This window comes from Dermacentor variabilis, chromosome 1 (assembly GCF_050947875.1).
Source record: "Dermacentor variabilis isolate Ectoservices chromosome 1, ASM5094787v1, whole genome shotgun sequence".
NCBI lineage: Eukaryota > Metazoa > Arthropoda > Arachnida > Ixodida > Ixodidae > Dermacentor > Dermacentor variabilis.
In genome coordinates this window covers 22,076,349-22,220,527 of record NC_134568.1, presented here as the reverse complement: position 1 = coordinate 22,220,527, position 144,179 = coordinate 22,076,349, and the positions used below count along the sequence as shown (strand labels likewise).

Below are 144,179 nucleotides of genomic sequence, written 5' to 3'. Positions count from 1 at the left end.
CGGAAAAGCCGCGGTTGTTGTGCACAAGCACGAGTTCCTGATCGAACGCATGGATGAGATTAGCACTTCTATAGAGTTACTTTCAGCCGTTAAATCAGCGTGCCTCGCCTTAGGCAGCCTACGAATTTCTTGTTGCAATTAGGCAACGCATAGGGGGGTGCACTTACGCGCACGCGCGTATTTGTATGTGTGTGTGTGTATTTGGAAGACATATTTTTTTGTGGCAAAGACCGGGACACCGGCCTAAACACAGGCAGAAAAACGTTTTGCACTTACGTCTGTTCCTTGTGTATGCTTTTAAAACAACCGCATCCTACGCAGAGAATCCACGTGGTATACCGGGTGATCATTTTTAAATTTTACGTAATTTTTTTTATTTTGATCGCCTGTGGCATATAGCATAATTTTAGTCCTTGAACTGGATTATTCAAATAGGCGGACATTATTTGCGCAAGGATTCAGAACACGTGTTCAACTAATTAACAAAAATACTGATTAACTTAATTACCTTACGGCACATATTGCATTTACGAATTGTAGCTGCTGAGTTTGCTAGGCGTATCCGCTTAGAATTAACTTTCAGCATGACAGCAGTTTCGAAATATTCATTTCCAACGTGTACTTTTGTGTTTCAATGCTTTATAAAAAAGGTTTTTCCTAAAAAAGTCAGTGGAATAACAGTGCATTTTTACCGCTAGTTTGATGGCGAATATCTCGAAACTCATGCGATTGTAAAATTCGTTGTAAGTGGACATGTCTTGCAAACTCACCGGCTAAAATTCGCAAATTGCATTACTTGCCGTAAAGTAAATAATTACGAAGTTTCTTAGTGAACTACCCTCAATTAACGTATTATGTGCCCCTCCCCCCCCCCCCCCCTCCCGGGAGTGCGCCTATGTAACACTCTACGAATCTGTTGTCGCATTGCTTCTTTTTGTAAGATCATGGCAGCAAACGGCAAGGAAAACTAGAAAAAATCACACACTAGAAAACGCACAAAGAAAGGAACACGAAGGGTGCTGCATGGTACCCTTCCTGCACCACTTTTCGTGTTTCTTTCTGTGCGTCTTGCCTCACAATTTTTTTTTTCGTTTTCCTTTCCCTTTGCTGACATACCCTTATTAAATACCATGCACCAACTCGCCCAGCAAGCCACTCTTTTGTTATACCTTTCATTAATTACTCTTATTGTCATAACCACACCACTTACATTTACATCACGTTTCAGTTTTTTAATGATATCAGCGTTTTTATTGGGGGGGGGGGAACTTCATCCAATTTTCGGCATGTTTGTATGTCTGTCCGTCCGCATCTAACCTCTCTCACTGCAACTTCGTTCACTAGGCAGTTCACGGTCTAATAGGTAGAGCATCGGCAGTCTGTGCTGAGGAAACTGGCTTCGAAACCAAACGAAAGAAAATCGTGCAGTACTGAGCAACCATCGGAACAACGTGGGTCACTGCGTATGTTCCGTTGTTCAATTAATCTCTTTCACACCATCTCGGGTCACTGAGCATGTGCCACTTGGTATGTAATTGAGTAATATGAGTAAGACATGCATTTGGAGTCGCCACCAATCCAATTTGATTAACAGATGGGAGTCTCTCCAAAACAAGGCAGCTCGTTTCATTATAAAAGAAAAGGAAAAGAAAAGAATTATTCATCCTCTTCTACTGTATCTGCTATAGAAGAGAGCATTAGGCTACTCTCACTAGATGCAAAAAAAAAATCGCCCGCCTCGCACTTTCAAGCGAAGCTTGTATTGACTCACAAGGTTCAGTGGCAGTCTGGTCACGCAAGATCCCAGATGTTCACATAGCTGAGCAGCTGCAGGAAAGGGCGGTTTCATGAGTTGACAGCTGTGCCGGCGCTGGAGCATGGGTCATTAGCAAGGATTCCAGCTGCACAGGCGCGCGCTCACACCACGCGTGCAACCAATCAGAGCCGTTTCGCTTCCGTCCGGAAAGGAAAGGGCAGGAAAGGGTTTCGCGTGCCCTGCACCGGCTTCGTTTTCGTTCAGTTAATTCTCGGAAAACAGATGGGACGGGCAAACGTTATGCGTTCCCCAAATGAACTGGCAGCCTTCGACGAGTGGCGGCAAGAACTCGCCCGTGGAAAGGCTCGCCGTCGGCGCGCCGATCCAGCCGTTAATGTCGCCCGAGCATAGGCAATCCGACAGCAACGAGAAGAAGACCCCGAGCTTAGGGAACGGGAGGCCGAAGCAACCCGGCACCGTTACCTGTGGGTTACCTAACCGTGACGAAGGTAAGGTGCACGCCGGATAACTTTCACTTACTCCAATTTTCCGGTAGGGGAATGGTTGGTAGCATTTTTCCATAAACTCTTTCATACCCAACTATTCACAGAGCTGACATAATTGCTTCTGCAAAACGCGCATTTTCTCCCACTGACCATGACGCCCAAGTTGAACAGGTTTTTGCGTAATATCCCACAGTTCTCATTTCTCCATTTAACAGCTAGCGAATGCAATCGATTTCAAGGGAATATTGAAGAAAAAAAACACGGTGATACCTTCGTAACTGCGCTCCAACATGCTGCGATGAAACATAAACTGCAAGAAATAAAATAAGAAAGACAGAAAAACGACAGGCCATTGTCTTAGTCTTGCTGTCGCGAGTTCTAAGTAACTATTTTCTTTTTTCGTTTCTTTATTATTGTGTGGTTTCGAACGGCTGTATGGGCATACCTGTGTCCCTGCTTAGTTCATATTGATTTTGTTTGAGAAATTTTTCATTTCAATTTCGTGCTACATGGTCTTTTAATTGCATAAGATTATGTAATGTAATATGTGTATATTATTATGTAGTATTTATAAGGTATGATTGCGATTTATTGTGGTATACTGCCTTTATATTGGTTTTAATGATCTTGTATTTACACCTATGTAATGTCCTTAAGGGACGTTTAGGGTAAATGAATGAAAAAAAAGGAAAAGGCCGCTTTGGCGCCAACTTCGGTCACCATGTATGTGCCACTATTCAACGACAAAAGCAAAATCCTTTAAAATTAATCCTGTGCGGGGCGGTATTGAAACTGCGTATATATTCTGAATCGTACCACGCGTAAACTTCACGGCGGCGGCACTAGGTGGCGCCACATGTACAGATCAGGTTTGGGAATTATGTTTACGAAGGGTGCAAGAGAACTAAGTGGGAAAGAAAGGGAGGGGGAGTCGGAATGCTCATCCATCAGGGAGCCAAATGGAAAAGCGTAAGTTCAAAATGTCAAGAGCATCTTTGGTTATCAGGTAAAGTGAGTGGTAAAAAAACTTGGCTGGGTGTAAGGTATTTGTGGACAGGAAATAATTGCACAGAGAAGAATCAAGAGTTAGCGCAATGCATAAGTGCTGATATTAAGGGTTTCGGGAACGATGCCCAAATTATCCTATTAGGTGACATGAATGCCCACATACAGGATCTAGATGACTATACCAACAACAACGGGAAGTCAATGCTAGATCTTTGTGAGCAACATAACCACGTTATCGTGAATACAGGGCTTAAGTGCGAATGACAGATCACGTGGGAAGTGGGAAACCGGCAATCTACCATTGTTTACTGTCTGATGACAGAAGGAATTCACGATACGTTGACAGAAATGGCCATTGACGAAAAAGGGTATAGCAACTAGGGAATGACCATAAACGTATCATCCTGAAAATGGGGCATGTAGTTGCGAAAGGGAGCGAGGAGTGCAAAATGGCCAATCCAAATTTTAACGCTGAACAAACAACAAATACAGTCACAAGAGTCGAGGAAGAACTTTGTAAATGGCCAAGAGTGGGAATATATTGAGCTTCTAAGACAGAAATATGGAAAGAAAAACAACATGTTCGTTGGAAAGGAAAAAAGAAACCGAAAATCTCGTGGAACAGGGAGATACGAGAAGCAATCGCCGAACGACAGAAAGCATCCCGAGAGCACAGGCAGACAAAGAAGGCGCAGGCGCCGCGGGGTGAAGTAGCCAGTAAATGGGATATATATACCGTGAGAAAAAGTCTATGGTTCAAATACTGGTACAAGCAAAGATAAAAGGTGAAAGTGAACGTTGGTTGTCAGAAATACGTGAGAAAAAGGAGGCCGCACCTTGAATATTTTGGAACCACATAAAATTATGAGACAGGAGATCAATAACAATACTCCAACATATCCTAGACGAAGATGGAAACAAACTGGAAGGGGAAGCGGCATTAAATTACGTCCGAAAAATAATAGCCGATTCTTTCCAAGGCAATGAAGAGGTTGTATTTGAAGAAAAAAAGAGGATGAAAGAGAACCAGATGGAAAAAAGAGCTGGTGCTGACAAATTTCAGCTGGAACAAAGCCGAAAATAAGTTTCCTAAGCGCACAGCCACCGGGCTAGACGAGTTTCCCGTTAGGCTGATTAATGAACTAGGACGAAAAAGTAAGGAAGCTCTGGTGAAAGCAATAGAATATAGAAGATAGTTAGAATACCAGACAGTTGCAGACAAAGTATAATGAACTTAATTTATAAAGGTAAGGGGGAGAAAGATAAAATTCACTCGTATAGACCGTTGACCATTACATCGGTAATATACAGGCTAGCAATGCAGGCAATCATATTAAAGCTGCAACCATGGACAGAGAATAATGGCGTTTTGTGAGAACTTCAGAATGAGTAGGTAGGCGTTTGGAAGGTAGCCTATTTGTTCTTACTCAGTGTACTGAAATATAAAGAGCAGAAAGCAGACTGTTATGTGTGGCCCTTTTAGACATTACAGGAGCGTGTGACAATATAGACCGCAACACTTCGTGAGATATTCATGAACGGAAGGCTTAGGCGGTGATTGGCTACAGCTTTTGAGAGAGATTTACCTACAAAATACCACTTGCGTTGAATGGGAAGGGATGACGAGCGAGGAGAATGTTGATATCAACAAGGGACTGAGGCAGGGATGCCCTTTATCCCCACTGCTGTTTATGATGTACATGGCGAGGATGGAGAGGGCGCTAGAAGGAAGTAATATCGGGTTTAATCTCTCATACAAGCAGGCGGGTACAGTAGTAGAGCAAGAGCTTCCTGGTTTATTTTATGTGGACGACATTGTGTTGCTAGCTAACAAGCAAATGGATTTGCAACGTCTGGCAAATCTGTGGACAGGAAGGGAAGAATTTAAGTTTTAAATTTAGCGTTAGAAAATCAGGTGTTATTGTATTCAATGAATACAGTGAACAGACAGTGGCAATACAGGGCCAGAAAATACCTTGGGTAAAAGAATATAAATATCTTGGTATATGGATAAACGAAGGCAATAGATATATGGAAACACAGGAAAAAACAACAACAGTAAAGGGGAAGCAAAATGCAGCCATAATGAAGCACAGAGCGCTATGGGGATACAATAGGTACGAGATGCTCCGGGGTATGTGGAAGGGTGTAATGGTTCCAGGACTTACTTTTGGAAACGCGGTTGTTTGCTTGAAATCAGGGGTACAATCAGGACTCGATGGCAACCAAAGGTCAGTGGGACGCCCCGCATTGGGCGCTCGCAGGAAGACTACAAACGAAACTGTGCAGGATAATATGGATTGGACAAGTTTTGAAGTGAGGGAAGCTCACAGCAAAATTGATTATGAAGAACGAATGAGTAATATGGAAGAAAGTAAATGGGCTGGAAGAGTGTTAAGGTATTTGTACAGAAAAACATTGATTCACAGTGGACGAAACGAACTAGGAAGCTAAACAGCAGTTATGCGACCTGTAGGGTGAGCAACACAGCAACAAAGAACGTGAAGCGGAAAGTCAGAGAGGCTGAAATAATCTCATGGGCGGTGGCGGCAATGGAAAAGAAACCTGCAATGAGTAACTACTTAAGAGGAAAAAACGAAATCAGGAAAGAAGCAATTTATGATAACTAAAAGGGAAGCTCATTACTTTTCGCAGCGAAATCAGGACGCCTGAGAACACGCACCTATAAAGCGAGATATATAAGGACGAAGAAGCATGTGCTTGCTGCGGTAAAGCTAGGGAAACGATAGCGCATGTTTTATTAGAATGTGAAGGTATCTTCCCAGCGGTCGATTTAGGCACCTCTGGACTCCTTGAAGCCCTTGCGTTCAGCGAGGACAGGGCGAAAGTAAACATGTACGCAATAGAGATTAGTAAGAGACGATTGGAAGATTAGTGGAAGAGAAGTAGGGAAACGACAAACAAAGCAGGCGTACAAAAACGAAGTTACCAATAAGGGTTTAGAAAGTTTGGTTATTGGAATTTCGCGTGGTTTTTTTACTTTATTTTTGTACAGTTTTTAACATATGCAGGACATTAGGCCAAATAACAAGAGCTTGGTGCCCCCCCCCCCCCCCCCCCCCCCCGTCCCTGCTTCAGAAGGGACGCTCATAGCGTCCGTCCGTCCATCCGTCCGTCCGTCCGTCATTTCAATTCAAATTTTCAATTTCTAATCAAAGCAAGATATAAAGGTTGGAATGCATGTCAAAAAGAAGGGCGGAGGGGGGGGGGCGTCTTATATATAACATTTGATTCATGTAGTAGCGTTACCAACTGGACGTCAAGTCAACTGCATGAGAAGCTTGTAGATGTCACAAATTCCGACAGGAACAACCTCAGGATCACTGTTGACGTTAATACGATTAACCTTGATGCAACGAAGAGACACACCGCATTGGCAACGACGAAACGCGTCGTTTATGCGGCCTGTACTGCAGCCAGGCTGATGATGGATGGATGGATGGACGGACGGACGGACGGACGGATCCGTCCATCCATCCATCCATCCATCCATCCATCCATCAGCCTGGCTGCAGTACAGGCCTCATAAACGACGCGTTTCGTCGTTGCCAATGCGGTGTGTCTCTTCATTGCATCAAGGTTAATCGTATTAACGTCAACAGTGATCCTGAGGTCGGAATTTGTAACATCTACAAGCTTCTCATGCAGTTGACTTGACGTCCAGTTGGTAACGGTACCAAATGAATCAAATGTTATAAATAAGACGCCTCCCCCCCCCCATCCGCCCTTCTTTTTGACATGCATTCCAACCTTTATATCTTGCTTTGATTAGAAATTGAAAATATATTTGGCATTCGATTTGATATTCCAAGGTCATGTTCTGGAATATTCGAATTCGATTCGGTCTGGAGTGTCGCCCGGAGAACAGCTGGCGTTGGATCCTTGAATTGGCGTATGAGGCTGTGAAGAAGGCGCTGGTAAGAAGGCACAGTCCGATGCCGGCGCTGGCATAGCCGGTGTAGTATATTGCAGTATACAGTATATTGCCGTATATCGTATTTATAAACTTCGCCCTGAAAAGTGTGTAAGCGAGCCATCGGTGTTCGTAACCAAGAAAGAGCTTTAATTTTTTTTTATCAACGTTAACGTGTCAGATAAGGTGATTACCGTGTATATGATATGCTGTGCCTTGCGCATGTTCAATACGGACTTAGGGGACGTTGTTTTCAACAATAAAGTTCAGTTGTTAGTCCAGCCGCCTTCCTGTCACTTTGTGTCTACTTCTCTTTTTTACCGTTCTGCTGGCATTCTCCTAGTACACAGGAGCATACATCGCATATATAGCGAATAGGATGCCGGGTCTTTCACGAAATGCGTTCGAAATTTCTTAAAAGTAGGGAAGATACGATAGTTATGCGATTACCCCGGGATTGCTTCAGTCCCAGAGGCATCCATTAGGATTAGACTCGAGGTAGAAATTAGACAGATAATTGTGCAAATTACACTATTTAACATTTTAACCAAACGCACAATAGAAGACCTGAAACCGTAGCTAACAACTATTTCCAGAAATACAAAAAGTTCACGCTGCTAATTTCTTTCAGCGTAGCGAATTCCGGCCGATTCCACGCAGAGAAAGCGAAACTGAACTGCGCAAAAGCACAACAATCGCGCCCCATTTAGATATCCACAATTAACGTGACTGCTCACGCCACACCCTTAGGCGAGCATAAAAACGGTGAGGGGCAAGCAGTCCCGTCGCTCATGGAAATATAATTAAGGCACGACTGTTGCGCTCTTCAGCAATTCAGTTTTGCGTTTCTATGTGGAATTGGCCGGAGTTCGCTGCGCTGTGAAACTTAGCAGCGTCTGCTTTATGTATTTCTGGAACCGGTTATGAGCGTTCATGGTTATATGGCGCTCAGTTCTACACACACGATATTAAGGAAGGACAGGACGTGGACGGATGTTGCGCTACGGCCGTCCACGTCCTGTTCTTCCTTAATATCGTGCGTGTAGAACTGAGCGCAATATAACCATGAACGTTCTCCAACTAGCCCCCTTCATTGCTTTACTAAACGGTTATGAGCGCCTCAGATGACAGGCTTCCATTTCGGCCTTCCATTGTGGTCAATCGCGTGGCTGTTCTGGCGAAAAAGTTAAATGGTCTAATTTGCATGGTTACTTGTCTGGTTATATACCTCGAGCCATTTTCAAAAGTATGCCTGTGTGGTAAAAGCACTCGAGAAAGAAATTATTTATTTCATCTTCTCTGTCCTTAGGGAATTTAGAGTGCAGATGGGAAAAAAAGACCATACAAGTTCTAAGCTCGGATATAATGAAGCGTTTTGAAAATACATGGTTATAGCGAAGCAATTACACCAGATATAGTGAAGCTCTCTGATATACAGCTTCATTGTATTTGATGTATGAGTTAATTTGCGTACGTTTGCATACAATTTTGTATTCCTGTAACTTTTTTTTCTATTTTCTTCTCACCAACTCGTCGTTCGGATTTGTCTTGTAAGTTTTGCGCATTACCCACATCGGAATCACGTTATTCTCCAGGACTTGTTTTTTAAACTGCTTTCGCACTAACAAAAAAAAAAAAGAGGAAAAAAAGGGGCTGCGTGAAAACCTTTTGTGTGATGCAAGATTCGCTTTTAAAAACTGCTGAGCTCAATTTTTTTGCAATGTACCTTCGGCAAAACAATTACGGCGAACGTATTGCTAAGGGATCTGAATGTATACCGTGCCTTTACTTTCCTTTTCGTAAGTTCTTGCGCATCATTTCTAGTGTACAGAAGCAAAGATGACGTGCCAACTACGCACCAATTATCTAAAAGGTAGGCTGAACGAAACATTTTTTCGCAGTGAGGCACTCAGAAACACGAAAAAAGTGATTGAAAAAAGTCAAACAGGTGTATGGGAAGAGGCCATTTTATCAGCGAAGCATGACGGCTTAGATTTCACGTATCAATTGTGCCTTTTAGGCACATGCAGTCAACGACAGTTGATGGCACGTACACAGGAAGCACAAACTCGAAGTCTCGAAAACGATTGAACAGTGAAAATGCCTTTTTTTTTTCAACATGGAGTATAAATAGGCAGTAGATATAAAACTATGCGATATATAAAGACGAAAACAATAAAAATAACAGCAGCAACATGTTGAAGCATCTGAGGTGCACTGTCGGCTTTTGTAGAACTGCTCGCCCAAGCGTGTTAAGTTGATAAGAAAAAAAAATGGAACATGCCCGCAATAAACGCTATGGAACATGCTCGCAATATCAGGTACGGGCGAAGAGGAAAACTTGCCGATCGCATCCTTTCCTGCGAGTCAAAAACGTACACGCCGTTCCTTGGTAAATGTGTTGTTATAGGAAGGAGCAAAAACAGTGTAACTAGAGAAATCATTGAAGCTGAATGGATAAACAGAGCAGGACGCACATGTGTGAGCAGACCTTCTGTTTTCCTCTGCGATAAAGAGCTAGCGTTTCGGAGACGCTGATAGCGGTTGTCTAAGCGATATGTCCTTCTTCGGGCGTACAAAAATGATGCACGTAAAAAAATAAAATTTGTTGGAAGTTAGCGCTCGTACTGTTCGTGTGTGTATGGATTTTTACTGTCTCGTCCTCTGCGCGCTACTCATTGCTATTAGAATTTCGAACCGAATGCCGAATATTTTTCCCATTTCTAAGCAAAATGAAGCGTGAAGTTTGCGTCGACTTCCTGTGGTAAAAGAAAGAGGATACTCATTGACATTATTCCACACAACCATGTAATGGCGTCCACAATTGAATGCGCGGTCAAATTGACAACTGCGGAATGACTGAAAGGTGGGCAAGTTGGTGGCAGATTCAAAGCTATGCTTGGGCAGGCGCGACGCAACACATACAAAAGATGAGCCACGAAGGAGACATAGAAGGCATGACTTGTCTATTTCCTTAGGTACAGGTAAACGATAGACTTCTGTGAGATATCTGGCGCGACATGACAATGACAGTAATGAAACAATGTAACAGCATGTCACCAGTTGCACGTAGAGTGCGGTGTTGGTTTCCGGAGAGAAGTGTAATACTAAAAACATGCTCGTTGGCCTAAAGAAATGCAACTGAGATCGGCCAAACAAAAAAAAATGGATTTCCCTAAATCGAGACAATCCATAGCTTGCCTAAATGTGAGCAATTCTTATTGAACGACTGAAAGTTACCCTACACAAGTCGGCTTCTCCACGCGTTCACTGAGAAGTGGCTGCTTCTTTTTTGCAGAATCGACGGCGCGGCTGCTTGCAGAATTATTCGGACGCTCACCTCTAATTCAGTTCTCGAAGTGTTTGCGGAGTTACACGCACAACCCAACTGCTGATCGTGTAATGTGCCACTAATTGTAAAAGTTGTAATACATGCCGAGCCCACTTCCACATTTTGCGACTGTCTAGCCTTATAATAACTTTTAAAAAAAGGAAAGCCTCATTTAGTTTGTGGGCATGCAAACAGTCTCTGCTTACGTCGCTGTTTCTTCCCTGAGATTATAATAAGTGTTGCTATCGTTTATATTTTAACAGATGTTGGGCTGCTGAGCACGAGGTCGCGGGATCGAATCCCGGCCACGGCGGCCGCATTTCGATGGAGGCGAAATGCGAAAACACCCGTGTGCTTAGATTTAGGTGCACGTTAAAGAACCCCAGGAGGTCGAAATTTCCGGAGTCCTCCACTACGGCGTGCCTCATAATCAGAAAGTGGTTTTGGCACGTAAAACCCCAAATATTATTATTATATGATATTTTAACAGAAACGAATAATTGTCGACAATTTCGAATAGTGAATTCTCGATTCGTATTCCTTATTTCGAATATTTGCGCACATCGATTTGGTAGAATACTTCGCGCGTGCCTGGCGGAAAAATATTCAGCGGCCTTTTTTCTTTGGAGCGTGTCTTCTATAATCAGCAATTATATAGGCGCCTGAACCCACACTTCCATCTGGAATAAATTTTTTTTCAGAATTTTTTTTTCTCCTTTCATGAACTTTCTTCTAACTTGCTGGCCTCCGCAGGGCCCATTTGCCATATAATAGGAAGAACAACTTGATAAGGAGGAGGAATGGGCTGAAAGCTTTCCCTTTATCCTATCTCTTTATTTAAAGAAAATTAAATTATGGGGTTTTACGTGCCAAAACCATGGTCTGATTAGGGCGCATGTCGTAGTGGGGGACTCCGGAAATTTGGCCCACCTAGGTTACATTAACGTCCACCTAAATCTAAGTACATGGGCGTTTTCGCATTTCGCCCCCATCAAAATGCGGCCGCCGAGGCCGGGATTCGATCCCGCAACCTCGTGCTTAGCAGCCCAACACCATAGCCACTAAGCAACCACAGCGGATTAGCCCTTTAGTGGGCACGCACCACAAATAAGATTGTCTTCATCATTAGTTGCCCACACCCTAATTTAGGTTGGCCTACCTCCAAATTTATGTTGACCTACCCCTAAATTTAAAGTTGGTCTACCCCCCAATTTCAAGTTGTCCACATCCCGATTTCAGTTGGATCACCCACAAATTTCAAGTTGGCTCACCCCCAAATTTAAGTTATCCATCCCCAAATTACAAGTTCGCCCACCCGCAAATTTCATTTGGCCCACCTCCAAATTTGGAGTTGCCCATATGAAATTTCAGTTGGCCCGTGCATTTTCTTCCTTTGTCCCTTGTGTTGGCACTGAATTTTCGTGACCATGAATCCCCAATGTAAGTTGGCCTACACCCAAATTTAACTTGACCCACGAGCAAATTTCAACTTGGCCCACCCTGAAATTTAACTTGGCCCGCGCCCAAATTCTGTTGGCCCACCCCTATTATAGGCTTCCCCGTGCATTTTCTATGGAGCCCCATGTATTCCAATGGGTATGCATAAATCTGATCACATGGGTATTCTCTGATCAATTTTTTCTTTCAATTGTTCCTTATCGATTATAAAGGTATAAAACGTCTCCATTTTCACTAATATAAAGGGTAAATCTCTTCTCAAATTAAGCATTTTTGGGCAAATACAAGGCATTACACTGTTCGCGTGATGAGCAGATTTTGCTGGAGTACTCACCGAAGAATGCTTGCGCATTAAAACAGATGACAGATAAATATTCTCATTCAAAACATATACACAATCAAGAGCACTATTCCTTTGATAAAGCAAGTCTTTCTATTTTTCCAATGCCTACTTTTCTAGCCATTGGTTAGGCACAAAATGGCAAAGTATCAACAACTCGCGGATTCGCGTGATGGTGATGGCGTGACGTACGTACATCGGACAGGTTTTCTAGTGTTACCCTAGATAAAACACTTTCGTATTAAACGGCTACAGCTGCCCTGATACAATCACGGCTATGCTGTTTGCGTGTGGCCACACCCAAAACAAACTCATTAGACAATGGTCTGCTAATCAACGTGCGCGATTGAAGCGACCATATTCGACCGTCCTTGTTTACGCAAGACAAAAGCAAAACAGGTGTGTGTTTGCATGATGTGATGTTCGTAATTTATACCAGCGTCATTCCAACCTATGAGGTGTCCTGTATTCTGGCGAGACTAAGGTGAATGCATTGCACCATACTCACAAGGCACGGCACGCCCAAGGGTCTATAGGAAGTGAAAAGCGAATGAAATCATCCTGAAGAATGCCTGACTACGCAGTACTGCAACGGTAATGCTGAAAAAATATCTTTAAATAAATAAAATTAAGAAGGGAAGTTCAACCAGTCGTTGAAATATATCAGCTCTGAAAAGTAATCCCATTTTCACAGCAGTCTGCTTGCAGTTGCAATAACCCTAAGTTCATTCCATAATTTTTTGTTTTCACCAGTGCCTTGGAGATGCTGAAAAGCGAAACAAATGTGGTGACTTCCGCTGCAACACGGAAATATTAAAAAAAGACAACTTAAGAAAAAAAGAAAAAGAGTTTGGGGGTAGGGAGGTGTACCATTGAATCGTGCCTTCTTTTACGGGGTTTTACGTGCGAAAACCACGATCTCCTTATGAGGCACGCGATAGTGGGGGACTCCGGAAATTTGGACCACCTGGGGTTCTATCTAAGTACACAGGTGTTTTCACATTTCGCCTCTCACTGAATCATGCTACCGGCTGGCAAAGAGAGACAGGGGTTGCGAGCCAAGAGTCATATATATCGTATCCAATTACATTATTCTAATCGATAACTCGTATAACAAGTACCGGCTGGCGTAATTCTGCAACATTATCTCAATTAAGACTTGCGCATATGCCGCAGCGTATTCAACTACACAAAACAATTGCTGGTGCGAAATAGGAACTGAAACAGTTGCAGAAACATGATGCTAACACAACTTTCGAACTTTCAATCACGAACTCACTCCGGCTGATATTTCCCCTATGTCCATGTGCAACCGCATAGCAACTACAAAGTATAAATCACACGTAAACCAATCGCGCTATGGCACGTGCAAGCATACGTGAGGCGTCTGCATGATCGAGGAAGATTTCGATCACTGAATAAGTCGAAGCGGTATGATATCGGTGACATGACGAAAGCTGCGCCAGCGATCTCCATTCCCGATACGTTGCTCATACATGCACGCACGCACAACACACACGCGTCCCCCCCCCCCCGCACACACACACACACACACACACACACACACGCACGCAAAGTTTCCAAGATACATGCGCTACTACTTCATTTAACCCGAATACAAAGCTAGAGCGATCAGCTGTCCGGCATACGAGAACTTTTTGCATTCTGTCCTCGTGGGGACTCGGCCGCCATGGCCTCGAATGGAACCCTCGATGTCGTGCTCAGCGCCATAGCGTTACAGTCATCGAGTGACCATATATGCTAGGCTGTTGGAATCAGCCTTCAGGGACGAAAAACAAACTGCGTGCGTAACTGGATTGGGAATAAAACAATGTGATTTGCGAATTGAAGTGGCAAACCTTAAGCTCTAACAGCTTGCCACAAGTGAATGTCAAGTAAAATTGACATAAGGTTCATTTGTCTATCCACGCGTCCTTTTATTTAAAGTTAGGATCGCTTCTGCGACAGTAGTGCGGCGATTCACGTGTGAACCCGGCGGGTGCGCTTTACGCGTTAGTCGAAATGAGTGTTCGACATGCAAGCCTCCTGGCAGGCCTGCACTGTTTGAAACCGGTTTGAACCGGCCAGGCAGCGGCGTCCACCGTAGCTGATCGACGACACCTTGAGGCACCGCGCCTCCGGGCCACCAACGGCGAAGTAGGGGAACCTCAGGTGCGCGCTGTAGCAGACGTCGGGAGTGGCTACCCGGCACTGTCGCTTACGGGGCTTTGCAACGCAATTGGTCCAGCAGTCCCGCTGTGACGAGAACACGTCGCTGTTGTACGAAGGGCACAAGCCAGACGGCAAGTTCCACTGGAGGCACGAATGGCCGTCGAAGTGCCACCACCGGCCTGTGACGTCTTGCCTGCGTGTTGCGTTCATTCGCTTTACAACTGTAGCTCTTAATGTGTTTTAATACATGTCGGGAATGACGGCCATCGCGAATGGAATTTTTCCAGTTCCTGCTCGTGCCAAACGTTTAAACTGCCGGCTTTGTACGTTTACGCTTTACGCTTTGCATAGACGTTTGCCGCGCTACATCGCGCAAGTGAATAGGGCGAAGCGTGGATAAAGAATTATTAACTTCACATGAAAGCACTGCCTGCCCTTCGGTTGCTGCCACACCTTCACGTACAACTTAATTTGTGATGCGCACCAAATTTCCCCTTTGCGTCATCGCTTTTATAATTTTTCGAGAACGAAAACCGTTTGGTAACTCAGAATGACACCTATCAGGAGTCGCTATGAATAATCGTTAGAGGAGGTGTTTAGTACAAAATACCGAGTTTTCTTCGGTGTTGTAGATGATTCAATGATTTATATTCCGCACGATGTGAAGCTCTTGCCGCTTGACCAAAAAGGTCTACAACTTTCTTCGAGGGTTCCCCTTCTAAACAGGAAGAATGAAAATAGAAGGCAAGGTAAAGGACAACTTGAAGGGGCACTAAAGCCAAATACTAAGTCGATGTGTACTGTTTAAATACCATTTCGGAAACATCGAAACGCTTATTTCGTGCCACGAAAATACTTAGTCTACGAGAAAATTGCATCTGAACCGTTCGAATACTTTATCGCAATTTAACTCTCCCGGCACCCAACCGTGAAGTGATGACATTGGATACGCCATCATCACGTTTTGATGCGTCGGTGAGTAAAACAGCACCCGACAGACGGCGATGCTGTTGTTTGCCCAAAACGCAAACGCGCAGCCATGGAGAAACCAAGCCAATACAGAGCGGTGGATTCGTCACTGCAGCTTCTTTTGGTCAAGTGGTGTGGACCATTCGGACATCCCCGCGACATCAGATGTAAATTGAATTTGCTGCTACATGCTGTTTATGCGAGTTTCGCGAGCCAGTAAAACCAGCGCAGCACTAGGCAATAACGAGACTACTGAAACGCGAAAGCGCCGGTGGCGAAGAGTTGAGCGAAAACGAAACCTTTCGACCACCCGCGTCGTTGTCAAGGGTAAGGTCGATGGGTTTTTTCTAAAGTTAAATAGAACTGGACAAGCAGCATTGTTTTCGTCTCATAATGCAATACATTGATGTTTTTATAACGAGTGGCTGAGTAGTAGCGACAGAAATATAATAAGGAGGGCCTTCGTCACCGGAAAAGTACTTGAACGTCCTGGAGGAGTCTCTAATCATGCCTTGCATTTATCTGAATCGCTCGACTAGTAAGGCTCTGTTCGCCATAATATTGACGCCTTAGAGGTTCTCGAGCACTAATCTATCGCTTTAGGTTGACTTAATATTTGTCGTTAGTGCCCCTTTAATATCACGCACGCCAGCAGGTTTGAGAAGCAGAAAAGTTTGTTCATGGGCTCTGGGTAGGGCAACGAGCGTGTCATCTCGAAGGCCGCAGAAGTATTTCGGGATCCTGTCCTCGAACGACCGTCGCGTATGTAAGGGACGAGGCACAAGGCCATCACACTTATACACATTTCTATGGCATAAAAATGTACGTATTTTCAATGAGAATAATTAGAGTATGGCAACAAATTTCTGCAGAAACCTCAGAAGCTGCTTGTCGTACCTTCTGTTGCAGAAGAAGAGAAGCTGATATTGCTTTGTAACGTACTTGCGCTTGTCTTGTCTAGTTCTAGCATCGGCTGCACCACCTCACAGTCCAGCGCGGTCATCAAATCGGCTGTGTTTGTACTTCGTTGCAAACGTGTCTCTCGCTTGTGTCGTGTAGTGCACGCAACAGACAACGCCGGGCGCGTCCTTTCCGCCACAAACCTGGGCCGACCACGAAAGTATTTCAACGGTAAACCTGAACCAAACGCGAAGGCGAAGCTATCTCACAAGCATGTACAAGCGCTAGTTGCCACAAGGGACGGTTATGGGAAGCTGGAGCGCTTTCACGTTTCTCATTCTTGCTGTGCGATGTGTTGTTGCACGCGTGAATCCCCTCAAAGCGATAGTTTGCGCGAGGGGAGGAGTGCTGATGTTGTTCATCTCTCGGGCCGTGTGTGTGCTTCGAGCGTAATGAGTAGAGCATCAGCTTGGAGGGGGCCGATCCAGGTGACTGGGTAATCAAATGTTGTGACTATGTGGGCCGACCTCGTCACAACTACACCGTATCTGTCCCCGCAAGGATTTTAACGTGGTTTGTAACGCCAATTAATTCTGTAGGTAGTGCAGTGAGAGCATGGGGTAAGGTCATCCTAATAATGCTATTGCGCTGCAGTCGCTGAGGCGTAACACGTGGACTTTGTTTCCTTGCCTCCTTTTTCGGATATGTCGTCAATATCTTGCCGACTAGACATAGCGGGAACTCTCACACAGCTGAGACGCGAAGAAAGAAAACACGAAGAATTGCTATGATTTTAAGTGGAGGAGTTTGGAAAGGACGCCGATGCGTGGCGGTACTGGTTTGTAAGTCAGAAATTGTGTTGGTATTGTTTAAGGTGACCCCAAATGACGTCTATCAACGTCTCAATTGGTAGGTGAAGTTGTTCATGTCTTCATCTCTTTGCAAAGCGTGTAGACAGGTCCATTGTCAAACGTTACGTTTCGCATTTCTACGTTTATACAGCTGCACCTGCAGTTGTTCCTGTATCGTGAGAGCGACATCGACTCGGAACTGATGTGATTGAAGTCGTCGCGGGTATGGATATCCTCGACTGCGAAGCAGCGATTATTGCTCCTTTCGTTGGAGTGATAATGAAGTCAACCTAATTCATTCTCGAGTAGTGCTTCAATACATGCAATGTTACTGTGCGCATGACAAACACCGCATCTACACAACGCTGCATATGTATCTACGTTAAGACAGTATCACATAACGTCTACACAATTAGCGCAACCACAAGCACTACATCAAAGAAGCTTCGCGTACACAGATCTCGCAGTAAGTTGAATGCACATAATTTCTATATTAACGTCATATTCTCACGAAACAAAAGATGCGAAACCATGTCCTTACGTTTCGCACCTCCTGAAGACAGCATTGTTGAGGCAGTGGTCGGCGCGGCTCCTTCCGTCGACGCATGCCTGTCGGCAGCTTTTCTTGGACGCGAATCTGTTGCGGCCACCGATGCAGAGGCCGACCATGTCAGTCGCCACCGCCACGCAAGCATTTATGGAGCGCTTGTAGAAGAATTCGTTGCGTGGGCTGTGGCAGTAGGTGAAAGCGAAAGCGTCGCAAGGTGACTGCCTCTGTAACAGAGTGTGAACGGCGATTACTAAGATGCTCTTGTGTTTGTCTAAGGCCAACTAGAAATGGTTGGGTTCGCGCTGTCTTGAATCCCACTGTCATACCCGTATACGTGCATTAACATTTTCTTCGATCATTGGTTCTCTCCTCCTGACAAACGTAATTGCAAGAGAACGGAGCACAATGCTACAAATATACTTAGATCTAACCGCGACTTGTATGAAGCAGATGAGTTTAAATCAAGTCCCTCACCCGATAGGTTTCCCAATATGGATGGAATTCTCTATTCTTTCCCATAAATACTTAATATGTCAGCAGCAAAAGAAGTTAAGTCGAGATGGACTTACGCGTGTCTCGTTCAAGGCAGCACCCTTTGGGTTATCTGCATTGTTTTCACCATCCTTAGGTCCCATCACTTCACCTTCCTCCCTTTCGGTGCCAATGCTGCTGGCACTTCTCTCTTCAATTGTTTCTTCAACGCTGCTCTCGGTGCGATGAGATGGGGAATATACCGTGTTTTTCATCCGTTCCTGAGCGCGTCGACCGGGGTATTCAAGCAGTTCCTGGTGGTCCCTGACCCATCTCGAGTCCTCATCGTTGCTGTACGGTTGTCCCGAGAACATCGGCTTGACATCGCCGCTCTTCTCAAAAGGCTCTAGCGGAGGATGAGCAGGACGTCTCCTCCCACGACCCTGCCACAGCATCGAGTATACGTCTGCGCTAACGCCCACCAGAAGCAGGGTCACCGCGACGGCCAGGACAGCCAAGAGAACGTGGCGGGGCATTATGCGCGAGGGCGGGCTCTCTGGCAATAAGCGTTTGCGCTTGTGGCGCGCCGACCTCCTGGCTTTGGGAGACGAGCGGTGCGGGCTGCGGCCACGGCTCTTTCTACCGTAGTTTCGGAAGTAGCGCTTTATCTCGTCAGGAACCCAGTACGGGGCCACGCTGCTGATGCTGGGCGCCGTAGAGTCCAGGCCATGGATGACGGGGCCCTGAGCGGCTGTGGCCCCGTCGCTGCTACCGCCGCTTCTGGTGGAAGGGAAATTCGACGACGTCGCTTCGCGACGCACGCTTTTGGCTTTCGCAGCTTCGGTTGAAAAAGTGCATGACGGTGGGCGCTTCGCGCTGCTACCGTTTTCCGTGGTAATTAAGGCGCCCTCTACGACGAAAAAAGCAGGAAAAGTCGCCGGTTGAGCTGCGATCATGTCGAAAGGAAGCGTCTGCACATGACAGCACGCCGGAGGGCCATCGAGCGAGTTGAACGGCAACTGTTGTCCGCTTCTATCTACCTGTAGCGGCGTTTGACATGATGGATGAGGCAGTGGCAGCGGTGTGCACATGCAGCAGGGTTCGTGAATTTCTTGGCAGTAATACTCCATCAGGAATATCGCTGCGGTCGTTATGGCCCCATTGGTTTGGTCTGGGTTGATGCCCGTGGGTATGGCTCGACCCACTGCGGGCGATCGGCCATGAATCGGGCGGCAGTGGGTAAAAAGGAAAGACAACCTACACTGGGGGAATTTCGCAAATTAGGAATTAGGTGTTAAATAAATACTAAGTACAAATAAAACATGAAGATGAGAAGATCTGCTTCAGAAATGGCGCCGACCCACTACGGAATAGCAGCTGGGCTTGTTGGTTTTCCATCCTGGTGTTAACAGCGCGAAATGTAGACGAGAGACGAGATGACACCACAAGCGCTGTGGTGTCGTCTTCTCGTCTCGTCTCTCGTCTACATATTGCGCTGTTGACACCACTACGGAAGATAGGTCAGGAATTCGGCGGTATTACGACAAGATTAACATGAAATCAATGGTCATCACTCAAATAAAGTAATGCTTAATATAGTAGACTGTCTTGGAAAAAGAAGAAATTAGTTTAGCGAAAGCAAGGGATTGTGGTAAAGAGCGCCTCACAGAATTTGAACGCAGTTTCTGCGGAATTTGTATATTTAGTATTCGAATTATACGTGATAAAGGAGAATGAATTATGGTCGTACATAGAACGATTAACATAGGAAAACATTAAGATGATAATAACTTTGTTTAGCAGAGGTAATCGGAGACGACTTGGCAAACGTTCCTATGACTCGAAAGGCCAGTCACACAGCAATTTTGCGTGTGTTCACGGGCTTCCCTCATGCTTGGAAAAACACTTTTATATAGCATGTGTTGAGCAACAGAAAGCTGTATCTGGAGCTTTTCACGTTGCTCTACAATTTTCTCATTGACACTTTTCATCTAATTATAATATTTTAGAAGTTGAGTAACTAATTAAGACTCATTATATAGTTAGCCAGAACGAAAAAAAAATCTGAGTATCTCCAAGCGACGGCAAACGACATTACCATGGTTCTGTCTACCTACGTAGCATTTGCGTATCATTTTTAAAATTTTTGGCTCAAGTTAGGTCGGACACCCGGTATAGTGTGCGTTCACTTTGCGAGCTTGATAAGCAATCACGTTTCGCAGCGGAATTAACAGAATCTTGAAACGAGATGCTTAATTCATCTGGAAAAGTACGCGTGAATACGCGAGGAAAATAGTGGCGCGTATATGGCGACGTTGAAACGTCGGATACTACGCTTTCATAACTTGCTCCGTCCGTCAAAACATGCCGCGCTACAGCTGCAGCGTTTTCGTATATCGCGAGTTGCTTGTACGCAGCAACCAGAAAATTGGGACGCCATCCAAAGGTCATGCGATCTCGCAAGTGACACATCGCATAGTAATTACAACTAGCAGTGCGTGTAAATAAGCGAAAGGCACGCAAAAGCACGTACTTTCAACATCTGAAGGCAACGTGAAAAAAAAAACGAAAAAAAAACGTCGCTTGCTTAGCAACGTAGCGTGTCAACAAACTCATAGAAATCACATAACCCAATCTAATCTGCCAGTTTTTATCTGCCCTGTTCGCGTGTCGTTGCTGATGGTACAAATCCGCGTGCGGAATACACGGCTCCACTCAATTAGTTGCACTCTTCAGGGCTTGCTGAGCGACAGACACCATTTCCCAAAACAAACGCGCGAAATAGCTCTCGCACCTGTTGACACAACCACGACGAAAAATCGCAGAGATCGCTGCGACGTACGACCAACCAGGGGCGGGGGGGATCGACACCTCCGAATGCGATGTCCGTCATCGCATGCGAGTGAAATCGCACTTGCGGTGCGATGAAAAGCGCTTGATGTGAAACACGCTTCAAACCTATTACCAGTTTCAGATTTTTTCTAATGTGAAAGAGACGTGAATATACTGGAGAGCTGGGTTGAATGTTGGCCGTCGTTCTGATGGAAATCGCGCCGTCGCCGACGTGCATGTGAAAGCTGGCAGCGAAAAGCCCTCAGCGACGAATTGTTTCACTCTAATTGCATGCAGCACGTGAAACAGCCTTCAGGCATTTCTCATCGCTCGCACGGCCACGCCGCGCCATGCACTTCGGAGGGCATACGCGCAGCCTTGGCGGCGGAGCCGCGAGAATGCGCCGAGGGTTGGAGGAGCCTTTATGCAGCACACGCTCATACATAACTCGTTTCGACGGTGGCAATACATTGTGTCGCTACATGGATTGATGCTAATTCATGATCTGTTAGTATTGAATGATTATCATAAACTCATATACCCATCGCTTATACAACACGCGAAGAAAAAGGGACGATGAAAACCCTTTAGGTTCACTTTTGAACCCTATTCTGAGAAAATTCCGCAAAGCCGAAGCAATAATGGCCTAGAGATAACCATCAAAGGAAGAAAAAAATGGATAAATTATGCAGATTCAGCGCACACCTTGCTGTCTGTGCATCGAAGCTTTCGTAAAGTGGTTAATAAAATGCTATAAACTTGCCCATTTTATTCCTGCATCTTTGGCTTAGAGGAAACTGGCGCGAGCGTGTGCTCTCGCGTACATTTGCTATTCGCTATGTGCCAAATCTCATAGAAGCTTGCATGTCCTAATTTCCTCATTTTAGATGTACCAGTAGCTTCTTGGCCAGGCTCCCATTGTGGGCATGTGCCATGATATGGACATCATGTTCAACAAACGGAGAGGCTTCTTGACCGATACCTTCTTGTGAGCATGTGCCATAGCACGGGAGTCATGAGCACGCGTCGATCATCTGAAAGAGCTTGTTTGCATGGGGAAGTGTATAACGCCAGCAGCCAATACATTTGTCTTTAAGCTGCACGCTTGCATTTATTCGGTTGAAACAATGTTTCATGAAAAGAGGAGTATATGAGCCCTGGAATGCATATTGTAGACTTTGTAAGCAACCCGAGAAAATAAAAAACTTATTCTTTGTCGTGACGCATTTTATTTTTGGAACATCATTTACGAAGAATTATTAAAAAAAACTTCCTCTCCCGGTATCCGGTTCTTCCTTTCAAGAAGACAATCAGTAATATATCATATGGAATGTTTGTTATTAGGACTATTCATTATGGCGAAGTCGCATGATGGACAGACATGCCAAGCCCCCCTCTCCACATGGGACGTCTTTAGAGAAGGAGCTGCTCAAGTGCGTAGTGAGGTGGAAACCTTTGACCCCGTTCCTGAGTAGGTTTCGCATCAGGACGCTTGCCCTCGTTTGCGCAATTTCCGAACTTTCATTGGACTGCGTAGCATGCGTGCGTTTGTTTTTCGCGTGCGTGTTTAAATGTAATGCAAATAATTTTTGCATGACATTACTCATACTTCAATGTAATAAGGAAAAAATGAAGAGCGCAATTGTGGCCTAATAGTTGGAGAATCGGGGGGACATGGTTCGAATCCCGTCGGCGGACAAATTTTACTTTTTTATTTTTTAAGTGAATGCGAATTTATTCTTCGAGAACCCGACCAGCGACCGACTTACCAACCCAGGCGAGCACATGAAATGGTAGGCAAAGAAAGCTTCGCCCACGTTTTTAGAGAGAGAATACATAGGGAAGAGAGAAACAGCGCAATGACCCTTGTGGAATTCCACAGAGGTCTACGCCTATATTTTAGAGAGGATCAGAACCGGAGTAAAGGGCAAACTTCCATGTATGGCAACGTCGCTCCTGTCGCTCCGACGAACTGAATCGATGTAGCGTCGCGCCAAGGGTCTTGTTGGTGACATAACGGCGTCATAAAACCACCGTCCCGATAAATGGCAGTGTAGTGGCACTGCCTGCGGCATCTCTTAAGTCACAGGCTGAAGTAGCTCAAAACAGGGAAAGATCCCAGGAACGCACACAGCGCAGCCATTTGCTGCGGCTTGCGAAAACCACCGACCGCCATTCAAAAATTAACGCGTTGTTCGTTTCAGCTGGACGGTATTTGAAAACCACGCAAAGTTGTCCAACAGGCCTATGTATAATAAACTGTTGCAGTACCGTTAAATTCCGCCAGCTTGATGACGCCGTAGAACATGGACGCGAAGTCGTGAGCGTGTATTTTCGGGCGGCGCCGAATATGTTTCATTCACATCGCGGAACCAACATTGCAAGAATACGATGTGCATGCTTTTTGTGAAGAGTATCTACATTTTGCTCGCCGACGTCGATCTTCTAGAAGCCATTGGTGACGGAGTCACCGCTGCAAACGTCCATCGCCGATCGTCACATGCTTCCCGCTCCGCATACCTTTACGAGCCATTTTAAGACGCCCCGCCATTGAAAAAAAAAGACGGTTTACCTTGTCATTCGCGGCTTGCGCATTGAAGCACGGATTCGCCTTTAAATTGCGTTTTTCATGACACGCGGACAAGATATCGTGGGACTGGAACGTTGTCAACAGATACACGAACGTGTCCGATTCCACGGACAACCGCGCAGATAATTCATGAAGAATTTCTCTCGCTCGCCGTTCCGAGGCGCCATGGTCTACGCACACTGAGAATATAGTACGAGCATGTCCTGCCGACCTTAACGGCCCGAAGCGCTTCAAATGGGGCGTGCTCACGCAGATACAGTCGCAGAATATCCTAACGCACCAGCCATCAACTGAAAATTGCTCGTCCCGTAGAGTTTCCTGCAATAATTACTACAAGCAACTGTGGCGCGGCGATGGGAATGACGCCACGATGGTTAGTGTACACTTGTCTGACCTTTGTGCTTGTGGCTTAAAACGTTCTTGTTAAGCTTAATGGCGCATAGGCAACTATGGCCATCATGCGCCAACCACAAGGTGTAATGTCTCAAAAAAGTTGGGTACCCTAAGGAAGTCCTTGTCTGATAGAGGGCCCCGAGGATCCCAGCAAATTAAACACCTCAGCGTTCTTCTCAGACATGAAAAAGTGGACGAGGTGTGTCACTGGATGTAAAGGAGAACAAGGTCGGGCTTTAGAATTTTTCAAGAAAACCGGCCTCTTTTCAAAAGCTAAAAACGTGAATGGTCTCAACCAGTGCATCTTCACTTAAGAACAATGAACGCTTAAAGGGCATGTGTGCGCTGTAAAATGGCGTAAAATATATTTTTCTGTGTTTCAAGTTCTTTGCATGAGAGTAAGATGTGGGTTACTGCAAATTGATCTCCGCATTTGTCACAAACAGGCTTGGCTTTCTTTGTCAGCAAGAAATTGTGGGTGAGGTGTGTGTGTCCAATGCGGAGGCGACATAACACAACTTCGATAAACCGTTCTTGGTGTGAACATGACTTCCACTCTTCTATGATGGGTTTTACAAGGCGTAACTTATTGTTCGTTTGATTGTTCCATGTGGACTGCCATTTTTCAGTGTATGGCACACTAATGTCATGCAGTCTCTGTAAAGTATTCTGATGTTTTTGATTTCCTTACATCGAGCTTTCGCTGCACACTCGTCTGCTTTCCCATTGCCGCAGATTCCGACGTGACTCGGCACCTAGCAAAATTTGATGTTTCGTCCCCGCCTCGTGGCTCTTATGTTGCGTAGGATGTCGCCGATTATTGGCAGAATTGCATTGCCAGGCTGAAGTGCTGTAAGTATGCTTAGCGAGTCTGTAAATGAGGCTGTTTTCAATTATTATTCTTTCCACAGCCATAGAAATTGCACAACTCTCATCAGTAAAAAATGGATGCACACTGGGGCAGCCGTACTATGTTTTTCCCAGCTATATTGTATCGCTGCCCTCCCCACGTAGTGTGCAGCTTTGGAACCATCGGTATAAAATGCTCTGTATTCCACATATTTTTCCTTTAGTGCTAAGTATGCCTGCAATATATGTTCCTGCAGCGTTAGTTTTTTCTGAAATCGTGTTAATGAGAAGTCACAAACAGTAGGCAAGCAGTACCAGGGTGGAAGTGTACCGCGTTTCTGGGCAATATTAGGCAGTGTGTCCGTTACATCGAACTCTTCGAATCTCTCTTCAAAACGGAGAGGAAGTGGTCTGATAGCCTGGGATTTGTTTGTGAATAGTATTCTAGATGGGCACTTTGTAACTATTGGGTAACAGATATGTTTTATCAGGGAACAGAATTTTAGGCATATGAGCACGTCTCTTCTGTCTACAAGTTGGGGCGATGTCCTGTAGGCACCAGTTGACAAGCGCAAACCTAAATAGCGTACCGGGTCCAGTCGTTTCAAATATGATGATCTGGCAGAGCCATACGCTATGCACCCATAGTGCAAGTAGGGGCATGTGACGGAGCGGTAAATTCGTAGAAGGCATGCCCTATCAGAGCCCCAGCATTTCTGTGAAAGGACTAAGTATGTTGAGTGCTCTATAGGCCTTCTTCAGAGTGTTTATGCGAGGTAGCAAAGTAAGTCTTGTCGAAAGTAATGCCTAGGAATTCGTGCTCGTTTTTACCTGGGGGTTCGGATTCATTAAGGTGTAGGGTGGGATCAGTCTAAACCTCGTTTCAGCAAGAGCATAACATCCACCATTTTCTGTGGAGAAAACTGGAATTCATTTTTATCTGCCCATGTTGCTAGTTTATTAACTGTACTTGCCTCACATGTTGATACGTTTAAGAGTGTGCAAGCTATCTGGAGATCAACGTAAACTGAATACATAATGGATTTCGGAACTATTTGTGCTAGGGAATTAAGTTTTACAATAAAAAGGGCAGTACTTAAGATACACCCTTGTGGTACTCCATTTTCCTGACTGAAGTTCTTTGAGAGAGTTGAACTGAAGCATACATGGAGAGAACGGTTTGACTTGCACCTTGGCGCCAACGGACCTGTTACTATAGTTTTTTTAGGCGTGACGGTGCTATTCATAGATAACACATGCTTGCCATGACGTCTTTTCAGCATTATGGCGGACGTACCGGGCTTTAAAATATTAAATAATGCGGTTTTACGTGCGAAAGCCACTTTCTGATTATCAGGCACGCCGCAGTGGGGGACTCCGGCAATTTGTACCACCTGAGTTCTTTAACGTGCACCTAAACCTAAGTACACGGGTGTTTTCGCATTTCGCCCCCATCGAAATGCGGCCGCCATGGCCGGTATTCGATCCCGCGACGTCGTGCTAAGCAGCCCAACACCTAAGCCACTAAGCAACCACGGCGGGTACCGTGCTCGTGCCTTTTGAAAGTTTAGGTTTTGCTGAGTGGGGTATCTGCGAAAGACACCCCAAGATTTTTGTATTTGCTTTGCATTCCCGAGTCTACCATATTTTGTGATTTTGTCTCTCCACTCCTGAAGTCTGGGGGATAAATAAACGGGCAGCAGATAAAATACAAGCTATGAATAGTTCATTAAGGCCATCGATGCTAACGGCTTCAGAAAAGACCTCGTACAGATTTGCTTTTTCTCTAAACAGTGTCCAGTCAGCTGTGCGAAGCTTCCATCGTCGTGGCGTGTTTGGATTACTGTAGGTGAGGATGGTGGAGTGATTACGACTACTAGATGATCACTTCCATGTAGGTTGTCCATGACGTCCCATTTAAGATCGTTAAAAATAGAAGGTGAACTAAAAGATAAATCAATACAGCTCGTTTTTCCTGAGCTTGGCGAGCAGTATGTTTACTTTCGAGAATTCAGCAAACAAACATTACTCAAAACAGAATCTTCTATAATTTGTCCTCTTATGTCTTTTCTCGCTCCCCCCCCCCCCCCCCCCCCAAAAGGTGTGCGCATTAGATTCCTCAAGTACCAAATAGGGCTGTGGTAATTGTAACAGGTCCTCTAACGCATGAAGGGTTATTTTTAGGTGTGGTTTTAAATACACAGCATACTGTAATCGTTTTATAAGAAAGCAAAGTGGCTGCCACAGCTTCAAAATTAGTTTTAGTTTGACTTCACAAGCTGCCATGGCACTTTGTACAATGATGGCTACCCCTCCTGAGAACCAAGAAGATGGGAGGAGACAGGAGAGTTGGGAGGAAGGAGATAGGATAGCGAAATACAGGAGAACAAGAAAAGGGCGACTGCCGATTCCCCCCGGTCGGGTCACGCCGGAGGTGCCGTCCTCGTGAAGCAGAGGCCAAAAAGGTGTATTGCCTCCACCGAGGGGCCATAAAGGTCCGAACACTCAGCGTTCGCTAAACCCCCAGGATCCCCTTTACCACATATATGGCAAAGCCACGCACGGCTAGGCATGGGAGTTCCAGCCCTCATGTGCTCGGGTACGCGGTGTCGCAACACACCAAACACCTGCTGACGCACACACACACCTGCGGGGCTTGAAACGCCCTGTGGCCTTGTTTATTGTGCTTTATATGCCTTCACTGGCCTAAATTTCTAAGCAATCTATACTTCGCAAAAGGCAATAATGCAGAAAGCATATAGACTCTTGGAGCACGCACAATCGCTGCTAATAGCCGTGGTTCTACCTGCCCATGCATTCGGGACGGAATGGTTTCAATATCGAGCTTCTGCGCTAGAGGTCTCGTGTTTGACTCTTGTCGGATAATGTACTAATGTTTATGTTGTCATTAATAACTTAGTGATTTCCCTAAAATGACCAGTTTAAAAAAGTCACTAAGCCGTAGAAAACACAGAGGATGAAGTTAAGGCAAATCCATAAATTAACCATCATTGCCGTGTTGGCTAAACCGCCTTGCCTGGAGCTTCCGTAGACACCAGGGGAACACTTCCCTCTAGTAACTGTACGGAACTATGGCTCCAAGCTTTTTTTTCATCAGGCATGTAAAGACTGGAACTACCTTCCCTTCAATGTTGCCGCCATCACATGGGATTCGAAATTGCTGGAGTCTGGTTCCCACTCGTATTGCGCCTTAAACACAATTGCATACGTACAGGCTAACAACCACTTGTGCCAGCAGTACCAACCTGATCTATGCGACGAGTTTAGGGTTTTGCGTGGTAATATAAACTAAATGCACATACAATACTGCTTAAATAACCTCATTTCTCCAACCATAGGCTCTTCGCAAGTCAGTACTGAGTCAATCTCAAAGTAGGTGACACACAGGGACGTAAGTAGAAAAAGGACAGCAGAATAAAATGAAGGAAAAAATAAAAGACAGGAAACATGAAAAGCAAAAAGGAAATAAAGGGAAAAAGAGAAGACTGAAAACAAAAAGATGCGATAGTACTTGTTCTCTTTAAAATTTCTGCGTTGATGCAAAATCTGCTACTGCACACCCATTTTTTTCCCTAAAAAGAACACTGCTAACCCAGCACACAAAAAGCTCTCAGATTTTCAGATGGATGCGTAATTGTGAGTATATAGAGGTCATACAAATAATTTTAGCGGTTCAAGATAAGCCAGTGGCTTCCTTATCGCTTGGCGTTAACTCACGGTTCCTTTCTTTCCCTGAAGCATTCTCCTGCGCTTGCTATGGTCAACTGCCGCTAGGCATGAGTCATGGTGCCGTTGTGCGTTTGAAATGCACATTGAACGCACATTGTCTAGACCCTATGCAATGTGCAGACTCCGGGTTCAGTCCTGGTTAAAGGGAAGCTGAAACGGTGTTCAATTTCCATGAATTGCTGGGATTGGGAAGAACAGACCTAATAATTTACGGTTCCGAAATTTTTTTTCGTTTTGTTAATATAAGGGGCGGAAATAGCTTTCTAAATCACTCCCGCAGACACGCCCCCATCGCTTCCCGGGTGAGGTGGTTGCCAGAGGAGAGAACCGGCGAGAGTGACGTCATTCGCCGGGACCGAGCTGCTGGACCGGTGTGCTGGCATGCCTCTTTCCGTCCTGCGCTTTACTGAACGACGCTACGAGACATCTGCCACCGCCGCCGCTCACGTTTGTTTTCTTTTGCGATTTTCATAAACTTCTTTCCTTCTGTGCTGCGTGAGTGCCTACAGCCAAGGGCGCCCAACATGCCCTCGTTCTGTGCAGCATGCGGCTGCGCGAACACAGGCGGGCGAGACGATGTGGTATTTCACAGGTTCCCGAAGGACAAGAAGCTTGCGGCGCAGTGGGTCCGTGCGGTGAGGAGAGATAAGTTCGTGCCGACGAAATCAACTGTGCTGTGCTCGGACCATTTCCGTGATAGCCGGATAGCCTTACGACAAATGCGGAAACGAGTTGTTGCTAGCGTTGCTATACTCAGTTTCATACGTCAGGTACAACGCTGTGGAGGCTTGAGATAATTCTTGCAGTGGCTGCGTTCGCACTTAGAAAAAGTTCGGTGTTTCTTGACCGATTTTTGAGAAAATTTTCCATATATAAGCTCAGTTCTGAATGAAAAATAATTTACTCATAGAAACAATCCGTGTACTTATACGGCTGCTAACACGTCCTTTTAAATCAATTTTCTTTTCGGCCTTTTTTAATTGTAGCCCGTCGCGGCAGCTTCACGTGCATGCTCGCGCGAGCAAATGCCGCTGGCACGCTGCGAAGCATAGACTGAAACGCGCGCAGTAATAAATTTTGGTGACCAGACTTCTTGCGTAGCTTCCACAGCGTTGCACCTGAGGTATGAAATGGAGTATAGGCTTGCCTAGTGACTTTGGACGTGCGGTTGCAGTTGTGTTTACCACAAGGCGGTGCTAAAACTGCCCGATATCTTTATGTCAACACTAGCATTGAGCACGCATACCGATTCTTGATCGAGCCACAATCGCAAAGTCGTCGAACCATAGTATGAACATTGCACATATACCTCTGGCCATCTCTGGATGTGTATGATAAGCAACTTCCGTGACTGTACCTCGCAGCACTGCATGTGCGCGCTTTGAAACGCGGCACTGATGTTCGCGATCGTGTATCAACACTAAAAAACCACGGGACTTTAGACAAGCAGCGGCAAGGTGCTTGACATCGCGGAATTGCACCCGTGTTTACAATCTAATGAGAAGTTAGTGCTACGGCATTCTTCCAGCAGCAAGTTCCCAGTGACACTTTAGCGCATTTTTTCTCCCGCCATTGGAACGTGCAGCTGCATGGAAAAAAAAACCATACGTACCAGCTAAAATTTCCAACGCGCGAGAAGGTGCACACATCGCTCTCGCTGTTGGCACACTCAGCATCGTCGTTGCCGCCGTTGCCACCATCGTTTTCCGTATCGGCTGTCGGTTCGAACATGTACGGCGAAAAATACAAGCTGTCCGAGACAGCGAGAACGTTCCATAATGCCTACAACTCAGCTATGAAGCCAGAACAGAACAGCGTGCTACGCTCTAAAAGGGCGGCGCCGACCGGCGAGTGCCGCGAATGGCGTCACATCGGCCCCGACCAATCACGGGCAACAGCGGCGTTCGCGCGATGCCCTGAGGCGCTGGTGCGGGTTTTCTTGAAAAAACTGCCGTTTGCGTTTGTTCCCGCCCTTTTTGAACCAGATATTCGTGTTCAGGGGACTCAAAACTGTAGAATGCCGCAGAGAACTCTTTTTCGAGAAGTGTTTCAGCTTCCCTTTAACATCGCATGCTTTTCATTTACCCTTTCTCTATCCTACTCTGCTTAGATCGCTTTCAACAAAGATTCATATAGGAATAGATTAATAAACAAGCAAGATCGCCAATGATGACGTCCCCACAGACCAGCACAGACACAGTGGCTATAAAACGAAAACTACAATATTATAGATCAAGTACAAAATTACGAAACATGACAAGATTTCACTCAACTTTATTGCGGAAGTTGCATGTCTTTATACTGCAATGTCGTTAAAAGGTTAAAACTGGGACTGCAGTTTCTCTTTGTTTTCAAGTGTTGCGTATTTTCAACGCAGCCCCTTTAAAATCGCTGCTCTCTAACCAGGTACCTAGGTGTTAGAGTTCACATTTTTTCTCCCTCAGCAGAGTGTATTGCGAACTTGCATTGTCAAATCCTAAGAGCAGCACTAGAGTGACTTTTTCACTCCATTAGTACACAAAGTTGGGTCATAGGCAACTGCTGCGTCACCTCGTGTCCGCAGACAGCTCAACCTTGAAACTGGCCCGGCCAGCCCTGCAGTTCCTTGTGTTCGGTTAGCACGTCAGCCAGTGAGAGGAAGGAACAGATATGCTCCAACATGTACGTGCCTAGTTCATCCAGCTGCACAGGGGCCCTCCACAGTTGGCTGTCGCCGTCGCACTGGGGTTCATTGCAGACCAGCTTGTCTTTCACTATTCCTGCGTGTTGCCAGAACTGCGCACGTACATAGGGAAAGAAACGTATGCGTTATGAATACGCTCTAACAAGCAGTTTCAGCAATTTTACCACAGATGCGGTTTTCCCCAAGGTTTCCCGTAAACTTCCGTTTCACGAAAATACGTTGTTGCCTGACATGGATCAAGACAGGACAACACACATACAGTGGACGTTTCAGCGCCGATTGTTTCAAATATCAAAAATTGATTTTCAGAGAAATTAATACTTATTGCAACATAGAATTTGCAGCAAGGTCATTGAAGAGAATACTCATTGTCAGATCATTTACAAACCTAACTAAGGTTCACTAAAAACTTTCGAATTAGGATACTTAGGCCGCCAATGCCAATTGGACGTTCCTTACAAGTAGTGAGCTGACAACAAATGGGCTTTTGCAACAGATTAAAGGCCCTTATTTAAAGCACGCTGGTACGTAGAGTACTCATTTTCAGCACGAAAGACAAACTGACCGCGCCACAAGGGCGCGTAACCACGCCTTAAAGGTTATGTCATGGGGTGTCGTGCGGGCCTTGAACGTGACATCCGTGGGGGCCACCCAGTGCGCTAAGCTAATCTATGTGAGACGACTTCGGCTGGCGGCCCGAGTTCAGCGCTTGCATTGCGACTGTAACCCCCCCCCCCACTTATATAAAAAGGAAAGAAACACTAATTGGAGAGAGGACCTTTTTTTCCAGCCAGCTGGATTTAGACCCCCGCAAGGGTTTTTTTTTTTTACAGCGAAGCTGTATATGGCTAGCCGATTCGTCCGTCCGTCTTTCGGCCCCCTGTACACCTAAATTTCATCCGGCGTAACCCCACGCGTATGCACGCAAGAAAAAAAAAAGACGCGCGATTAGCCATCACCACCTAGATAGCACACGGCCTATTAACTCGAATCCAGGACCTCATCCAACCTGGCCCAAAATTTCCATTGACAAGGCTGGCATGATGAAAGCGATGACGTCAAAATCACCGTTGCCTACTCGGGAGCATCCCCATTAGATTCAATGGCAGTTGTGCCAGGTAACATGACGTCATATATCCGAATGAAAAAGCCTTGTGCTATCTAGGTAGTGCATGGATTAGCTGACCCAGTAGGACGTCGCTGCTCTCTGTGGCAGCCGAGAGCACTCGCAGCAGTTCTCCGTTTCTGAAATGGGTAAGCCACGCGTCATATGTACTTAGGAGCAGGCAGTTTTCGATCAGCAACGCCGCAAGCTGAACCGGTAGCGAGCTCGTCTACGCTGTGCTGATGCTGCAGCCTGGGCGAAAGAACAGGTTCGTGCAGTTGAGCTCAAGCAGCAACTGCATATTGAGGATCCGGCAGCCTACCAAACCGTCGTTTAATAAACCGTCGGAATTAACCCAGTGATAAACACCGGGGCCGCACGTTTCAGCTTCGCTTGGTTAACGAGCTGTACGGAGTGCTTGGGAGGTATTTTTTCTTTTGATTCATGTCATGGCTTTCGACATGTAACGCAACTTTTAAGGATGGGTTACGCACGCTTCTGACGAGCTCGATTTCGCGATGAGCGGGAACTCTTTTCGCCAGCGTTTTACAAATGAAAGCTTTTTAACGTTTTAAAAGCACATTTGTTATCACCTCGCCATTAGCCACACGCGTCTATTTGTCCTTCGCGGCCTAACGCTGACAAATGTGTGGTGCAGCTCGTTCTCGCCATTTCTCTGTACTTCAGCCCCCTTAGTGTAGAACTGTAGTACATGCTTCACTTACGATTTAGCGATCTCAGCTCTTGGTTTTACGAACCTCTGACGTTTTTTTCTTCCAATATTTTCTTACTAATGTGAAAAGGAGCAGCCGTTACCATTCATACAGTATAGTTGACTAAACCGAATCTAATTTCAATAAAAAGAGTCCCAAGACTGATATACAGCTTTACTGCAGCACCCCAATTTTATTGCACTATTTCGGCAGTGAAGCGAGGCAAAGCGCTTGCCAGAATATTCTGGCTTGGAAAGTGAAAAGTTTGGTCTTCAATCTCGTGCATCCTTTCTTCTGCCGCGCTACTGCAGCTAATAGCCATATACTGTATATGGCTATACAGTAACTCTTCTGCAGTCTATGTTTTACGTCCTAGTCGTGCTACGCCTTTTGTGCGTGCATCGCAGCGCACACAAAAGTACTTCAACGGGGCCCCATGGTGCACGTCGTCGAACCGATTTGTGCGTTGCGTGGAAGAAACGAAGGGCGGAGCATCCCTTAGCTTGCATGCCAACACAGCAAGTGAGCTCAACCTTTTCATGTGGTTATGTTCATCGTATCCTCTGGACGTAAATAATCCCGAGTCATTTAGTAGTGACGCGCCCATTACTTATTTTGATGAGCGGCAGATTGACTTATGTGACTCATCTCGTGAAATTAAGTTCTCCAAAAAATGAAGCGCCAACGGTAACGGCACACGAAGTAACAAAAGACCGGAAGCGCTTTGTACTGTCTTGTTCCTATGTGTGCCGTTACCATTGGCGCTTCATTTTTTGAAAGCTATGCACCAACTAGCCCCACAACGTGTTTTACTGAAATTAAATTCTTTGTTTATAAAACCATTCTTCCTTTTTATTGATGTAAGACCCTCTATGTACATAGAATTTTTACGTCCGCTTCCAAGTGACATGCTTATCTTATGAAGAAACCGTCTTGCTGTGCCATCTGCAGATTCTTGTATTGCAGTTTGTATCCCTTGCAAAGCACCGGGGAAATTTTTTCGTACAGCGAGACAATCGGGTCCAGGACAAATTTTCTCGGTAATCCGCACGTGAATGGCAAAAACAATCTATTGAGGAATTGCACACACCTTCGATGACATACAAGCAAAATAAAAGCAAAGAATGTCCTAAACCATTGTTAATCGCACAGAAAAGTGCAATGTGAAGAAATTGCTAAGCTATTGTTAATGTCTTAAGGTGCCATTTGATACGCTTAAATATTCAAGGAATTGTTCATTGCGTTTTGTGAGAGGGAAGTGTATATTCATTAACAGTGGTAGAACGAGAAATGTGTTGCTGCCCTGACGAAGACAAGTCCTCTTGTCGAAACGTTGGCTTCAGCGTCATTCCTTGCTCTGCCACTGTTGATTACTTCTAGCATCCATCTTCCTGTGAGCTGCTCTCTTGTTTTAGAGAACGTACTATTGTGGCCAGCAGAGATATATGAAACCAGGCTAGTGCCACCGTTTGCACAAATCGTGATAACCTTAGGCCTCTTCAGGTTCAGCAGAGGTGCCGGTGAAATACGGTAGATTGGATATAGTTACTGCGGAAAAAAAGGTAATCGAAATGTTATATTATTATGCACGCCATCAGCCTATCTTGCCTCTGCAGTCGACTAGTAGGCCAAAAATTATTGGTAGAATATATGCAACGACTTCGATCAACTCAAATGACAATAGGGAAAAGGACTAAAAAATTCTGGGGTTTAACGTGGAAAAACCGTGATGAGATTATGAGGCAGGCCATAGGGGAGGAGTCCGGATTAAGTTTGTCCACCTGGGCTTCTATAATGTGCACCTAAAGCACGGCACACGGGAGTTTTTTGCATTTCGCCCCCTAGCGAAATAGGTTGAAATCCTACCTGAAGCCTGTTGTAGAAGTGCTACGCGACACTCCACTCCTATATTCTTTCATTCTTGCGGAAAAGTACAGCCTTTCGCAGTTATTGCTGCGCAACTTAATGTATCGTCCCTGTACGTTCGAGGTGTTACGACGTGTAATAGCGATTTGTACACGTGAATATGGGTTCACGTATGGGGAGTGCTTAACGCCTGCTTTATCTCCGCCGCTGGTCGGCAGGGATGGCACTACCTTCGGGACCGGCCCACGTATGAAGAATTGTGAGTATACGCGCGGACGCGATCCGCCAAATTCCAGTCATAGGCAGTTTCGCTGTAAAAAATAAAGGCTTTCTTAGAATGTAAGCAGAAAGAAAAGGCACTCAAGTGGGAAAAGAACATCCAGCTACGTCGAGATGTTGCTATTTCGGAATGCGCGCATTATAAGGTCGGCCGGAATTTAATCCCATGCCACCGCGACCCAGTTCACAGCCTCGCTAAGCGAAGTATGCATGTCGAAGCCATGTCCAAATAGACGTCTGAACTTGTTCTATAAGATTCCTCGAACGTTTGCGACCTCCATCGCCTGTATACTGATGCCACTATATACAGAATCTTTCCGCCTTTCTTTTCGAATCTCTTTCCGCCTGATTGAATCGACATTTCTGCTGTCGGTAGTGTCTCGCAGTGGCCACCAAATGGCAGTCTTGAATGTAAGCTAACCCCCGACTTCCGTCATTACTTCTTAAGGAGAAGTATAGGCCCACATTCGAGTAAATGCGGTAGCGATGGCTTGCACTTACCTCCAAGCGCCGGTGAAGCTCGGCTGTCCGAAATTTTTCCTTTAGCTTATTGCTGCTGAGGGAGTTACTTTTCTGGACTGTCTCTAGAAGCAGTGGGTGTTGGGCAAGAAGACTATAGGCCTTCGCCGCACGCATCTGAGTGCAGCCCAGCACATATCCCGCTGCACAGTGCAGAAGTCCTAGGTTGCGCCAGGTCTGCGATGGGAAAGAAAGCCAAGCGGTAGTCAATGCTGAAACCATTTCAGCCCTTACGTCTTCAGGCTCCTGCAAATCCCTTAAAAGATCGGAAGTATACGTAGACCTTATTTGCGTGTGTCTGAAATTATCGAAGAAATATGTCGGCGATTTTTTTTAAATCTGGTCTTTACAACATTCATTCGTTTCTTTTTCCTACTGTTGCTATGGCTTGCATCAACCGCTAATCAGATTTCACAGCTCCGCTCAATCTCATGCAATGATGTTGAGGTGCATTCAGAAGTGCGATCGGAAATCGTTGTTCGGCGCGTTCGTTCGGTTACCGACGCGCGCGATTGGCCTACTCCGCGCCGACGTCGCCAGCCACGGCCACGTTTTTGGTGACGTCAAAATGACGACACGCTCCTGTAAATCATCGTGACCGAGCACGTCGTCTGCTAGGCGCCGAACGCGTCGGGAAGTTTGGAGCGATCATCGCTCGTTACGAGACCGGCTTCACATTGCGCGTCTGGTGGATTGGATTGGATGCAAATGGCGGCTTCGGCAGCTGAATAGCACGTTCGGATCCAATTCATAGTTTAATTCGAGAAAAATGGCGCTTACGTTGCTCGAAGAGGAAGGAGAGTGGGTGGCGGTGCAAAACGCGTTGGAAGAAATGGCAGAAAGCGAATTCCGGTGTCGCTTTTGTTTCACGAAACAAATAGTGCATTGGTTGTACAGCGAAATCTGCCCCATCATCGGTGCCAGCGAGCCACTCGAATGTTGTTGCTGCCTCTTGAAAAGTGCGCCACTTATCCCGTCATTTCTTTTTTCTTCTCGCTGTGCGCAACACCACCTAGGAACGACGCAGATAAACTAATAGTTATAAATTGCAGTGGTCACACGTACTGCTAATTGAAAACGTGTTTGAGCTTGAGAAGAAACAAATTTTTATATAAAGAGTTCATTCATTGGAAGATTAGAAACATTTCGATTTGTAGTATACTGTCTGCAAGCAGACTACAAACGAGGGAAATAAACTTCCGGGGAGTTCACCGCTTGCCGACTGGCTGCTCTCTCCGCCCCGTTCTCAGAAATTTTGCATACTGCCACTTTGTGACGTTGCAGCAACCGAACAGAACGCGTATCGAACAAAGATCTCCGATCGCGCCCCAGGAGACCTCACCTCAGCTTTCTAAGGCAGCCATCGCCCTAACCTCGACCTCATTGCAGAGATTGAGGTCAGGCCCTCAACTTCAAGAACATCTTGACTGTTCTGTATTCCCCGTTTAATCCGCTACCCGCGGGTGAAGCTACATAAACTTGTTCTGATGACTTTGACAGTGGTGGTCCAATGCCATTATAGAGCAAATTATTAAACTTAACGAAAAATTGTTCACTAAGTTCCAGCTCTGAGACATTGTAAGTTAAGGTGGTATTTGGCTTAAGTAATCTAACTGCCTTGGGCGCAAGCAGTGGTGGCGCTACAAACTGCATTCCGGTGACGTTGCCTGCAGTAATCACCTTTGTCGTCGGCTGCGCTCCGGCTTGAATGGGACAATTTTCATTCGTTAGCTCCCGCTCTATCCTCGTGTTTGTATTAGCGTGGAGCTTTCCAACCACCGTATTTTGTTTGCATTAACTTTATACGAAGATTGCTAGGCATAACAGAAAGATACAAAGATTGCTAGGCACAAGACAGAAAGAGCGGTTTGGATCAGAGAGCAAACGGGTACAGACGACCATTCTAATTCACATGAGAAATAAAATGGAGCTGGGCAGGTCACACAATGCACCGGTTAGATAACCGTTGGACCATTAGGGTTACAGAATGGGTACCAAGAGAAGAGAAACGCATTCGAGGACGACAGAAGACTAGGTCGAGCGATGAAATTAGGAAATTCGAGGGTGCTAGTTCGAATCGGTTGGCGCAGGACAGGGGTAATTGGAGATCGCAGGGAGAGACCTTCGTCCTGCAGTGGACATAAAACAGGCTGATGATGAACGTTACACTAGCTAATGTTATGTAGGGTCAAGGCCACTTTATAATCGACGTACCATATGAAGGCTCAATCGCAATATGACGTCAACTGAGCCGCAGTTTAGTGAAAAGCAAATTTTTCATCTTGCCCATAATTCCACTCATTTCGTTCTACGTAATTAAAATGGCCGACTATAAGAAATCTCACATTTCCGCTGGCAAGCCGTTACTCACGAGGAGCATACGTGTACCATGTTTCATATTTCGCAATCGTCAAGTGCGCTAAAGCATTTTATTCCTGCAAAGAATATCATGCTCACTTGATTAGAATGATGAAACTTTCTGTTTAATGTAATTTTACAAAACACGAAACCACTAACAAACCATTACTGGATGATCGAAAAGCGTACTGAGGAAAACATGTTAATTCTGTCTTAGCCCGTACTCTTTGTTAGACTTGTGTACTTACGTCCTCTTTCCGGTCCATGTCTGGCGCATAAGTTACTTCTTTCGCGAAGAAGCGCAGAACTCTTAATTTTAGTGTTTTCGTTTCAAAACAAATGGGACACGCTTGCGGACAAAAGTGTTGGGTAGAGCTTACTGCCAGTTTTTGTTCCACGATCGCTCCTCTTTCATCGCTGGACAAAACGCGTCCATGAACTTTGTGCGCTACCCAAGGCAGGAGGAAAGAAATCTGCATCAGATGAATGGAATGCTTTGCAATCCTTGTTTCCGATATGGCCACCGAACCGACTAACGTGCAGGGACCAGTGAAGCATGTCGTCGGGTGCCACATCTATAGCTGTGGCATGGTGAAATTAGGTGTAATGTTTCCAGGCATGTCAGCCCTCTGGCACGTCACTTCGGAATATCGTTTAACTTGTCCCTTATTTTTGCGTGCAGTCCTGCCAGGGGTTGCATAGATTTGGTAATCGAAACTTTAAAAAATTAAGGTTTTATGTGCCGAAACCACTTTTTGATTATGAGGCACGCCGTAGTGGAGGGCTCCGGAAACTTCGACCACCTGGGGTTCCTTAACGTGCACCTAAAACTAAGTACACGGGTGTTTTCGCATTTCGTCCCCATCGAAAGGCGGCCGCCGTGGCAGGGTTTCGATCCCGCGACCTCGTGCTCAGCAGCCCAACACCATAGCCACTGAGCAACCACGATGGGTGTAGTCGAAACTTGTCAACGATTAGTCTGCGAAACGCAATGAAATTTAAAAGCTGGCGGCTCGCTGCCGGGTTGGTCAATTTTATGCTGTTGAAACCTGCTCCGATTACAGTGAATTGATAATACCGTTTTGAAGCAGCATATGACGAGATCGGTAGACAATGAAACCGTTATCTCACATAAGTTGTTGTAATGAAAAAAAAATAAAGTTCCTATTTTTGGTTTCAACAAAAGAAATGCTCGGGAGCTCTGAGTTGCGTAGTGTAATCCACTGAATTCGGTAAGAAAATTTAGTCTTTTTAAATCCTGTGTTCGGTGAACATTTTCTTTTCCACTTCCTCCCGCAGACCACACTTTATGAATAGTTGGCAACTTACAATTACTTTCATTATGGGGTTTTAAGTGTTAAAACCACTATCTGACTAAGGCACGCCGTAGGGGGGGGGGGGGGGGGGACTCCGGATTATTTTTTACCACCTGGGGTCCTTTAACGTGCACCTAAATTTAAGCACACAGTTTTCGCATTTCGCAAAAATCGCTTGTGGCGGACAGCGCTACCCTTCTGCAATAGGCTATACGCTTTATACGACATGACGCGGGGGGGGGGGGGGGGCAAACTATCGAGTTAGTGTTCCACCGCTGTGCGCCGACTCATGCAGTCCTTTTGAGACTGCCGTGAATTAAAAATTGATTTGTTATTTGAACGATAACTATGTACTTGTTTATGTCATTACGAGACATGACCTTTCAATCGCCACCTTAATCGCAGGATACATTATGAATAGGAGACTGTCCCTTTCACAACGTTGACGACACCTATTGGCTGGGCAAGAAGAAGGAAAAGATAAATTCTCTTGATTTACGAGCCAAAACTGCACGTTATGAGGCACGCCGTAGCAGGCGTCTCCGGATTAATTTCGACCAGCTGGACTATCCTTAATGTGCACCTCAATCTAATTACACTCATGCTCAGTTTGGACTCCATCAGAGCGAGTGGCAAATGGCACGTGGGCGCGGCTTGGGGACGGGGTGCCTGCTGTCGAGAGTAGCAGTGTGCATGCGCGTCCCTTGTTGCCCGCTGTCCTGCTCGTTCGTTCGCTCCGTGCGTGCCGTTCATCACAATTCGCGGCAGCCTCCGCGCCGCACCAGCGATTCTCTAGGGCCGAGCTCGGTGCCGTCTCCGAATTATGCAAGCGCCTGGTCGCACGGCTGGTGTTTCTGCCACGACTGCCTGGGCGATAAACACCGCTCGCGCTTCCCGCGGAACGGGACGTGCCTAACACAAACTGTCTGCCACAAAAAGAAAGTGGTCGTTTAGTTACCATGCGTGCAATCTTTCATTGGGCTTTCGTGCCATGTTTGGAAGTGCTGTCACTTGGAAGGATAGACATTGAATAGCACTCCGTTATTATGGCGGCATACGGCCAATGACGGCGGTTTCGTGTAGGGAGCGGGCCCCTATGTAGAACGCATGACAGACAGCCGTGGAAGGAAGATGTACAGAAACGAAGCGAGCATGTTCCCGGTATTTAAGATCGCTAAAATGTCACTGCTCGACAGCTGCTAGGATTGGGAGCGCATCCGCAGGTTTCTATAATTCGGAAACGGAGCCGGGAATGGACATTCGCAATCGTGGCGGCTGCGCCGTGGCTTCGGCGTCCGCACTATTGGCGGTGGCGATCGCAAATTGCGATGAATGGCACGCACATCGGAGCGATTGGTGCGAACAAGCAGGCCAACGAGTAAGGATGGACGCGCATGCAGGCCGCAACACTTGACAGCGAGCACCACACCGTCAGACGGCAAGCACATCGAATGCACGTGCTCTCATGATCTCCAAACTGATGAGCGTCCTGCTTTTCACGCCTTTCAAAATGCGGCCGGCACGGATGATACTGATCCTGGGTCCTAGAGTTCAGAGGGAAACGCCATGGCCACGAAGCTAGCGTGGTGGATAAGTGTCAGACAGTTAAAACTGCCATTTAGTTGCAGTCATATCCTCTCCTTTTACCAAGTATTATTTTCCAGCTGTAAAAGATAGGAAGATTAGACTTTGAAAGGACGGCGTACCAAAATCTTAACAGAAGTATGGCAAAAAAAAAGAACATTAGGTGAATAAAACACTGAAAACAATTCCGTGGGCGGCGAAGAAAAACAATGAAACATACAAGTCCATGTATGTGCTAACATAAATGCCTATTAATTCACGCTCAATACAGAAACCAAAGTAATTCCGCACTCATGCTGAAAGGTTGATAGAGCACAAGTAGGCCATACAGGACAAAAAAAAATGAGCTAACGCGCACACTAACCCGCGCGACACGTTCTACGCCATCCTGATGTCACATTACACTGATTCAGTTCGTAGGAAACAGGGCACATCACTGGGCGCGTGAAATGCAGACTCACCAGGTTACATAGGTGTTCATAGTACGGTCTGGCAGCCGCACCCAGAACTATGAACATCAGTGCGTAGTTGCGATGCATTGACTCCGCCAGTGCTTGAGCTAAACGTTCATTGCCGTGGTAGGAATATGAAACCTCCAGAGTGTGCAACCGTGGATTGGTAGACAGCCAGCCGCTGAACAATTCGACGCTCTCTTCGTCGATGTTGCAACCAGCTGAAAGTAAGAATTGAAGAACTTTGTTTCGAGATGCCATAAACGTTTACTAAAGGAAGGATAACTAAATAAAACGTGGTGCATTGCCGCCCCATGCTTCGCACACCAAGCCAGTCGCAAATCAACCGAAGAGATATACGAAAGATACTGCAATGTTCAGGGCTCCGGATACATTCACATTATCGTGTTTATTAGCGTGCGCCCAAAGCGTGGTGCATGAGCACGCTCTTAGATTGCATCAAGGTACAGCCGCCGCGAATGGGAATCGAATGTGAGACTTCTTAGCAGATATCAATGCACAAAGTTATGGCGTCCAAAAAGACGAGAAATCATAGCTGTTTATTAGTAGTCTTAAGATAACTTCAACGTTGTCATTGCCATGCGCTCCCATCCGAACAAGTTTTGTAGACGAGACAGACGATTACTGTGTTCACAAGGAGCTAGAGGAGGAAAAGAAAGAAAAGCACGACGTGAACCAGGCGCGCGTCCGGTTTGCAGCCCTACGCGGGGTAAAGGGAGTTGAGGGATGAAAAGAAAGAAAAGTGGGATGGACGATGGTACTATCAGTTCGAACAAGTGCAGTTGTCCACTTCACGTCTACAATCGGTCACTGAGACGAGTCAATTTCAGGAGTCTTAGCAATGCTTGCGCCACTTTGTAAGCCTACGATCATGGTCACAGGAAACAGTCGCAGGATTACAAAGCCGCGGTAAATTGTCCAAAAGTCTATGAAAAATATCTAATCTAACCGGTTTAACACACTCCGAAGAACGTCGTATTCGATGTCATGACCGTCACAAAAGCACATGTGTTCGATCGTCTTTGCGCAGTTGTTTAAGTCACATAAGTGCGTCTGACATTTCAAATTAGGATGAGTGAGCCGTCATAAAAGCCAGCCCTAACAAGAGGCGGCACAGTAAAGTTGCACGCGGCGGGACAAGTGTAATGAAGTCAGCAGCTCCAATGTATGATCAAGCCGGTGAAGACGACAGTTGGAGACAATTGAGGTGTACCATTGAGGAGTCTTGCTTTGAGCAAGTGAAGGAAGACCCCTCGCAGCTTCCTTACTTGACAAGGGTATGGGAACTTGTTTTACGAGTGCGAATCAGAAAGTCTACCCATATTTTTTATTAGCCAAAATAAGGTACACACAGGTAATTACAAATCTACATAATATTCTTCGTACCTTGCACTATTTCTCCACATAGTGCTGGGATGGGTCAAAGATTTGAACCGGTGTGGAGACTAAATTTCAGATGACCCTGTGGTAGAATTTGTAGTGCTGACTGTAGAACCACCATCGGACTGCTGTCTTTGCTTCATCGTTGCACGTGAATCGCTGTCCGGCCAGGAACTTTTTCAGTGGACCGAAAACGCGGAAATCCCTAGAAGCGAGGTCCGGACAGTACGGTGGGTGGTCCAGACGCTTTCAGTGAAATGAGTGGAGCTAGTCGGTGGTTCTGATTGCCACATGTGGCCTCGCATTGTCGTGGAGGATAACGCCGTTGTCGACATCGAGAATCATTCGGCGGTTTCGCCTGATGGCATCCAGCAGACGTGAAAACGTGGAACAATAACTATCGGCATTGATGATTGCAGCTTGCAGCATGAGATCCAGCAGGCGCGGCCCTCGAGGATCCCAGAACACCGTTAACTTTCTCAAGAGAGGGCACTGAACGGAATTATTTTGACACAGGCGAAACCGTATGTCTCGACACGACGCTCCACTGCTTCGATTCCGGCGTGGAATGCAGTATCCAGGCTTTATCGCCAGCTACAATGCGGTTCAGGAAACTTGAACCCCCTTCGGCATACCGTTGCCGATGATTCATTGAAGCAACCATTCGCTTGCCTTTGCTCATGTCATGCAACTGCTTAGGCACCTACTGACACGAAACCTTCCGGTACCCCAAGAACCCGTGACCGATGTCGTAAGCAGACCCATACGAAATGCCAAGCTGCCGGTAGATGTCCTTGACGCGCACACGAGTATCCGCTTTCGTCATTCCATCCATGCGGGAAATGTTAGTCAGCGACGCACGCTGCCTCTCAACGCTCATTGTTATGCAAGTCTTCACGGCCTTTCGCGCACTCACAACACTACCACTTCACACTTCCTAAACCAGATGCATTTCACTGCGGATTTCGATGGACGTTCGTCCCTCGCTCCATAAAAAACGAAACACTTCATTGCTCGCACGCCGTGAACATGTGAAGTACAACCGCCATCTTCAACAACTGACAGCAGCGCTACGCCGCTGAGCTACGTTGGTCCAACAAAGGTCAGCCGCTGGGAATGGATATGTTTACTCCGCATTTACAGCCGTAATTTGGCTAAAAAAATAGCAGCAAAGACTGATTCACCCTCGTATGAGCTGACCGGGCGACACCATCAGCAAGGTCGTTACCGACGATGCCGCAATGCCCCGACAGCCATTGGAAGACGATTTCATGTCCCTTCGGGAGGGCTTGTTAGACAACTGCTCTAGTCCCAAACACTAGTTTGCTCATGGAACTGTCGTCGTAAGGCTGATTGCGTACTCTGAACTGCGGCCTCGGAGTCACAAAGAACGGCTCACTTTCTAGGTTGTGCTTGTACGATGTAATTAACCACAGCATGTAGAGCGGCAAGTTCCGTTGCTCTAGATTTTTTTTTTTTTTTGTAGGACGCTGAACTTGACTGTACAAAGGCCGCTATGACAACAGTGTCTGGAGCTGGTGGCTGGCACAGATCAATCAGTGTAAATCTGTGCTCTTTTTCTATATGCCTCATTCTATACTGACAATATCAACTGTGGTAGAGCTACTGTTCAATGACGGGTCTTCGTACTTCCCGGATTTGTTAGGCGTACTTGTGGCTGTCGTAGGCACCACAGGGGAATCAGTGGTCTTGCTTCTGGTGTGAAGCTTGAAGGAAGGCTGTCTTGATGTGTCGGAAAAATGTTCGAAAGTGCGACTTCGTCGTTGCGCTGGGGAAGCAGCAATATAGTGAGTGGGGACGCGACAGATGTCGAATGTGTGCTCCGAGGTTCTCAACTGTGTTGTATGTTGGAATCTGATGGTCTCGCGCGATCATGATTGTTACATAAACCGATGCGCGCTGTGGCAGTTGAAGACACGCGCATATAACAATACCTTGGAAGCTTTCGAGCGTGGGCATATTATGAAGGTTTTGGCGAACACTGCGTTGACGAGCCTACGTATTGAAATGGAGCTTGTGTTTCGGCGTTTGCAGGCGCTGTCCATAAACGTGCGCGCTTTATATTGGTGCCGATATGCGATTGTTAGTATACATTGTTTTGACTTATTTCTTGGCGTTTACGTGCCAAAACCACGATTTCATTATGAGGCATGCCGTAGTGGGGAACTGCGGATTAATTATGACCACCAGGGGATCTTTAACGTGCCCCCCCGTGCACGGGACATGGGTGTTTTTGCATTTCGCCCTCTATGAAACGTCGCCACAGCGGCCGGGATTTCATCCCACAACCGTGTGCTTCGCAGCGCCGCTAAGCCGCTAAGCCACCGTGGCGGTGAGTCTACATTGTGAACAAGACCAGCGAAAGCAAAGGGTGAGGGCGGAGAGATCTTTCCTGCTGGAAGTGTTCCGCTTCACTAGGCTTGTCAGTCTGCCTCAAAGCCGCTGTATAATTTGGAGACAAGCCATGGTATCCATCCTTTGCAGCTGTTCGTCAGCGAAACGCGGGGTACTTTGTTTTGCGACTCATTTATGATAATGTGCCATCTGATATGTCTTTTTAATAGGAAGACTCCGCTTGATAGCGAATGCGTATGTCGCGCTGAAATCCGAAGCAATCATAAATGCCGTGAAATGCATTCACCAGATGCATGTAATTTAAATCATTGCTTGCCTAAAATTAAGTTAAATTAAAGATATAAGTTAAAATAAATTAAATATAATATAAATATAAAATAAAATTAAATATAAGTTAAAGTAAAATTAAAAATAAAATGTTAAAATTAAGAATATTAAGCCTGGCAAAACACATGGTCATTATTTCTTGTTTTAATGAAAATGATAAGCTAAAGGAAAATGAAAGACCGGTCAGGCTGCTGTGTTAGCGAGCGCCTTAGAGAACATGAGCGATCCATACCAACAGGCACAGGTTCCCATTTGGCTAAACATTGTAAAATATGCAAGTGCAAACCTATGTTTCGTGATACGATTTTGAAAAAGAGCCGTGATGCCACCGCCCGAGAGTTATCCGAACCATTCTTCATACAGTCACTGGGCTCACAGTGACTTAGTGTGCCTTCTTTAACCTTCTACAATGCTGAATGTTTTTTTTTGGATTCTGTCGCATGAGTGCGCTCTTGTGATCGGATGCCGGTGGTTCCTGCACATGGTGCTCACTGCGCATGTTCCTCTGGTTTCTGTTGTCTATATAGGAGTGACGGAATAAAAGGATGTCAGTTGAGAGCAGCGCCTTTTCCTGTCGTCTTGTGTCCGTTGCTTTGCGCTAATCAAAGTAATTATGGATTCGCACCAACTAGCTAGCCGACGCATTTTGCTGATCCAAATGTTAGTATGAGATGTTTAATTGAAATTTATTTCCTCTCATCTTAATTCGTTACACAATAATCACGTTCCTGTCTCCATACCACTAGAAGCCCTGCCTCAGTCAATTATTTCTGAAAGTTAGTTATTTTTTTAAAGGACACCTCGAACAGTGTTCATTGTACGGTGTGTGGTTATGGGCACAGGGTCTTGCGCAAGGGACAATAGGTTGGATAGCCTTACGGACTGCTTCTCGCGTAGTTCCGACAGAAGCACTGCCCATGTTCGTGGCTGTATACCCTGGCCCTTGAGCGCCTGTGAAAGATACTGCTACGAGAAAAGGTGTAATCATTCTTGCCGTCTTTTGTGTTGTCACTGCATTACATGATGTCTGGAATTTTTTTTTTTATTTTTTTTTTGGCGATGTGTCAATGAACTGTCATCAATGACAATGGAAGTCATCACTGCGCCCTCTTTTGTGAGGACGATTGGGAAGTCGAGGAAATCATTCTGCCGTATGTTCCACAAAGATGCGAATCACCCGCCACGGAGCTTTACAAGGGGATACGACAGGACTATGTTCTGTGGGTGCCAGTTCCACAACTCTTCTATAGTCTAATATGCATAACCAAGGGTGGTTAATACATGCAAGGTTAACCCTTTCCGCCTGGAAATTCAGAAGGGAGAAGAAGCGAATAGCAGACAGGAAAGATTTAAAATTAAGAGAAAGAAAAGGGTTGGGTATGGGTCACTGGAAAAGGAGACTACCGATTTTTCAGGATGGGTCAGTCCGAGGGTGCCGTCTACGTGAAGCAGAGGACAAGCAGGTGCGTCGCCTCCACCAAGGGGCAATGAAGGTCCAAACACCAGCATTGGCTCAACTCCCAGGATCCGCTTTTCCCCGGACACGGCTAAGCCCCGCAGAGCCACAAGCGGGACGGTCGAACCCTTATGTTCTCGGGTCCATGGTGTAGCAAAATACCAAGCGCCTGCTGACGCAGACACCACCTTCTCTTATCCCTTCTCCGTGTATGCGTGTACTTGAGCTGCTTAACTACGTTGAAAAATAGAAACCGCAATACCTTTCGGGAGATTTAAACTGGCGTTGTAACGTTATTCTGGAAGTAAGCACGGCTTCGTCAAAGCATACTGCAATGCAATGATGTTCGCCAGACGACGACAACTCGCCGTTTTCCCGCGCATTCTAGAATTGTGGCCGGGCATACAGCGTTTTGAATAATGCGCTCATTGTATCTTGTACTTGCTGGAGAATAGCAGTGAATACTTCTACATGTTGTTGAAACTTGTGATGTGAAGGAAATGCGACGGCTGCTGGTAAGTATAATAGGCATATATAGTTTCCACGTAACGTCACACGTAGCTTCATAACAAGTTAGTACCAAAACATGGCGGCCACAATTACACCAATGCACCGCAGTATCACACCCACATTGTTTTGCTTTTTAATGGTGACCACTTTTTACCGAATCACATATGGATTTGTGACTCCGCGCAAGATGCGCTTTTCGCGCTGTGACGCTTCTTGTTTACGTAGCTTCTCGGTGTCCTAGTACGCGAAGATGGCGGCCATGGTGATGTTAATGTAAGCCGTCTGCAATATAGTCTTGCACTAATTGAGCATCGTGATGTCGCATATACATTCTTACGAACGCGTACTCGTTCTTATGGATACCTATTGCTTAGGGATGTGCGAATGGTAATATTTGAGACCAAATCGAATAAGATTCTAATAGTGCGAGAAATGAATCGAATGCGTTTCGAATGGTTTTCAAATGATGCCGATTAATATAAAACGATGTTCACATGTCAGTAATCTTAAAGTTGGAAAGTTTCTGCCTTTACATAATACGTTATGAAGCGTTGTGTAGTTAAGCACCAATCGAGCATTATGAGTAGACAGTTTCACCGCACGCACAGTGCTCTACAGAGAACGCGAATGATCGCTGTACTGCCTGTAGAGTATGGCTACTTAAGGAAATCTCTCTTAAGCAAGTTCTAATGTTCTATGTCTTTACTATGCCCACGGGGTGTGATAATTTACTGTACTTTTGCTTCGACTTTGTTTACTTGGGTGCAGTTGACGTTCTGAAATATTCGAAAAGTATTCGAAAAATGATCACATTTAAAACTAGTGACTATTTATTAGATTCGTTATTCGAAAATCTCAAATATTCGCGCACCCCTGCTATTGCTGATGCCGCATGAAATATAGTTAACTGAAAATGGCGCAATCAATTATACAATCGTTTATTTTATGGAACCAGTACACTAAATATCGTGCATGTTTCTCAGTAATACAGCCCGCGGTGTATATACTCGGACCCCACAGAACTACCGGAAAAGCCACAATTCTCTTAATGATGTCGGAGTCCCGTGTGCCGACTTACCATGTATGAGGAGATCCTCGATGGTGCGGTTCTGAGATAGGCCGTGGAAAACAGCGGTCAGTAATTGTGGATCGTTGTTGATTTCCAGGTGGAGCCTCCGTAGTCTGCGCGTAGAGACCAAGTACGAAGCCAGGTCGTGTCTCATTTCACGGCTGAAGTTCGCACGAGCACGCAGCTCAAGAGATCGGATGTGGTCTCGACCAACGCCGGCCACCACGCAATACAAGCTGTTAAGCGAAATATCGTAGAGCGTGTAGGAGCACTGTGGTTGTTCGGCCGGAACTTCCTGCCAGGTGCGAATCATGCGGGGAAGCGGTCCTTCAGGGAAAGTGCACCTGCGCCCGAGATGAAAAGCCTGGCATTTTGAATTGCGGCCTTCGACGTCGACACGAGAACAATATAAGGGACGCGCAGTGCAAGATATTTACGCTCGTGCGAGAAAAAAAGCAGGGCGCTGACCAAGAAAGTGTTGCTAATGAGTTTGAGGCTCCGGCTTTCGTATGGAAACGTTCACTTAAATATGCGCCTAGGTGCCCTGTGCATGTACAATGTTGCTATCGCTGCAATCCCGCTCTTTTTTCAGTAACACTCATTCCTATATTCCAGACACTGCCGCGAAATCGAGTTGCTTTCTTTTGTGATACGGAAGCATGTGCCCCCAGTCTGACCATTATGTGTAACAATTCTCCGATTCGTGTAACACATGGAAAATGAAACTCAACACGACGAAGTGCGAACTAATGAGAATTTCTGGTAAACTTTCCACTAACACTTGTAAGTGTAACAAATGCTTCCGCTCTCGAAGAAGTGACTGCTTACAGGTACTTAGGGGTCCACATTTGTAACCCGTCTTAGCAACCACACATGTTTTTAATAATGCTAACCGCCTGGTTGGGTACCTGCGTCGTAATTTTTCAATGGCCACTTTTCCTAAGCTGCTTCGTTATAAAACTCGTTTGTTCTAAACTACAATATGCATCAGCTCTGCGAGATCTATTTACTGAAAGTCTTAAGCGTGCGCTACAATTTTGTGCAGCTTCAAGGTGATTAATTTTTTTGCGTACTGTCGTCTTTCCAGTGTTTAGTCTATGAAAACAGCGTTCGGGCTTCCGCGCCCTTCCTCACGCAGAAAAATACCACGTCTCCTCTTATTGCATAAGATTTAGTACCCCCCCCCCCCCATAACCCTCATCTTAAGAAATAATTACTTTCCCATACTTCGTCCATATGATCTCGCATCGACCATCGTCATAAAGTGTTTGTTCCTCATTGTCACACTAACCAACACTCATTATTCCATTTCTCAAACTTGTAATGACTGGAATTACTAGCCCACTTCCGTTGTATATTACTCATCCCAGTGACTGCCAATATCAGGTAACATATTCAAGCGCATTTTATTGTGTTTTGTGGTATGTATTGTTAGCACTTCCTTCTGTAACGCCCTATGGGACCCTAAAAGTATTCAAGCAAACTTGCTTGCCGCGTTAAGCAAGTGCATTGGCGGCGGCACTCCTTTTCATGTCATGGACGTCCTCTTTCAGGTGTGTTTAATTTGAATGACGCCAGCACTGTCTCAGTTACTGCAGTTCATTTTGAACAGCACGCCTGAACGCTGGATAGCAGCGATGGCGCACCCTTCCACCCACATACTCAAGAATGCCTAAGCCGGGTACTAAATCGCATTTATCCACGTCGTCTATAGCAGTTTACGTTTTGTGATCAAGGCAGACTTGCATAACCTGAAGCTTCAAAGATTCATTAACCAATCCTTTTTGGCACCTGATCAGACGAGATGGGCAACCATCCATGAAAAGAGATATTCATTGCGAACCGTTCCAGTCACCGAAACTTGAGATGAATAAGTTACAGGTTACAGGAAAAACAAAAAACAATAATATCTTCTGTGGGCACGTATACGAGTAATAAGGGCTTCTTAAGAAAGTGCAGTTGTGAGCGCGAACTCTAACTACCCAGTGCGCGTGCCACATTAAAACTTGCATCACGGGGTTTTACGTGCCAAAACAACTTTGATCGAGGCACGCCGTAGTGCGAAACTCCGAAAATTTGGACCACCTGGGATTCTTTGACGTGCACCTAAATCTAAGTACACGGGTGTTTTCACATTACGCCCCCATCGAAGTGCGGTCGCTGACGCCGGGATTCAATCCCACGACCTCGTGCTTAGCAGCCCAACATCAAAGCCACTAGGCAACCGTGGTGGCGGATCCGCGTGTGCCACATGTATGGTGTTGAATGTTAGCTGTATAAAATGATGTATCTAGACAAGTTTTTCAACCGTAGAAGGTGCAATATTACAGCTATCATGGCGGAACTACATTAAAGTGTGGATATAGTTTTGACGTGAACTTCGCAAATGCATTATCAAATAACTGCAGACCTTACTATATTTAGTGATAAAGACTTGCCGGCTATCGTTAAAAGTGGCCCATATCGTTAATAGAATATTTGCACAGCGAGCTGATAAATATGGAGAAAAAGGAATTTTTTAAAGCGAACCTGCCGCCGGCACCACATGTGTGACGTAGGAACGGGGCTCAAAAAAACCGCCATGAAAGTTCATGCTACGTGCTCTCCGAGACATCGATGATGTACAGGGTTTGGCGAGCCATCGCATCTTAAGGGTGGCGAGGTGTCCTAGTAGCGAGCTCTAGGTTAATTTAGAGAATTTGGGTCCATCCAAAGCATGGTACATGGGCGGCGTTTTTGCACTTGGCTCGTACCAGAATGCAGCCTTCACTGCCGGCAATCGAATCAGAGATCCTGTACTCAGCTGAATCTGAAAGCTACATGCACGGCTCCAACACGAGAGGTCGATAGAAATGCGGTGTGGCCTTGGAGGCGTTGTTTCCTCGTAGTGAGTATTGAAGTTGCTCGAGGTCTGAATCGGGGCTCGTAGTTTGTGTAAGTACTGTTCTGCTGACGCTGCTTAATCGAAAACGCCGCGGCAGCGTAGTGACGTTGCGCTGCTGAGCTTCAGGTCACGTGCTCAATATCGGTTGCAGCGGCCGCATTCCGCCGGAAAGATGCACGATGGAGCAATGCATAAACGTTCGATCGTGTACCGTGTATCCGGTGCACGTTAAATAACCCAAGGTGATCAAAATCTTTGTGCAGCGCATGAAAACGGTGTCCCTTTTAGCCCACTGTGCAATTTCGGAACGTTAAATCGCAAGATTAATAAATTACCGCTTCTCTCGATTCACGTCAGCCTTCAGCTGTCGGATAAAAACCTAAGGCGTGAAGTATGTTTCGCTAATAGAATTCGTTGAGCAATCCGACGTATAGAATACCAACACACAAGCTCCGAATATAGATCAAAGACTTCAATTAAGCTAGGATGGCTCACTACACGTTTCTTGCACTGCGGCACAAGTTTTTGACGTGACATGGGGAACACTTCCGAAAACGTTATCAAAACACTGCGCCGCAAGAAAGTCGGAACATCTATTCAGTTAATGTAAACCCGCTGGTGACATGTCCACTGATAAATTACATGTAGTGCACTCACTCTTTGAATACGACTTTCCGGCTTCCGGGGACACAGTCAAGGATTCTGAGAAAAGGTTCCGGTTCGGCTAGGGAGATCTTCGGCAAGTGCAACTCCAGCATCTTGCTATGAATCGCCTGTGCGAGATGACGAATCTCTTCCAGCGAGAAGCTCCAGTTCAGGACCACTTGTTTGAGGGACTTTGTCTTCTCCAGGGCCTTGACAAGGGCATATACATGTGGTCGCTTCACCTTCTGCAGAGTCGTAAATATGTATGTATACATAGAAGGATAGCTCGTGATTGCACGTCCTTTTGTGAGGAGAACTAGATAATTCGCTTCGACAACATGAGCTCATGGGACATATTGCGTTGTTCGAACAAGGAAGTTTTCAGATCTAATTTTACTGAAAATAACTTTTCGTGTAAGCAAGTCATTCACACTCTGCGGACATTTTTTTTTACAGAGGGTGTGTTAATATACGTATACGTGCTACTAATGAAAAGCTTCTCTGAAAGAATTCACCTTAGCGCTGCCAACACATGGTATTGAAGTGCAAACAAAGAAAACCTAGGCAAACGCTGAGTGCACAGATCTACGCTGTTCCGTAGAAGCACCAATACACCGTAAAAGTTCTGGACCAAAAGATCAAGCGCACTGCTTCCACGAAGTGGAGCTCGAAGTGCCAGCTTAATGTCTGTCTTGACTGTTTTGTGTCACTTGACACGGTGCCTGCCGCAGGCAATTGGCGGCAACGTTCTCACATGTTGGGTGGTTGCTCATTTTCACGTTTTTCAGAGACACGCGAGATTTTCAAATTCTTAATTTATGCCTACACAAGAACTCATGCTCACTTTGGTGTTGCTGAAGAGGGCATAAAAATTGATTTAATTAGAACAAGCTTTGTTAACAGGATACCGAATCTAGCACTTTGTCCGATAGATTATGTTAGAATTCATCTTGCTTTTAGAAAGGTACCAGGCTTTCAGTAGCGTGAAACATCGGTCAATAATTAATCGCTGCCTCAACAATGATTTAAACTCGGTGCACGGATTGTTGATGAAAAGCGAGTATTGCCGCAGTATCAGAAAGGATCGATAACGAGAATTTAGCTCATTGAATGATCAGAAAAGACAGACCACAGTGAAACCATTGAGGTGAGAATAAATTGACAATACAACGTATTCTACCGAAACCACGGAGTCCATTAACAAAAAAAAAACTGCCTTCAAGTTGTATTTTCGTCGTGAAAGCAAACCTTGCAACTATATGTAGCGAGCAGGAACGAACATTGGTGCGTATATACGGGGCTATCATTGTTAAGTTTTACAGAAATTTTAAAGGTCGCTTGGAATAGATAATTATTGCCCATTAGCTGTATTTCTGAAGAGGCGGACATTACTAGCATGAGAAATAGAAACAGATATTCAACTAATTCACAAAAATTCGTTCATGAGTTTCGTAATTATTTACTTCATGGTACATATTGCAATTTACGAATTGCAGCCGGTGAGTTTGCAAGACGTATCCGCTTGAAATTCGCTTTCAGGATGAGATATTTTGAGATATTTCCCACCCATGAGACAAGATACACAGGCGTTCGTTACCATTTGCTTCAATGCATAAAAGGATTGTGTTAAAGTGGAACGACAGGGCATTTGTACGGCGAGTGTGATTGCGCGTATTGCCAAACTGGCGTCGCTCGAGAATTATATCCGAAACATAACCGAAAGGCCCCCAAACACATCGGCCTACGTCTGCTGTCGTCTACGCTTGTGTGGAAGGGCAAATAAAAGCTTACACGACTCCATTCCAATACAATACTGCGGATTAAGATTTCTGTAACCCTAACCTAAGGACCGTTGAGTTGGTGCAAGCAGCAACTACGGAAGCGGACGAGCAGCGGCTGCGTTGAAATGCCAGAGGTGCCGTCCCGTCGTGTGAATTAAGCGTCACTGATGCCAGCAAGGGTGAACTACGGAAATCCTGCCGCTACTGCTTTCAATTATAAGTCGCTAACCACGCTGCTGCGTTTCAGCACTTGCTTCGTGCACGCTTTACTGGACTGTAGACTGACCACCTACCTGGGAAGTGGAAGCTTCTTCCGAGCTCGTTTTGCGGGTCAAGAAGGCCACATACTGTAGTGTGCTGTTGGAGCTGAGGAGCTGAGCCAGTTTTTCCCTTGCCACTGGGTTCAAGTTAAGGTCTCTCAGGGTAAGGCTGGTTAGGGTACGATTAGCTGCAACTGCAGCTATGATTTGGTTTACGCTGCATGCTCTATCGTGGAGCGCCCAGTGGGTAATAGTGAGGTTGGTTAGGGTAGTAGTGTTTTCTAGCAACCGTCTGATGCTCGCCACGCAGGCGCTCTGGGGATAGCAGAAGGCAAAGGTAAAGCTGATCAAATTTGCGTTGTCAGCAATGCTGTTAAGAATGGCTTGGTCAATGCGCACATCTTCCTCGCTTAGGCCCTGAAACAGCACGAGCAAATCGCCAAAGGTTAGGTTCACGGGGAAAAATAATGTTTACATCTATACAAACATGAACGTAAATTTATTATTGTCACTGGAAACTTTAATGCCCTATAGCTTTATGCAATTGTAAAACGTGATGCTTATTTCTGTGACGGTTAGGTATGTAAGCCACGTGCTTACGAAGCTTCACTCGAAGCTAAAAGGTCGTGCAGGTTGCATGTTCCTTCCCGTTATCACCTTTTTTTTATTAATCTTCGATTCGTGCCCATAGTTATACCACCACAGTTTTTCCGTTTCAAGGACTGCCTGCTATATTAAGACAGAATCGCTAATTTTTGAGTCAGTAGCAAATACCTGTGATTTGGCACAATAACCGACGTGGGAGATGCTGAGCTTCTTGAGATTGCTAGTAGCGGCGAAGGCTTCTACCAGGACATGCCGCATATGCTCTGTCGTGCCCTCCAGGTAAATGTCCTGTAGTGTCAGCTGAATCAGCTGTCCCGCCAGCAAGCAACTTATGGTGTTGATGAGGCTTGAAATGCACGCTCCCCTTAGCACGCATTTGACCAGCTCGAGGCAAGTCAGCCAGGACGCTTTCTTCAGGTAACTCCAGAAAATCGATCGAGGTACCATGGACGGCGGTAAATTATGCAGAACCTGCAAGTGTAATGCCATACGAGATCGTCTTTTGTTGCGGGGAGAAATTTGGCAACGGGCATGCGTGTTCACAGCAAGCAGCAGCGCATGCTGGAGAGTTTTGAGAACTGTAGATTTAACCGGCAAATAACGAAGTGGCCTAGCGGAGTCGGTTCCGATTGTCTGTGAATAGCATTGGAGACATATCTCCCTGGCTGATGCCCTTCTTTATTGGTATTTTGGTGCTTTATGGAGGACTACGGTGGCTGTGGAGTCGCTATAGATATCTTCCAGTATTTTTACATACGGCTAGTCTACACCCTGATTCCGTAATGCATGCATCACTGCTGAGGTTTCGACGGAATCAAACGCTTTCTTGTAATCAGTGAAAGCTAATATATAAGGGTTCGTTATATTCCGCACATTTCTCTAGCACCTGGTTGATAGTGTTAATATGGTCTTGTTGAGTAGCCTTTACGAAATCCTGCTTGGTCTTTTGGTTGACAGAAGTTAAAGGTGTTACCGATTCTATTTGCCATTACCTTAGTAAATACTTTGGTCGGCAACGGACAGTAAGCTGATTGGTCTATAATTTTCAAGTCTGGCGTCCCCTTTCTTATGGATTAAGATGTTGCGTTCTTCCAAGAGTCCTGTACGCTCGAGGTCAGGAGGCATTGCATATAAAGGGTGGCCAGTTTTTAGAACAATCTGCCCCCATCATTCAACGAATCTGCTGTCAGCTGATCCTTTTACTTCTATAGAGTTACTTGTGGGATGTCGAATTCCTCTAGGATATTCCCTCTTCCATTATCGCCGTGGGTGTCACTGGTACTACATAAATCTCTATAGAACTCCTCAGCCACTTGAACTATCTCATCCATATTAGTAATGACATTGCCGGCTTTATCTCGTAACGTATACGTCCAATTCTTGCCTATTCCTAGTTTCTTCTTCACTGCTTTTAGACTTCCTCCGTTCCTGAGGGCATGTTCAATTCTATCGATATTAAACTTCCTTATTTCAGCTATCTTAAGCTTGTTGATTAACTTGGGAAGTTCTGCCAGTTCTAGTCTATCTGTAGGGTTAGAGGCTTTCATACATTGGCGTTTCTTAATCTGATCTTTCGTGTCCTTCGGTAGCTTACCGGTATCCTGTCTAACGAAGTTACGACCGACTTTTACTGCACACTCCTTAAGGATGCCCATAAGATTGTCGTTCATTGCTTAAACACTAAGGTCCTCTTACCGAGTTAAAGCCTAATACCTTTTCTGTTGCTTGATGCGGAATTCCTCTATTTTCTCTCTTAGCGCTAACTCATTGGTCGGCTTCTTCTGTACCAGTTTCTTCCGTTCGCTCCTCAAGTCTAGGCTAATTCGGCATCTTACCATTCTATGGTCACTGCAGCGCACCTTGCCGATCAGGTCCTCATCTTGTATGATGCTACGGTTAGCGCAGATTATGTAGTCTAATTTCTAGTCTCGCCATTCGGGCTCCTCCACGTCCACTTTCGGTTATCCCGCTTGCGGAAGAAGGTATGCATTATCAGCAAGTTATTGCGTTCTGCAAGCTTTACTAATAATTCTCGCCTGCTATGCCTAGAACCCTTGCGATATGATTATGGTCCCATAATTACGATCTTCAACTGCGCATCAATCACTTGCGTAGCAGATTTGCAAAATTGTTATTTTAAATTGCTTGTCGCATTCAGGAGGAACCACCGGCGCTATATTGCCTTTTCTTCCGCGTATCTTTAGCAAGGTTGCTGACAATCATAGGGAAGTGTGATACTGCGAAGCTGTTTAGAAGTTTGTTCCATCCTCCAGCGACGGCTTACCCTAGTGCATTAACCAAGAGAAATCGATGGCGCTGCAAAAATGTTCAAATGGGGTGCCTACGTTAACTAAAACCGATAGAATATTAAGGTATACACCCGCGTACAGCACTGCACCGTTCACTCTTCGAATGGACACACTGTCAGCGGCAAAATATTCTGGAGAGTCGTGATCCACATGCAAAGTTTTTGCAGTTTACTGCACCTTCATGTCCACGGCGGAGACGCACTGGTGCTCGCACAGAAGAAGGTTCAAAGCAAAGGTCGCGACCCAAACATCTCTGAAAGTGAAGTTTCCTGCGCGGAGAAGTATTCGTCGATCAGCGATGGCGATCTCCCGGGAAGAGACTTCCTTGACTTCCACTCCAATAGCGACCAGCAATTCATTCAGGATGTGCAGACAGGCAAGCATGTCACAGGACTGCGTGGGTGTTTGCGTGCACAGATAGAAGACCTTGTGGAGGGTACCATTCCGAGGGTTCGACAGCGCTAACATTTCTACGCCTAAGGACTGGCGGCGGGAGACACATGACGAAAGTCTCACGTCCGACATGTCGCCCTTCTAGAGTCCGATGCGGCCGCGGTGCTGCAAAGAGACAAAGACGCACGCTGTTGAGCATGCCGTGCACATGGACATTTGCACTTGTGGTGCGTTGCCACGAAGCTCGGCAACCAATATATTTCGCGGACAGGTTGGGAGACTTAGCTGGTAGAAAGACATAAGCACAAGGAATAAGTGCAAGACAATGATGACAACTTCATGAATGCTCACACTGAATTATCGTTAGAAGTATTTACCACCTGCAACCATTCGTTGTACACTACAATACACTGAACAAGGTACTCGTGAAGTAACATTCACGCAGTGTAGCGGGTCACCGATGCAGTTTGCCACAGAAATAAGCAAAGCACAATTCACGGGTCAAATAAGCGGAATTCCCATGACGGCACGGATCGCTTAATTAGTCCGCGCACGATTACGGCCTGGCTGAGCTGCAACGAATCGTGCCGTAAGCAGGTCGTCAGCGACGACCATGTGTGCAGCGTTATTTGGCGGTTCTGAGCGACGTCGTGATTGACCTCATAATGAAAAAAAGAGCGATCCGTTTCTCTTGCGAATGCGACTTTGAACGGGTTCATATTGTCACGTGGTGGTGACGTAGAAGAACACTAGCAATACTGTGAATGACAAAACTAACTTTTATTGGGCGAACCTGTGCCCACCAGACAGGCTACACTTATAGCACAACGATAGCGGCGAACACGTTCGGCGATCGTCGGAAATCTGATCAACGGGTCAAGCGCGTCGGCTTTTATAGAGCAGTCGTCGAATGTTCGACTAATCGTTCGGACCCGCGTGCCTTCCACAAAGTGCTACACCATTCGCGTTACGCGATCAAATCAGATAACGCAAGGTTCGGCGACAACAGACAGCCGGGTAGAAGCATCGATAACTTTCCAGAAACGTCGGATACATGCAGGCGCGTCCCTCGCTGTGCGATTACAGTTAAGCGGCGAAACGTGGTCGCCCGATAAAGATAAGTACACGTGTCAATATGGTCACCCCGCACTTTGTATTGTATCATCCGGGACATACGACCACATGGCGAATCAAGCGGGATATCGCCCGTAACAACTGTTAAATACGATATAACGAAAGCGAGGCCTTGCACACCGCACTTGCAGATCGCGAGTCAGATCCCCGAGACTTCAAAATAATCGATTCACCTCACGCCCAGGGCGCGACACATGAAGTGCAGCGACCACGTTAAGATTCAACGCAAAAGTACAGGCGCTCGCAAACATTCACACGAACTGGAGTGTCAAATGCCGACTGGTGTACAGGAACAGCAAAGACATGAAAAGACTGGCCACAGATGCGCCAGTCAGACAATCAAATTGTGGGGTTTGACACGCCGAAGCTGTACACTTGGCTATGACGGGTGCCGCAGTAGAGAAGCTGCAACGCTAATTTTGATCGCATGCGGTACCTGAGCGCGCACACCAAGCGCGGCACCGGAGTGCTTTGCAATCCGCTCCTATCAATGTGTGGCCGCGGCGGCTGGGAGTCGAAACCGCGGCCTAGCGCTCAACATCGAAGTCACCCATCGGCAAATAGAAGCATGCACGTGTACACGTCGGTACACTGTTAGAGGGAACACATGAGCACGTGGTTCATGCTCCGAGCAGCGCGACGCACGGAAATCGTCGAAAACCAGGCGCGCGCGCGCGCGAGAGAGAGAGAGAGAGAGAGAGAGAGAGAGAGAGAGAGAGAGAGAGAGAGAGAGAGAGCGCAGGGGCGGCGCATGAGGCGCATTGTCTGCTACCAAACCGCCCCTTTGCTTTGCTCGCGTGTGGGCGCCCTGCCATGCAATGGCAGGGCAAGAGAGTCCCGCTTCATGGAGAAACATTTAATTTCCTGCACTGCCACCCGTGAGACGTAGAAAGCACAAGACACTTCTACTGCAGTGTCGTAGAATGTGAATAAGCAGCTGCAGAACTATTAATCGGAGAACGGTACTTTTGGACACGCCAAACAACGTCGCTGCGCTGCGTCCAGTGCGAGCATTCCGCGTACGGAAAGGCATTCACAACAGTGTGGGTATGTGCAAATTCTTCTGAATGTATGTGAATTCGTGCACTAGTGCAATACTTGAAGTGCACCGGCTTAAGAGACCGTTTATAGTGTCCCTGTGTATAGTGTCTCTCCCACACGCACTCAGTGATTACTCTCTCCGTTTTTTCCTTTTTCTGTTCCCCTTCACACACACACACACACACACACACACACACACACACACACACACACACACACACACACACACACACACACACACACACACACACACACACACACACACACACACACACACACACACACACACACACACACACACACACACACACACACACACACACACACACACACACACACACACACACACACACACACACACACACACACACACACACACACACACACACACACACACACACTAGGTCGGCAGTTTCAGCATGACAGTCATAATACAAAAAGCGACAATGGAATCTGTCAGTAGATATGTGCAATAATAGCGCTACAACAGATGCGAAATGCAACAGTGGCACCTTAGTGAGACCCCGCTTCCTATATCTAAATTAAGGTTCCCGTTTTTCGAATCATGACCTCGCACGCCTAAGTAGGGAAAGCCGTTAGGAAGTAGGAAATTACGCAGTCTACGTGCTTCGCTATAAATAAGGGATGAACTAATAAGCACTCATGGGCACACCACGTGAACAAGTAGCACCAGAGTGTCCACCTAACGGCACAGCCAAGGTAGCGCCGTTCTAGCTGCTGCAGACGACCACATTGAAAGAGCGTGGCGAGCTTACTATCCTAAACGGATCACTGCAATTTTAAATTAAGATAATTTTATAATGCCTGTGGCCCTAAAGTTACACGCTTATTTGAAAAACATGTCTTGCCGGCAAGGAAACGTATGCTCGACAGGGCAGGCGCTTAACGTCTGCTACGAGCCGCGTATGCACAGTGCCGAACATGGCTAATGCGAGTTTCTGGGACCGCTCACTATATTGCGCTGCATATTAGCCGTCTTCCCTATGTTCCCCAAGCGCGTTCCCATGGTTGACAAAACGTGGAGGGCAGCCGAGGAAGCGATTGCAAAATTAGTTAATTAGAACAGTTGCCTGACTCCGACGTCCCTGTAAATAATTCGATACAGGTGCAGCTACTTATGCAGAACAGCTGAACTAATATTGATCACCTATACTTTTTTTTTCTATAACCATGCGAGCCCACCATTTTTGTAGGAAATGGCGCCAAGGTCAATCCAAATAGGTCGCGAAGCTTCGGGCGAAAAGCGGTTCAGAACAAATTGCCACCGACATCAGCGAGGGTGGTTATGGGAGCAGCGATTGAAGCGCGACTATGTTTGGAGGGAACAAACATTCGGAAAGAAAAAAAGCGTTTCTGATTAAAGCGAGACAGATTGATTTAACGAAAATAAAATTACTAATGAATCATATATGCATGAGTAAAGATAAGACAGCTATTTTATCATTATCAATAAATGCCTTTTTACCGCGCCCATCGTAAGAGGGGAAGTTAAGGCCGCTGTCGCTTGCAAAGCAATGCAGCTCTTGAAGTGTGCAGGAAGTCGCGCTCGTAAAGTTCATTAGCGCAAGCTCTTGGGCCAGTTGGTGCATGATGAACTTGAAAAAGGGGGTGCTATCTGTGCTATGTGCTATCTGTATGTTATCTGTGCACATGTCTTGGGAGGAGTTGAAGATGCGCATGCGTTGAGGTTATGTGCGGCGATGTGAATTTCAATGATGTACAGTTGAAAGTCCAGCGTCCGTCCGTGTCTAACACCCTCTCCTTGTGTGCGCGTCCTTTGCGTTTCCCTGGTACCCCCGTTTTAAAGCTCGTAAAGTTCACCTGTTCGAATACGTCCCCCTCACACGTTGTGCTGTTTTGCTTCTGGGTGTTCATCTGAATTTGGCGACGCGGGTGGTTTCATCGTTTCCTTAACCTGTGTAGACAAAAGTAGTGAGTTACGACCGCCAGATAATTGCTTACTTTAGTTCTCGTGCGACTGTGCAGGCCAACGGGCATGGTGTCCGACGACAGAACCAGCACTACCACCTAGAGCTTCCGTCGGCCTCCAAAGAAAGCATCTTCTGATCAGAGGTGCGATTTCGACACCCCCTACGGCTGCCCTTTTCTTGCATCGGTTTCCGTGCTGAAAGCCCGAAACGCCCATCAAGTCGAATGGCGGGGTATTTGAATACACAGTGCTAACGGCAGGCCACTGAAACAAATTTCGCGCCTTTGAGAACAAAATGACGTCACTTTGGTTTTTAATGGATATGGCGTCACAATGTTTTTTTTGTCTTCTGCCGGAAGTGTTCCCTCCACCTACAGATGGCGCTAAGCCCCATGAACCGCTAAGTAAGAGGCGATTGGAGGATTGGGGAAGTAGGGAAACGACAAAAAAACGGAGATGTACAATATCACAGTTCGCAATGGGCGATCAGAAAATTTGGTTGTGGGAGTTCGTAGTTTTTTTTTTCTTTTCTTGTTTAACCTAGGTAGGACATTAGGCAGTGTAATAACAAGAACCCACCGCCCATTTCCAAAGGGGTCGCACATAACATCTATCCATCCATCCGCTGAAAAACCGCCATGTTTTTAACGTATGGGCTTCTATGGAAGCTTCGCTACGAGGTACATTTAGCTTGATGGCGGTACGTGAACTCGTCACAACGGTATGCATAAATCAGATTGACTGATTCATTGATGGATATTGTTTTTTGGCACAAGGGCTAGAAATGGCCAAAGAGCGCGGCGGCACTTGGTGATGAATGGCAACGAGAATAGTTGAACATGCTGGAACTCGAGTGGTTGCGTATTGGCCTAAAATATTCGGTGTAAAATATGTGCCTATTAAAATAATTTCAATGAAAAGTTTGTGCTATGGTTATAAAAGGTTATAAAAGTACGTTGTGGAAGATTAGATACTGAAACGTGGTAATTTATAGCAGCACTAGTGGCTCTGCAGAGCCCTTCAGCGCAAGGGCTGCGAGGCATGTGCTCTATAAGTGAATGCATTGTAGCTGCAGCCTCTAAGCAGAGGCTGTGCTACAAATAGCCTGGCCAAATGATTTCTCTGGTATTTGTTTCTTCTAAGAATTTGAGTAACGATTTAAAATTAAATAGAGGGCCATTGCCTAAAAAGAAGACAGGGTGCAAAGGTATACTATGGCGGTATAAGGAAGGGAAGAACTTTTTTTTCTGCTCTTCTAATAATGGGAACTGAACGAGAAAATGAAGGACTAAGTCTACTGCCACACCTAGTGCATGCCAGAGGGTTAGTTCCAGTTAGAATAAAGGAGTGAGTGCTATAGGTGTGCCCAATTCTTAATTTACAGGGGAGTAATTCCTGGTGCGTGTTTTCTCAGAGATCCAGTTTCCTATTTTTGGTTTGATTAGGTGCAGTTTGTTGCACACCTGAGTGTCCTATTGCCTCTGCCAATTATTCCGTAGCTTATACCGTAAAAATGGCTTAAGGTCTGTACGGTACAGGTATAGTGATGTTTGCATCGCAGAAAGCTACAGATGTAGCCCTTTCGCCAGCAGCTATGTTGCCCTCTAGGCCTCTATGGCCAGGCACCCAACAAAGAACGATCATTTGGTCCGACATGTATGCTGAGCATAGAAGGTTGTAGACTTCATTAAGGATAGAGTGTGCTTTCGTAGACGATATGCCATAACAACGCTTAGTGAATCTGAATATGACAACCTTTATTACACCTTTTTGTTTTAATTGTTTCAGAGCAGAGAGGATCGCGTATGCCTGCGCTGTGAAAACACTGGTTTTTGGATTTAATGCACCGGATGATGAAAATGACTGTCGAAGAGCTGCATAAGCTACACCATAGGTAGACTTTGAAGCGTCTGTACGAAACCCTGCGCAGGAGTACTTCGCCTGAAGTTCGAGAAAGTGTGAATGTATGTTTTGTTATTGCGGCGAAAGATATCACACTGGTTAGCCTGCTAATGCCAAGGTGGTGCAAGGTTAGTGGGAGTCATTAGAACTGTTTCTCGATGTTGAATATCGGTTTCATTAGCCAGTTCTAAGCGCAAAGAGAGCGGAGCTGGAGCAGATGGGCGTTTACGGTGAAGTCTTGCAGAAGACAAGTCAAGTGTAGTTATTCGATGTTCGTTATTCGATTAACATTTTAAAAAGTAGGAGAAGCTTGGTTATGTTCTGCGTAGGTGTAAGGACCATTCGTTCGTCTCGACATAAAAACTTTCTACAGGACTTGTCCTAAATGCGCCTGTTGCCAGCCGTACACCTAGATTGTGGACTGGGTCGAGAATTTTGAGAGCACTTTCCGATGCGGATTGGTACACCACGGCTTCGTAGTCGAGGCATGATCGTGCAAGGCTATTATACAGGCTAAGCAAACACCTGTCACTGTCCCAGTTTGTTCGAGAAAGTAGATTAAGCAGGTTCATAGTCTTCAGGCACTTCGCTTTGAGATATTTCAAGTGGGGAATGAAATTAAGTTTTGTGTCCAAGATAATGCCTAAAAATTTGTGTTCAAGGTTGACCTATAGACGTTCTCCATTGAGGTCAACAGTGGGTTCTGGTGATATGCCTCTCTTATTTCAGAAGAGAACACATGTGTTTTTTTGAGGGTTAAATTTAAAACCATTTTCGTCTGACCCCTTTGAGAGTTTGTTTAGGCAGAGCTATTGCTGCCTCTCGCAGATGCTAAGATTGCGCGACCTAAAAGCTATCTGTAAGTCGTCTACATAAACCGAGTAAAAGTGTGTGAGGTATGATGGGTATGCAAATAGTTCATTTTCACAATGAAGAGCGTACAGCTCAGCACTCCACCCTGCGGTACATCTGTCTCCTGTATGTATGATCGAAACTGCACATTGCGAACTCTAACACGAAACGTTCTGTCAGACAGGTAGCTCTCAATAAGGGTCAGCAAGTTGCCACGTATACCCATTCCAGAAAGAACCCTAAGGATCCGAAAGTGTCACGTGGTATCATACGCGTTTTCCATATCAAGGAATACAGATACGGCAAGCTGTTTGGATAAAGGCTTCCCGGATGTACATTTCCATGCGAACAAGCTGGTCTGTCGCCGATCTACCTTCCCTGAAATCGCATTGGTATGGGTCTTATATTTTGTTGGTTTCGAGACAGTGGAGCAAGCGTTTGTTCATCTTTTCAAAGAGTTTGCATAGGCAGCTTGTCAACGCTATAGGCCTATAACTGTTTGCCAAGGAAGGGTCCTTACCCTGTTTCAGAATGGGAATTATAATGACCTCTTTCCAGACAGAGGGAATCTGGCCGGAGGACCATATACCATTTGAAGAAAGAAGGTTTTGTGTTTCAGATTGCAAGTGCTTTAACAGTTCATATATTATGCGGTCAGAACCCGGGGCAGATTTGTTGCAGCCGTTTAGTGCTGCTTGAAGCTCTGCTATGCAAAATGGTCCATTGTATACCTGACCTTTCAAACTTTTTCGTTCTAATGGCTGCCGTTCTATTCGTGTTTTGTGTCCTCGGAATGTGTCAGAGTAGTGCGACGAAGTGGATATGTACGTGTTCAAAATGTGCATCTAGAAAGTTCGCCTGGTCTTCCATACTATCTCACTGAGTATTTACTAAGGGTAGCGAGTAAGGTTGTCGACCTTTTATTCTGTTCACTCTATTCCAGACCTTTGTCTCATCTGTAAGAATTCCCAATATATATTTCTGCCAACTCTTCTAGCTTGTCGGCGCGTTCTCCTTCCCTGAGATTCGACATTCTTGAAATTATCCAGGTTTTCTGCTGTCGGAGAATCGCGGAGCAACCTCCATGCTTTGTGTTCTGCTTTTACGCGCGTTACGACACTTCGTTCCACCACGAAACACGGCACTTGTTAGATGATCGCTTTGTTTCTGGGATATATTTGGTCACGGCATCAATCAAAAAAGGTATTCAACCGCAGCGTCCAGGCTTAGAGTAGAAATGTCTGCCCATGATATCAGTAATTTTCTCCGAACGGTTCCCAGTCGGCTGAATCAGTTTTCCACCGAGGAAACTGTGGGGGACATTCATTCATCTTCAGTGTGCACAGAACTATCGGGAAATGGTCGCTCCCGTATGGATTTCTAGTAACATTCCATTTAAAATCAGGTAAAATGGTCCGAGATACAATACTGAGGTCTATAGAGGAATAGGTTTCATGTGCAATATTATAATATGTACGTGCCTTGCTATTCAAAATACATGCACCAGAAGAAAAGAGAAATTGTTCAATCAGTCGAGCTCGCACATGGCAGTGAGAGTCACCCCATAGGTGGATGTGGGCATTTAAATCTCAGAACCAAATAAGGTTGGGTTAATTGATCTATTAATGTTTGGAATTCATGTTTATGGAGCTGATAATGCGGGGGTATGTACAGAGAGCAGATGATAATAAGTTTCTTTAGAAGTATGACTCGAACACTGCCTCTAGGGGCGTTTGTAGTTGTAGATGATGACATGCTGTACCTTTGTCGAGTACAATGGCTACACCGCCAGATGATGCGACGGCATCATCACGATATTTACGAAAAATAACATAATGACGAAGAAAGTGTGTTTGGATTTAATATGGGTTTGCTGTACACACAGCACTCTTGGAGTGAGTTCGGTGAGAAGTTCTTAAACATCAAGGTTTTTCAGAAGACCTGGAACGTTCCACTGCATAATTTGCGTGCCCCTAATGAAGTTGATTCGGTGCTGTGCGTACGAAAGAGAATGTGTTTTAGCCTACAGAGCCGTTCGCGGCCCTGTAATTTTGTTTGTCTTTTCTAGAGCGTTCCGAAGAATTTCACCGCTCTTTAGGTAGTTGCTGTACCACCTTGCTTGGGGTAGTGTCCATAGCCTCTTGCGAAGGGCTGGACACTCGCTCTAACGAGCGGTATGTACGCCGTGTTGCCTTCACCTCGAGAGACGAAGGCTGTGGCCTCACCAGCACGGAGAGTGATGGATCCTCCTTAGCCTCTGAGCTGCGATGGCTGCTGCCAGCACTAGTAAATGTCTCTGGTGGGGTCGATTTCGAGGAGGGCAGGGCAGCCTCAGCTGCTCCCACCGTGGGGGCGGGTGGCGGTCGTCTCAGTAGGCTGCGCGTACCTTGGGCGACCGCCGGGGTCCGTCGTGGTGCTGCCCTCTCTTGCGTAACTTCGGCAAACGAAGTATTCATTGCAAATGAAGGTGGAAGTCGTTGTGCTTCCCGGAAACTGATGCAAATGTCGCATCGGTGCGCCCCCTTTTCGGAGGGCGATCAGGTAAGAAGGGTTTCGAGGGTCCCATGAAAGGTATTGTTTCTTGGGTATCAATGCCAGTCACCCACCACCGAGCCCAACGAGGGGACACGGCAGAGATTGTTGTGAATCAAGCCCTGCCATGCCAACTGTACATTGTTACTATAACCACATATGTTATGATCAAGGTAGATAATAGCACACCAGGCTAACCCTCGCTGCCAGGAAAGTCAGAAGTAAATAGAAGAGAGGAGAAGACAGGAAAGATTGAAAGGGAGAGAGAAAGACGCAGATTGGATGGGGGGGGGCAGGGAAAGGCAACTACCGATTTCCCCCGCGTGGGTCAGTCCGGGGGTGCTGTCTACGTGAAGCCGAGGCCAAAGAGGTGTGTTGCCTCCGTCGAGGGGCCGTAAAGGTCCGACACCCGGCATCAGCCTAACCCCCAGGATCCTTTTTCCCGGACACGGCTAAGCCGCGCACGGTTAGACGCGGGAGAGGCCAACCCTCATGTGCTGAGGTACGTGGCGTCGCAACACACCAAACGCCTGCCCACGCAGACTCCCCTGCGGGGGTATGCAGGAATGAGATCTTTTCACTGCACTCTTTACGCTGTTCGATCAGGTGCCATCAGATTTGTTAGCTAACACTGCAAAACGGCGGTGCGAGCGAATGACAAACGATGATGCAATCTACCATGCCAAGTGAAGGGCGTTATTTTCCGTCAAGTTGCGTACATGCGCAGCCTTTCACTGGATTCATTCTTGAGCAACCGAAGAACTAACACCCCGTGCAAACGCCGCTCGCGTTTCCCAGACAATCCTAAAAGCAGCAAACTCTTATATAGGACGGCGTTTAACCGGCAAAATGGTGTCGTTTTCCTTCAGTGAATGGCTAACTGTCAGATGCCATTAGAAGAGACGTTTAGTTTTTACTGAAAAGAACAACATCTGGAGAAGAGGGAAGGGAATTAAGAATAGCATATACTAAAAAATTAGCAAGAGAAATGCCTTGAAACAAGTACAAATTCCTACACGGCTGCTTTTTGTAAGCGAACGATAACAATACCTGTATATACATGGCGGCCCACCTATTCGTACCCAAGTTAAACCGCGAAGCTTTATTACTACGCAAGCAAAACGAACTGAACATTTAGTAGCAACCTTAAGCGGGCAGAATACTTGGTGTTGCTTCTAATTCGTTTATATTTATTGAATTTCGTTCCTATAAGCAACGGCGGCCGCATTCTGGCGGGGGTCGGTTACAAGAACGCTTGTGTATCACTCAACGGGTACACGTTCAGAAGGCTTCAGATTCTTATTGTTTTCGTTGGCACAACTTTCGCAATCCATACACGCCGCGGTTTCCCAGTGGCTATGGCGTTGCGCTGATAATATCGAGTTCGATCTTGGCTGCGGCGGCTGCGCTTCTAGGGGGATGAAATGTAAAAGAATGGTCGTGCACTTAGATCTAAGTGCACCTTAAAGAATTCCAGGGGCGCTATTCTGGACATTCCGCCATTTTCTTCGATGCGTGACGTAGACGCGACGCAAACAAAATGGCGCTGGTGGCCCCGTTTTGCTTACGTAACGTGACGCCAACTTGACGTTTCGCCTAAGAAACTGAAATGAAGGCACTGAATGTAGCGTTATCGGTAAAGCAAAACAGTTTTCCTTCGCAGTAAAAATAAAGCAGCTATCTGAAAGCGTATGATTATTCCGTCGAAAACTCTTCTCGCTTCCGTCGTCTGCTGCGTACAAGCCGTCTGCTTCAACAGCTAGGATGCGTGTCCCCGGAAAATGGAATGAGTCATCGCATGTTGGTGCCAACGCGCTTGTTTTCTTGCTTGAGACAACATACGCGACATACCAGTGGTGATGCGCGCACGTTCTAGGCCACGTTATCGCTATCTCGTGAAACGCAAGTGACTCAGCCCGACTCGGCTGGCTGAGAAACGGCCGAATATCACCGATAGCGTTGCGGGCGCCAGAGATCCACTAGCGCGACGCAAGCGCCGGCGCTGCCATCTCTTGTTCATTTCGCTGGTTACTCGCACCGCGGGAGGAAACTAAGGCGCCGCCTTGCGTACATTTCTTTTTATAAATTAGAAAGAGGCCGTTGTCATAACTTGACTGTGCGAAAAGGCATTAATCTTCATTACAATACAAATGCAGCAGTGTAAAGTGGACAACATTGCTGAAAGTTTGCCATGTTCAACCAATATTATTTCATATAAACGCGTTCTTTTGAAAGATGATGGCCCCAAACACAAATGCCAACACCACCCGAGAGCGCTGAAAATACTATGAGCACGCGTTATGAACAAAAGATTTTCGTGGCGCCAAACGACGGGGAAAATGTGGCGATACGCATTCCTCTCGGCTGCCATTGCAATGGCTGCTCATTAGCATAATTCGCGCGGCTCGTCGCAGCAAAAATTATGGCAGAAAATCTCAGCAATGGCGGCCCAGCGCAACGTCACGCTTCGTCAAAATGACGTTTACGAAACAGCCCTTCCTGTGACGCTCCTGGCGAGATATTCCTTCAGCCAATCAGCAAGCTGGCTTGGCGCATATCTTGGATCGCCACCACGTATTTGCGCAATTGCACATGCATTGCACTGGTTGTGCATGCTACCGCTCACATTCTTTTTGAAGCGCTAACATCGAAATATAGCTGCCAAGGACCAAAAAAAATGTATTAGTCCATAAAATTTGCAGCTCCACGTCACGTTTCGTCATCTTGATGAAACCGCAAAATGACATTTCGCAAAACTTCCGTTTCCCGGCACAAATTACAAGGCACGTGAGCTCTCCACAACCAATCAGAGAGTCAACATGGCGAATAATGGCGGCCGTGCAGCCGCCATGCCTGTCGAGAATAGCGCCTCAGGTGGTCAAAATTTAGCGATCCGCGACTGCGGCTTGCCTCGTTACTGCACCGCGCTTTTGGTACGTAGAACACCACAAATTACATTAGGTAAAGGAAAGTCTCCAGCATAATCAAAAATGGTTTCTGTCCGAATATTTATTTATCGACGTCATGCGAGGCATTTCGGAAAGGCATAGACTACGCAAGTGCATGGGCAACTTTTAGTAAGTGCTATTCTTAATTTCTTCGTTTGATTGTTTTTTAGCCGAATGAATGCTACTCATACTAGATGCGCCACTTCGCGTAATGGGCAATCTTGTTTTTGGTGTTTACGGTGACGCCAAACACTTCCATGTAAGGGGGGGGGGACCACTGTTTGACCAGGTTTAATCTCTTGCTGCTTCGTTCGAAAGAGCACGAGCGAGTGCAGTTCCGTCGTGTGTGGCCGAATAGAACCCCCGAGAACGAGGGTGTGTTCTTCGGACAAAGAAGCATGAGGACCATGGGATGACGCTTACATGATGATAGTGTGGCGACCATGATGCGACGGTGACTACGTGAAGACTGTGCGAGGTCGACGTGATGCCGATAGTATGACGGTGATGGCGTGAAAAAAGGAACGACGGATCAGCAATGACAGTGGGACGATGACTAAAATGATAATGGTATACGACATTGGTATGACAACGGCGTGTCGACATTGACACGAGGAGAAAGGGATGATGCAGGTGGGATCATAGACTGACAATGCATTTACTGCGACAAAATGAAGACGGAATGACCACGCCGGCGACTTTGTAAAGACGCGATGTTCACAATAGCATAACGACGACGGAATGATGACTATGAAGACAACGGCGTAATGACGATATGACAATGCACTGAAAGTAACAAAGTAAAATCGTCGGAAAGATGACACGACAAGGAAACAATGACCACAATATAATGAAGGCAATGAAATGACGGAATAACGACGATATAAAAAACGAAGGCATGTTGATGCTGGAGCTCACGTCTGCGCTGACGTGCATCCGTTGCCGCAGCGGCCTGCCTTAATTTTCATTATGTCACTGTTTCACTGTATCTGGTGTTTGCAGTATGTCCGGCGCCTGCCAAGTGGGCCGCTTTCATTTCCACTGTATCCACATTTTTGGACGACTGTGTTCGTAATCGGTGCACATTTTTTGGAGAGCAAACGTTATCAAAGCGTCATCGCCTCCTTAAGGGTGACCATTCTCTAACCTTGTCTCACACAAGGCAAAGAAATTGCGTCGCATGGAAGGAAACACGACCCCGCTTTCAGCCGGACCGCCCCAGAAGTGGTCCTCTTCAACACGCTCTAAAGGAACACACTATTTCCTATACGCGCGCCGGTTCCATGGCTTGGAAAAAGGCCGTTTGTCTTGGTATAGCGGCAAAATTCAAGCTAGCGTCGTGCCTCACGTCTGAGCGCATGGCTATTTGTGATAGGAGTAAGCAGATTGCCAAAGACTTGTCATCAAACACCGCTGGGCAAGCTATTGATCTGCCACGTGAGGCCAACCCAAAGATCGGCTCGAGTTTTGCAACCACAATCACAGAGAAGAAATTCGACACGTCAAATATTCATGGCCAAAATAGTCCATCGCACGAGTCTAATTCCTGCGCCACGTATTTTACAGCAGCCGCACCAGCGAAAAACATTTGCGAACTTTTCTTTTTGCGGGCTTGTTTTAAGGCGGACGCGTCACGGGAGAGAACGCACCGCAAACGTTTTAAATGATTGTTTTCGAATGCATTCTAAATTCAACTTCTCACATATCTACCGCAAGTATAATAACTAAAAAGTTATTTTATGAATAAAAAAATACTGCACGCTTCTTCAACTTGTTGCTATCAGCCACCTATAAAGAAGGCATTGCTTGAAAAAAAATCAGGTGCGTAATAGCAGGGATTCCCTGCATAGTCAGCGCTCGAGTATATACAAAGAACTCAAATCTGTTAATGGAAGTCCAAAGAATATACAAATATTTCATTATAGAGGTGTAACTAACACCTGAGTAATTGCGATAATATAGGTGTTACACGTGTACTCGCAAAACGTCCACCCAAATAAGCCCTTACGCACTTATAAACGATTTCGAAGAGAAAAAATTGATTGCTTTAAAACACGACATTATGGTGAGGATGGCACTGAGCACTGCTCAAGTGCCCTACTTAACTGTCGCCGTTTGCGCCTTCCGGAGTGGCATCATAGTTACTTCATGGATGCCGTAGGGAGCCATATACAGTAATTATTGCTTCATGACTCGAAGGTACGTCTATATCTTGTTTTATACATCGCAGATAACGCTGTAGGCCAGACTTCTCGTACTGCCGGTATTCCCGGCAAAAAAATATATATATATATAGATGTGAGGTATGAAATAGACATGGGTATGCCTCATTCAATTTCATTCACATTAGTTGCGGTAGTTCCGTCTAAAAGAAATGAAGTAAACAGTACATGAAAAACGTGAAAGATGTGAATCAATATATATCGAACGAGGGGAGTGATGCTTCTGCGACCAGTGGCCACAGCTTACCACTTGCGCTCGCGACCAAGGCGTATTGAGCCATACTTGAAGCACAAAGGTGCAGAAAAAGTGAGCGTATTCACGTAGCCTTACGTTAACAAGTTATGCTCGTGATCTATTCAGTGATTTCGTAGAAAGCACCACAGAACCAAAACAAGAGCGCTGCTGATTGTTCGGATAGGGAGTTTAATGACCGCACTACACTCTAAGAACAGTTTACACCCTTTCGCTTGCCCCTTCTGCCACACAAAAATAATCGTCATCTGCCTTGATGCGTTTCCTTTCTTTATCGCTACAAGCCCGGAACTTTCCAGTGACGAACGGCACGCGCGTTATCAGAAGGGGCGCTCCAAAGGGTGTAAACTGTTCTATGCTGATAACGCGCGTGCCATTCGTTACTGGAAAGTTCTGGGCTCGCAGCGATAAAGAAAGGAAACTCATCAAGGCAGATGATTATTTGTGTGGCAGAAGGGGCAAGCCAAAGGGTGTAAACTGTTCTTAGAGTGTACTGGCGTAGCTTACACAGCTTTGCATGCTGCATTTGAAACGGAGTAGGGGCATTTTTATCTTCAGGTGTTCTTGAGCAAGACCTCCCGTGGAAGCTACGTTAATTTTTAAATGTTTTTGGAGCTCCGCCGCACCAGATGAGCAGCATACACAACGTTTGCGGAAACGCGAACGGTGGACAGACACCTCGCGCGGCTGCAGTACCTATCATTTCAAAGCGGCGCTCTCATCGCAGCGATGCATATAAGCTGATTATGTGCCGAACACACTTCCGCATGCCTACCAGCGCATGTTTCACTCATAGCGCGGGTCGAAATAGAGTGAATTTTGAATAACCGCATAATTGCGACTGCATCTCACGCGTTTAAATGTTTAGACGCGTGGTAAAAACACGTTTAGGCAAGCACTTGGTAAGATTCTAGGCGCGAGCTCTACCATTGCCATTCTTTTGTCGACGTTGATACAGGTAGAAGAATACTTACAGAAGAATTTCAGGGAAAAAAAAAACGGATCACGATTCTTAAGGGGGATGAGGATAAGCAGTCAAGGCCGATGCAGCCTCACCAAGACACTTCGGTAAGTTCCCCCTACTACCGCCTTTTTAGAAGTTTGGGGCTTATTAATGCAAGGTAGCACAGTAATGTAAATGCAGGTGACAGGGTTATCTCACCGCAACACTCATCGGACCAGGCACGGTGCGCATTCCGAACATACGGAATGTCTGCTCAGTACCGGTATCGGAGGGCCACCTTCATGAGGCCCGCTTCACACAACTTACATTAGAAGCTCTGCGCAGCACTTGCCACGACGAATACCACGAATAGAGCGCTTCGCGGCCAGTTTTGAAGAATTGAAACAGCTGTATCCTTCCTGTGTGCACTCTAAGCGCTGGCAAAGTACGTCTGCTTAATGGAACAGAGAATGAAGCATTTACTGCGACTACGACAGACGATATTGCTTCATTTACTTGCTCCGTCTCTACTGGAAGAAAGCAGCACAGAACTTACGTAGCCTTAAACCGGCATTCGTGGGTGTCGACAATGGGCTCATCCAGCATTAGCGTGACCACACTTGGGGGTTAGCGTTGCACCGTCGTTAAATTCTGTTGACAAATCGCACACAAAAAGGGAAAGCTTATGAAAAAATTTCGAGCTCTGAAGATTGACTTACCAATTCTGCGTGTATATGCGGTTTAAGAAAGTGGTCCCCACGCTGCTTTGAGCGCCGCGCAGAAAACGCATTAAACAAACGAAAGCTTGAAAGCACGAAAACGAGATAAACACAGCCTAATGTTGTTGCCTCAAAACTTGGTTCGTATCCACAGTGGAGATTGGCCAGACTGGGTCGATGGAAAAGTACGCCCAACAAAATACCAGAAGCGGTGAAGGCAATGTTTATTTCGAAAGTGTGCCCAACGGCATAAACGAAGCATTAGGCCAATGCGATTTCAACCGGAAACCACTGCAACATCAACTCAAAACAGCCGCAAAACCAATTGTCGTTGACATCAATTTCAGGATTTCGATTGCAGCAGGAATACAAAAGGAGAGAGGAACAACGATGCTAGGAAGTTATATTAAAACAAATTATGTGATGCAACTTACGACACTTGTGTTGCATGGCTATAAAATATGGAACAGATTCACCACTCCAATTTCAGTTTTCATTTTTATCGTGAACATATGCCATTTCTACCGCACTTATGAAAGAAATAACATTGTGGCGCTAGTCTAAGCGATGTTTCGTCGCCCTTCGTTACCCTTCCGTCATTCAAACACACGCGATCGCACTTTTGACGTCAGTTTTAAACGCGAAACACTTCTTTGCCTAGTCAGGGCCAAGTTCGAACGCGAGGTCATCCAAGGTCAGTGGTTGTCGCCGATTCACGCTCTCTCCCACGTCACTGCCAATGTAAGTATACCTGGTAGCGAACCCCCAGATGTATAAGCCCACACATTAAAAACATGGTGGAGGATCAGTGGCTGATGGCACGGTTTCCTACAATTACTGGAGGCAACTCTAGCGCTGCGATCGTCCCGCCACCACGGCAGTGATGGGTATACTACTTGGATTTGGTCTTCGTGCTTGGGGCTTCAGAAGTCCTTGTGGCTTCGCGCGTTATCTGGGCCTAAATTGAAATAAACTACAAAGCGATGGATACTTTATTTAATGCCGAATATAATACGACTGCAAGCACGCGTAATCCCTGCTAATTGCAGTGGTTCCGCCTTTCCATGCGCCCATGGCATAATGATTCCAATGTCAGGTTTCTGGGCGAGAGGTCATGTGTTGGAATCCTGCTGTCGGACTAATTCAACCACGTTTAATTATTTGTAATGGAGTATTTTCTTTAAGATGATGACTGCACAGTCGTGAAGCCATTCAAATCCAGAAAGACGAAGTTTAGGCAAATCCATGTCCAAACTGCCCATCATTCCCGTGCTAGCTTAGCTGCGCTGTTTGAGGCTCCCGAAGACACTAGCGCCACAGTTCGCTCTTATAAATGTAGGAAAACTATGGCTGATGGTGATTCGCGCCATCTATGTGACGAGGGAACACTTCCGGCAGAACAATAACTAAAGTGACGCCATATCCGGTTAAAATAGAAGTGACGCCATTTTTTGTTGTCAAAGGAGCACGGTATGTTTTCGTAGCCGGCCATTAGTGCTGCATCTTAAAATGCCCCGCTATTCTACTCGATCGGCGTATCGAGCACTTTTGCACCCAAAGCCAAGCACCAAGGCGTCACTCTACGGGTGTCGCAATCGCACCCATGCACGACGCATTTGTTTTCTTTAAAGGGATACGGACACAAAATCTGAACATTTTACGATAATACAGAAAATGAGTCCTCAGTGTGCGAGTACACCGAAAACAAGCAGTCACTTCGCTCATTTTTCAGCGGATGGCTTTATTTTTGGCGTTTTTGTGAGCGCGCGCAACGCCGCCCGGCCCAAGCGAGTTGGAAGGCGTGACGTCACGACACCCCCGTCGGATAGCCAGCCGGCCGGCCACGGTCATTCGAGGCGCGCCGCCGCCGCAATCGCGAGCATGGATTCGGGTTCTGCTGCCTCTACCAGCGATGAGTACACGTCTGTAGATAAGGGCCGTTCCAACTTAGCAAGAAATATAATCGCTTACGGTTACGAGCCTTCCGCGTCAAGCGGCAAAGAAGAGCAGGCGGCCTTGAACGTGCCGGTCAGGCAGTCCGGGCCAGCAAAATGGTAATTTCTTTTTCTAGTAAACTTGAAGTGCAGCAGCAGCAGTTCCTAAAATTATGTTACGTAGGATGCAAAATGCCTAGTTTCGTGACCCGCGTTGAGGCAGAAAGGGAGCTATTACGGCTGAATCGTAGGTAGCGTAGCTCGTCGCTTTGTGCTTACCTACGCTGTCGGCTTTCGATCGCTGCACACGCACACGCACACGCGATCGCTGCACGTTTTTACGCGACGAGGCACGGCATGTGTAGAATTTTCCAGCCGTTTCATAGCCCTGTGTTTACGGCTACTTTCACATTCACACCATTAGAAGCCATTTACTGGTTGAACTCGTTGAGATGGGCGGCTGCGCTAGGGACCCGTCGACCAGATCACTTAGCTACATCGATTCTGTGGCCATAGACAAAGGAAGGTCTTTAGCTGGGACATTTAATAGGGAAATGCTGCGCGAACAACCAGGTCATGAAACCCGACGCATGATTATGCAGAGACCTATGAAAATCCGTAATTTTTTGCTTGAGGTTGAAAAGCAACGTGTGAAACGGCAATGTAGATAAATGTGCTGCGCATTTTAGATTGCTACACATGTATGCTGTTGTCTGGCGTTCATTCACTGGCTGTGTTTTGTATATTTGATCAATTAGAAGAGCGCTCGTATGCTGTCGTTCAATATTAGACGCAGCGAAAGTGCACACAACATGACTATTTTGTTTTATGATAAACACATGCATCCGCAGGGTAAACAATTTCTGTCACAAGCCGAGAATATCTGTTCTTGCACAGCCAATGAAACGGTAATTTCCCTTCTTTCAACAGGCACTCCTGCGGTCACCGCTGCGGCTACATGCATACAGAAAGAGAGAGGGTCTGTTGCTAGAACATCAAAAGTTGGCGAACACAGCTAACTGTTACGAATGCATCACTAAGCACCCGCTCTTTGAATTGTATTGCCTCAACAGGAGCCTTTTGAGCGGCATGCCAAGGCTTTTGAGCACAGCCGGGCTGGTCGCATAAGCATCGTTGACGAAGTGGTCCGCGCAAATGAAGCCATTTTTTAGAAGTCTCCATGCTGGGTGTGGTGGCTGACAGGCACGTATGCAAAGTTCACGCACCTTCTTGTCTCTGGGAAACGTGCGCGACGGCGTATCACGACCGATAATGCTGTTATAACAGCCGTGGGCGCAGTAATGTCTGGGCATTTTCTTCCGCTACGAAGAATGCTTCAATACCGATCGACGACCATGCGAACACGCGTGTAAGATGCACCACCTGCATGGAGCACTGCCGGGGATAATGTTTCAGACAGACCACGTGCGAACATAGCCGACGGCGATAAACAAACGCTGCAAGGGACCGACACTCCGGAAAGACTGCGCCGGCTGTGGCTGACCTTGGCCGCGCGCGCGCGGGCACGCGGGGGTGTCATGACGCCAAGTTTCAGCTTCTCCCGGCGGCCGCTTGGAGGCAAGGCGCAACAGAAAATCGCAAAAGAAAGGTGTTTCTCGTTCTTTTTTTCTAAGCAGCTTGTTGTATTCGTCATTTTTAACAGTTCAACTTTTGTTCTGACGCAGAAAACCGCCCACCAATTTTTGTGTCCGTATCCCTTTAAGGACCGAAGAAAGCTTTCGGTGTTGAGCGCTGGTCGCCACGTCGGACGCCAAGCCCGTCGGCCAGTGCCATGCTATCCTAAAAGCTTTTTGTGAACACTGGGCCAGCTTTTCTTTTGCATACCTTCCCACCGAAAATGTTTCAGGGAACTGCACCAAATCACATTTGACATACACCTCCGTTAGAAGCACTATCTGTGTCACTCTGCCTGAAGTGGGTCAACGTCCGAGCCCCGCAGATATCAGGAAAAATCAGCCGAGGTTGGCGCTTTGGCCACTGATGCACATTAAAAACTCCCTCGTTCTAAAAAAAAAATTACTCTAGAATGCTTGGAGTAAAATGCGCTACATCGTTTTACTTCCACCTCTAAGAATCTTAGTAAAAGGATGTCATTAGCCGACTTTATGATGTCATCTAGAACCTTACCCAAGATCACTTGATTAACTATTACCACTACACTTCGCACGCCCTCACATGCTTAGTCCTTTCCTGTTAAGCCTACACTCTGCGACAGGAAACATGTGGTGGCGCATCGGTCAAAATGTTGCTGTGTTGACTTTAGCGGGGGTCGTGTACGTAGGGCAGTGCGTTCGGCGTGCGGATCTCCTAAGTGCTTGCCCGGGCACACAACTGAACATTATTTAATCGTCACTTGGCTGAGTAGGGAAAGCTGTGTACGGAGAAAGGTCGTATTTGTGTGCTTACGCGTGCATGCACGTAGTACAGTACGCCTGTTTCACTTCCGCCGAAGCTCCAGCTGCCGTTGCAAGCCAGCCATGGCGACGATTTGTCTTTGTTTCCTATACTACGAGGAAATATGCATGGATCCACCGATTCAGGATGAGGCGACAAATTCTCGAAAAGGCACTTGGCGCCATAACTGGTGGGCTGCAAGGAATAAGTCAGGAATAGCCGCAAAAACTTCGCGAAATGAGTAAGAAAAAATAGGCTATCCTCCCCAACAACCTTCGCACGTATACAAAAATTACAGCCCTTTTTAGAAGCAAAAACACGTTCAGCAGGGGAATAAAACTTTAATTGCAATTATACAGACACTCCAGGCGCATTTATGCCGTCGGCGTCGCTATGAGTTTTCGTATGAAATTACACGGGCGATAACACCGTCGCGGCGCGCCCATACGGCCCATACGCTGTATGTTCGAGTGAAAGCATGGGAGGGGAGCGGATGAACGCGGCTCGATCTGCTCAATCGAAGCCCGCGCGAAAGAGAAACGAAGGTAGGAAGTGCGCCGTAATCTGTTGCGCGCGAGACAGCCTACGTTGCGAGGCCCCGGGCCACGTGCCCCGGGCGGAGGGGTGGGGGCGTTCTACTTTGGCTGCAACTGTGACGCGGATGCGCGCAGTGGGGGCGAGCTCCACCGCTGGAAAAGTTGGCGCCACCATCGGCGTGACGTGGCAAAAGGGATCACGTGGTCACAGCGGCCGCGTCGGCTGCTTTGCAAGCGCCGAAACGAGCTGAAAACGAAAGTTTAAAGTCCCACCTGCGCCGCGGTTGTGATTAAGTGGGAAGGTTTTCCCGCCTTTGAACAAGCATTTGTCAGACATTTCAAGCATTAATAGCATTTTAAAGGCACTAACTATAGGTAGAGGCTGCTTTTAAGGGCGTGCAGCATGGTAGGCTACTGCTTGGTGCCGCAGTGCCGGACGTACGCAACGAGCCCGGTGTCAGCCTTATTCACACGTAGCCGCAGGGCAAGGAGCTGCGTGAAGCTTGGCTGGCGAAACTTGGAACTGGTAGACAGCCATCGGCTACAACTCGGGTATGCAGCAAGTACAGATTTTTGCTACGGCGGCGGGACTGCAACGTTCGGTGATAGCAGAAAACACGCACTGAGACGCTCTCCCGCGCCCGCTGCCCGGCTATGTCATGACGATTTGGTCTACGAACTTCATGCTAGATACTGGCAAGTTCACTGGAACGGAAAGGAAACGCTAAGACGTACATTAAAAAAAGGTATGGTATATGGTCATGTTTGTGTTATGAATTAATGCACTGGATTACGAAAAAAAAAAGCAGAGCGAAATCGCACACTAAGAAGACCGATAAACATACAGTCTGACGCAACTTTCGAAGTAATATTGAAATGTCCAAGTAATAGAAGACAAAAAAAGATTGAATCGTCGCGACGGCACATCACAGTCGCCGTAGGCGTCGAAGTATCTAACGAAATTATTTTTGAACTGCTCTGATAGCGTCCACGCAACAATGGTTGCTAGTGTACTGTCAAATGTTCATATGCTGTGGCCTAAAGCTGACTGCACGGTGCGAAAAGGCGCTCACAGCGAAAGCAAAACATTGCGGGCGGACATGCATGCACACGCGCAGTCGGTCGCTGCCAACCCGTGCGATCACTGCATCGAGGCTTCATTATGCCCCATTTGGTTATGCAGACAGCCCACTATAAGAACATATTTCACATAGTTTTCTCTCAGCGTTTGCCTACTTATCACGCAAGAAGCCGGTTCGGGAGACTCCATCACGGCGACCGCGCGCAGTGGCGTTCACTGTACGTTTTCGGTAAAGAGCGTCTGTAAACGATTCTGTGCTTTCAGTTTGCCCAAGATTATGATATCGACAGTCAAAAACGTCCCTCATTTTGAGAGCACCTACATAAATGTCCAGGAGGGCAGCCGCGTGGTGTTTTTATTGAGCGCCGTAAGCGAAACCTATGAGGAGCGCGCCGCGTGATCCCACATACTACGCAAGGGAGGCGCTTCCGACAGATGGCGACTCCGTAACTCCTTGCCCCCATTATCTTGAGAGATCTGCATTGGGGGCAGAATCGAGGTGCGTGGGCGGCTCGTAGCTTTGTGGGTGCTGCGTGTTCTCGGTGGTTACTTTCCCTTGAAGCGATAGAGAGCACGAACGCACGAAGGTCACTTCGTTCGGTGCTGCTGCCGCGTTTCCTCATGGCAGCGTTTTGTCAGCGAGTGTCCGCGGCCAGCGAGTGTGATGTATTCAGGTTTGCGGTGCGCGCTGCCACCATGCCTGTTAATTCGGTGAGCAAGCGATTGCCCAGAAGTTCATGGGGCCGATAAAAGTACTATCCTTACTTCGTATGGCTCTGCTAATTTGCTGTCGGAATGGATCGGAGGTCGAAACTGTGCCATTTTTTAATCCGACTAGCACATATAGAAGAAACCCAGAAACAGGAATGCGATGCATACGGGACGAACAGCTTACTCGCAGTTCGACTTTTTGGTTACAGCGTACAGTAAGTGGATTTACAATATACGTCATAGACTTACTGGACTTACTTGAAGGGAGAGACAAAAAGGGTTTATTACTTTTTCGATCCTTCGTTAGACTTGACCCGCTTATTCTGCTAGATAATTACCTACGTACTAGTGTACAGGGTCTTTCACGTAACTTGAACCAAGGGCATATGAGTGGTTCGCCGCAGCTGACTGAAACCAACGCCATATGGTTTGCTGTAGTTAATTAACCAAGACGAATTATGCACATTTGTTATTCACTTTAGGGCCGAGTGCGTTTCATTGCGTTTAACAGGGGATTCACAAACGAGCTATCCATTTTTCGTTCCAACGTAAATGCTGCATGGTGATGTTTCTCGGCGTTTAAAGAAAGCCCGGGAAATATGAAATAAAACCAGGTGACTGCGTTCATCCGCTATCGCATTGCAGCGCTCTCAATCGCGCTTCGTGCGGAGGAACCGCGCTCGCGGACCGTAGCGATGATGATATGTGGTTTTTAATGGCGCAAGGGCCAATTATGGCCAAAGAGCGCCATGTCCATGTTAATGAGTTTGCAATGAAATCATGAGTTCGATGAAGTTGGTGTGACGCGGCTGTAGAGGGGCCTTAAAAATGTTCGCGCTAAAGTGCGCAAAATCTGTACAATAAGATTATGGCGATGTCTTATGACGTGTACTTAGGACGTGTGTAATTTCTCTCGTCGTATTCGAGTGCTGATTGCCGTGTTATAGTTTGTTAACGAAGCTTCCCCTCAAGTTTAAATATTGTAAGGCAGTTTTCCTAGTCTCTAAAGCCGCTCGAGTTCACGCTGCTCCTCTGGCGGCCATTTTTCCAAGAAATTATGCCTTCCAAATCGACTGTCGCGGACAACACCAGCCCCTTTCCACATAAGTATGAGGCTCGGAGCAGGAGCTATGGCGCTTGAAAGTAACCGCTGGCTTGACGAACCAACCGACTGAGCTACCTTTCCGGGCAACATTGAAGGATCACGAGTTTTTTCTTTTTTTTCTTTCTTTTTAATGTCTTTTCCTTCATTTTATCACTGTACGTAAACCCTCCTAAAAAAAAATTATATATCCTAAATTATGTGTGGCCACACATGTGCAGGTCATAAATACCAGGTTCTCTAGCCGAGTGCCATCCAAGCGGTATAACCGAGCTCAGATTGGCTCACCTTGACTGATCAAATTGGGCACCACTGTAGGTTAAATGAGGCGTACAACTCCTGCGGGACCCGCCGTGGTTGCTCAGTGGTCATGGTGTTAGACTGCTGAGCACGAGGTCGCGGGATCGGACCCCGGCCACGGCGGCCGCATTTCGATGGGGGCGAAATGCGAAAACACCCGTGTACTTAGAATTTGGTGCACGTTAAAAAACCCCAGGTGGTCGAAATTTTCGGAGTCCTCCACTAAGGCGTGCATAATCAGAAAGTGGTTTTGTCACGCAAAACCCCATTCTCCAATTTTTAATTTAACTCCTGCGGGGACGGTAGAGTATCCGTCTCCAGTGCAAAAGGACCGTGATTCAAATCCCGGTGCAGCGCAATTCTCCACCGGAAAATACAAAAAAAAACGTGTTGAGAAAATTGCACAAACAGGCCTGGAGTGCGGCCTGATCCCGGTGACCAGAACCGGTAACGCACTCTCACCAGAGCAGGATTGGCCACCCTGGTGCAGTACTGGGCCACAACCTCCTATATGAATACAACAATCAAACCCCGGCCCTCAGTCCCCAGCAGCCGCGAAGCAACTGACCACGGCGGCGGTCAGATCTGTGACGCTGCAGAGGGTGCTAAGAATACCTGGCTCCGGACAGGCCGCCATTGGAATCTGAACCTAGCAACGTTTAACGTTAGAACGCTATCTAGCGAGGCGAGTCTAGCAATGTTATTGGAGGAATTAGAGGGTAGTAAATGGGATATAATAGGGCTCAGTGAGGTTAGGAGGACAAAAGAAGCATATACAGTGCTAAAAAGCGGGCATGTACTGTGTTACCGGGGCTTAGCAGAGAGACGAGAACTAGGAGTCGGATTCCTGATTAATAAGGAAATAGCTGGTAACATACAGGAATTCTATAGCATTAACGAGAGGGTGGCAGGTCTTGTTGTGAAGCTTAATAAGAGGTACAAATTGAAGGTGGTACAAGTCTATGCCCCTACATGCAGTCATGATGACCAGGAAGTCGAAAGCTTTTATGAAGACGTGGAGTCTGCGATGGGTAAAGTCAAAACAAAATGCGCTATACTGATGGGCGACTTGAATGCCAGGGTAGGCAAGAAGCAGGCTGGAGACAAGTCAGTGGGGGAATATGGCATAGGCTCTAGGAATAGCAGAGGAGAATTATTAGTAGAGTTTGCAGGACAGAATAATATGCGGATAATGAACACCTTTTTCCGCAAGCGGGTTAGTCGAAAGTGGACGTGGAGGAACCCGAATGGTGAGACTAGAAATGAAATAGACTTCATACTCTGCGCGAACCCTGGCATCATACAAGATGTAGACGTGCTCGGCCAAGGTACGCTGCAGTGACCATAGAATGGTAAGAACTCGAATTAGCCTAGACTTGAGGAGGGAACGGAAGAAATTGGTACACAAGAAGCCAATCAATGAGTTAGCGGTAAGAGGGAAACTAGAGGAATTCCGGATCAAGCTACAGAACAGGTACTCTGCTTTAACTCAGGAAGAGGACCTTAGTGTTGCAGCAATGAACGACAATCTCATGGGCATCATTAAGGAGTGCGCAATAGAAGTCGGTGGTAACGCCGTTATACAGGAAACCAGTAAGCTATCGCAGGAGACGAAAGATCTGATCAAGAAACGCCAATGTATGAAAGCCGCTAACCCTACAGCTAGAATAGAACTGGCAGAACTTTCTAAGTTAATCAACAAGCGTAAGACAGCGGACATCAGAAACTATAATATGGATAGAATTGAACAGGCTCTCAGGAACGGAGGAAGCCTAAAAACAGTGAAGAAGAAACTAGGAATAGGCAAGAATCAGACGTGTGCGTTAAGAGAAAGCCGGAAATATCGTTACTAATATGGATGAGATAGTTCAAGTGGCTGAGGAGTTCTATAGAGATTTATACAGTACCAGTGGTACCCACGACGATAGTGGAAGAGAGAATAGCCTAGAGGAATTCGAAATCCCACAGGTAACGCCAGAAGTAAAGAAAGCCTTAGGAGCTATGCAAAGGGGGAAGGCAGCTGGGGAGGATCAGGTAACAGCAGATTTGTTGAAGGATGGTGGTCAGATTGTCCTAGAGAAACTGGCCACCCTGTATACGCAATGCCTCATAACCTCGAGCGTACCGGAATCTTGGAAGAACGCTAACATAATCCTAATCCATAAGAAAGGGGACGCCAAAGACTTGAAAAATTATAGACCGATCAGCTTACTGTCCGTTGCCTACAAAGTATTTACTAAGGTAATCGCAAATAGAATCAGGAACACCTTAGACTTCCGTCAACCAAAGGACCAGGCAGGATTCCGTAAAGGCTACTCAACAATAGACCATATTCACACTGTCAATCAAGTGATAGAGAAATGTGCAGAATATAACCAACCCTTATATATAGCTTTCATTAATTACGAGAAAGCGTTTGATTCAGTCGAAACCACAGCAGTCATGGAGGCATTGCGGAATCAGGGTGTAGATGAGCCATACGTAAAAATACTGGAAGATATCTATAGCGGCTCCACAGCCACCGTAGTCCTCCACAAAGAAAGTAACAAAATCCCTATAAAGAAAGGAGTCAGACAGGGAGATACGATATCTCCAATGCTATTCACAGCATCTTTACAGGAGGTATTCAGAGACCTGGAGTGGGAAGAATTGGGGATAAAAGTTAATGGAGAATACCTTAGTAACTTGCGATTCGCTGATGATATTGCCTTGCTTAGTAACTAAGGAGACCAATTGCAATGCATGCTCACTGACCTGGAGAGGCAAAGCAGAAGGGCGGGTCTGAAAATTAATTTGCAGAAAACTAAAGTATTGTTTAACAGTCTCGGAAGAGAACAGCAGTTTACGATAGGTAGCGAAGCACTGGAAGTGGTAAGGGAATACATCTACTTAGGGCAGGTAGTGACCACGGATCCGGATCATGAGACTGAAGTAACCAGAAGAATAAGAATGGGCTGGAATGCGTTTGGCAGGCATTCTCAAATCATGAACAGCAGGTTACCACTATCCCTCAAAAGGAAAGTGTATAACAGCTGTGTGTTACCAGTACTCACATATGGGGCAGAAACCTGGAGGCTTACGAAAAGGGTTCTGCTGAAATTGAGGACGACGCAACGAGCTATGGAAAGAAGAATGATGGGTGTAACGTTAAGGGATAAGAAAAGAGCAGATTGGGTGAGGCAACAAACGCGGGTAAACGACATCTTAGTTTAAATCAAGAAAAAGAAATGGGCATGGGCAGGACATGTAATGAGGAGGGAAGATAACCGATGGTCATTAAGGGTTACGGACTGGATTCCAAGGGAAGGGAAGCGTAGCAGGGGGCGGCAGAAAGTTAGGTGGGCGGATGAAATTAAGACGTTTGCAGGGACAACATGGCCACAATTAGTACATGACCGGGGTAGTTGGAGAAGTATGGGAGAGGCCTTTGCCCTGCAGTGGGCGTAACTAGGCTGATGATGATGATGATGATGATGATGATGATGATGAACATTTAAGGTGCATTTAAAAAGAATGATACGATGTGTAAAAATATATATGGTTATAAGATATGCTAGAGCACTGTTGCCTCCTTAGAGCCCTTGTAGAACAAGGGCCTGGAGGCATGTGCTATGCAAAACTGTTAGCGCAGTGGCATCCTCTGGAGCGAGGATGCTCTATGAAATTAATGGGCATATAACGTGTAGTACGACATCATTTAAATAGTTGAGGATTGCCTTGGTGTCAAAAAACGGTTCCTTGCCGAGAAACATAGCCGGGTGTAGAGGGATGTTATAATGGTAAGCAAGCGGAAAATGTTTCTCTCCGTTTCGGCTTCCCGACACTCCAGGAGCACGTGGAGGACGGTAAGCCTCTCACTGCATCTGCCACAGGTTGGAGGTTCACTTTCAGTAAGCAGGTAACTATGGGTGCCAAATGTGTGTCCTATTCTGAGGAGACAGAATAGGACATCTGTTCGCCGAGATTTTGTTGGGGAGGGCCAAAAACCTAACTGGGGCTTTATAACGTGCAGTTTGTTATTTGTTTGCGCGTCCCACGTGCACTGCCAGTGATGTCGCAGTTTATTTCATAAGAAAGGACTCAGATCTGCGACAGGCACATCAGCGGTCGGGTTAACAGCTTGCGATGTGATTGACGTGGCCATCTCGTCCGCGAGAACGTTACCTTCGATTCCTCTATGGCCAGGGACCCAGCATATTATGATGTTCTGGTTAGATGAGTACGCTTTACACAATACCGAATACAGTTCATTGAATACGGGATTTTTATGTTTGTAGAGTGACATTAGGGCCTTCACGACGCTTAGAGAGTCCGTATAGATCGCTGTTTTTGGAAGTTTTGATCTTCTTATATGCTTCACAGCAGTGAGTAATGCGTAGGCCTCGGCCATAAAGATGCTTGTTTCCGGATGCAGTACATCGGATTCCGAGAAGGATGGGCCGACGGCTTCATAGGATACCCCGGCATTTGACTTCGAAGCGTCTGTGTAGTACGCTGCGCAGGAGTGTTTGTACTGCAGTTCGAGGAAATGCATTCTAATTTCGGCCTCAGGAGCGTGCTTTCTAATATTTATAAAGGATATGTCACATTGTATCACCTGCCACTCCCAAGGAGGTAAGAACTTGGTTAGGTGCATTAAGCGATGCTCGAGGAGTGGGACACGCATTTCATCGCTAATCTCCTTCACACGCAGCGAGAAAGGCTGTCTTATGGAGGGGCGATTGCTGAAAAGTGTAGCGCACGTCATATCGGTAACGGTATGAAAACATGGATGTTCAGGATTGGAGCGTACTTTAAGGAAATATTTGAAGCTAATGTATGATCTCTGTAGGTGGAGAGACCATTCATTCGATTCGGCATATAAGCTTTGAATCGGGCTTGTTCTGAAAGCGCCCGTGGCTAAGCGGATACCTAGATGGTGAACAGGGTCTAGCATCTTTAGCGCGCTCGGGGCGGCAGAGTTATATACTACAGCACCATAATCCAATCGAGACCAAATTAGGCTCTTTTATAGGTTCATTAAACACTTCCTGTCACTACCCCATGTAGTCTGGGATAGAAGTTTCATTAAGTTCATTGTTTTTAGACACTTTTCTTTCAGAAATTTAATGTGTGGAATGAAAGTGAGTCTGTAATCAAGTATAATACCCAGAAATTTGTGCTCTTTGTTGACAGGTATTTGGTGTCCACACAGTTCTAAGGAAGGATCCGGAAACAGGCCTCTTGTAAAAAGAACGCAAGAGCTTTTGTGGGGGTTGATTTTAAATCCGTTTTTGTCTGCCCACTTGGAAATCTTGTTCAAGCCCTGTTGCACCTGTCTCCCGCATACTGACAGGTTACAGGATTTGAAGCCGATTTGAATGTCGTCAACGTAGACAGAATAAAGAATGGCAGGTGTTAGCGAAACACGAAGCGAGTTCATCTTCACGATGAAGAGCGTACAACTCACCACGCCTCCCTGTGGTACACCTGTTTCTTGTGTGAAAGGTCGCGACAATACGTTGCCGATTTTCACTCTGAAGATTCGATTCAACAAATAGCTGTCAATTATTTTCAGCATATTGCCACAGATGCCCATTTCTGACAAGTCTCGCAAGATGCCGTAGCGCCATGTTGTGTCATATGCCTTCTCCATGTCAAGGAATATTGATATGAAAAACTGCTTATGTACAAATGCGTCCCGAATATATCCTTCAATGCGTACAAGGTGATCTGTTGTCGACCGGCCTTCTCTGAAGCCACACTGATAGGGATCAAGTATATTATTGAGTTCAAGGAACTGTATGAGTCTGCGATTAATCATTTTTTCAAAAACCTTACACAGGCAGCTTGTAAGAGCTATTGGGCGATAGCTTGCCGCCATGGATGGGTCTTTCCCCTGCTTCAAAACAGGGACCACAATTGCTTCTTTCCATGCAGTTGGAAAGTATGCCGCAGCCCAAATAGTGTTGAAAATTGTGAGTAGTGTAACTTCGGTGTCATTGTGTAGGTTTTTGATCATTTCATACATAATTCTGTCAGAACCCGGTGCGGAGCTCTTGCATGATCTCAAGGCAGCTCTGAACTCGGCAATACTAAATGGACAGTTGTATGGTTCATTCTTTCGACATTTTCCTATGAGTGGCTTACATTCTTCTATTTGTTTGTATTTTAGAAAGGATTGCGAATAATTTGTTAGACTTGACACGCTCTCAAAATACTCCCCAAGTGAGTCTGCCTGGTCTTTCAGTGTATCGCCCTGCGTGTTTACCAGAGGGAGTGAATATGTTTGGCGCCCTCTAATCCTATTCACCCTGTTCCAGGCTTTGGCCTCATCTCTAAACGAGTTAATACTCGATAAATACTTCTGCCAGCTTTCTCTTCTGGCCTGCCTGCGGGTTCTCCTGCCTTGAGATTTTACTTTCTTAAAGTTAATAAGATTCTCTGCAGTGGGGGAATCGCGTAGCAACCCCCACGCTTTGTTCTGTTTCTTACGAGCAATCCTACATTCGTCGTTCCACCACGGGACACGCCGTCTGCATGCCAAACCACTTCCTTCAGATATGCATTTATATGTGGCATCTATTATGAACGCTGTAAAATACTCTACAACGGCATCAATTTCTAGAGAAGACACATCAGCCCATGATATGGTAGATAGATTTCGAAATTTCTCCCAGTCGGCTGTATCTATCTTCCACATAGGAGCTTGTGGAGGAAATTCATTTTCTTTGGATGTTCTTAGCAATACGGGAAAGTGATCGCTCCCGTAAGGATTGCTCATAACTTCCCATTCGAGTTCGGGCAGTATAGACGCGGAAACTATACTAAGATCTATTGACGAAAAGGTTCTGTTTGCAAGAGAGTAATATGTGGGTTCTTATTTAGAAGGCACGCACCTGAAGAAAAAAAGGAACTGTTCAACGAGACGACCTCGCGCGTCTGTACGAGAGTCGCCCCACAGGGAGCTGTGCGCATTGAAATCGCCAAGAACAACATAAGGTTCCGGCAATTCATCTATGAAGGACTGAAATTCAGGTTTGTTATATGGGGGTATGTAAAGTGAGCAAATAGTGATGAGTTCGTTTAGCAGGACAACTCGAACCGCCACTGCTTCGAGGGCCGTTCGTAGCTGCAAACGTTGACACGCTATGCTTTTTTGAATTACAATGGCAACGCCACCCGATGATGCGAAAGCATCATCGCGGTCTTTGCGAAAAGTAACGTGTTGTCGAAGAAAATTTGTGTGTTTTGGTTTTAAGTGTGTTTCCTGTAAACACAGCACTTTTGGATTGTGTTGGTAGATGAGTTCTTGTAGATCATCGAGATTCCTAAGAAGACCTCTGACATTCCATTGAATGATTTGTGTATCCATATTAAAGAAAAAATTGGTGCTGTGTTTACGGAAACGGTGGTGATGTCTTAGGTTACAGAGCTCTTTCGAGGCCCTGTAACGGGAGTTCTGCCCTTTTTGGAGCGTTCGAGGGAGCCTCGCCGCTCCTTAGGTGCTTGGTGCGCCTTGAGGATAGGTGTTGTGTCCATTGCCTCTTGTGAGGCGCCGGACACGTGCTCTTGCGAGCGAGAAGTTACAAGAGAGAGTCTTGCCTTGGAGGGCAAGACCCCTGCGCCCACCAGCCCAGAGGTCGATGGGGCACCTTGCGGGATTTGGCTGCGCCGGCTCTTGCCAGCGCTGGAAGGGGCCTGGGAGGTTGGGACAGCCTCGGCGGCGGCCACCTTCGGGTTCGATGGTCCCTCATTCTGGGTCGACGGAGCAGCGCCCCCTGACGCTGCCCCCTGACACGCCACATCGGCAAAGGTTTTCTTGGGTAGGTACGATACCCGCCTGCGTGCCTCCTTGAAACTTATATTTTCCTTTACTTTAACTGTTACAATTCCCTTTTCTTTTTTCCAGGATGGGCACGCCCGCGAGTACGCGGCGTGCTCCCCATGACAGTTTATACAGTGGAGAGCATTCTCACAAGCTTCAGATGTGTGTTCGTGGGCACTGCATTTTGCACATGTCTGGCGGCCTCGGCAGCTCTGCGAGCTGTGGCCGAAGCGCTGGCATTTGAAACAACGGAGTGGGTTTGGCACGTACGGCCTGACACGGAGCTTGATGTACCCGGCCTCGATTGATTCGGGCAAGATACTTGATCCAAAAGTAATTATTAGGTGCTTCGTCTGAATCTCTTTTCCATCCCGCCTCATCTTAATTCTTCTGACATTGATCACATTTTGTTCGCTGAAGCCCTCCAGTAGTTCCGCTTCAGTCAGCTCAAGCAAATCATCATCTGACACAACACCACGGGTGGTGTTCATTGTACGGTGCGGGGTTACTGTTATGGGGGTCTCTCCAAATGACACTAGTTGCGGTAGTTTCTCATACTGTTTTGCATCACGGAGCTCCAAGAGGAGGTCGCCGCTTGCCATCCTCGACACCTTGTAACCTGGACCAAAAATATCAGTTAGGGACTTTGAAACAAGGAATTGTGAGATATTTCGCACTGCTTTGTTTGGCTTTTCCTGAATGAATAACATGGAAGTGGGGAAAGTTCTGGGTTTCGCGTTCAAAAAACTTGAAGACATCTTCGGTGCGCCCTCGTTTCTGAGGGCGATCAGTAAGGGAGGGGAAAAGTTTCCATGAAAAAATGTATGCATTCGGCAACAGCGCCGACCGCCCACCACGGAGCCCAACGAGGGGACGCGGCAGAGCTTGCGTACAAGTCAGCACGACGCCAGTCGTACGCCGTCACTATAACCGAATATGGTGTACCCAAGGTTGGATAGCCACACAGGGTTAACCCTTGTCGCCAGGAGAAAGGAAGTAAAAAGAAGAGAGAAGGAGACAGGAAAGGTCAAAAAGTGAGAGATAAAGACGAAGATTCGAGGAGGAAGAGACAGGAAAAGGCGACTGCCGATGTCCTCCAGGTGGGTCAGCCTGGAGGTGCCGTCTATGTGAAGCCGAGGCCGAAGATTTGTGTTGCCTCCGCCGGGGGGCCTTAAAGGTCCAGACCCCCAGCATCGGCTCAACCCCCAGGATCCCCTTTTCCCCAGACACGGCTAAGCCGCGCACGGCTACACGCGGGAGGGTCCAACCCTCGTGTGCTCGGGTACGTGGTGTCGCAACACACCAAACGCCTGCTTACGCAGACGCCCCTGCGGGGGACCGTAGCGAAGTGAGCGGCTGCAGCTCTAGGCATCGGCTGCTAAGTGCGCCAGCATAGGCTCTTTTCTGGACATTCCGCCATTTTCTTCGAGGCATGACACAGGCGCGGCGCGTACGAAATGGCGCTGGTGGCCTCGTTTTGCTTTCGTAACTAGACGCTAACTTGACATTTTGCCTAAGAAACTGAAATGAAGGCACAACCTAACGTTTTTGCTAAAGCAAAATAATTTTCCTCCTCAGTAAAACAGACAGCACCTAGCTCAAAGCGCATGATTATTCAGTCGAAGACGCTTCTCGCTTCCGTCTGCTGCGTACAAGCCGTCGTCGGCTTCGTGAATGCGTGTCCCCTGGAAACGGAATGAGTCCTGTCATGTTGGCGCCAACACGCTCGTTCTACCTTTAAACCTACGCGTCCTACCAGTGCCGATGAGCGCACGTTTTAGGCCACGTTATCGCTATCTCGCGAAAAGCAAGTGACTCAGCCAGTGGCGTAGCAACGGGGCGGGGCGTGGGCCCCGGGTGCAGTGGGGGGTGTCATATATGTCTGAAGACACCCGAAAATTGTCGATATCATCGCCTTCCTCGACTACACCCGGGGGGGGGGGGCAGCGTATCGTCACGCTACGTCAAATCGGCGTTTATGAAACGGCCCTTCCTGTGTCGCTCCCCACGGCACATTCCTTTAGCCAATCAGCAAGCTGACATGGCAGCTATCCTTGATCGCCATCAAATATTCGCGAAATTGCAGATGCAATGTACTGAAAAAAAAAAAGGATATTAAGTCGATAGAATTTGCAGCTCCACGTCACGTCTTCTAATCTTGGTGAAAACGCAAAGTTGCATTTTGCAAAACTTCTGTTTCCCGGCAGAAATTTCAAGACACGTGAGCTCTCCTCAGCCAATCAAACAGTCAACGTGGCGGATAATGCCGGCCGTGCAGCTGCCATGCCAGGGTGGCTAGCCATCCTAGCCATGCGAGTCGAGAATGCATTGTTTTCCATGGGCACCACCGTATTGCTAGGCAGTGACTCCATCTATGAGCAGTTGGCATGGGCGAGCGCTCCGTACACGCAGGTATACGGAGCGCTTGCAGGTATACGCTTGGCGGTGGTTTCGCGCTCGTGCAGTCTATTGAGTATGACGTGCGTCTTCTACGTGGTAAGCGGTTCTGTGAGACGTAAAGTGGCTTATTTCTGCTGGCGTTGAGGCGGACGGAGCACGCACGCTACAATCAGCCACGGAGATCAATTGTGCAGTTCTGAATGTTCCATTCATAACGAGACTTTCTTGCAGTATTAGCCTCTAGTTCTAAGCTGTGGTTTTGGAGCAATGAAGCATACGCGATGATCGTAACAGCGCGGGTACCGTTCTGCTAGGATAGGAGCTGTAGTGTTATACTTTGAAAAGCGTTCAAACTGTTAGCTGCAGTTAGCTGTGGTTCGGTGGATAAGGTTTCCACCCATGAATAAACTTTCAAGCCTACTAGACTTGAAATGCGTGAGAACGATGCCAGTGTATCAACTATTTGATACCTTACAGTCTGAAGTAAGCTTGTCCAGCAAAGCGACCGTTTACGAACTGAGCGAGCATCGTAAGCAGTGCTGGGTGTTGCATTACAGATATGTGATCTTTACAGCGGTTAGTTCAAGCATACGGCAGCAACGTTTATAGATCTATAAACGTTGCGCGGCGTGACTATGCGGCGTTAGCCCGTTTTTCGCTTTCTTTTTCGAGGAATAGGTCAGCCGATATATTTTCCGGTTGAGTTCTTTGCGTTATCTACGACGCACTCACGATTATTACGGAAATTTTGTCCTCAATAATAGCCACGCGTAATTCTGCCATCCCTCTCATACATTACGGCTTTACAGGGCAAGAATGCAATGCCGACACACAGATTATCATGTATCATGCTGGTTCACCAACCGCAGTATATTGCTGTGCTGAGCAGCGCCATCATGCAGGAAGGCTTGCGTAGATATAGCGATTTCAAGCCTACTAGACTTGAAATGCGTGAGAACGATGCCGGAGTATCAACTATTTGACAGCGCCTACCGCTTAGATATTTCGTGGTTGCTGCACACGAGCATGCGCTCTTATGTTTTAGTCGCTACGCCAAGGGTTCAGACAGTGAGTAGATTTACTATTTCACGCTGGGAATACTTTGTTTAATTGAAACCGATATACGCAAAATAACACGCGCACGCACACGTCCATTGGACGAGGAGGAAAGGCTCGCCGCGCGCCCTTTCCTCCTCGCCCGATGAAAAGCAAGCTGGCGCCCGTGCTGGGGCAAGAGACGAGACGTTGACTTGAGAGATCGGCAACCGTTTGTGCGCAGGCGCGTGAAAGAGCGGGCGTGAGAGAAAAAAAAAAAGGGGGGGGGGAGCTTTTGCTCCTTGAATATATGACTGCTTCATAAACACGGCACTGATCCGAGAATGGCGATCGGAGCGCGCTGTAAAGAAAAAAAAATGTACGAAGGCGGAACACATGCTTCCACGTGCAACATACTATCCAATGGGAGAACGGAGGAGGCCGGGACGACAAGAGGCGACGAAAAGGAAATGCTGGAGGGTGCGGGTGGCGGAAGGCTTTAAGAATGGTGCTACTTTTGTAGGATCATCATTATCATCAGCCTGTTCTATGTCTACTGCAGGACGAAGGCCTGTCCTTGCGATCTCCAATTACCCCAGTCCTGCGTCAACCGATTCCAACTAGCGCCCGCGAATTTCCCAATTGCATCGCTCAGCCTTGTCTTCTGCCATCCTCGACTCTTTCCCTTGTCTTGGTACCCATTCTGTTGGAGGGGCTTAATTTAGAACTCCAGCGCGTTAGCCACATATGACAGTCAAAATCTTACCAGCACCGTACAAAAACTTGAGTGTGCTGGTTACCCGGCTTGCTCGAAGACATGGTGCTGTGATACAATTCAGAACGCGAAACTGCAAACTTAAAGCAATTGCCGATGTCGGTTTCCATGGAGCACGGGCAATACCACTGCTACGAAGATTACACCACAGAAATCACGCCTCTGCCACTGGCCGGCACTGCACTTTTGTGTCTAGGTGTTTATAGGTGTTCTGTGCTCGCATGAAAAACGTCCATCTGCCATTGTTCACTACTTAGCCACGCGATACAATGTGTTGCTGGCAGTTACGTTTAGATCAAGCACCAAAATATTTTTTCGGTATGGCAAAGTTCTGCTCAAACTGAGAAAGTAACTGGCGCATACTTAATAAACAAATACGTTCTCCACTTAAGGCTCTTATTTGGCGCCTGTTAATTTTCTGGCGATTGAAAGGGGGAAAGCCAAAGAAAATGTATTGGAAAGGTTTTTAGACATCACGTGTGCTTTGTCATCCTCGTTTACAAGCACTCATAATTGCTTACCTTCAACGCAATTACTGGAGTCGGCTCGTCGCGGCTCGCTTGAACTTCAAAAATTTAGCTAACTAATGTCTTGGACAGATTTCGGCGCCACTCAGGAGGTATAGCGACTTGCACTTTTATTCGTCCTCAAATAACTTTTACGTGTGTCCATATACACTTAAAAACCCTTATGTGTCCGTAACATCGCAGAGCGGTCTTTAGTTCATGAAGAGACATCACCATGACTCATCGCGATCCGTCGAGCTCCAAGCACACCGGTACTTCAAGTGCTTACACTATAGGCTGGGTGGGATCGCGTCTGCGTAGTTTAATACATTAGAATAGTCTGTTGTTACTGTACTTTGTTTTTTTTTCCTAGTTATAAACGAATGGTCGCCCAGCCTGTGCATGGCGTTTATGCATAGTTTAAACATACGGTGAACGACGGAAACTGTAGATTGTTAATTTTACAGCAGTACTTATCAATACACCTATCTCGAACCCAGCGGCTATAACGTTGCTGCCCTGCTGAGCAGAGTCCCGGCGACGCGTTCTAGTCAAGACTGCTCACCTCTGTACCTCGACAATGAAAAAAACATGACAGTCCATCAGAGCTTGTGGGATGCGCACTGTCGCTCGAGCGTCATTCTATAGGCAGCCCGAAGTGCGCCGGGAGCTGGCACGTCATTGCAGTTTGGCACGCGCTCCCGTGGCCCGCTTATTTTTGCTCACGGTTGTACCATAGTAAGGATATGCGGGAATTAAGCTAACGGTTACGAATTAAAGCGGCATAGAATTTTGCTTTATTAAAGGAATTGTGTTGTTGCTAACAACACAAAAGAAAACATCACATTTTTGCTATCACCGCATTGCTAACATCAGAAAAGTGCGCGAGGGAGACACTTGCCTTGCGACTTGCAAGCGCTGACCGACAGAGTAGAGAATGTAGAGAATATTGGCGAAAGGGATCACACAAATTGGTTTGCAGGCACACCAAAGAACGCCTGACGTGACGGTTGTACAAAATTAGGGAAAATTTGAACGCCCTGCGCTCCTCGAACTACGACCGCCATAGACTCGCATCGAAAGGGCGTGACAAGAAAGCTCGAAGGAATGCTCGTACGGGGAAACAAAATTTTGACTTACTTGAAAAGACCACGGGCGGCGAAATCCGTCTGCGCTCCCCGTTTTCGCGTAGTCGCTGTCGCAGCAGCTAATCAACCACTACGCAAAAGGTGGCAGTTGCTCAGGAAGACACCTCGGCAACCGCGGTCTACGATCCACGTGATCAAACGCTTCGTTGGTGCGCATGCTCAACAAGAAAGCTAGTTTACTGCGTGGACAATGGCGCAGAGGCATGATCTATTCTTTCCATCTGTTGCTTTCTTCTAATCCCGCCTGCTTAGTGACCTATACCGGGCGATAGCAGGGCCGCAGCTTCATATACGAGCCGATGACGAAGGGACAATTATAGTGACGTTTCACTTCGCGAACGCGGGTTACGCGCAAGCCTATGGGTGCTATTCCCTCATTGTGCCTTGACCCGCATCGTCGCAAGCCACCTAGCGCGTTCTTCGGTGGCCTTTCGGCTTTCTTGCTCAGCTCGTGACCGGCGCTTGCCGTCAACTTCGGAGTCGGTCAACTCGCGCTCGGCCTGCCGCCGCTTGCGTTGATGCTCCGTCCTTCTCGCTCGGCCTCTCGAACGCCAGACAAACCAGGTGCATCCATAGCACGCACAGAGGCCGTAGAAACTGCCAGATGCGATGAGCCCCGAGCACGTACGCCGTACGACGTACCGCCTCCTTGCTCTTCCGCACTCCGCCGCGCGCTCCTCCAACGCTCCTCCGTACTTTCCCAACGCCACCCAGATTGTCTCAAGGTCGGCGGTCTACATCCGTGACGTAGACAGGCCGGGGCCGGCGTAAGCGTAGGAACGCTTCAACAGAAGTCCGTGGAATAGTTGTGCTCTGGACTGACTTGTTTTTTTCTTTTTATAGCGAAGATGTTACTTTCCCCTCTATCGTGTCCGCGTGTAGAAAAGAAATCCCGAAAATAGCGCAATGCCGGGCCCACCCGCGGCACAAGTACAGTTTGCCAATAAGGGACAGACAAACACTGCATCTCTGGTCATCCTTCTTGACAGAGTGGTAGGGCACTTCGTTCTTGTTTTTTTCTGCGCCTCTTTATTTTTTTTTTCGTCTTTCTTGGTGGCTACGCGTGAAATACACTGAATAAAATTAGGCAAAAAACACAACCGACAGCCAGGTGTTTTCTACATGCATCGGCACTCTATTAATTTCCTAATGTTTGCAGCTTGCGCTTCTTTGTCTTGTTTGTAAGATCTTGATGAGGGCTAGTTGGTTCATATTTAGAACTGAAGTTGTACAGCGCGAATAAATCAAGGAGATGCGGCAACAAATACCACAGACAAGGGGGGGGGGGGGGGAGGCGCTGTAGTACGTATCTATCTGGGCCGGACGCCTTGTTCTTCTAAGAAAATTTATAGGAGAAAGTTTGTGCTGCACCACAAATGTTTCAGCGGCACCTGACTCGTGTGTCCGTCTTCCCAGACGTCGATGTCTGAAGGTTCCTCGTCAGTGAGCAGTTGAAGTGTGAATTCCGTTGCCACTTGGCGTTGGCATTGGAACTTTAGAAAAGCCGCACGCTTGGAAAGCTCTTCGACGACAACGCAATTGTGAACCAGAGCAATCGACAATAACTGGCGTTGCTGAGTAAACAGCCTCGTCAATTTCTTTGGCAAGACTGTATACGTGATTTTCCTGTGAAAGTGCGACAGTCCTGTCACTTGTCAAGGGCTTTTTGCATTTGTCGCGTTTAAACCTCTTCAGAGCGATGTGTACGGAATGAGCAGCCACATAGGCAGCGACTGGGACAGCATCGTTCAGCTTCGACAGCGCCTGTTCAGTCACAACCATGTTGAAATTTGCGCTTGGCAGTGCTGCTTACGCTTGGAGCTCTTCCCAATTTTCAATTTTGTGATTGTCGATTGCAGATACCGCGCTGATTTGTGGGAGTGTGCTCTGTCTTGCGGACAAATGATGTCGCGATTTCACAGACGGGGCATGTACGCTTGCGTGTAATTTAAAACATACAGAACAAGAAATAAAGCAGACCGCTACAGAATATGCGTCCGAGTGCGCCGTTTCATAGATACAGTCTTAGTGACGTGCGCGTGGCTGTTCCCGGCTGCTCAAATCATGTAATAGCAAAACACTGCTGCGTGCTTCTGGGAACGTTACATGATCGACAGTCTAATCTACCGAAGCTTGTATTTCAGTGTATTCAGACAAAAACCATTTGTACATGATGTTTGTTCAAATATGCATATGACACGTACAGCACTCGGCTGCTTCTTACCCGGAGGGTTCTTCGCCAACTCTCCGGGGTGACTTGCCTCACCGTAGCTCCTGCTGCTGCTGTCTTGCCGAGTAGGCGCGTGCCTCACGCCGCCTACTACGTGCACGCGAGAGCATGTGCGCACGCACCAATTTCCATTAAGAGAAAGCTTTAGCTCGGGCCCAACTCTGACGCGGCCTATTCAAATGCATGTAAAAGGCAAAAACATTTTTCTGAGATAACCGTTGGACTGATTTTAGTGAAATTTGTTGCAGTTGAGAGCGAAAGTTAAATTCTAGTGACTGTTGGAAGCGGAATGTCGATTTAGGGTTTGAATTTTGTTCAAAAGATTTTAAAATATTTGCCAGTTTGAAAAAAATAGAAGCACGAAGTTTAAACATTCATAGCTCAGCATCACGAACAGATATCGCGGTTCTGTAAGAAAGCAACCATTAGATCATTCAAAGCAGACAAATTCGTTGTCATTTTACATCTTAGGTGAATTTGTTACGTTGTTTACAATGGTTCTGCAAAAGCTGTATTTCCATATTACTAAATATTTTTATATTCCTATGTAACATATCAATTTTGTCCGCTTTAAATGTGCTATTAGATGCAATTCACAGAATTGCACTATCATTTTTCGTTGTTGACTTACAGAGTTGTAAACTCGATAGTTGCGTTCTTTGATAATTTTCAATTTTTGCCAATTTTTAATAAAACATTGACGACCTAACTCGAAAATTCGAAACCAACAGTCACTTTAGTTTCAGGTTTGCTTTTAAATGCAAGAAACCTCGTCAAATTTAGGGCAGTGGTTACCGAGAAAAACGAATTTCCTTTTACATGTATTTAGATAGGAGCACCCGAGCTAAAGCTTCTTCTTAAGTCATTGACGCAGAAATGACACGAAATAATAACAAAAATCTCGCGGAACGGTTACGAGTGCGTAACTAGAATGTTTAAGCGTTAGCTGTTGTGTGGGCTAGGGGTTCTCGCTCCGGATCTCGACAGAGAGAGAGCGAGGAAGCAGAGAGGTTAACCAGAGGCGACTTTCCGGTTTGCTATACCCTGCACTGGGGTGGGGGATATAGGGATAGAGTGACAATAAATTTCCGTCGTGCTGAACCACTTGGACGACCAACCTCCACAGGAACAAAGAATTTCGCAACGTCGATGCTACTTAACAACGAATCAAAAGGCTGTGCGAGCGCTACTGCGCTTCTTCAAATCGGTCGTCCTTTGTGCACGCCTGTGATTAGAATGCCTTTCCTGTTCCTGGTTTTTAAGGCGAAAGCCTTTCTAGGCTCATGGCGAAATTTGTCAGCAGACATGAACGCCGGAGTGTCTGCCGAAGCGTCATCACGCCATATGAAGACAGATTAAAGGCACATTCACACCGAAAGCGGAGCGTCTAAGCGGCTAAGCGGATTTTCAACGCGGCGAGGCGGTGAGCGCGCGCGCCTGTTCAGACCGGACGGCTTGCCTGGCGGCCCGCGTCGCAGGGAAGGCGGGGCATCTCGCAATTTCTTTAGCAATTTCAGGGACGTGCCGCCATCCCGCGGCACTTTGGGTTTGTATGCGCACTTTCGATATTTTTTTCGTCGTGGGTTGGCACGCACCCGTCCTCTATCTACTTCTGCAAAATGATGAGCTCAGACGAAGAAGACGAGATCGTTGGCATTTCGCTCGCCCCTTGTGTAGTCGCTTTTCAAGATTTGTTACTGCGCAACACAAGACAAGGACAAAAAAAAGGTATAAAGCGACGACACGGCGCCGTGTCGTCGTTTTATACCTTCTTTTGTCCTTGTCTTGTGTTGCGCTGTAACAAACCTTACTATGAATTCCAACCAACTGGCCCAACTTGCCGTTTTGACGCTTTTCAAGAACAGAAGCGAAAAGCCCAGTGAAACACATTCGTTTACATTCGTTCACCAGCGCTTCCTCAGTGTCGGGCTCTGATTGGCTGCGGCCAATGCGGCCAACTTGTCCGCGCGGAAAAAATCGGTCCGGGCGCGATCCGGCCAAGCGGCCGCGTATTTTCCGCAAAGCGGAAAATCCGCGGCCGCTTGGCCGGATCCGCTTGTCCGCTTGTCCGCTCCGCCTTCGGTGTGAACGTGCCTTAAGGAATGAAAAATGATTGACATGACAGTTAGTAAATGATAACGTTATAATAGCAATTGGTAGAGGTTAATAATGACTAACAATGACTTATAATGACTACTAATGACTTGTAATGACTACTATTGATTCTGAAATGTCCAGTATGTCTAGCGACGGCTTGTAATGATCACAATTGATTAAAAATTACTAAAGATGCTTACTAACGAGCAGTAATGACTAATGACTGAAATGACTAGTAATGACTATGAAATTACCAATATGTCTAACGACAATTTGTAATGACTACAATTGATTAGAAATGACTAAGGTGCTTAGTATTGACTTGCAATGACTAATAATGACCGAAATTACTTTTAATGACTACTGATGACTAGGATATGACCAACATGTCTAACGATGGTTTGTAGTGACCACAATTGATTACAAATGACTAAATATGCGTAGTAGTTAGCAGTAATGACTAATAATGACTGAAATGACTAAAAATGTTTAGTAAGGACGAGTAATGACTAATAACGAGTGAAATGACTTGTGATGACTACTAATGAAGAGATATGATCAACATGTCTAACGACGGCTTGTAATGACCACAATTGATTACGAATCACTAAAAATGCTTAGTAGTGAGCAGTAATGACTAAACGAAAGAAGAGAAAGGGGCGAATGATAAGAGGAGGACAGTATAGGCTTTCGCCGTTCACCTCTTATGAGATATCTTAAGAGGCCTTGTATTTTTCTTTTTTTTTGCAATATCAATTATACTGTTACGGCGCAACCAAGAGTGGCGCCAGTCAGAAGAAGACGATTTCACGTCTAGAGGTGGAATCGGTCTCGACAACCATCTTGTTTATGCATCCTTGTCTCTCTTGAAAATATTGTAAATACATCTCGTGTGACTTCGGCAGCGTAACAAATTGGTGGAGGTGCAGGGTATCCACGAGAAACAACAACGGAGCTCCGCAGTGGTCGCAACCTCGGACTGGACCACATGACGGACGAAACAGGACACGACGTGGCGCGGCCCACATCAACGCCTCCAACCGCTACTGTTCTGCTGGCTCAGCCGCGGGAACCAGGAACGTTCTGCGACACGGACCACCTCGACGTGAAACATTGGATCGCCGCGTATGAACGTGTGAGTGCCCACAACAAATTGGTTCCAATGATTATGTTGGCTAACTCGGTCTTCCACCAACAAGGCACGGCGAAGGTGTGGTATGACAACCGCAAGAAAGAGCGTAACGACTTGGACACGTGCAAACAGAAGCTGCGGGACTTGTTCGGCCGTCGCGTAGGGCAGAAGAGCACCGATAAGAAAGAAATGGCGACCCGCGACCAGACGTCCACAGAATGTGCCAGGGCGTGCTGGCTCTGTGTAGTAAGGCCGATCGCAATATGGCCCAATCAGAGAAGGTTGGGCATGTACTGAAGGGGATCACTGAAGATGCTTTCAACTTGCTCACGTGCAAAAATGGCGAAACAGTACAGGACATCATAAAAGTGTGTCAACGCTTTGAGCAGACCAACAGCCGCCGCACTGCAAGGCCATTCGCAAGTCTCTCAAACACAGCTGCGACATCCTCTCGTGACAACAGGCTAAGAGTGCAGCGACTATCATCAACAGGTGGCCTGTCACAGATAGTGCCGCGAGAGCTTGAAGCCATGGACTGCGCCCCTTTTTTCCAGTCCCAGTGAGCCGAACAACTTGCCTACAGCGGGTAAAGCCGGCGCCGCAATCAGCTCGCTCATTCGTTGGTACATGACGAGCTCATGCATCGGAAGAAAAAGTCACTCAGCTCCAAAAGAAAGTGCTGCAACAAAACACGTGAAAGCTCAGCCAAAGTAGCCACCAGAGGATCAAAGAAAAAAACAAAAATGACGGCAGAACAAAGATCTGTGCTTTCAAAGCTTATACACACTTTGCATAATATTAGTTTAGAGCAGTGGTTCTTTCAGTGGTACAGTTGCAAAAGAAAATATACCGTTCACTAGTGCACTCTTAGAAAGACTGCAGCTGAAATAACTATTATTTATGATGCTTGTGTGCTGTGCTTTAAAGGGACGCTAAAGGCATATACTAAATCGACGTGAACTGTTTAATTACCATTCCAGAAACCTCGCAACGCCTGTTTTGCGTGAAGGAAATACTTAGTTTGCGAGAAAATTGCATCTGAAGGGTCCAAATAACTTTTGCGAAATTCAAATCTCCCGCCACCCAACCGGGAGAGTGGTGACGTTGCATGTGCCATCCCCACCCTTTGCTGCCGTTGGTGTGTCAAACGGCACTCAAGACAGTGCCAAAACAGCGTGGTGGATTCACCGCTGCAGTTGCTTTTTGGTTAAGAGTAGAAGACCGTTCGGGTATCCCGCGACACCACATGGAAGTTGAATTCTCCGCTACGTGCAGTTTGTGAGTTTCGCGAGCCAGCAAAGGCAGCGCAGCACGACGCGATAACGAAACTACTGATACGCGAAAGCATGGGCGGCGCGGAGACGAGCGAAAGCGAAATCTTTAGTAATTTCAATGAGTACTTTTCTCTGAAAATGAAATAGAACCGGACAAGTTGTATTTTATTTAGTCTTATAATACAAGTGTGTTTTTTGCAACGAGTAGTTGAGTACTAGTGATAAATTTAACTGAGGAGTGCTTTTGTCATCGCACAAGTACTTGAATGTTCCGGGGGAGTCTCAGATAAATGCAGGACATGATTAGAATTTCTCGATTATTAAGGCTCTGTTCGCGATAATATTGACGCCTCAGAGATTCTCGAGCACTAATCTATCACTTCAGCTTCAATTAATATTGCCTTTAGTGTCTCTTCAATTCATACAGGTTACAATATCCAAACGACAGGAAGGCCTCCTTAAGTACATTACTACATCTTGGCTCTATGGTGTTCCTACCTGTGGCAAAATGGCCGCCGCCCGCTCAGCGAAGCATCACACCTTAGCATTGGCACGTACAGGAAGCCTTCACTCCGGGAAATATTCATTTAACCTCCTTGGGTGGATCGCAGTCATCTCTCACTGTGGTGGTGGCAGGAGATGGCACCGCTGAACAGTGTTTAAAGTCATGGTAGGCCCGGGAGTCATGCTCCCCGCCCCCCTCCATTATCAAGGCAGCGCTCACCCCTCCCCCCTCGCTAGGTCAACTGTAGCACTGCGGTATCCATTCGACCAGCGCTTGAGGTGATTTTATTACCAGTAGTACCTTCGGTGGGGCAATTCTAACTATCCAATTTTTCCATTTATACTTTCATCGCGATTAATCGGTTCATGTGGCACGAGCAAAAACAAGAAACAGGTATTTTAGTACGGCTACATCTTTTTCCCAAGGCACTGCACATGGCGGTCACCACCCTGATTCGACTATCCATGGCGCAGCATACTGTTTCATGAGGATATTGAGCCTGAAGCTACCTCGTCGCGAATTAGTGAAGGTTAACCTTGGTTTCTTTAGGTTACCAGTTCACTTTAATTCATTTAGTTGTGAATTGTGAGTGCTGCGTTGTACCAAAGACGCCTGTATTTTGTACACTTCTGCAGGTAAGTGGGTGTAACACCTTAAAATATATTGTGGCAGTGCCTGAGGTTGTGAATGAAGCTAGGCAAGCAAGGTTCTGTGTTGCAGTTAGACGTATTTGCTTTCAGTTTGTATATCTTAAACCCTTTACCTCCTGAGTTATTTTCGAAAAAGAAATGGTTTCCAAAATGCCAATGTTTTTAAACGCCTGATTGAGTGGCCGATTATACACCCAGAATAACATATTACTTGAAGAACACCCATAAAGATTTGTTTCATTCCATGTATATGTGCGCGCGTGTATGTGTGCGTGTGCGCATGCACCCTCCCCCCTCCCCCCCCCTTACCCTCCGCCACTGAAAGGAGACTTTAAGCCCGGCCGCTTCAGATGTTAACTGTTATGTTCTACGTATGCTACCTAAATATACTTATTGCAACAAGTGTAGAGGCTAATGGTTTGAGCCCATTTTTTAAAATTTTTTTTTCAGTATCCCGTCGTACTGAGATCACTTAATTCTAGCATATGCGAATGACACCAGATTACTAGTGCCTCTGTCGGAGCAAACGAGAACGAATAACCATTGAGGTTTTAAAGCCACTGCAGAGATGGCGCCACACTGGCACAAACTGGGCAACACGCGGACGAACTGGAACTTTCGGGTGCGTGGTCGCACCCTGCACCGTTGTCGTACTCGTGCGCGACTGCTGGCGACGCTACGCTACGTTGGTGGCGCTGCGAACGTCGTTCCGGTGACGTCAGCATACAGACTCACCTTTGTCGTTTGCTACGCTTTCTTTTTTTTTTTCGTTCGTTTGCTCGCGCTCTGACTGCGTGTTCGCGTAGCACGGCGCTCTCCAATACGGCATGTGTATTTTCAGTTGTAATTTTATAAATTCCAGCAATAGGAGGCCAACAAACATTAATTCTTTGATCTATTTCATATAACCATGCCATCGCAGTCGAGAACATGATCTCGGCACTCAGTCACAATACATTACGCTGAGTGAGTAAACTATAGTCTATAAAGATTTGGAAACGCAGGATCTCGGGAATCATTCGCAAAACTTCCTGTCGACTAAGCGACGGTGTAGTTGAACGCAAATTTTACATTTCGCTTATAATTCTAATGATTAGGCATGGTTGCCTGCATGTAGGGTTGCACCAAATCTTTAACTGCCTATGGCAGATAGCACAATTCTAACCCTTGATATAAATTACTCAATCAGACGGCCAATATTTATACAAGAAATTTCAAATTACCAGTTGTGCAGATTAAGTAACCATTTAAGATTATCTACCGGTACCGGTACCACTTTCTGACCTGCTTTCACAAAAAGATCTTCCTCGGATAGGTATGAACTACGCTGCGCAAGACACGTCAACGTAATTCACCACACATTTTGAGGATGAAAACCCCGAAACGAGTGCTTATTAGATCCATGGTTTTAAAAAAAATGATAGATTTGGTCACAGTTCGATATCTCCACTTTTATGCAATTTCCGCCCATGTCTCGAAAAGTGCGCTCATAGAACTGCGCACGATTAGGCAATTTAGAGAACAGCTCTTTGAAAGCGGTGAAACCAGTCAATAAAATGTCAAGGATTGACTGACGGGCTTGTTGGTTCACGATTTCATATATATATATATATATATATATATATATATTAGATCCAACACTCATGTTGGAATCCATGTGAGACGCATAATTAAATGATATACGACTAAACGTGGTGCACAATTATATTTATGTTTATGCCATGTTTATGCTTATAGCCACTACGTCGTTCACAAGCTCTACCGAAATGCAAACGCTAAATTGGGCGGATTCACAGTGTGAGACGCCGACGTATAACGATGTCGCGAGGACGACGACGAAGCAGGAATCAAGCTGTAGTGTCTGTGTTCTTCTTAATTCGTTCCGTCTGGTAGCGCTGTGTGCCTTTCCACTAAACTGCGTATAGGCACTCATAAATTGCACTTGATGCAGTGCGCTTTTCGCAAATAGTGCTTTGCGCGCAAAATTTATCCCTTTTCCTAGACACCCATAGCTCAAATAATTCAAGTACGCACGCGCACGCACGTGCACAGTCATGACCAGCTTGAGCGGTCTGTGCGTTTACATGAACGCACCTGTCGTAACCAGATGATTTTTCTAAGGGTTTTCTCAAGGATGACAAGGTCAGTGACTGCATCTGCATGATGTTCGGGGTAATGGTTACTTTCAGAGGCCTAGACGGGGAGGGGGTCGCTATCCGTGTAAGTCCCCCATCTCACCCCCCCCCCCCGCAATTTTTTGTGTACCAAAATACCTGGCAAAAAACGACGTGCCTCAACACCTGCCTGACCCATACTCCCCTCGCCCGGTCCAGTGAACCTCCCCCCCCCCACCTCAGAATGAGCTTCCTGGCTACGCCACTGCTTACCTTCCCTTGATTATGTTGAGGTGCTTGCATAAATTAGATGACGATGACCTTAGCTGCGTGTCAAGCAAATCAAGCAAGAGCAGGATAAGGAAGAAAAATTTGGCCTCAACACTTCGTTATCTGTCTCCATAACAAAGCCAGCAGAACAAGCAGCCCACGGTCATGATTACATGAACATTTTTTGTTCACCCTCTTTTTGTCATATTGGCAACAGCACCAAAGAAATACTCGTGGTACAGAAAAAGTATTGCTAGGAAGGGATGAATATGAAAGAATTCGCAGCAACATTTTCAGTCATGCTGAAAGCCACCGCAGGACATAAATTACATGACAAAGAGAAGGAAAATTGGCAGACTTGAGTGATTTCCCCGCTCCTGAACTCATTCGTATCAGCAGCTAGAGCTGTACACGACCGCGAGCAAGTTGCAAAGCGCGAACATTGCTTGCGCAGTAGCTCAGTGGTTAGTGCGTCCGGCTTCCAACTGTACGTGCTGCCAACTGTTATATGGTGAGGGTGAACCTTACAGAAGGAGGAGCTGGCCTGAAGAGAACGACGACGTGAAGGAAACACTCACTGCCATTCCCCTCTGTGAAGAAGGATGGCCAGCGAAGCTGTGTATGTGGGCCCCTTAATGGAGAACTGCGCCTCCGCCGCGGGTTGGCCCGGCATTGCACTACCTTCGGGATCGGCCCACGTATGGGGAGTGCTTAACGGCTGTTTCACCTCCGCCGCGGGTCGGCCCGGCATTGCACTATCTTCAGGATCGGCCCACATATGGCGAGTGCTTATATAAAGCCTGCTTCACCTCCGCTGCGGATCGGCCCGGCATTGCACTGCCTTCGGGATCGGCCCACGTATGGGGAGTGCTTAAAGCCTGCTGCACCCCCGCCGCGGATCGGCCCGGCATTGCACTACCTTCGGTATCGGCCCACGTATGGGGAGTGCTTAACGCCTGCTTCACCTCCGCCGCGGGTCGGCCCGGTATTGCGCTATTTCTTCGGGATCCGCCCACGCGCTGGTCTACGCGCGGACGCGATCCGCCAGATCATATCCTAAACAGCTTCGCTGTAAAAAAAGTGAGTGGCCAAACAGGCGGCTGGACACCAGAAATTTAGTTTCGAGTTAAATGTTGTCGCGGTAAGGTTGTAATCCGTCCCTCTCAAGGAACGACCGTGTGCTGAACACGTTTAGCCTATGCTCCTCGGCTAGCCGTTGCAGTCGCTGAAGGTGACAGTTCACGCTTAAACGAGTGGTATACACGAAGTCAGGGTCGTGTAATAAATCCTAGTATGTTTTCGGTGCTTTCAAAACACTCGAACACACTCGCACTATGGAGGAGTTTCACACAGGCGCAAGTTCATATCATGGTGCGCTTATCTGCCTAAGCGGTGTTCCGCTGTCCCTGTTCCGAACTTCCGTTGCTTGCAGTGGGTTCCGTCGTGTGGTGAAGCGATGCCCATGCGACGGTGAGCTCGAGTAAGTCGAAAATCCGTGTCGCAACCCCTCTCGTGGATCGCGGAAGAGGCTTTGCCCTGGCGTGCGACAACAAGAAGGTGGCGTGCTGTGCATGCGTGACACGCCGAGTGCGCTACCCGCGGCAATTGTATCCTCAGCGGCGGAGAGCGGCCGGCAGCTCCGGTATACTGTTCAACGCAGCATACGGGAGGCGTGTGGAAGACAGCACGTTATATATAGATGCACGCCTTGAGCTACTTAACCAGCCGTTACTTTTATTTGTTGAATGGAATGAATATTGAGGGGCGACTGAGATCAAGGCTTCAGCTCAACATCTGTCTTCATTAAATCATGTAGTAAAATGAGCGAAGCATTGGAAAGTTTGTGATTAGGGTGCCCAAGCGTCGGACACACAAACCGCTGGTCGTGCAAAAGACCGCGAAGAGTGCACGAAAAAACGCAAATGGCCTAAAATGGAGTTTGCACACCACAATGCGTTAGTACCCTAATCTAAAACTCTGTTCCGTGATGTGTGCCCTAGTGCGTTGACTGCGTTTTTTTTTTTCCTTTTTTTTTTCTTTTTTCTTTTGTCGTATTTTCAATGGTATCGTTTTTGCTTTTATTTAATGAGATATTTTGGTTTCCCGAACGGCTGCAGATAACCATCGTGACGTCACAAGTCGCAGTGGCACGTCTGGTCTGGAGGTGCTCAGGGGCAGTTCTTTACAGCACGTTCCAGAAGTGCCCACCTCTTCTTTTTGTCTGCGCGCGTCTTTCTTTCGCGCTTATTTCTGGGGAAAGTATTTGCATTTACTGTAGGATGTGTTCATATACGAGATTATTGAGCACGCGAAAATGAAAACAATACCGTCAAAAAGAGGCATCACGAGAGTTCCGGAGATTATAATAAGTCTCCTTGTCGAGGCCGCTAGGGACGTGAGAATTTACCGAAGTAATCAGTGTAAACAACGTGTCATTACTAGGTATATTTTAGCGGCGCCTCCATGAATACGAAAGGGGCAACGGAGACAGTAAGGTTGGAGCCCGGACTGGTTCTTGGGTTGTGGACTCGCTGAGGCCTCCACGAGCCGGTGGTGTATAAAATCGCCTGTCCGTGACAGCGGGCAGTCGATCTTCTAGGCGAACACTCCCCGACACGCTCCTGCCTTGGCGGTCCCAACCCACGAACCAGTCCGGGTTCCAACTTTGAGCCTCCCGCTGCCCATTAGGTGCAACGGTTATCTTGCGTCACCCACTTTACATTTAATTTCAGGCGCTCTCCTCAGGCCTCCATTTGCCGGTATTATTAATTTCGCTTGCTAAAAGATCTCAAGGACCGGATCGCAGAGCAAACGTAGATTTACTCCCATAGGTAGAAGTGAGAAAGAAGGAAGAGGTGGGCCTTTCGGGAAGCCTGCTCTAAAGAAGCGCTTCCAAGGGGCTCAGTGCCTTCTTCCGTTCTTCATTTCAGGATGAAGGCAGTGAGGCCCCTTCCCACTGTTCTCTCAGCCAGAGTGTAGGCCTCATCGCTTCTCGTTGGCTTCGCGATAGCTATAATTTCGCGCGTCGCGCGGAGTTTCTGCAGCTAGCTTGTGCCGTTCTATCACTTAACCTTACTTACCTTTCGCCCCGTATGCTTTCATTCATCTCCCCAATGGCGTGTTGCAGCTCTCGACTGCGCTACTTTAGATGGCTTCATAAACCAAAGGAACGTTACAAAATATTCTGTTTGGAACTCGTTATTTCGCTATGCCAGACTCCTCCACGGTCGTGATGAGTCAATACGTATGCGTAAAGGTAAAGAAGTAAAAAAAGTGTATAAACATTTTGGTGTCCACGCCCCTTTAAATGAGCCTTTTCAGCTTTAGCGTCTATCAGGACAAATCTTTAGCTGATATTTGGGGCAGCGGATGCCAGCGGCGACAGTTCAATTGGACTTATGTGGCTATACAACAAGATTTTGGAAGTCTGCATCTGTTTACAGTTCAAGTAGGAAAGACATGTAAACGTCAACTATGTCGTCATTAAGTAAATATTGAAGTTTCTGAGATGCAGCAAGAGCATAAGAGAGCTGGCGAAGTGCCTTTGCAGGATGTACGCACGTGTTTAGCAATCTTAGCCGTCAACGAATATTTGTGCGAACAAGGCAGTGAGTGCAATTAGTGGCACGGCGCATTGACGGTGTGCTTAAGACGTGCCTTCAACTTTATACGGGACGTCAGAGCTAGCACCAGTATTGGTTGAGGTAGCACCAGTACTGGGTGAGGTGAGGTACGCACACTCTGAATTAGCACGTCATCTTTCTCTCGTAAGCCACATCTAACTTAAAGAGACGTGCTCACCTTTCTATAAGGGACGTCATTCCACCTTCTTATAGGTGCGCCATTTCTCTCTCAACTAAGGAATAAGAGTCCAAAACCTGCTTAGCAGAATGATCTCTTCAGAAGTCCACAAAGTGCAGGGAATCAAAACCTTCCACCTAATTGCAGCATGAACACTGCGAAGGAAATAAGCTGTAGCTGCGCACAAAGCACGTTGCTTGGATGAAGTAAAATGTATCTTGGTACGCGGAAAGCGAACCCTTCTTCATTCTTTAGCGTGTTGTTCACGTGGTGGGGTAAATAGGACACTGGCGAGAAGTATATGAAGTGCTTGGCCTGTGCTATGGTGGTGACTAATATCACAGCTGCTGTAGCGCATGATTGGCCGGTACATGGGATAGTACAAACCGAGGTGGGCCGAAGCAACCAAGAATGTTATACAGCGAGCGCAGCCGCGAACTCCCACACCCAACAAAATGGGCCCGTATCTCGTGTCCCGATAGACTCGTGCCTTACGCTAAAGCCGTTCACCCGCTTCCAGGGCCATCGACACGCAATCGCCTTCAGGCGCTTTCCGCGGGGTAGGTCGACGTCGTGATAAAGAAGTGTTCGCACTTCTCGTTCCTGCGGAGTTCCCGTGAATGGATCACCGGCAGCGTTGGATTTGCTGCACGCAAACCACGCGGAACGGTAGGCGCTCGTGGCGTACTCCAGGCACGTTCGCTGTTGCCAAATCCTCTGCGGCGACGCTGAGCAGCAGCGCTGGGAGTACGTGGCTCCCTGCGGTGCGTCTTTGACTTCCTCGCCTACGGGGATTTCGTTGGCCTTTCTGGCCCTGCGCCAGCAATGTGACGCACGTACTCTGTTCTCAACCCTGTAATCTCTGGGTCACTTATATCATCGCCGCACAAGAATGGAGCCACCTCTGAGCTCAAGATGGATACAATAAGCAGCAGCAGTATCAGCAGCTTGCAAGCTAGCAAGCAAGCAAAGCAAAGCAAAGCAAAGCAAGGCAAAGCAAAGGAAAGCAAAGCAGCGGCGGTGGCGGAAGCAGCAGCAGCAGGCCAAAGTCACGGTTGTCATGTTGGCTTCCGTGGTGAAGCCTGAAAGAATGCTTCGATTACCCATTTTTACCTGCATTGCTACGTAAACTTTCGTCATTCTTTAACTTGCGCAGGAGCAGCAGCCTGGCTTTGCCTGAACTCCGCCGATCCGTGCGCCTGCACCACTCAACTACGCCGACGTCGTGTCTAGACCCCGACCACAGCCCGACGCGCAACTGTTCTACCAGCCGTCCCGTACAACGCCTCCTGTGCCATTCATGGGACTTGGCATGGACTTGGTGGCGCACTTCGGACAATCGATCCATCTGCTTTGCTTGTGGCTACGCCGGCCACGTGGCGGTTCTTTGCAATCGCGTGCAGCCTTCTAGCGCCGCATCATACCCGACAAGTCGTCTTGTCGGTTCTCCCCGCCCATATGAAGGCCCACCTTCTAATCGTCACCGGCTGTACGCCCGAGGCCCGTCACTTGCCGTTCGCCTTCACGTCGTCACCCACTGTCGCCGATGCGGCCTCATCCCTTCGCTGGCGAGGAGGAAAGCTACAGTCGTCGCAGTCTACGAGGCACGGGCTGCGACGACGGAGGTGTAACGAGAAAGCCGGGAGATACCGTGGCCTGAGTACGCTCTTGCAGAATCGTAATACACATTAGACGAGGAAGCAATGAGAACTATTGCGTCTTCGTTTATCAGAAACGTAGATACCAACATCAGCGGCAACATAGAATGTAATTCAGAGGCCGCCCGTCAAACACGTTGCTCATGTTATTGCGCCAGTTCTGACTCACATATTTGGCTTGTGCGTAAAAACGTCACATTTTTCCGACAAAAACGCAAATAACAAAAGCGTTCGCTCTTCACAGAAATTGCGATATAAATTGTATTGGAAATTACGGCATAAATAGCCGTATTTTACAGCCTGGTTACAAACAAGCTTTCCAGCAAGGAATGGCTGCTGTGTGACTAGCTTATCAAAAACGCTAAAAAAATGGTCACCTAAAAATTGTTGAAGTCGTGGAAAAAGAAATAAAATGCTCCTGAAAGACTTTTTATACCGTAAACAGATGTAAACTGGTTTGTTGAAAGGAAACCATTGCTGGTTGTAGCATTATAAATAAATTTAAATTATCTGGTTTTACGTGCCAAAACCACTTCCTGAATTGTGAGGCACGCTGTAGTGGAGGACTCCGGAAATTTCGACCACCTGGGGTTCTTTAACGTGTACTTAAATCTAAGTACACGGGTGTCTTCGCCCCCATCGAAATGCGGTCGCCGTGGCTGGGATTCGATCCCGCGACCTCGTGCTCAGCAGCCAAACGCCATAGCCACTGAACAACCACGGTGTGTTGCATTAAATATGAAAGTGATACATGACTCGACTTCCAAAAATTCCTAATGGCAGACTACAAGCAAAAATCGCTGTTGTCTTGTAGGCTTCCGCCGTGAAGCCTGAAAACATGCTTCGATTACCCATTTTTATATGCATTGCTACGTAAACTTTTGTCGTTCTTTTAACTTGTGATCATTTGGGATAGTTTGTTAGCCGATAGAGAACAGCAAAAAGGCACTTTTGGCAATGTTTTTCTGCGACTAATATGTTCCGGGATGATAATTATATGGCAAGAAAAAAAAAGAGAAGAGTAAACACTAGTCCAGTTCACTAATGCAGTTGGTCTGGCATTGCACTTGCTTTCTACAACGTTTCAGCTGTTGCTCCAAAGCTGTTTTATTCACACCTTTACTATGGTCATCTTGCGTGGGGTACTGCACCTTACTTAGATCTTCATCCTAAACAATACTAGTATATGCGTTTACTTTATGGATAGTTCCCTTTATGCCTATGCGACTGCGGATCTTTTTCTCAGTGCTGATGTGAGTGAGTTTGTTACACTGTTCTTTCTCTTTTAAAAAGCTACAGGCTCACAAATTATGGCTCATTTGCCTGCACTATGGACGACTGCGCACTACATATGTTGAAATGGGAAACTGGTCTATTCATTTATGTTTTCTGTTGTTTTGCAAGATTGTAACAACAGTGAATGTTCCTACTTATTAGTGTTCACAAATAATTTTCTGACTATTTCTTTAGTGCGTCTACAGTCGCTCTGAGACAGCATAACAATGTGCTGTATAGCGATTTCGTTGCAAATAATACGTGTATTCACCTCTCCGAAATACTTAAGTAGACGTGAACTTGTCAAAGTGTTCAGAAAGCCCCCCCCCCCCTTTTGGTTGACAAACAGCACTAAGGAAGAGTCCGTCTAGAGGGTCAAGATCTTATGGAGGTCATGTGACCCGCATTCTCTGCGAGTTTTTCATGGACTTTGTGGGCCCTTCAGAGCTTCCATTTTATATTATGCCACCAAGATGAAATGTTTTACGTTGCTCCCAAAAGAAAGCACAGCGTTAGTACGGACTGAAGAGTGTGATGAGGCACTTTGTAGCACACTAATACGTGCCACAATGGTCCGATCACAAAACGACGACGAGGACACACCCAGCACGCTGACGGTGCCCGAGCAGTGGAATCGGTGGAATCAGGCTTCCGCCCGATTGAACGGGCTCGGCTAAAAATATAATTTGTAGACACCAGGCCCCAGCAACTGTCTCGTTTTTCTTCACTCACAAATTGGTGACCCGGACGTAATACCAACACGCTACTATTATCACCGCTTCATTCATCGTTGCGCCAATATACTGCAGCCTTTCCACGGCCTTCTCTTAGGCCTCAGGACACCGAATACGCCCGTGACCTGGAGCGACAACGCGCACTTAGTAGATGCATCAAAGAAGCAATTCCCAGCGCGACGCTCCTCGTCCACCCCAAATGCGACGCCCCAACATCTGTCATGGTTGACGTCGGGCACCGCTGTAGGCGCAGTCTTGTAGCAGTGCGTTTCTGGTGCTTGGCAGCCCATTCTTTTCCAAGAAGCTTGCGCCCCCTTAGCATTGCTACATCACGTTTGGCTGAGAGCTGCTCGCCATCTATTTGGCTGTGAAGCACTTTTGACATTTTCTCGAGGGACGCTCCTTCCGTGTCCTTACCGACCGTAAACCACTGACTTCCGCCTTAGCGTCCACCCGCACCTCCTACGCACCCCGCGAAATCAGACAGCTTGCCTACATTTCTAAGTACACCAGCGACATTCGTTCACGTTCACAGAAAATCCAACGCCGTTGCCGACGGACTTTCTCGCGCCGCCATTCATTCAACGGACCACGGCCGACCAGTCATCGACTTCAAGGCCATGGCTACCGCCCAGAATGTCGAAGCCGAGCTCCAGCTGCTTCGCAGAGCGGTACCTCTCTGATTTTTAAAGATATCTTGCTTCTTCACTGCGACCTGCCCCTCGTTTGTGATACGTCGATCGGAGGTCTTCGTCCTCACGTGCCTCGTCCATACCACTGGGCCGTCTTTTATGCCCCTCCATTCTTCGGCGCATCCTGACATTCGCGCAACACAGGGACTCGCCACTTCTCGTTATGTGGGGCCCGGTATCAATGCAGACGTTCGTCGCTGATCGCGCTCGTGCCTCCACCGCCAGCAGTCTAAAGTACATCGCCACACTGCGACTCCTCTTGGCACATTCTCGTCCCCGGACAACCGCTTCAGCATCTGCACATCGATATTGTTGGCCCCTTTCCTCCCTGCGGGAACCATCGCTACCTGTTAACCTGCATTGTTACGTTCACCAGATGACCCGAAGTGATGCCCCTCCTGGACATAACGGCGCAGTCGAAAGCTCGAACACTCGTCACACTCTGGATTTGCCACTACGGTGTCCCTTCCAACATTATGACTGACTGGGGTCGCCAATTCAACTCAACATTGTTCGCCAATATATCTCGGCTACTCATCGTCAATCCCATCAAGACTACCTCGTACCACCAGATATTGAATGGGACCATCGAACGTTTTCACCACCAGCTGAAGGCTTCACTCATGACTTCGACTTTTCCTTCGTTATGGATCGAGCGCCTTCCTTTCGTTATGCTTGGGATCCGCTCCGCTCTTCGCAGTGACTCTTACGCCAGCGCCACCGAGCTTACGTTTCTCACCACTCTACGAGTCCCTGGCGAATTCTTAGACGACTCACAGACCGTACCTGCTGACGTTTCCGACTACGCCTACAGTCTGCGCAGCGCTATGCGTACTGTCGTTCCCCCCAACAACGACGTTCTTCCTGGCGTATATGCGCCAACCCTGGCCTTGAGAACTGCACGCACGTCTTTGTGCACCCCGATGCTGTGCGTCCTCCCTTACGGCACCCATATGATGGTCCGTTCAAAGTACTCAAGCGCGCACCTAAACTCTTTCTGTTGCTTATCAACGGCTAGGAGGACACGGTCTCCGTCGACCACCTGAAGCCTGCCTACTTGGACTCTGAGGCCTTAGCCGCTTATGCAGTCACATTCCCTTCTGACCAGGGCAGTCCTACCCACCGCGTGCGTTTCGCACCACCACCAAACGCGCTTCGCCGTTCGTCCAACTAATGGCTTCCTCGCTAGAAGGGGGGCCCTGTAGGGAACTACTACGTGCCACAATGGTCCGGTCACAAAAACATGACGTGACACGCCCAGCGCGCTGACGGTGCCCGAGCAGTGGAATCGGCGGAATCAGGCTTTCGCCTAATGGAGTGGGCTCGGCTAAAAATATAATTTGTGGACACCATCTCTCTTGTTTCCCTTCACCCACAATATGGAAACCTCGTGAACATCATATCTTCAGGCCCAGGTTTAGTACTTTCGGACTTTTAAAAACATTTCGTACTCTGCAGGCAGCTCGCTACACAGAACGGGTGCCGTCCTTTACCACCTCGGCGACAAGGAGCCACCAGCAGGTCAACTGAGGGTCATAGCCAATTATGCCTACACATTCACCATAGTACAGGAAAACTATGCGACAACTGAAAAGAAAGCATTGGCAGTGCTGACGGCAGTGAGGTACTTTAGAACGTGTATTGAAGGCCGGCATTTCAAACAGTTCACCGCTATCCACCTTTTGAAGCTCTTGAAGCCGAAAGGTAGGTACGCGAGATGCGTAAGCGAACTGTAATAATTTATTAGTGGCGTATCGACCCGGTGACAATCTACCAGAGGCTTATGCGATGTCTAGATTGCACATTCCATCAACTCTGAACATGAAAAAAAGTGTGCACAATCGACATCTAAAAACAGAAACTAACGATGCAGGCTGGAAAGTTCTGCACAACCGAAACGTACAGACCAATGAAACTACGGTTTACCATGATGGTCCGGAATCCGGTGGTTGTGATGGATTGGAAAAGGCGTTTAAGAAGTGAAGCCAGCGCTTCACATGTGAGGGTGTGAGGATATGTCTGCTTGGTTATCTATCGATATCTATTCTTCCTCCTTTCCCCCTTCCCAAGCATAGGGTAGCCAACAGGCACGTCCTTGGTTAAGCTCCCTACTTTTCCCTGTTCGTCTCTCTCTCTTTGCTTGATTACGTTGAAGTATGTCACTCATAGATGACCTAGGCTAAACATACGAAGGAATTCAATGGTAGTCCCTTTACATTCAAACTTGCATTCCGAGGTTATGCACTGCGAGTTCGCCGAGATCAGAAAGAAGATAGAGGGAGTGCGTAAAAGCATAGACTTTTATTTGCCATCAATGAATGCATCAAGATGGCTGCAGTGAAACGTGCTAATTTTGTTGTCACTCCTACGGAATAAGAAACGTTCAGAGCCACCTGAGTTGTAGTGATGGATCGGCTTTCCATAGCCAGAAGGTGACAAATGGGCGAATCACTGAAGTGCGTAAAAAATAACTTCAGTGCTACGCGCTGAAAACATTTTACACCATCTGCTTTTTTTTTTTTTGCACATGGGAAAAGCCGCTGGCTAGCTGCCGACGACTCCTTAGGCATCACGGGACATGTTGTTCCTCTAGAAAGACGTAAAACAGCAGAACACCAAAAGAAGTGTCAGTCAGAAACGAGGAAGGACTTCTGCAGCAGACATCACGGGAAGTTACCTGCAGTAGAGCCAGGCGGTTTAGTCCTCGTCAAGAAAAGTGGCCCCAAGTGTACATTTAGCGGTCCCTATATGGCGAAGAAAAATGGAACAAGAAGTAGCGAAGACAGTCTACTAGGAAGTGCCCGTAAGAATGACAGAGGCAAGCTCCGCTGGCAACATTGCCCGTACCACCCCAGGATGGCTGAAGTCAGGAGTGCCGGAGGATATGCAGTACGGAGAAGACAACGAGCAAGGCTGCACCCAGGGTAGCAAAGAAAAATAAGGAGCAAAGTAGAACAAATTTTGGGAATTGTCTAGACTATTTCCATGCATTTTCCTAAAGTAAATAAATAAATAAATAAATAAATAAGAGTGTAATAGCTCTAAAAAGTAGCTCAAATGTTTAAAGAGTCCGCTAAACAACTTTGAGCTCTTGTAAGTGGAGCTAGGAGAAGCGTTTAATTTACGATTTCACTATATAAAGGCACTATCCGTATAGCACTTCTACGACGATAAGCGATGCTACTGAAGTATTTCCACTGAAAATAATCACGCTGTAAGCGCTCCGTCACAAAAATATTTGCGCACAACGCTTTCCATAGCCTTTTTATTTTGACAAAGTTGACAACGAAGGCGACAAACTTCCAGGCTAACCCGCGAGTTCGCATATTGGAACGGCTCACCAAAGCGAAGACTTCCGGCGCACCTCGAATGCGCGCGTGCCCGCGCGCGCGAACGCATGCAAATGAGCGGGCTCCGAAGAACGCTCTGTGGCCGTCTTCGCACCGCCCTTCAAGTTTTAAAGCATACGGGACGAATCTGTGCTCTCTTTCGCACACGCACACGAACCGCCACACTGGCTGCATGGATGGAACAGCGCTCGATGGGTGGCCAGTCGCCAACGCCATATGTGCCGGCGGCTCACTGATCCGAAGTCGGTTGGCGCCGGCCTGCTTGGAATTTGGCATGCGCACGCCTCGACAGAGTCACGACGCTCTGGAACCGTGTGTGTATACGCGCATTGCTCTGTACCATCTTTTCCGATGTATAACTCCGTCGTGCCTTCAAGGAGGATGAGAAGTTGTTCGCACACTATGGACACGCGCTGCTTAGATTTTGTTTCGTAACTCCAGCTGCAGCTGGGCAGTCATGTCCCATCCCTATAAACCCTGAAACAAAAGAAAGACTAAGCACCCTGTTCGCATTACAGTGCGTTAGAATATCATAACCAACAGCCTCTCGAGACTCGAAGCTTTGCTCATCCTAGCCCGGCATTCCCTTACGAAGCCTCCCATAAGCTCCTGCTCACACCCGACTGCCTTTGACTCGTCTTTTGCAACTGCCGCGTTACTTATTAGGTGTCTGATATTCACCTTTATACATTGAGATCCGGCTTCGCTTCACCTGTGGAATATTCTATAAGCCGCATTTCTCACGTGACTGCCCGCATCTACTGAACGTTGTGATCATCATCAGCAATTAGTATTCAGCATTTTGTGCCCGGATCGCTCGCTGTGTCGCGAGGCATTATCCCCTTAGCGCTTGTAGGCCCCCAACGTCAGTATGGTGCTGTCATTAGGGCCCCGGTCTCACAAACGAGAGGCGCTAGGCCCAATACCAGCTGACATGTTTTTGCTTACTTATTCGGTAATATTCTTTAATTTAATCTATAAAGACGCTTACCATTGCTACAGTAATGCTCTCGATTACACATTCGGGTAAATATTTCCACTGCCCGTGTCCTTGTTGAATCAAAAGGAATCACATAAGTGGGCTTCTCCACACAGGTACTCTTATTCAGGAGAAGACACTGGTGACGAGCTAAGGCATACATCGACGCATGAGTGGCCATCCTTTAAACCACGTCGCAAATACATTGTGCGGGCTACCTACGTTTTGTAAAACGAATGAAGGATCTCAGGTAAGTCTAAGTTGTGCGAGTGCAACAGTGGCTTACACGTTTTGTACTTTCTCTTGCGAACGTCAAAAAACGTAACGCTGCTCCTGACATAGCGCACGCGGCGCCTGAAGAAATCGGAATTTTCGGGATGTTGCGATGATAAGCGCGAGTAGTCACCTCACTCCTCCCCCACTGAAGAATGCCGCCGTCCTCTCCTTCAAACTTAAACGATGTCAAACGGGGCGTGAGCTGGCGTGACGTGAGAAGTTTGCGGCGGTCGCATAAACGCCACGCATCGCAAACGCAGTGCATGGTGACTTGGGTGCGCGAAAGCGCATAGAGCGCGCGAATCTGCGGAAGGCGGCTGATACATACGCATATTGAAAAGTGGACGTCGGCAGCTGCTGGTGTCGTTGGCGAGCGAGCGCGAGCATTGGGCGCCGGCTGTGTGGCATCCTGCAGGCGACTCATCGCTCGCCGACGCACCCTCAGAATCGGGCAAGTCTCCGGCACCGACCGCCGTCTGGGACTTGCTTTGCATATCCGCGGCCCGGGTTGCTGGTGCGTGTAGAGAAGGCTCTTGCTAGGCGTGCTCTTCATTCTTCCGTCATGGCGCCGTTGCGCAAATACTTTTGGAACCGTTTCAAGCGCTTCGCCTCACTTCTATATGCAGAATGTCGCGTGTAACTTCAGCCCAGGGCTTAAAATTGTTTTGGTGCACAGCAGGAGGATACAAACAAGAGCATGTCATTATTCACTCTATGAAGCAATTGAGGTCACTTTGTGTGTTTTCTCTGATTATTAAGTTAGTCAGAAACTTTAGTCAACTTCGTGAGGCTTAATTCTCACCCGATCCTCCTAATGCCGCAAAGTGCATTGCACAAAACGCCAAATTCGGTGGTTTCTTAAAGAAACAATTTATATACTTTACCCTTTATGTATCCTAATATTCCCAATACCTAATACTCCTTGTACGTCTAGAGGGTGAACGCACTCATAAAAATAATAGATACCAGCATACTTCAGCAATTACTCCGCCTGTGAGATCATACATAGACAACAACAGCGGACACCGACATTGTCGTTGTTGCTTTGAGAATATGGCTCATACCCACGAAGGGGACTGGCCACACAGAAGGAAGTAATACCCTCGCACAACGAGGAGGAAGGAAACCGACGAACAAAAAGAAAACACTAGGAAATACAATGAACATAGAAGGGGATTTAACACTATGCCTATAGGAGCGAAGCCTTCCTGGCGCATGAATGAACTTGTGGAGGCCAGACAGAATGGTCCGGCGTATAGCACACAACTGAAACGCATTGAATGAAGAGAGATTGGCGGGGTATAAGGCTAAATCTAGGTGCCGTAATGGCAAGGAGAACCCAGGCTAGCGAAGCAGAAAATGATGACTACTTCTCAAGCACGTTTTGTTCTTTGCTGTATTGCACACTACGCCGTCTTCGTCCGCTACAGCTTGCTGTGGCCTCCGGCAAATTCCGCCATGCACTTACAGAGTCGGCGTGGCGCGTAAAAAGAATGCCGCACAAGTTTCCAAGCAGCGAAACTACGCGATAGCACATTGGTTAGAGTGTGTGGCTCCACGTCCGCAGGGGCGTGAGTTCGGCATCCGCTAGTGGACCGCACAGCGTCGTTTTCCTTTGTCACACGGCGAGTGTCTAGCTGAGGAGGAGGAGGCGACTCGACGATGACGACGACGGCGTAACGCTTTCGAGTTTCGAGCTTTTAACTGATATTCAGTGTTCACACATTCTGACAGCCGTGGTTGACGCGGAGCCTCGCACTTTGGCTTTGCCCAGCTTTGGCGCGTTTGCACAGTAAGAGTGTGGGGTGCATGGTTGTACTGCTAAGGTGGCGCACACACGGACACCTTCGCAGCACAACCACGCACTTTACAGTCATGCCATATACAAAATAGCCCCCAGTCGAAGCACTTTCTGTGCACAATAGTGTATTAAGTCATTGCATGGGGGTCGCGTGTTGTTTTGCCTTTATAGAGTTTCGGGGAAGCCGTCCCCAGCTTGAAAACACAAGGTTAAAGCCCTCTATGTTACATAGTAATTGCTCCCTGCGGGAAAGCGATCAGGCTCTGCGCGCGGATCACATAACATAGAAAGCGAACCGCACAAGGAAGGCTACAGTGCAAGAGATTGTGGCGGCACATAATTGATTTCCTTTCCGTTGTAACAAAGCGATGGTGGAAAAAGGGGCATTAAAAATGATCTCAGGGGGAGCAATGGTGGACTGGACCTCGGAGACGAGCGAACTTGTGTCCGATACTTTGCAAAAAGAAAGACGTAATTCAGAGTAATTGATTGCCGTTACTGTGCTGTGAAGGTGACGGATTACAGTTACTAATTGTTCTGCATCCAGAGGAAATTGATTGGTTTTTATGTTCTGCTTGTTTTTGTAATTCACGCGTCGAGCTAAACTTTTTGTTAATAGCTTTGTTGTTCTATACTACACCCCGTGCTTCTGGAAAAGAAGTATGGTGCCTTGTTGGTTTATTGCCAAAGAGTGCTTGCCCTGGACAGCATTGATACCGCACGCATCGGCTAAGCTAGGGGACACGTTGGAGGATACTATCTATGAAAACTTCATAACGCGAGTAAATGAGTTCCGTCGGCAACATATAGATGACACAGGATAACATAATTAAATCGACACTATATGCAACCCACAGTTTACTGCTACGGTATGAGTATACTTTGTTTCTTTTTTCTTTTTTTGCATCGTATCGGCGTCTGTTATGCTATTTAGTTGTGCATACTTCCATGAGCGAATCCCATAAGCAACTTTCATTTAGTTTGCGTCGTGTGGCATACTGTGGCTAGCAAAAAACACGAAAAGAATAAGAACGGGGAAAAAAGGTTTATGCACTGACCGGTAGCCATCAGCGTTGACGGGACGCCATTTTGATCTCCCGCACTGCCCCGTCCTAATTGATCTACAATGCACTGCCACTGAGGCGTTTTAATTAATCGAATATTATCGAGAGAAAAAAAAAGCAAGGGTGCGCATTTTTTTTCTCAATGTAAGCAGATATGGTGTGTGTAAGTTCGGGGCATGGTACGTGTTCCCCTCGCTTAGAAATGTCACGAGGTAGGTCAGTTTTATACTTGCAGAAAATGGGGAGCTATAATACTAAAAGAAAAGAAAAGGTCTCGGGCATTGCGCCTGTTCCACCTCTCGGTGTGCTCTTAAAATGTCCTGAGGAGCTAAAGGAGCAAAGGAAGGGCAAAATAACTGGCGTACAACAGTATATGAACGCAGTCGGAGACATACCCAAATATGCACACTAATTCTAAATAGATAAGAACAAGTAGAAATAACTAGAAGCGCAATGTGGGCGCCGACGCAGTCAGCCGCCTATAGCGTTGTGGTGCGCCGCCAGCCTGGTCTCCCCCAGAAATGTCCTCACGGTAGCGTGAGTTTTCTCGGGTGTGCGCACGACGCATTCAGGGAAGAGCAACTCTGTTTCTTATTCGGTGGAATTACCCACACTCTTAAAGGCAGCCCCTTCAGGCGCTGCCTTACAAGTGCGCGCGTCAAGGTAATGCGTGAATTTAGAAGCGCCATTGAAAATAATTTGGTTCAAACGGCTTCCTATACATCTTAATGCACACGTTATTAGATTTTCGCGCTCCTACATTTATGAATGCGTCACCCAAGTGCATAAGAGAAAAGACTTGCGAGATAAACGGACGTCAGCGCGTTTGCTGCAGCTCCAGCATTTAGTAGTGAAGCAGGTTCTTTTCTTTCGTTGTTTTTTACAGTAACGATAGAGTGGATTGTGAGCGAGTGTCCACATGTAAGTGAAACCAAAAGCAAACCCTCACTTTACGCAGTGTGGTAGCAGTGGACTCCACCTTTCGAACTCGGTTGGAAGGTTGCGGAACTTGCAGCGCTTCGCGCTGCATTTTGTGTTTTTAGCCAAGAACCTAGAAGGTGGTTCATATTCAGCGACGCGTAGGCAGCCCTGCAGCCTTTACCATCAGCCCTGCGGCGCTGACCCCATGAACGATTGGCATTCGACGTTAGGGAACTTGTCCATACTTTGGCCCTAAAAGGTATAGCGACACGGCTTTGCTGCAGGGTCCGCGGCAGCACTCTCCGAGAAGGGGCAGCCATTGGAGGCGCTGGCGTGTAGGAAACAATATTTAACGCAATGATTACGAATCGGATTAAACTTGCGTGTATAAACAAATAATTGACAACACTCGACAAACGTCCGCTCTCGCTGAAATCGCCACCGTGTTCTCGCCGATCTCGCCGTTTTGAGAGAAATAAATCTATCTATCTATCTATCTATCTATCTATCTATCTATCTATCTATCTATCTATCTATCTATCTATCTATCTATCTATCTATCTATCTATCTATCTATCTATCTATCTATCTATCTATCTATCTATCTATCTATCTATCTACCTTAGCCCCGGCGGGGCGCGCGCCTCATGCCCGCGCCTTTGCCCCAATGGCCCGAAGTAGCCTCCCCGCTCATCTTTTTTGGCTATGGCTTGCGAAGAACAGTGGCTTACCGGCTATGGTGTTGCGCTGCTGAGCGCGAGGCCGCGGGATCGAATCCCTGCCGCGGCGGCCGCATTTCGATGGGAGCGAAATGCAAAAGCACCTGTGTCCCGTGCCTTGGGCTCACGTTAGGGATCCAGTGGTGGTCAAAACTAACGCGGAGTCCCCCACTATGGTGTGCCTCATGATCAAATCGTGCTTTTAGCACGTAAAACCTCAGAATTCAATTCAATTAATGGCTTATGAAGCCTAGAGCACGCTCACGCGCAAAATCACGTGACCCATCTGCAACAGTCGTCATTGCACTATCGTCACGTGCAGGCGGCTGTTGCTTCATCATTCCGATTAACAATCGGCTACTCCTCGGCTATACCTACAAAGGGCACAACGCCACATGTCAGTGGCTTCCAAGTCTCTGCGGCGTCATAGGTGGTGCGCACGCTGAAGGTAGCGTGCAGGAATAGATACCGTTCTTGAGGCAAATGCAAATGCCGCAAGCATGAGACCGCGTTCTCCGCGTAAAACACTCCAAGTGTATGATGATGATGTTTATTGGCATCCCCTTTCAAACGGGGTTGGGACAAATAGTCACCTAGCCTGTTTGATTTATTTGGTTTTTACTTCATCTATCGCTATCTAGCCTTTTCCCTCTCTGATCTCGATCTTTCATGTTTAAAACCTATCTCACTCTTGTACTATTATCGACGCTCGCAATGACTCCAGTTTTATCAATCTCCTCCCTGCTTTTTTTTCACCAATATTCTAATGGTCTCTTATCACAACTGCTGACCAGTTAATCGCTCCACTTTCTTTGAACTCCAACGCTTCTGGAAGGTGCACACACCCTTCAAGCCTTGCTGCGGGTATATCTCGACGTTCCATTACGGTGTGCCGAGTGGTTTCCGTCTTTTCTTTTTTCTTTTTTTTTTACAGCACGTGCATGCATCATCGTTTGACGCACATTTGCTCCAGTATGTTTTGGTCCTCAGGCAGCCAGCTCGAGCCTCAAATAGCAAGGTACCCTCTTTGCGCTATGTAGATTTTCCATTTAAATTTCTTTCTTATCATGGTTGTAAATCTGCATGGCATTCTTATTTGCATCATTAGGATCTAATTTTCCCTGTATATTTTTCTCACTTTCTTTTTTATTCCTCCTGCTTGTCTATTTACACTTTCAATTGTCCTGTACTTGGTTGCCAATTTTCTTGACCTTTTTCTCCATTTCGTTTCCACGCTTTTGAGGTATTCGTGCACGTTCCCCGGTCATTTATTTTCATCCATGTTCCTTAGTCTTTCTTCAACACTAATCTTGTTCTGCGCTTCTCTGACTTAAAAAGAAGCCCAACCCATGGAACCTTGCACTGCTTCATTTGTGGTTTTACCATGGGCCTCGAAAGCCAATCGGCCCACCGCCCTCTGGTTAATCTTGAACCACGACAAGATTTCTGATTTATAGCACAAAACGGCATTTCCGAACGTCTGCGCTGACATCATTACACCCTTTGCAGATTCCTTGCATCACCTCATATTTATTGTAGCCCCAAAGTGTTCTATATTTCATTGATGCTGCATTTCGCTTCCATTTCATATTTTTATTATCTTGGTGAGCGCTTGAGTAGGCATTTCCATCGTTTACGTATACTTCCAGGTATTTGTCTTGCTTTACTATGTGTATGACTTACAAAAAAACCGACTGAGCCACCTGGCCTCTTCGCTCCGACTTCGCATCGCGTCGGGACTCTGATGATGCGATACTACCTAGTTTTGCCAGTTATTGCAAGTAGTGGCTCTTACGAAGTCATTTGCCTTTCGGCATTGGGACGACTGGCAACGCTACGTGTAACGATTCTGATCGCGAGTACACCCTTGTGCGCTTTCTGTGTGACTGTGCTCGGTATACTGTATTATCGATCGCCACTGCACTAGCTCGCGCAGATCACACAGCGTTATCAGAAGAAAGTTGGAATGCTGACCTAATAAGTGATCGCAGTAGAGGGCGACGCATTCCCTGCTACAATTCTTAAGCAGAAGACACCTGCACAAACGGGTGTAGCCTTAATTGGCGTTCATTGTGCTGTACGTGATTCTAAGCTGTGATCGCGTGCGGTGATTTCGCGGCGTGCCACAGTGAAGTGGCACGCCTCGAACGATAAACCTCTCTTTGTGTTCACTTAACTTCCAGCCCAAAATTCAATAACGCAGGAGCTAAGACCTCGTGGACAAAACGTAAGACGCGACCAGGGATTCTCATTTCTTCCAGCTGACGGGCTTATCAATACCACGTGTGTTTAAAGAACTGCTGATGCATCTGCAGCGTTTGATAATTTGCAGACATATTCCAAGCCTGCTTGGTGAGCAATTAGCGAAAGTACTAAACGAGAACGAATCGTCGTGCGTGCCACCATTAAATGGCAAAAAAAGCAAGCGTGGTCATGGCATGAAAAATAACAAAAAAAAATTATGGCCACAAATCTTTCTCGACTTCGTCGTATTCTGAATGAGAAATAGAGGAGGAGAAATAATACCAATAGTAGGTTTACTTACCTAAAACGCGTCTGCAAGAATGTGGACACAGAGATTAGTACTCTGTACTCGTGTTAATAAAACGTATCAAAGAGCCTGCTGAAATGAACGGGTATTGTGCACCCGGCATTCTCGATCCAAGGGAGAAGAAACAGAAATCCTCATCAACGGAAAGAAGGAGAAGGCTCTCAGTCGCGCTTGAGCCGGAACAGAAAAAGGTACTAAGGGAGGTCAGAAATGTTGGAGTTTGCACTGCATCGCTGAGGCGAGGCAGCCCCGTGCTGATTGATTTCCGAAGCTCGCTCTTGGTGAACGCTTGCCCACTGTTCAGCCTGCGCCAGAGTTCGGCTTTTCGCTCTTACTTTTCACACCCCTCGCATGGCGGCTTTTTCGGTGCAGGACAAGCTATGACAAATTTAACCGTGCGCAAGGGAGCAGTATGTACACGCACGCACACACATATGTGCAAACGCAAAGCGAACTAGTCCCGGCTAGAATTGTCGTGTTTAACTTGAAGCAGGCCAGTGAGAAAGGGTGCGCGAGCCTGCAGGTGAGGAAACTTTTCCCGCCCCCCCCCTCCCCTGTGCTAATATGCAAGCATCGTCGGAGCAAACAGAGTCTCGGCGCGTTCTCTTACCTGCAGAGAAAAGCGGCCTGATCCCATCTTGGAGTCAGCCAGTCTCCGTATTCTCGTTTTGCGCTCTAATCTCGAACTTAGCAACAAAAGAGTCAACGAATCGCAGTTGGCAAAGGCTGAAAGCGGTGGCTGCGCGAAAAAAAAAAAGCAGAAAGAAAAAGAGAACTTTAAGGCGAGAGAGAAAAGTCCCCAAGGAGTTGCATCGTCGTTACGCGAGACGAAGCTCGATATTAAAACGACGAAGCTCGCGGCCCAGCGTGGTACATCCGACCGCGCACACAGGGACGTAGGTGGCGAGATTAGGTTCGTGTCCGCTTTCTCGAGTTTCAGTTTTGTTTTTTTCGAAATTTTATTTGGCTCCGTGCGGACTCGTCTCGATCCCGAGAGTCTCGACTGGAGCGACTAAAAGAACACGCAGGTTGAACGTAGGCTCGGTTGCCAGGTGTGTCTTATGTCAAGCGAAAATAAAAAAAAAGAAAGCAAAGATGAAAAAAAAAAGATGTGGGGGAGTCGACGGATTTGAATAAGGGGAAAAATCGAGTCTGCTGGGAAGTACGGCGATTGCGTGAGTGCACACGTGGTTCTTCTGCCTTGGCTAGAAAAAAAAAAGACACCAGAGAGATGGAGAAAGAGAGAAAGAAAGAAAGAAAAAAAGAAAGAGAACGCGAACATTTGCGCGGTGCCAATTTCGAGTCCCCTTCAAGGGAGGCGAGGGTGGAGGCTGAGTATCTGGCAGTTAGAGCAAACATGCACGCAGCTCGTCGGAGCTTCAACACCGAGTGATCTCACACCGGCTTCGAGTGCGAAAGTCGTCAATGCCCCGCAGCTTCTCCTTCCCTGAACCGCGTATTTAGGAGGATACGCATACAACGTGGAACGGAAGGCGCGGCTCGCTCCCACTGAGCAATACTTCCCCGCCTTATGTGAACTTGCCCTGGCCCCCCTGTCCTCATTCTACAGCGCAAACGGGCCCTGAAAATACTATCGGCAGCCGGACTTACACGCGTGGCTTCTTCCCCCTTCCGCACCAGACGTGCGGTTAAGGTTATTCGAGAGCCTTCTGTCTATTATGTTCATAAAGTGTGTGTGGGGGGGGGAGGGGGGTAATCAGACATCCACGTGTTTGAACATGAACATCAACATGTTCATGTTAGCCCCAACCTTGTACATTCCATATCGTCGCTCGAACCGCACTTTTAGTAAACGGTTCCATCACCATCGCACCAACAGTCCTGATCACGCACAGGGGCAGAGTGCCAAAGACATTAATGCTCAACTTTTATCAGAAGAATAATTCACTGATGTTACCTCCTCACATTCCCCTATGTTGCTGTACTTGAGAGACTACGCACCACGTTTGTGCGTACGTTTGACTCAAAGCCGAACAATAGCGACCGGCGCAGAATGGTCTTTTACATCGCCAGCGCAGCTACGTAAGAACATCCGTTTCTTGTGATGGTTTGACTATCGGAAGAATTGTGTATGCCCCCTTCAATTGCGATTTTATCTGAAATTAATCAAGTTCTCGTAAAAAAAATTAAAAGACAGCAAATGTTGCGAGGTTTCTGGAAGGGTAATGTCCGCCCTTGGGGGGGGGGGGGGTGTCTATGTTGGTTTAATATTTGCCATACGCGTTGCTTTAAGCGCAACAAGGTCAAAGACTTCTCAGCCGGTCTGAGCAGATATCAAGGATTGTATACTATTCTAGCCCGAATAGCGACACAATCACTAGAGTTGCATGTAGTTGCACCGATGAGCATTTCGCCACGCGTCTTGAGACTCTATACGTCATGCCAGCCCAGCGTTCTGATTGAATTATCCCCTTTTTTTACGTCAACTTATGCGGAATACTATGATAGAGTACGTGTATTTATTCACAAGACCTGCTCATTTCCTCCCGTTTTGTTTTTCTATTCATCTGCCCAACATAGAAACTGGCTACAGAGCGATTGCACATCGCACTCGCATGTAAATAGGCGTCGTAGGCAGTCATTTTCATTCGCGTTCGAATTTATGCTAATGTCGCAACTCACGACATGCAGCTGTCCCTCGGCGCCTGCAGCAGGGCCACAGCGGACTGGTGGGACCGCATGTCGTGGTGCCACCTGTCGTTGTTTGAAAGAATAACGAGAAGCGTCAAACACTCTCTAATCACGTTAAAAAAAGTCACAGTTTCGCCCGAAAGGCAAAACATTGATTACGAAAGAAAATTATTAGACAGCCATACGAAATAAGGCTAGTCATTTTATCTGTTGCATAAACTGCTGTAGACGTTCGCGTACTAACGAAATTAACACGCGCGTTGTCCCGCGCGCACAAGCAAACATGGACACATCTCACTCGATGACCGCGGTCACTCGCTGTCCGAACGCTAGCGTGATGAACAGCGGCAGCAGCGGCGAGTGGATTCCGCTTCGTGCTGTCTCTCGCTTCAACGCGAATTAGGCGCGCGAGAATACAGCGCACACGAAGCCGTCAGCTATATCCAGCCGGCAGCCTTCGACCCCAGGGCAGATTGACGATGAGATATGACGAGCGGCCGCGCTTATCCGCCGCAGCTGGAGTAGAGGAGGAGATGCGCACTAACCTGTGCAACCCGCCCCCCTCCTTCTCGTAGCATGCGCACCTCTCGCCACTCACCCGCGGAGAGAGGGCGCACGCACGTGCGAAGATGTTGCGCACCCTTTCCGTCTTCCTCCGTTGCCAGCTCGAGAAGACACCACCGCATTGAGCCACCATAATCCTAGGCTCGGCCCGTCAGCTAAACTGAAACGAGAGCCGGCTGCATGTTTCGAGGACAATAAAAAAAAAAACTCCCTCATACTGTTGTACCATTTATCCCTGTGATCCTTCTATTCAACCGGTGTCTAGCACAGGAAGATTAGCGCGCACAATGGATACGCGTTTATGTTGGTTCTGGTTGATGTTTTGCTGACTGGACCCGCCGCTTTTTACTGTTCTAAACGGAGTTGAAAATTTCCGAGCTTTCTAGTACCTGTCGACATCAATTAGTGGAGAAAAAAAACGCACCCATAGATAAGGGGACTTTTTTTTTTCACTAATTCTCGACAGTTTCGCAAAAGCAATTAGTCCAGCGGCTAGTTCCCCTTAAGCATTCTTGTACGCTATGAATTACACGTATATAAGTATTTGTGATCAATTACACGTTCATGTAGTGCAATTGATGGATGACTCTTTTTACTCGATAATGCTAATTGCAATTCAATTAAAATTTTCTGTAACTAATTAGATGGAACTATCGTACATATTGAAAGAGCCGCAAGGTCGTTCTATTTGCGGTAAATGTTCACTTTCAATAAAGATTGGAAGGAAGGTAACGTAAAAGTAATAGATTATTTTGTAGTAACTTATCAGTTACTTTTGTGGGGCAGTAATTGGTCCCATGAAATTATACACATTTTTGAATAAAGTAATTATGACTTTAATCGCTTAATTTTGTCTATAATATGTACAAGTTTACCCTCAAGCACATTTTTGGTACCATGTTGGCACCACTCACATGTCTGGTTCCTAAGGAATCTCTGGGCAGTCCTCTAGAATTTCTGAAATTCGGTAAGCTTTGGTGGTACTTTTTTAACACCAGGAACTTTCGCGTAAGTCTCTACAGCAGTTCACAACTCGAGAGCCTTCGTGGTGCCATTTAGAGCAACTTAAGTCTTCGCGTACGCCTATAGGCGTGCCGACAGTTCTGGGCGGTCTTACCGCTTGATAGACACCGAGGGACGTGAAATATTGCTACACAATGTACTTCTGGCAAATATCAGCAGCATACTAGTAGTTTATGAAGTTTTGTAAGTTAATTCATCTGTCAGGCGTTTTCAAATAAACTACAGGCGTGACTGACCGTATTATCGCTGCGACAGCCCCCCCCCCTTTTTTTTTTTTTGAGCGCCAGCATAACTGGCCAGCTCTTCAAAGCGGCTGTGTTTATCTGAGGCTGCGAAGCAAGCGCAAGAGGAAGGCGCCTGGTGGTGAGCAAAATCGCGCGACGGGGATAGTACGAAGGAGCGCGCTCAGCACGTGGCAAAGTAGCACTACTTAGAGGAATATGTAGGTAACGTTGAGACAAGTGGAGATGGAGAAACGACGAGGCGAGCGTCGCGGAGGAAGAAGGTCGGCGGATGCGCGCTGGGTTGACCTCCTCTGGCAGTTGCTACTAGTTTTCTTTGCGATGCATACGTAGTGGGTTCGCCTCGTGGTAACGTCCTCCTTGCACGGCGTACGCTGTGTGTGCGAGTGAAAGCATGCGTCGGTCTCAAAGAGGGGATGGAGCGCGGGGGGGGGGGGGGGGCGTTGTACTTTGACCGCGCACGATCGGGCGCGCCTTATCTTGAAAGCGATAACTTTGAGGGCACAGTCTAGCTGGGCCGCCGGCTTGCAGCTTTGCGTGCGCTGTGTTCTCACTGCTGAGTTTACGTTGAAGCCATTAGACAGCAGGAACGCCACTTCGCTCGCTGCTGCTACCGCGATTTCTCAAGCCAGCGCTCCGACAGCGAGTGTCCGTGGTCATCGAGTGCGTGCACTTGCTGTTTGCCTGTGCGTGTTTACACTATGCTACGTAATTTAGATCGTAAGGGAATGTTTACAACGGGGCATTCTACTCCGGTGGCTGCTGCGTGCGGCGCGACCACGAGAGCCCTGTTTTGAATATGCTCTGCGATGTGGACAGTGTAGGCGTCAAGGCTCACCGGGGGCCAATAGCGTCGTGTGCGCTATAGCGCTCAAAAGCTTGTGCGTCACCCGCGTTCACAAAGTGATACGACGCGGTTACTTTTTTGTAGCTTTAGTCCTGCAAGTGCTTGCTAGAAATCAATTTCCGTAAGCATACGCAGCGAAGCTCTTAGAAGCTTTAGCGCAATTTTGTTTTCGGTTCACTTGAAAGGTAGAGTGGTTGGTCGCTTTTTTACAGCGAAGCTGTATACCTCTACCGTCCAAGGAAATTTTCATGTCGTCGTTGGCGTGGTAAGGAAAGAACTACCCATACATGAGCCGATCCCGAAGATAGTGCAGTGCCGGGCCGACCCGCGGCGGAGGTGCAGTTCGCCCATTAAAGGGCCCACATCAGTGGCGTAACTAGGTCGTCTGGCACCCAGGGCCCATAGGTCTTCTGTCACCCCCCCCCCTCCGGGTGTAGCCGGCGGAAAGAGAAGTGTCTTCAGACTTATATGACAGCCCCCCCCCCTGGACCCTTGTACCCGGGGCCCACGGCCCCCCAGCCCCCCCGTTGCTACGGCACTGACCCACATACACAGCTTCACTGGACATCCTTCTTCACAGAGTGGAAATGCACTGCGTTGTTTCTTTTTTGTTTTTTGCAGACAATAAAAACTAGAATACGTACTTGAGAACGTGAAATCAAACAAGATAAGTCGTGTTTATTTCTACGAACAGGAGGAAATAGATATAGAAAGTTGATGAATGTAATGAAAATACATGCATCATATAATCCACGCGTAATTGAAAAAAATAGCGTTGCTTCTTCACAGCTGATTGGTGGCAGTGGACGATTTATTAGGTTCAAGAAACATGCACCATAGTGACTCTGGTATTGGGACAACTAGGCAGCGTTGTACGCGTTAGGCGTGCTCGTTACTAAGCGCATGCGTCAAGTGGCAAACGCTTCATCGTTGTCTTCGGAGATGACACATACATTCTTTCTCCCTTAGTCGAAGTCTTCATAGCCCTCCCCAGAACGTCTAACCTCTTGTATGTACAGTGCCATTTAGAAATGCTATCCACTAGCAAATGGAGATCTTTTTGCCGAAAGTTCGACCCCAGGAAACCACTTGCGAGAATCTGGAGCATTGTGCACAACCTAAGGACACCGTCAACTCATCAACGCCCTTTTAACTGTGTTCAAAGCATCGACAACCTAGATGCAGTGGAGATACCTTGTTCAAAGATTACCGCAGCCGTGGCAACTGTGAGGGCACCAACTCCTGCTCAGAGCCAACAAGTTTCGCCCAGGACATATCTGCAGGAATAACTGTTCATGGAATTGGCCTCCGTGAATAAGTCATCCAGGCCTCGATGGCGTGAGCTACGCCATGCTCTCGCACTTCAGCGAAACAAGCTAAGGCTGCACTTCTCGATATATATGCTTCCTGGGATGAAGGCCGCCTCGAACCAACCTGGAAATTCGCTCGTGACATCATCATCAGCATCAGCCTATATTTATGTCCACTGCCCCCAGGACAAAGGCCTCTTTTAGCGATCTCCAATTACCCCTGCCTTGCGCCACCTGATTCCAACTTGCGCCTGCAAACTTCATAATTTCATGACACAAACTAATTTTCTTTCTTCCTTGACTGTGCAACCCTTCCCTTGGCACCCATTGTGATACGGTAATGGTCCACCGGTTGTTTAACCTACGCATTACATGACCTGCCCAGCTTGATTTTTTTCTCTTAATGTCAGTTAGAATATCGGCTATCCCAGTTTGCGCTCTGATGCACAGCGCTCTCTTCCTGTCTCTTAACGTTACCATCTAAAATTTTTCATTTCATCGCTCTTTGCGCGGTCCTTAACTTGTCCTCGAGCTTCTTTGTCAAGCTCCAAGTTTCTCCCCCATATGTTAGCCCCGACAGAATGCAATAATATTTTCTTTTCAGCGACTGTGGTAAGCTCCCAGTCAAGATTTGGTGAAGCATGTCTTATGTATTCACATTTATATTACTTAGTAAATTTGCTTCTCCCGATCACGGTCCCCTGTGAGTAATTGACCTAGATAAATGTACTACTGCACTTACTCTAGAGGCTGACTGGTGATCATGAATTCTTGTTCCCTTGCCAGGCTATTGATCATTACCTTTGTCTTCTGCATATTAATCTTCAACCCTACTCTTGCGCTTTCTCCGTTAAGGTGCTCAATCACTTGTTTCAATTCATCCCCACTGTTGCTAAACGGGACAACATCATCTGCAAACCGAAGTTTGTTGAGGTATTCGCCGTTGATCCTCACTCCTAAGCCTTCCCAGTCTAATAGCTTTAATACTTCTTCTAAGCATGCACGAATCTCTTTAGAGAGATTGTATCTCCTTGCCTGACTTCCTTCTTGATATGTAATTTTCGATTCTTCTTGTGGAGAAACAAGGTAGCTGTGGAAACGTTGAATATATTTCTCAAGATGTTAACGTATGCTTCCTGTACTCTGTGATTACGCAATGCCTTTATGACTGCTGATGTCTACACTGAATCGAATGCATTTTCATTACCTATGAAAGCCATATAGAAGGGTTGATTATACTCCACAGATATCTCTATTACCTGAATGATGACATAGACGTGACCCATTGTAGGATATTCCTTCCTGAAACCACCCTGTTCTCTTCGTTGATAGAAGCCAACTGTTGCCCTGGTTCTACGGTAAAGTATATTGGTGAATATTTTATACATCACAGAAAGAAAGTAATGACACTACAATTCACGAGTTCTTTAATGTCTCCCTTCTTATGGATTAGTATAATGTTTGTATTCTTCCAGCTGTCTGGCACATTTGAAGTCGTGAAGCATTGCGTATAAAGGGCTGCAAGCTTTTCAAGCATAATATCTCCACCATCTTTGATTAAATTACCTCTTATGCCATCTTCTCCTGCCGTTTTTCTCCGATTCATGTCGTGCAAGACCTTTCTCAGTTCATCGCTATTTATAGAAAGAGTCTCTGTATCCTATTCATCACTACTTTCAATGAAGGTTGCGTGACTGCTGTAGGTACTGTACCGGTCAATATGCAGGGCAGTTTCTTTAGCTGCACCAGATTTTTAAAAATTGTCTGTGGCAGATAGCATAATTCTAAATTGCTCGATGAGGCGATAATTAGTTTTACAAGAAATCGAAATGCCTAATTGAATGGTTAGTATAGTTACTGTAGTTAACTTTTTTTAATTTATTACTTTACGACACATACTTCAATCTACAAGTTTTTAGCTAGCGAGTTCGCAAGGCGTATCCACTAATAGCGAATTCTCTGAACTGCAGCAATTTGAGAATATTAATTTTCAAACCTTCCGACGAAATACACTGGTGTTCCAATTGTTTTTGTGCTTCAATGCATGAAACAGCGGTTTCCTAAAAAGGTAACTGTAACGCACATGCATTTCGTCGGACATTTTGAAAATTAATATCTTGAAATTAATGCAGTCCTGAAAATTCGTTCCAAGTTGATACGCCTTGTGAATTCATCGTCTATGATCCATTGATTCAAATATGGACCGTAAAGTAATTAAAAAGCTAATTCGCTTAATTATGTTAACTGTCCAATTAAGCATTTTGATTTCTCGTAGAAGTAATGACCGTCTCATCGAGTAATTTAGATCAAGGGTTACAATTGTGCTAGCTGCCAAAGGCGATTCTTTTTAAAATTTGATGCAGCTAACAAAAAAACACCCTGTAGAATTAGGATGATGCTTTTACTACATTATCGAAATTTTTCATGACATTACCCTTATTATTTTTCCCTGCATACACCTTGCCCTGTCCTATGCCAAGTTTTTTTTTTTTCTAATTTCATGCTAAGGCCATTTTTCAATGCTTCTGCAACCTTTCCGCCGTGGTAATTTCGAATATCGCTTACTTTCTTCTTTTTTATCAACTTTGCAGTTTAGATAATTCTTCCCGGTCTCTTCAGTTAGACACTGCAATGCTTTGTTGCTTCTTTATTAGTTCCTTTGTTACTTGGGAGGTTTTACCTACTTGTTGCCTTGGTGCCTTACCTCTAACTTGAATTGCTACTTCTGTAATCAACCTTTTTATGGTTCCATTTATTACATCTGTGTTACATTCATCTTCTTGTTTTAAAGCTGCATGTTTGTTTGTATGCGCAATCCTGAATACGCACTCTTTACGCTTACTGCGTCTAGGTTGGCCAGTTTATTATTGAATAATTTTTCCCTATCTCTCATCAAATTCAGAGCAACTCTAGACCTTACTAACATATGGTAACTGCCCTTTACACTACCTAACATCTCTACATCCCGTACTATGCTGTGATCGGCAGAGAGTATGAAATCTATTTCATTTCTTGTTTCTGCATTAGGGCTTTTCCAGGTCTACTTCCTGTTACTGTGCTTCCTGAAGGAGGAAGCGCAGGAACTACTGTTTTTAGAGTCGATGCCGTTGTTGACAATTCCTTGTCCCCAGCATGCTTTTCTGCACTTTTGGATTGAAGTCACCCATGTCTGCAGTATACTGAGCTTGCACCTTTCTCATTGCTTATTCAACATCATAAAACGTAGGTGTCGGGGCCGGGGAGCAACAGCCGGAGCCTGGAACCTTGTTGAGTAGGAAATGGCTGTCCAGCTGGATGAGCCAGGTGTCTGTCATGTCAATGTACAATTATATGGCACCCTACACCCGCGGGCCGTCTGCCGGACCACGTGTGGCCACGTCGCTCGCCTCGGAAGAGTCGGTGCGCTGACGCTGGCATGGCTGGGCTCGGTCGTCCGCTGTCACGAATTTGTGGGGGCGGCGTGCAGAGGTAGCCGTCGTAGCCACGGTTTATTTAGGCCGGCCAGCCATGGTGCAGCGGCATCTAGAGAGTGGCCTACACCGCGGCCTCTCAAGTCGAGTGCACAGGCGTGTTCTCGCGCTACCTGCACATGAGCCCATCTTCTTCTTCGCTTGCTTTGGAGGCGATAGTCGCGCCGCTACGAAGTCACCCATGTCTACAGTATACTGAGTTTGCACTTTTCTCGTTGCTAATTTAACATCTTCATAAAACTGTTCTATTTCTTTAACATGATGACTGGAGGTTGCAGCGCAGGCTTATACTACCTTTAATCTAAATTTCCTATTTAGCTTTACTAGGGCGACTGCTTCTCCTAATTAATGCTGAAGAACCCACCAGTGTTACCCGCTATGCTGTTATGAATTAGAAATCCTACCCCTTATTCTCTCTTCTCTGGAAGAACTCTGTAGCAGAGGACGTGGCCGTTAGTCAGCACTGCACAAGCCTCACGAGTTCTAACCTCACTAAGGCCAATAATATCCCCAGGCAATGCCTGATAATACCTCATAGAACCCTTCTAAGGCAGCCTCATTCGAGAGGGTTCGTGTGTTAAACGTTCCCAGGTTCACTTTCCAGTGGCAGCCTGTCCGTATCCAGGGATCCTTAGCACCTTCTATCGCGTCGCAGGTCTGACCACCGCATTGGTCAGGTGCTCGGCAGCCGGTGGATACTGAGAATCACGGATTAATTGCAAGAGTCATGAGGGAGGTCATACCCGACGCATGAGGCAACTCGTGTCATAACGTTTCTAACTCAACGACGTGTCCTATAACTTGACGGTGATTGTATAACTTGACGACGTGTCATGTGGCGTTGTCTCACAGAAGTCGTCCGCGGCGCCCCAATCTGTCAGTTGTGTTGTTTCTCTGATCTAGTTTCTTTTTTTCTCGTGTGATTAAGGTGATGCCGAACATCTCCTTGGGCAAATTTTACAAGCAAGGCTCTTGCTCCTAGGTTGCGCAAACTTTTCTTTTCAATCTAGTCTGGCTTCGTTAGAAACTGCCGGATAATCATTTTCTCTCCTACTGAGAAGCGTAGTGTCTCATGGCACTCCTTTTGTTTTGTCTATGACTTGAACATATTGAGAGGACCCACGAGTCTTCGTCCGAACTTTGCTTTCGCAGCTGTCATTCCTGTCACTGTGTAGACCACGCACGGTGGCTTGACAACATAAGACTGTCTAAATCGGCAGTGGATAGTACCAGCGGTACCTTACAAGAATGTTCCCGAGTTCTGCCACGTTGTATTTTTCCCTGCCGTTTACTACGCTGATGATGCTATGACCTGTATGCCATTTGACGTCTAAAAATGAATTAGCTCGCTGGAAACAGAGGCACTTCCGTTGTCTGAGGCGACTTTCGTGGTATGCCTAATCTATAGAAGGGACTTCGCAGTACATCGATGACAGCTGGGGATGTTGCTGGCGTCAGATAACGAACCTTTACCCAAAGTGGGCTATTCTGTGTTGTTTGACATTCACGGCACTGTCGTACTGTCTCTTCAATTTCATTGCACAGTCCGGCCCGCCATACGTGGCTTCTTGTGCCGATCGCTAGGCACAAGCACGCGAGCATGTCTCACGCGTTGAACGCCGTCTATAGTTGTTCGAATGCGTGAGCTGCATTCCTCTGCTATAGTGCTCGTTACCTTAACGGTATACTGGCGCATTCTATTGGTAGCACAGAAGCGGAGGCAAAGAGCAAAGAGGAGCAGCGAAGTAGTGCAGCGAGACTGCGACTGCTGCTCCCCCATTTAAATATTCCCTCTGCTCTGAGAGCAACTGCCGAGGGCGAACACGTATCACGTGACCAGATTGTTTACCTTCTCGCGGTGATTATCACTACAACTTCGTTTATCGTCCGCCATTGCTACCGCCTTTGCTGCCGCACACTGAACATTTCCAGATGTGTTTTTGTGTGCAGCTGTTAGGTGCCCGTTCCTGCAGCAAGCGTCGGTGGCGTAACCGAGCGAACGAGCACAGCAAAAGATGAAACAGTGAACGCGGAGCGGGATATCAAAGACTCCAGCCGCGAACGGTGGACACCAATGAGAGCGCCCCTTCAGTGACGTGTGTGCAGGAAACTCGTGTCATACGGACCCGCCCAACTGCTCGATGCATACTTGTCACTGGTCTCAGTTGTACCGCTCGTTTAGTACTATCGTCTGCTCACGTCGGCTCTCGCTCACGCTTGTATCGTTTTATCTCGTTCGGGCTTGTTTCGATTGTCATGGTTCTGATTGATTTGTAATATTATTGTATGCGCGACGCGAATTGCGTAGTACTTTCTAGAAGCCACGCGGCACCAGTGATTACACTGGAACCTTCGACGAGTCACGTATAAAAGCCGACGCGCTTGACCGGCAGATCAGATTTTCAACGATCGCCAACTCTGCTACATGTCTCTCTCACATTCGTTGCCTCAATATATACCAAAACAAAAACAAGTATAGAGCTGCGCTCAAGTTTCACATTAGACAGTGTCGTAATCATCGGTGAATTAGTTCTACAGTGAAACGACCGAGCATGCGGCATGACCGTGCATGTCGTATTACGGTGTAGGCCTGCGCTTTTAGAGCGCAGCTCTCAGCGCCCGTTCTTGCGGCGAGCGTCGGCGTAACCGAGCGAACGAGGACAACAGTGAAAGATGAAAGAGCGACGTGGAGCGCAGCGTGGAATCAAAGGCGGGGATAGCGAAGAGCGTGCAAAGAGGAAAGCGGAGGAGAAGGGTACAGCAGAACCATGAAGCGGAAAACGGAGAAGGAGGGTATGGTGAAAGCGTGAGAAGAAAAGCGTTGCGCCGCACAAGGCGTGTTCTGCAACTATCGCTACGAGGTGGTGCCAAAGTACCGTGCGTCGTCTGTTCACCCCTTTATCGTTCTTCGGTCACTGGTAAGCAGTGGCAATTCTCGCGAAATCTGGGACCATCCCCCCCCCTCCAATTCAAGACGTCTCACATTACATCATCGACGGCTGCAGAAATCGGGGCTATCCGTGCTGCTATGGAGTTTATTCGCCACAAATTGTCCCAGTCGTGGTCCATCTTTTGTGACACGAAGGCAGCTCTCCAGTGTCTGCTGTCCCCTTTTGACCGCGGACCTAACGTACAATTAGTCGCAGACATTCGACTACTTCACCATCACGCAGTGGACAAGGGGCACAACATCATCTACCAGTATATTACCAGGTCATTGCGGAATTTCTGGAAATCACAGTGCGGATGACGCTGCCCGATCGGCCGACGATGGTGCCCATTTTATGCCTATAGCACTGTCGAGAACAGAGGCAGCCACAAGGCTTCGCTTTCTCGCACGCGATTACGCGGACTCTGTGGAACACCAGTGAATTCACCAACGCACGGCTTCACAGATTGGATCCACGTCTGAAGCTACCTCTTCCACCAAAGTTACCACAAGCGGAAGCAACACTTCTGCGCCACCTGTGACTCGGCGTGGCATTCACGATCGCCTATTCCTTCCGCATTGGAATGGCTGACAGCCCTGCTTGTGACAACAGTGGCTGCGAGATGATCAAGCACTTCCCCTGTGACTGTCCTTGTGTGTCAATAAAAGTGCTTGCGACCATGTTCGTAAAACTGGATGATCGCCCGTTCAGAGAGAAAGAAGTTGTACGACACTGGCCCAGACGGGTTTCCGCACTCAAGACCTTAAACGCCCTGCTAAAGCTCTTAAGGTCTTATGAATTGTGTGACCGACTTTGAAAGTTCTGGCGCGTATCATCGCGTTATTGTGGGAATTTTTCTCGCTTTATTTTTTTTTGGTTCCATCTTTCAACTTTTATTCCCTCTACCCCTTTCCCCATCACTTGGTAGCCAGCCGGTGCATATAATAGCTAACTTCCCTGTCTTCCTTCCCTTTTCTCTCTCTCTCTCTTTCTGCTTTTTATCGGCTAACAAACGCTAAGGGTTATCCCTCGACGCACGACGCACCTGCATGTATCAGATATTTATCGATATTTTTATCCATCGGATGTTGTCACCAAAGCTTTTTGTAACCTGATTGTATACCTGACGCGAATTGTGTAGTACTTTCTGGAAGCCACACGGTCACCAGCGATTTCACTTATATCTTTGATGAGTCATGTATAAAATCCGAAGCTCTCGACCCATAGATCAGATTTCCGACGATCGCCGACTCCGCTCGCCGCTGTCGTTGTGCTAAAGTGTTAATTGTTTTGCTGGGCACAAGTTAGGCCGATAAAGACGTAAATTTGTAACTCACAGTTTCGACATTGTGCCGTTGATCATTTTCACAGCAGCTGCTAAACGAACTGCCCGAGCAGAGGCTCAGCGCTGCCGGCGAGAGGACCCTGTCGCTCAGAATCAAATTCTTTGCCACAATATTTTCCCGAGTTAAAAACACCCAAACATCTACACTCAAAATTTCAGATTAAGGTGTGTCGTATTCGCCGGCGAATTTTTGTTCGCGCTGGGTCTTCCGGTTCTTCCTCTGCGCCGTAAATATTTTCGTTTATGTCTTTTGCATAGAATTTATTATACCAACCCTATTCTCAAATATAAGTTCCTACTTTGTTCATCTTATATCTTCACGAACTGGCCACAACATCAAGGTGGGCATATCGCACTGTCTAACTGGCCTTGGAATGAATTCCTTTATTCTCGAGCTGAAAATCACTGGAACCATCTCCCTGCCTTCATCGCTGCCATCACCGACGTCAACAAATTTAAGGAAACCGCCGCCGATTTTGCATGCCCTCCTCTCTGTAATAAATAAATAAATAAATATGGCGACCACATCAACCAACGTGACCACTCTAGACAAATGTGATTTGCACTTTATATACTCACTTGGGAGTTGAACGCACTAACTACCGCGCGCGTGCCATTCACACGTAGCAATGTTTGCGCGATTTTCCATCAACAGCGCTGTGTGGTGCCTCCTCCGTTTTACTCTGTCCGTGTCCATTCGCTCTGTTCAACCATGAAGCTATACTAACTCGCCCAATTTTCCATCCTGCTGAAGGTTTGGCGCTCGACAGAGGCTCGGAGATTGATGGCGTCCGTGCACATATTTCGGAGGCAACAATAGACAACACCAGTCTACAACAGATTGCAACGGAAAAAGATGTTGCGGTCATCCCAAAGAAGTAGTTCGGTGTCCGACGTGACAGCCTGCTACTGTCGCAGTAAATGCATTGAAAGAAATGGCTGAGGTCTGACGATTTTTATTCCATTAAATTTGCCAAGGCCCATGGCTTATAACTGGGTAGCGTAGCAATATAATAGTAATAATAGCAATCCGACCGGACACGCGCTTTTGTGGAATAACACGGCAGCATACCCGGAGACATATGCAGGAAACTCCTGAAAGTGTCAAATAACATAAAGATCCACCGCTTGGTGAGCGAGCAGCAAGAGCTTGGGAAAACTCAGAATAACCCAGAAAAACTATGAAGAGGTTTATTCTTGCAGAAAGTTATAGTTTCGTTAGTCTAGACACTGCAATTAGCTTTCCACTGGGTGAACGACCACTTTGCACCTAGTTGTCACATGCTACAGCCTTGAAAGGTCTTGTTGGTCTTGCTGGTGGTGATAATAATGGTGATATTCGTTATTATTCTCACAACAACCAACACTAACGAAAGAGCGACCATTAGCCTGCGCTCCCGTTAAACGGTTTTTAACTCGGAAGCTGAATTACTTTGTTTTTTTTTTTTTGCAACGGGATAAGGCAGGTATCTTTCGATGGTGGTCGGTGGCATGGTTGTGCCTTTGGCACCAAGGGCCAGCTTTTACTGACCTTTACACGTGCGCGCATAGTGAGCCCACACCCACTTCTGTCTCGGAGCAGACATTCTGGGCTGGTTCCAGAAAGCAGGGTTATTCAAAGAAAAATTTGAACTCACGTCTTCAGGTTGCACAGCGTTAGTTTTGGCAAAAGCGCGAGGTATTCTCATCCTTTTATGACGTCATCAGCCTGCGCGCTATGTGATGGCCCCCATATCAATTCTCAGCAACAACAGAAGTCAGAGTGTTAAAGGTAACGTGACGTGAACGTTATGCGAACGCTCTCGCCCGCCGCCTGTTACCGTGACGTAGGTGCGCCGTGGCGCCGTTGCCCCGGACGCTGGAAACTTGTAAGATCGAACGCTGATTGATCGACGGACGTAGCTTCAAACATTGCCTTTTTTTGTGTGCGACTTTGTACTACTTACGGGTGCATGACAAATTTTTATTTTTTTTCGTGGAATGACCTCAGCCTTACGTATTGCCGCGTAACTTATTTGTTTATCCAACTTTGCTGTGCTACAGTTTGCCGCTATTTATTCGACCTCGCTCTGCCGTGTGCTGGCCTCCTGGTCAGCAGAGATCGTATAATGACCGCTCATTAAGGCGTTGGCACCGGGTTCGATCTCCGAGCAAGGAAGCTTTTTATTCCGTTGAGAAACTTTCTGAGAAACCGCTATGGGTGTCATTTGTAGCACTGCGATACTTACGGTTGGATGAGAAATATAGCATTTCATTAATTTTCAAATCTAATTGGCTTTCTCATGAAAGGTATAATTAATTAAACCTTACACAAAATTCATGTTTATTGCCCCAAAGGAATCACTCCTCGCAATTTCGAGTCACTTCATGCGTGCCACCCTAAGCTGTCCATGAAGAACGGTTGAACTGTGCTGTCTAGCTTTATTCGAATTACTAATAAGGTGTAATTAGTATTCTTGATGTAATTTATTAGCAGACGTTGGGTGCTCTCAAGCAGTTAAAAAAGCATTCAGAAGACATTCTTTGTGATCAAGTATCTCTTTTATTACACGAGGCAGAACGAAGAATAAAAGATCCAGTCATACCAGCGGATGCATCTCCAAAGAAATAATTTATGACTAGAATCACACAGCACACATTTCCTCATGTTCTTCTCTTCACCTGTCTCTGTATGAAACTCAGAAGCGGTTTACATGATATGCACAGCGTGATGGCCCGCAGAATTTGATTTATTGTTCCGTGGAGGAAGGGGGGGGGGGAGCTCTTACCATAGGAACAGCACCTCTGCAACACAACCACTCTAAGTCACAGTCACCGCTCTATGCTTCTGCTAAAACAGTACCGGTAAATGTTCTGGCGCAACGTCAGCGCAGGCTCATAGGGGCACACCTTCTCTCCGTGTTCTTGCCATATGTGAGCGATCGCCACATAAAAAAATGTGGTACAAATGTTTCATACCGCTATCAGTGAAAAAACAATAATCAGCACACGAAAGTCACAACGAAAGATGCTGATATACAGTTTCACTAGAACCAGTTCCGGTTGTGCTTGTGCTGTATCTTCAGAGTGCGATGTCTTCAGAATGACTTTTGCTCGTAGTTTTATTGTGTATGTGTAACAGGTGCAAGGTTCCTATAACGTAAAACTATCGCAATCTGTTTTTATTCCAATCTCCTGGCCTCAAATTTACGTAACGAGTGACGCAAGCATCGGGTGGCAACCCGCAGCGTTGTTTGAACAGCCCCATCAAACGCGCTTCTCGTTTACAGGATGTCATTTTCTTTTGCTTTCAAAGCAAATAGCATTGCCAGCATTGAGCAGTTTTTCTTATCTAATTGGCTGAGAAGAGGCGAGGAGCACGCTCTTGCTTATATATAGCTTGTGGTGGCGTGCAACGGAACGTGAAAATTCAGCTAAAACGGAGCCTCAGCAAAGAAGAGTTGGCAGAGCAATGTCGTATACGCGCAGAGAGGTCTCGATAACATTATACTGCCACGCAAAATCATTTATTATACGCTACTAAATCCATGCTCCTGGCAGCTCCAAGTAGCCAGTGCCACAGCTATCGGCGGGCCGCTATCTTCTTTCGGAATGGGGCAGCCACCGGCTATTCAGAAAAAATTTCAGTTTCGTTCGGCATATTAACGCGCCTTTAACGCGTACACGCCACTTTGATGCGGTGAGTTTTTCCGGTTTTGTCGCGTCGCGTGACAGACAGGTAAAGTGGGCGCACCCCGAAAAAAAAAGATTGACTAATAGCATTTGCACCAACGGCGCCTTTTTCCCTAATGTCGAAAGCGGCATTGAATGAGAAATCCTTATTTATATTTCGTTCGGTCTAATAATGCATAATCAATGTGGCAGATATTGCATCAGAGGGGGCGTTTTCTCGGTTTTCGTGACG

At 46.8% G+C, this 144,179-nt stretch overlaps 1 protein-coding gene across 2 annotated transcripts; it reads right to left on the bottom strand.

The window, feature by feature from the left end:
- Positions 1 to 30,916: 30,916 nt before the first annotated feature.
- LOC142575778 (uncharacterized) lies at positions 30,917 to 96,027 on the bottom strand. 2 transcript variants are annotated; one of them, XM_075685417.1, is made up of 9 exons: positions 95,792 to 96,027; positions 57,337 to 57,717; positions 55,019 to 55,321; positions 54,278 to 54,661; positions 52,216 to 52,448; positions 48,684 to 49,018; positions 41,545 to 41,756; positions 35,808 to 36,002; positions 30,917 to 31,435 (listed from the first exon to the last, which is right to left on the bottom strand). In XM_075685417.1, the coding sequence occupies exons 2-9, from the start codon at positions 57,682 to 57,684 to the stop codon at positions 31,229 to 31,231; spliced, it is 2,217 nt and encodes a 738-aa protein (XP_075541532.1). In that variant the 5' UTR covers positions 57,685 to 57,717; positions 95,792 to 96,027; the 3' UTR covers positions 30,917 to 31,228. The 2 variants fall into 2 exon arrangements, with proteins under 2 accessions (XP_075541532.1, XP_075541541.1); XM_075685426.1 differs by having other exon boundaries at positions 48,684 to 48,787.
- Positions 96,028 to 144,179: the final 48,152 nt, after the last annotated feature.

Bases quoted from the DNA above. Each gene is read 5' to 3' on its own strand.
- LOC142575778 (XM_075685417.1), bottom strand. From the start codon at position 57,684: ATGTCGGACGTGAGACTTTCGTCATGTGTCTCCCGCCGCCAGTCCTTA. The intron at 41,757-48,683 runs GTAAGTCGGCAC...TCTTACTTTCAG, and splicing joins CGAGGATCTCCTCATACATG to CTGGTTGCAACATCGACGAA. The intron at 36,003-41,544 runs GTGAGTCTGCAT...TTCCCATCGCAG, and splicing joins ATGAACACCTATGTAACCTG to ACCTGGCGCAACCTAGGACT.